General features: G+C 33.7%; 1 protein-coding gene and 1 long non-coding RNA gene across 2 annotated transcripts in view; one reads left to right on the forward strand and one right to left on the reverse strand.

Annotated features, from left to right (window-relative positions):
• Nucleotides 1–24,118: 24,118 nt before the first annotated feature.
• On the reverse strand, nucleotides 24,119–112,716 carry LOC143231757 (acetylcholine receptor subunit alpha-like). The gene is made up of 7 exons (XM_076466396.1): nucleotides 112,443–112,716; nucleotides 84,348–84,487; nucleotides 54,633–54,677; nucleotides 53,813–53,922; nucleotides 29,854–30,034; nucleotides 26,221–27,090; nucleotides 24,119–24,655 (listed from the first exon to the last, which is right to left on the reverse strand). Exons 2-7 carry the CDS (start codon nucleotides 84,372–84,374, stop codon nucleotides 24,461–24,463), a joined length of 1,428 nt encoding a protein of 475 aa, XP_076322511.1. The 5' UTR covers nucleotides 84,375–84,487; nucleotides 112,443–112,716; the 3' UTR covers nucleotides 24,119–24,460.
• A 25,945-nt stretch (nucleotides 112,717–138,661) lies between these two features.
• The window catches only part of LOC143231758 (uncharacterized), a 9,674-nt gene continuing 4,156 nt past the window's right edge, over nucleotides 138,662–144,179 (forward strand). The window contains exons 1-3 of the long non-coding RNA XR_013017162.1: nucleotides 138,662–138,892; nucleotides 141,695–141,817; nucleotides 143,587–144,179. The exon at nucleotides 143,587–144,179 is cut by the window's right edge and continues 4,156 nt beyond it. This is a non-coding gene — a long non-coding RNA (uncharacterized LOC143231758). The remainder of the gene's footprint in view (nucleotides 138,893–141,694; nucleotides 141,818–143,586) is intronic.

Consider the following 144,179-nt stretch of genomic DNA (forward strand, 5'->3'; position numbering starts at 1 on the left):
GGGTCTTGCTGTTTGCCAGAAGCAGGAGGAAGGTTTTAAAAACGTTCAGGCGACTGATCTGAAAGTGAAGACCAGTCGCAGAGATTACGGGAATATTCCAGTAGGAGGCGAGACGAGAGACCGACTCGAGGGAAGTTGTGCAACCGGGACCGACAAACGCTGTCATCCCGTTGTTAAAATACTCCTCAGCAGCCAGAGCTTCCGCCACGCTGTTAGCGCACGTGTTATAAGCTGTTCTGTACGTAACGTTGAAAGCAATGTGAGGATAAATCAGTTTCACCTTCCGGACGGCCAAGTCGATGGCCGGAGTTACCAGTTCGTAATAAAATGGCTCCAGAGTATTTCCGGATATAAAAATACTGACAATCCTGGCATTGAACATTTGACCCTCCTCAGCTGTTCCTATAAGCAGTGACCCCGAAACCAACAACAACAGCAGAAGAAAGACGTTCATATGGAACCTGGAATATGATATTGTTCAGCAATATACAATAACCAAAAAGCCCTCAAAACAGAGAGACACGGGATTTAGAGATACTGTCTAGCCCTTTTAAACCCTAAACACAACCAGATAAATTGGATACAACCTGAATAGACTGAATAAAAGAACAAATCAGAACCTGTGTATTATAAGTAGCTACTACTTTTGTCAATGTTACGCCTACAGAGAGAATCTTTTATCTTTTACTCAAATTTAGGAAGAAATTAAACATAGGTTAACTGCTTCTCGATAATTTTCTCTTATTTTTTAATGAGATTTCAAAACTTGAAAATTAAAGGAGAGAATTACAGACGGTATACTTTAATTTCATTCAGCATATTCCCGAGTATGGGAACAAACACGCGTACTGTGAACGTGAGCTTGTTATTTCAATATTTTTTCATATGTTCTGATAATTTTGTGCAAGGACTGTCGGTCCTATCACTCAGTCCCTAATTTTCGCACTGATAGACTAGAAGGAAGGCACCTAGTCAACAACACCCTCCGTCCAACTCATGAGCTTCTATTACTTGATTAAATGATGGTATCTGACCGTTTCTCTTATAACGCACCAACAGTTCGAAAGATGTGAGGATGTTTTTGTGACAACGGATGTAAATTATGCAGATTCACATTCCACCACGATAATCACTCGACCACGCCCAACATCATTAGTGTGGGCCCGGCATGGCCAGGTGGTTAAGGTACTCAACTCGTAATCTGAGGGTCGTGGGTTTGAATCCCCGTCACACCAAACATGTCCGCCCTTTCAGCCGTGGGGGCGTTATAATTCCACTATTCGTTGCTAAAAAAGTAGCCCAAGATAGCCCTTGTGTAGCTTTGCGCGAAATTCAGAATAAACTAAACAAACAAACCATGAGTGTGTTTGATTTCACAGTGTGAAAAGATATTTATTTTAAATTGTTTCTGTATTTGTGTATTTCTTGAGTTAACGAAAATCCACTTGTGAAATTATTTTTGTTTGTTTGTTGATAATTTCAAAGCTACATAATGGGCTATCTGTGCTATGCCCACTACGGGTATATTAAAACCCAACACAGAGCGTGATAAGCCCGAAACTTATTGAGTCACATGTGAACGAGATTAACTCTGGAGGGAACTTCTGCCGCTCTTTTCTTTTCAATTATTGTCGTGATGTTCTAAATTAAAGCCACCAGAGGGCACTTACAGATAAATCATGGAAGGTAGCGCCACCATTCTTCTTAGTGTTGTTATGATATTGTAAACAAAATATTATTCTTCGGTCACTGAGAAGTGTCTAGAGAACAGTATTAAAAAGTAATTAAAGACACACATTACGTGTCAAACAGGGTCTGCTCTCACGCTATTTGTGACTCCTCCTAACGATCCTCTGATAAGAGGTGGCGTGACAGGCAGATGAAGAGACATTGCACTTTTTACAACAATAAAATGCTCAGTGCGAAACATCGATATTCGTTCGACATTGAAAAAGAAACAAAACCAAAACCAATAAGTTTATGATTCTCCATAACGTGTCGAAGTCAATTTCATCTTTTTCAAGTTTGGATAGCTTGCACGGTGAGGGGGGGGGGAAGACAATAAATAACATGTAATAAAACGGTTGGATTTTGTCAAATTTGACAATGGATGAACTTTTTGAATTAAACGTTAACTAGTTTATGAAACGAAACTTAACAATGTTTAATTTAACAACAGGTTGGCTTGCTTTTAAGCGCAGGAATAGAACCTCATTTGTAAGATCTCGAGCCTACTGCTGATCCGTCAGGGGAAAGTGTGTATGGTTATCTACTTAAAGTGCTTATAAGAAAGCTAACTAATTCGATACTTACTCCCTGAGAATGTAACATTTAGAGATATTTATTATGGTTTTAAAATTCAGACAATAAATAAAGAAAGGAAAACATTTGTTTTTGAATTTCGCGCAAACCCACACGAGGGCTATTTGCACTACCCGTCCCTAATTTAGCAGTGCAAGACTCAAGGGAAGGCAGCTAGTCATCACCACCCAAAGCCAACACTTGGGCTACTCTTTTACCAACGAATAATGGGATTAACCGTCACATTATAACGACCCCACGGCTGATAGGGCGAGCATGTTTGGTGTGACGGGGAGAAAATATTTGTTCATTTGGCTGATCGATATATGCACGTGTTGTCCCTGTAAATAGCTTTTGATCGTTACATCTGATTTACACTATTTGACCTCATGATCTTTATACTCATGACCTTACAAGGAAAGGTTACTCTTTGTGTAGTTTGTTTTAAACACGGATCATTACGACAGAAGCTATTCCAGAGTAAAGGGGAATTTTTGTACTTAAGTGCTCTTTACCTTGATGTACTAAATTATGACTAGTGGTTAGGGAACAATCTCATGGTCGCGGGTTCGAATCTCCCTCTCACTGAACATGCTCGCCCTTTCGATTTTGGAGGCATTATAAAAGTTACGATCTATCCCACTGTACGTTGATAAGAAAAGGTAGTCCAAGAGTTGACGGTGGATGGTTACCACTAGCTACCTTCCTTGTAGTCTTTCAGTGCTATATTAGTCACATAACACTATGTAATACAATTTTTACTGTTTATTGTTCCCGGGCTGAAAGTGTTATTTCCTAATTGTTTATGTCTAAAGTAAATGGAAAAGACCTATTTTTATCTTCAAACTTTGCTTTTGTGACCTTGGACCTTATAACAAAAACATGATGGAAGACAATACTTGAGGGCTGATACGTGAAAGTGATTTACATTACAGTCGCAAATCTCTAAAAACAACTCACTTCTAAACATTTTTGTGTAACTTTAGTATAAATACATGTAAATCTTGATTCATATGTTGTTTTATTCAGATCTTATGTAAATGAAAATGTGCAAATTTGCCCGTTTTTACATAGAAAATATGTTACTTCCTAAACTTTATTATCCAGGTCACAAAAGCAAAGTTTGAAGTGAATAAAGGTCATTTTCTGTACTTTTACAACATAAGCAGGAAGAAAATTTGTGTTCAAATATGGACTACTGTACGTGCAGGTGATAACTGAGTTTTTACATTTTATGTTTCAGTAGTTGTATCATAACATTCCACTATATTTCAGGAAGAAAAACAGTTTTTACTGATTCATTGCCAACTTTAATATATTACATTAACTGTTATAACTTTAAAAATTTTAGTATAATACTTCTAGTTGAGAATGAAAACATTTTGTATATTTAATAATATCAAAAATGAAGTCTTAAAAAAACACAATACCTTGGTTTATTGAACGCGCAATGCTGCACGAGGGTTACCTGCGCTAGCCATCCCTAATTTAGTTGTGTAAGTCTAGAGGGAAGGCAGCTATTTATCACTACCTACTGCCAACTCTTGAGCTACTCTTTTACCAACGAATAGTGGGATTGAACGTAACTTTATAACGTCCCCACAGCTGAAAGGGCGAACATGTTTAATGTAACGGAGATTCGAACCCCGACCCTCGGATTACGAGTTGAGTGCCTTAACCACCAAGCCATGCCAGGTAATGCGATACATTAAATAAGCGAAACTTGCATATGATTTATTAAATCATATATATAAAAGATCGTAGTTAGAACACATGAACAAAGTACGAACATAACGTCACGAAACGTGTTTGTTCATCGTTTTGGAAGTACAAGAATTCTATGATCTGTAAGATACAAAAACGAGAATGAATATTATTACTAGACGATTACCCGTGGCGTCAACACATTAGATCCGCGTGTGACATATTTATGACGTTACATCTGTATCCTGAGAATGAAGAAAAATATAGTTCTCCGTGACGGGAAACGAAGGCAAAATTCGACACCTATTGCTAATCTAATTTCACACAGGATAAAATTTTCGTGAAGTTGGGGGTTGCATATCGTGTAATAAAAAAGCTTTTCCAGTATCATATAAGCAAGAGTTCCTGGCAGTGAAGAGACACCCACTTGAAGTAAAACTGTATCTCAAGCCGTTTTGAGAAGCAAGATTTCTATTATAGGATGGTGGTAACAAATGTTCGGAACTAAATACAAATTACAGCTTTACAGATTGAGTTTTGTCGAGAAAGAAAACGTTTGTTATTGAGAATCTATACAATAGACTATATGTGCTCTGCTCCCTTCGGGCATCGAAAACCGAAATTTACCGTTGTAAGTCTGCAGGCTTACAGTTGAGCCACTGGACACAAAATGGAAGAAAATGTTTTAACTATTAAGGTTTCTGTTATTAGAAATTCAGTTTTAGGCTTAGGAGCACTAAGAAATTTAAAGCTTGATGCACTGACCGAATGTCCCACGTGTCAGTTATGTCTACGTAAGAAACAGTGAAAGTGAGAGATGTTTATCTTGTATGACTTAGAGGCGAGTGTAGCTTAGCCCTGTGTTAGAGCTCTAGGATATCGTTCGATGCCACGAAATATTCCCTATGCTCTAAGATGTAGGTAAGTTGTAAGAGTGACAGTCAATTCCTTGGTGTGAATGGTGATTAATAGGATGTTCTTGACTGGCTTACTTTCCTTTGGTCATAAATTCAAAATTTAGTGACTGTAGCAAATAACTTTAGTAGCTTTGTCATGGGCCTGGCATGGCCTAGCGCGTTAAGGCGTGCGCTTCGTAATCTGAGGGTCGCGGGTTCGCGCCGGAGTCGCGCCAAACATGCTCGCCCTCCCAGCCGTGGAGGCGTTATAATGTGACGGTCAATCCCACTATTCGTTGGTAAAAGAGTAGCCCAAGAGTGGCGGTGGGTGGTGATGACTAGCTGCCTTCCCTCTAGTCTTACAATCCCACTATTCGTTGGTAAAAGAGTAGCCCAAGAGTGGCGGTGGGTGGTGATGACTAGCTGCCTTCCCTCTAGTCTTACACTGCTAAATTAGGGACGGCTAGCACAGATAGCCCTCGAGTAGCTTTGTGCGAAATTCCAAAACAAGCTTTGTCATAGAAAGAAAATCCAGTCTTAGGTCCCAGTTTCATGCTGATGCACAAATGTTATTTTTATTTTGTAATTTTTATAGTGATGTCTACTAACCAACTTGATACGTATATAAACCAAAACTTGAGCAAGTGACAAGAGACCGTCATTCTATATTTTGATTGTTAGTGACTCCTGTTGGTAAGCTAAGGAAATATTTTACTGTATAGCGTACCTTTATATTTTTTTAGTGCACAAAAAAAGCTTGTCAAATGATTAACATGCTCGAATAATTTTGGCGAAAAACGCGCTCCGCACTTTAGTTAGAGGCTATGGGTACGCCATAAAAGTGACAGTCAAATTACCACCATGGACTCTAAATATACAGGTTAAAGTGACAGTCAAATTACCACTATGCGATTCAAGTTTTAACTTTTCCCATGGACTCTAAATATACAGGTTAAAGTGACAGTCAAATTACCACTATGCGATTCAAGTTTTAACTTTTCCCATGGACTCTAAATATACAGGTTAAAGTGACAGTCAAATTACCACTATGCGATTCAAGTTTTAACTTTTCCCATGGACTCTAAATATACAGGTTAAAGTGACAGTCAAATTACCACTATGCGATTCAAGTTTTAACTTTTCCCATGGACTCTAAATATACAGGTTAAAGTGACAGTCAAATTACCACTATGCGATTCAAGTTTTAACTTTTCCCATGGACTCTAAATATACAGGTTAAAGTGACAGTCAAATTACCACTATGCGATTCAAGTTTTAACTTTTCCCATGGACTCTAAATATACAGGTTAAAGTGACAGTCAAATTACCACTATGCGATTCAAGTTTTAACTTTTCCCATGGACTCTAAATATACAGGTTAAAGTGACAGTCAAATTACCACTATGCGATTCAAGTTTTAACTTTTCCCATGGACTCTAAATATACAGGTTAAAGTGACAGTCAAATTACCACTATGCGATTCAAGTTTTAACTTTTCCCATGGACTCTAAATATACAGGTTAAAGTGACAGTCAAATTACCACTATGCGATTCAAGTTTTAACTTTTCCCATGGACTCTAAATATACAGGTTAAAGTGACAGTCAAATTACCACTATGCGATTCAAGTTTTAACTTTTCCCATGGACTCTAAATATACAGGTTAAAGTGACAGTCAAATTACCACTATGCGATTCAAGTTTTAACTTTTCCCATGGACTCTAAATATACAGGTTAAAGTGACAGTCAAATTACCACTATGCGATTCAAGTTTTAACTTTTCCCATGGACTCTAAATATACAGGTTAAAGTGACAGTCAAATTACCACTATGCGATTCAAGTTTTAACTTTTCCCATGGACTCTAAATATACAGGTTAAAGTGACAGTCAAATTACCACTATGCGATTCAAGTTTTAACTTTTCCCATGGACTCTAAATATACAGGTTAAAGTGACAGTCAAATTACCACTATGCGATTCAAGTTTTAACTTTTCCCATGGACTCTAAATATACAGGTTAAAGTGACAGTCAAATTACCACTATGCGATTCAAGTTTTAACTTTTCCCATGGACTCTAAATATACAGGTTAAAGTGACAGTCAAATTACCACTATGCGATTCAAGTTTTAACTTTTCCCATGGACTCTAAATATACAGGTTAAAGTGACAGTCAAATTACCACTATGCGATTCAAGTTTTAACTTTTCCCATGGACTCTAAATATACAGGTTAAAGTGACAGTCAAATTACCACTATGCGATTCAAGTTTTAACTTTTCCCATGGACTCTAAATATACAGGTTAAAGTGACAGTCAAATTACCACTATGCGATTCAAGTTTTAACTTTTCCCATGGACTCTAAATATACAGGTTAAAGTGACAGTCAAATTACCACTATGCGATTCAAGTTTTAACTTTTCCCATGGACTCTAAATATACAGGTTAAAGTGACAGTCAAGTTACCACTATGCGATTCAAGTTTTAACTTTTCCCATGGACTCTAAATATACAGGTTAAAGTGACAGTCAAGTTACCACTATGCGATTCAAGTTTTAACTTTTCCCATGGACTCTAAATATACAGGTTAAAGTGACAGTCAAATTACCACTATGCGATTCAAGTTTTAACTTTTCCCATGGACTCTAAATATACAGGTTAAAGTGACAGTCAAGTTACCACTATGCGATTCAAGTTTTAACTTTTCCCATGGACTCTAAATATACAGGTTAAAGTGACAGTCAAGTTACCACTATGCGATTCAAGTTTTAACTTTTCCCATGGACTCTAAATATACAGGTTAAAGTGACAGTCAAATTACCACTATGCGATTCAAGTTTTAACTTTTCCCATGGACTCTAAATATACAGGTTAAAGTGACAGTCAAATTACCACTATGCGATTCAAGTTTTAACTTTTCCCATGGACTCTAAATATACAGGTTAAAGTGACAGTCAAATTACCACTATGCGATTCAAGTTTTAATTTTTCCCATGGACTCTAAATATACAGGTTAAAGTGACAGTCAAATTACCACTATGCGATTCAAGTTTTAACTTTTCCCATGGACTCTAAATATACAGGTTGCCAAAAAAAAATCACCACCAAGGGCGGAGCGAAGAGAAACATGAGCGCCCTCTGTTATATCTGATCTAAAGCTTCAGCTTGAGAAACATAATTTTAAACCGAAACTGCACGTTCTCTCTCAGTATGCGGTCAGACACATTTCGCCGAAGAGCTGGTTTTGTGGGCTGGTGACAATCTGCCTGACAATCAGTTTCAGAAAACTGATGGAGCTCTGCGTGAAAGTCCTAAAACAGATAAACATAAATATGTTTCATGCTCTCTAGATTTTCAGTCTGATTTATTTATTTATTTGTGTATCACGTTGTAGATGGTAAAACATGAAGTCTGTCTTTTGTCACAGAGTGAAAAGTGTTTGAAACATATTAGTGTGCGATTAAACATATTGTTAGTCCTACAGGATTAAGTATTAAGGATATTAAGGATTACGTGGAATAATAATAAAGTATTACATCTGATGAGTCCAGACGCCAGCTGTGTGATAAGCTGTCTTAGAATCACAGTCGTTATCCGTATAGCTAAATGAACCAATCCAAATTTACCAAATTCGTATTTCAAATCTGTCCAGGCAGTATCATTATACTTGTTAGAGCACTTTTATTGTGGCACTTATTTTGTTTTGGATACTTCTTATTGCAATTAACTAACGATCCCTATTTTCCATTAAATATTTAATTGTTATTGTTATTTATATTATTTGATATTTTTGCGTTAATTTCTGTCTGTTTGGAAATAAGCACAGAGCTATACAATGGGCTATCAGTGCTCTGCCCACCACGAGTGTCGAAACCTGGTTTCTGTCATAAATACGCAGACTTGTATAGAACTTGTAGAAGCAGTATATTGTGTTTTCTTATAATAAAGCCACATCGGGCTACCTGCTGAGCCCACCGAGGGGAATCGAACCCCTGAATTTAGCGTTGTAAATCGGGGGCAGCAGTATATTTAAACAATGTTATTTTTATTTAAATAAAATGTACAAAAATAAATAATAACTAAAAATTAAAAATAAAAGGCACTTTGGTTTCTGCTAGCTCGTTGTATTTTCGTAGCCGGTAGCTAGGAATGAGGAAGGCAACACAGTACGTGACTGCTCACTGACAAACGTGTTGTGACGGGATTCCATAACTGGATGGAGGAGCGAGAGACTGAGCTTTGGTCGTTGCTGAGCACCAGACTGGATGTTTATTGTCAGTATCACCCTTGTTTGGAAATGTTCTCAACAAATGGTATTTTCAAAAGAAGAAGAATGTTCACTTTAAAGGAATGTTAGTGAGTCAGAGATGCCTCTGTACGTTCAATAAATACAGAGTAAGAGACGGCTCTGTACGTTGAATGAATACAGAGTCAGAGATGGCTCAGTACGTTCAATAAATACATGTTTTAATCAGAGATGCCTCTGTACGTTCAATAAATACAGGTTTTAATCAGAGATGCCTCTGTACGTTCAATAAATACATGTTTTAATCAGAGATGGCTCTGTACGTTCAATAAATACATGCTTTAATCAGAGATGCCTCTGTACGTTCAATAAATACAGGTTTTAATCAGAGATGCCTCTGTACGTTTAATAAATACAGGTTTTAATCAGAGATGCCTCTGTACGTTTAATAAATACAGGTTTTAATCAGAGATGCCTCTGTACGTTCAATAAATACAGGTTTTAATCAGAGATGCCTCTGTACGTTCAATAAATACAGGTTTTAATCAGAGATGCCTCTGTACGTTCAATAAATACAGGTTTTAATCAGAGATGCCTCTGTACGTTCAATAAATACAGGTTTTAATCAGAGATGCCTCTGTACGTTCAATAAATACAGGTTTTAATCAGAGATGCCTCTGTACGTTCAATAAATACAGGTTTTAATCAGAGATGCCTCTGTACGTTCAATAAATACAGGTTTTAATCAGAGATGGCTCTGTACGTTCAATAAATACAGGTTTTAATCAGAGATGCCTCTGTACGTTCAATAAATACAGGTTTTAATCAGAGATGGCTCTGTACGTTCAATAAATACAGGTTTTAATCAGAGATGCCTCTGTACGTTCAATAAATACAGGTTTTAATCAGAGATGGCTCTGTACGTTCAATAAATACAGGTTTTAATCAGAGATGCCTCTGTACGTTCAATAAATACAGGTTTTAATCGCATATTTATAAAGTTTTGACAGATTTCATTACATTACTTTACCAGCACTGTTGACCTCAAAGATTCTGACTTAAAATTAATTTAATAATTTTAGTTAATTAGATATTTAAATAAATTCTCATTCATTCTGTCATATATTAATTCTAAATTAATATGTACATTTCAATCCTGTAGAAATATTTTTACAGTAGTTTTATCTTTGTTTTGCTTGTATTAGAATATTTGCACAAAGGTGCAATCCGCACATAGATGACCTTACTTTTGAGCTACTAGACAAAACAAAACTAGGCTTCAGCTGAGTTTGTCTCGACGAATTGTGGGATTTGACCGTCACTCTTATTATGCACCTAATTGGGTTTCCATTTTTGCAGCAACAGGACGGAAACCGCGAACCCCCGGGTTTAGAATTTGGTCACACTTATCCTATGGCCTAAGCTTTGTTTGTAGGTAATCACCAAGCTGCACAATGGTCTATATGTGCTCTGCCCACTACGGATATCAAAACCCGGTTTCTAGGGTTGTAAGTCTGAAGGCATACCGCTGTCGCTGTGCCACTGGGACACCACCACCAAGCTTCATCGGGTCTACTACACAATATGGCCAAAAGTATGTGGACACCCCTTCTAATTAGTGGGGTCGGCTATTTCAGCCACATCCATTGTTAACAGGTGCAAAAAATCAATCATACAGCCATACAATCTCCATAGACAAACATTGGCAGTAGAATGGGCCGTACTGAAGAGCTCAGTGATTTTCAATGTGACACTGTCATGGGATGCCACCTTTCCAACAAGTCAGTTTGTCAAATTTCTACCCTGCTAGAGCTGCTCTGATCCACTGTAAGCGCTGTTATTATAAAGTGGAAACGTCTAGGAGCATCAACAGCTCAGCTACGAAGCGGTAGGCCACATGAGCTCACAGAACGGGACCGCTGAGTGCTGAAGTGCGTAAAAACCATCTGTCCACAGTTGCAACATTCACTACCGAGTTCCAAATTGCCTCTGGAAGCAACGTCACTGTAAGAACTATTCGTCGTGAGCTTCATGAAATGGGTTTCATGGTCGAGCAGCTACACACAAACCAAGATAATCATACACAATGCCAAGTGTAAGATCACCATACACAATGCCAAGTGTCGGCTGGAGATGTGTAAAGCACACCGTCTTTGGACTCTGGAGCAGTGGAACCGCGTTCTCTGGAGTGACGAATCATGCTTCATTATCTGGCAATCTGACGGACGAATCTGAGTTTAGCGAATGCCAGGAGAATGCTACCTGTCTAACTACATAATGCAAGCTGTAAAGTTTTGTGGAAGAGGAATAATGGTCTGGGGCTGTTTTTCATGGTTTGGGCTTTTTAGTTCTAGTGAAGGGAAAACTTAATGCTACAGCATACAATGACATTCTAGAGAATTGTGTGCTTCCAACTTTGTGGCAACAGTTTGGGGAAGATCCTTTTTTGTTTCAGCATGACAACGCCCCCGCACAAAGCTAGGTCCATAAAGACATGGTTGGCCGAGGTTTGTGTGGAAGAACTTGACTGGCCTGCACAGAGTCCTGACCTCAACCCCATATAACACCTTTGGGATGAATTGGAACGCCGAACTGCGAGCCAGACCTTCTTGCCCGACCTCACTAATGTTCTTGTGACTAATAGGAGCGATTCCCCTCAGCCATGTTCCAAAATTTAGTGAAAAGCCTTCCCAGAAGAGCGGATGCTGTTATAGCAGCAAAGGTTTGGAATGAGATGTTCAACAAGCACATATGGGTTTGATGGTCGGGTTTCCACATACTTTTGGCCATGTAGTGTATTTTCAAATTGGTTTTATGTTTCATTTGTAATTAAGCACGAAGCTGCACAATGGACTCTCTGTGCTTTGCTTACCACTGGTATCGAAATCCGGTTTCTAGGGTTGTAAGTCCGTAAGTATACCGCCATGCCACAGGGGGGCTCAAATGAGTTTTAAAGCTCAGTAATATTCCGAAATTCTCCACGAATTTTAATAAGATCGATGCAGCCATTGATACGGAATGACTTGTTACTTTATACCACGAAACGTCATTTAACGTTTTTAAAATTAAACTTTACTAAAAAGTTTGCGAATTTCCAGGAGAAAATTTGAAATTATAATAATATCGAGTTATTAATGTTGTGTTTCATTATTTACTATTATGTTTCCACGAAGTAAAAGTATTTCTCTCACTCAGATTTGTTTTCTCAAAAAAACAACAACAATTCACAAACGTAAGACGTTCACAATGTTTGTTTCAGTTTTTAAATTATAGTTATCTATCAAATTAATAATTTGTTCTTTGTTTTGTTTGTCTAGCAATTTTTTAAATTTAAATGGTTCTTGATTCTTTTTTCGTTAAAGCTTTGCTCGTTTTGTTTTTTAAGTGCAAAACTACCATAGTAGGGATCGAACTCTGAACTTATAAGCCCTTAAGTTTACCACTGAGACACCTTACGGAAAAGTGTGAAATCACCGAGGTTCTCGATGTTTTCACCTAAAAATCACAAAAGGTGTAAACCGAACAAAAACCTTTGTGATGACGAGAAATCCACTTGAAGTAAAAATTTATTTGAAGACGGCTTCAAACTTTTACTAAAATAAATACAGAACATCATTGTTAGGTCAACTTCAGGGTAAAATCGTTCTTCTTTACTTTATTTTAATAAAAGTTTTAATACCCATACCAGCCGTCTGGAGATACATTCGAACAAAAACCTATTAAGTAAGATGTCTCCTTCCTCCAGTGGCACAGCTGTATGTCTGCGGACTCATACAGGTTTCGATACTCATGGTAGACAGAGCAGAGATAGCCCATTGTATAGCTCTATGTTTAGTTCTGATTATTCAAATTAAATAACATTTAGAAAGTTTTAATATTAAAGTAACACCTTGTTTATAACTGTAGATAAATTGAAGCGAAATCAAAAATTTAGAAGGGAGTGAACTAAAATCATGCATATTGATTACTGGAAGGGGTGTGGTGAGAGTTGTGTTTGTAAGAAGCTAAGAGGCCCCGGCATGGCCAGGTGGGTTAAGGCATTCGGCTCGTAATCTGAGGGCCACAGGTTCGAATCCCCGTCGCATCAAACATGCTTGCTCTTTCAGCCATGGGGGCGTTATAATATGACGGTCAATTCCCACTATTCGTTGGCAAAAGAGTAGCCCAAGAGTTGGCGGTGGGTGGTGATGACTAGCTGCCTTCCGTTTAGTCTTACACTGCTAAATTAGAGACGGCTAGCGCAGATAGCCCTTGTGTAGCTATGCGCGAAATTCAAAAATAAACGAAAAGCTAAGAAAATATCTGCAAAAATATAGTTCACATTTGTCTCAGTAGATGGAACGTAATTCGTAATGTTCTGCTACCGAATGAGCAGACCACAAACCACGTTCTCATACAAAACTTGGGTTTTTAGCAACCTGTGAATTATTCTCGCAATTTAATACTCCAACTATCTTTGTTTGTTTGTTGAACGTCGCTCAAAGCTAGTCTATGTCTATCTGCGCTACCTGTCACCTAATTTTGATCTGATGGACTAGAGAGAAGACAATTAGTCAACATCACCCACAGCCAACTCTTTGGTTACTCTTTAAGAACGAAAAGTTGGGTTAAACCTTACACTAAAACGATCTAACGACTCAAAGTGTGAGTGTGTTTTATCACGGGATTCTAAACCCACAGATCTTAGGAGGAATTTTATCGTGCAAAATTTAATCAGGACCACTAAGAGAAGAAAGAAGTAAGATAATATAAACTATAGTGCAAGAACTGCTGCGAAGTGTTTTTTGTGTCTCCTGTTATTGGATATGCAAGACTGCTATTATTTAGTTCAATTAATGATCTAATATTTAATTATTATTTAGTTTTCACAACAACAGTGTTAAAAGTTAATTATTTTAAACTAACTGGAATACTCGTCCCTTGGGTGAAAGTTCAGTAGATTCTTGATTAGTGGAAGGTTATCTTAGCACATGAAAGGTTGCTTCCCATATATGTTACTGTAAAATATGTGAAACAGAAAATTGAAACCGCAAATTTGCATGTATCTTCGCAAGGACCCAGCAAACCTTTATGCCAAATTTGCTCAAGATATTTATAGTTCTCGTGTAGTTTTGCGAGAAATTAAAAACAACCAACCACAAGGAGCGAAGTAGTGGTAAAAAAATGCAAAAACGCCCATAAAAACAACAAAACCCAAAATTCAAAACTTAAAACTCAAAATTTCCACGTATCTCACCATGGGCCTAATCAATCTTCAAACCAGTTTTGATGAAGATTCATTCATCCACACCACGCGAATTAATTAAATAGACACATACAGAGAACAGACAGTACTGTTGTATTTATACAGGAGCGATAATTTTTTTACGTAATTCGGTTTGAGTCGTATGTTGTTGGTGAAATTTAATTGTTACGCTAAGCTTTAATAATATATTTTGACTATAATATTTTAAAACAAGTGGATTGTGTGCTGTCTGTTTATTGTTTGAATTTATCTCCAACAAGTCACAGACACTTACTGTAAAAGAATCCCGGCTGTGTTAAACTGGCACCTATAGAAAATACAAGGGCTCGGAACATGTCTAAAGAAAAACGAAATAATTCTGTTCAGTACTTTAGTTTTTCACGCAGCTATTAGTATTACGTATGGTAGCAGTCGAATCAACGCCGTTATTTTGGCCTTATTTTTAACAGTACACATTCGATACAAACAGTTCTAATACTCCCCGCTAGTACAGCGGTAAGTGTACGGTTTGCAACCCTAATATCAGGGGTTCGATTTCCCTCGGTGGGTTCCGCAGGTAGCCCGATGTGGCTTTGCTAAAAAAGAAAACACATAAACACAATTCTAATATTTCTCCGTTTTTTGCAAGCAGTTTTGAACATTCATTTTCGGAATGTGAGTTTTGAATGTGATAACAAAAATATCATGTTTGTTGTTAAGCACAAAGATACACAATAAACTATCTGTTTTATTCCCATCACGGTTATCGAAACTCAATATTGTGCGTTATAAGTCTTCAGATTTACCACAGAGCCACTGGAGGGCATTAAAGTGGCAGTCGTAAGAAATATAAACCAAGAACAATCATAAATAAATGTTAAGAAACAGAGATATTGTTACTATTATTTTCACTAGGTAGCGCTATGAGTAAATATTGGATCCGCATTCAAACGAACAAAAATTACGTCAGAAGAACGGTTACAACAACTCAAGAAACATAGAAATTATTACGTCCATTTTCACTAGATGTCGCTACGAATAGGAAATAGGAACTTTGTCCAAAACATTCGATTAGTTTGTCTTTAAGGGTAAGGCTATACAATGCTATCTGTCTGTATCCCCACGGTTATCGAAATCCGGTTTTTAGTGTTATAAGCCTTCAAACGATTCAGTGAGCCATCGGAATATAATAATCATAATATCTACAAATAATTATATTATTAAAGAGAGAAAAACACGAATTCAAAAAACCCGTTTCTGTTCTGCACAAACTCATCTCTAACCTTTTATATAACTAGCTAAAGCGAGCACAAGAATAGTTCTCTATATTGTTATTGCAAACTGTGTAAAACGCCATGAAAGGAAAAGAAAGACACGTATCCTCAAGCCTCCATTTTCTTGAAAATCTGGATACAAGAGGTCCAAGGCCTAATATGGTTCTAAAGATATACGTTATAAAGTTTTGGCTTTGAAGATATACGTTAAAGTCCAGAAGCCACTTGGATGTCACGTTTTGTTGGTCAGATTTTATCTTACTACTGATTCTGATTGGACGTTAGTTTATTACGTAAAAACAAGATGTGACCGACCTCAAGTTTGCTTTTTAAAGGCATTTTAAGTGATATTGGCTCCAGTTTTTCCATGTTTGTCTGTTTGGAATTTGGCAAGACTACACGCGGCTATCTGCGCTAGCCGTCCCTAATTTAGAAGTGTAAGACTAGAGGGAAGGCAGTTAGTCATCATCATCCACCGCCAACTCTTGGGCTATTCTCTTACCAACGAATAGTGGGATTGACAGTCACATTATAACTCCCCATGGCTGAAAGGGCGATCATGTTTGGTGTGACAGGGATTCGAACCTGCAACCCTCAGATTACGATTCGAGTGAATTAACTACCTGGCCATGCTGGGCCGTCGTAACTTGAAAAATTAGGATAGATTAGTACAAATGAATCATTTTCAGTGAATTAAGACCAAGTAAGTTTATCAAATAGAGATTCTAGTTACTAAACTAGAATTTTTACGGATGTGTGATTTTGATTTGAGTTTAATAACGCACCAGATGATATATAAATTTGAGGGCGATTGAAAGGTTAAGCTAATTTGCTATAGAATTAATACTATTATTGTCTTGGACTAATTAACATGGGTCTGCACTTTTTTCTATAACCTAACATGAGATTGTCTTCTTAGCGCTTTGTCTATAACTTTAAGACAGAAACAAAACAACAAAAAAGACAGTTCTACCGATTCACTAAGACCCTTCAGGGGTATCAAAACCTTAAGTAGGTGCTATAGCATCCACCAGTTTAAATATTTAACTTTAACTGCAGATTGTGTTGTTCTACTGTTATACAGAGGTCATGTTCTCAGACCCTGCTTGGTTGTACTGTTTCTAACGGATCTTCAAACTTTAATTTTTCTTATTATAAAATTTGCATGTCTAGACATGGACACCCTACCACTCTTTTCTACAACAGTGATTTTGACAAACAACAACATAAAGTTATAATTTAAACTGTTATAACCCAACTAACAAACATATATTTCCGTATCACAAAAGAAAAACATTATTATTGAACTAAATAAAGAAAACTGTTTAAACTACAAGTTGTTATCCATCGAAAATCACATTTTAAGGTACAAGGTATAACTAATCAGGTAACAGAAAATATAAATTAACTAGATTACAGATCTTTATTGAATTACAGGGAACGTCGTCCATCTAAAATACAGCTGATTAGAAATATATCACCCATATAAAATAGAGCTGATTGGACTAGAGAAGATATCACCTATATAACTGATAACTATATAAAATACAACTGATTGAATTAAAGAATATATCACCCATATAAAATAGAGCTGATTGGACTAGAGAGATTTCACCCATATGAAATAAAGCTGATTGGATTAGAGAATATATCACCCATATAAAATACAACTAATTGGATTAGAGAATATATCGCCCATATAAAATAGAGCTGATTGGACTAGAGAGATTTCACCCATATGAAATAAAGCTGATTGGATTAGAGAATATATCACCCATATAAAATACAACTAATTGGATTAGAGAATATATCACCCATATAAAATAGAGCTGATTGGACTAGAGTAATTTTACCCATATAAAATAAAGCTGATTGGATTAGAGAATTTATCACCCATATAAAATACAACTAATTGGATTAGAGAATATATCGCCCATATAAAATAGAGCTGATTGGACTAGAGAGATTTCACCCATATAAAATAAAGCTGATTGGATTAGAGAATATATCACCCATATAAAATACAACTAATTGGATTAGAGAATATATCACCCATATAAGATACAACTAATTGGATTAGAGAATATATCACCCATATAAAATAGAGCTGATTGGACTAGAGTAATTTTATCCATATAAAATAAAGCTGATTGGATTAGAGAATATATCACCCATATAAAATAGAGCTGATTGGACTAGAGAAACAGCTTGGAAAGGTGTCAAAACATGGAAAATGGGTCCCCCATGATTTGACAAAAGCCAACCTTAGAGCAAGAGTGGTAATTTGCACTCCTCTGCACTCTCGTGAACGTAACTCACCTTTTTCTGGACAGGTTAGTGACTGGAGATGAAAAATGAATATATTACAAAAATGTTAAATGCTGCAGACAATGGCCCAGTGCAGGTAAACTGGCTAAAGCACAGCCCAAAATGGACCTCCATCCTAGGAAAGTCTTGTTAAGTGTTTGGTGGGATATTGTTGGTGTGATCCACTTTGAGTTGCTGCCACTCGATGTAATGATTACATTGTCAACAGTTAAAGCGTTTGAATGTTGCACTGACAGAAATGAGGCCTGCAGTTGTAAAGTGTTATGTTACACCAGGATAATGCACAGCCCCATACAGCATGTTGTGTTACACCAGGATAATGCACGGCCACATACAGCATGTTGTGTTACACCAGGATAAAGCACGGCCCCATACAGCATGTTGTGTTACACCAGGATAAAGCACGGCCACATACAGCATGTTGTGTTACACCAGGATAAAGCACGGCCACATACAGCATGTTGTGTTACACCAGGATAATGCACAGCCCCATACAGCATGTTGTGTTACACCAGGATAATGCACGGCCACATACAGCATGTTGTGTTACACCAGGATAAAGCACGGCCCCATACAGCATGTTGTGTTACACCAGGATAAAGCACGGCCACATACAGCATGTTGTGCTACACCAGGATAAAGCACGGCCACATACAGCATGTTGTGTTACACCAGGATAATGCACGGCCCCATACAGCATGTTGTGTTACACGAGGATAATGCATGGCCCCATACAGCATGTTGTGCTACACGAGGATAATGCACGGCCACATACAGCATGTTGTGTTACACCAGGATAAAGCACGGCCCCGTACAGCATGTTGTGTTACATCAGGATAATGCACGGCCCCATACAGCATGTTGTGTTACACCAGGATAATGCACAGCCCCATACAGCATGTTGTGTTACACCAGGATAAAGCACGGCCCCATACAGCATGTTGTGTTACACCAGGATAATGCACGGCCCCATACAGCAGGGATCACATCTGTAAAGACTGATCAGCTGGAGTGGGAAAAACTTCCACATCCTCCTTATTCTCCAGATCTGCTTCATCTGATTATCATCTAGTTTGCAGAACTATCTTGATGAAAAAGAACTTGGAACACATGAAGATGTCAAAACTACCCTCTCTACATTCTTTTCCTCCAAACCCCAAGAATTTTATAGAAGTGACATTCAGAAGCTTGTGAATCATTGGTAGGAAGTAATTAATAATAATGTAACATACATTACTGATTAAATAACATTAAAAGTGTTTGAAGTTCTTTCTCTTTTTCTGAACCTAAAATCGGAAATTACTTAAGGGATGGTCTGATATATCACCAATATAAAATGTGATGATTGGATTAGAGAAAGTATCACCTATGTAAAATACAGCTGACTGGATTAGAAAAGATACCATACGCCTAAACTACAAGAAATCAGATTAGAGAAGATATCAGTTGCTTAAACTACAATTAGTTCAATTAGAGAAATATCATACAATTTGTCATGTGTCAGATGATATCACACTAAATGTACCTATATCTGTTTTACACAACGACTCTTGTGATATCACACTAAATGTACCTATATCTGTTTTACACAACGACTCTTGTGATATCACACTAAATGTACCTATATCTGTTTTACACAACGACTCTTGTGATATCACACTAAATGTACCTATATATGTTTTACACAACGACTCTTGTGATATCACACTAAATGTACCTATATCTGTTTTACACAACGACTCTTGTGATATCACACTAAATGTACCTATATCTGTTTTACACAACGACTCTTGTGATATCACACTAAATGTACCTATATCTGTTTTACACAACGACTCTTGTGATATCACACTAAATGTACCTATATCTGTTTTACACAACGACTCTTGTGATATCACACTAAATGTACCTATATCTGTTTTACACACTAAATGTACGACTCTTGTGATATCACACTAAATGTACCTATATCTGTTTTACACAACGACTCTTGTGATATCACACTAAATGTACCTATATCTGTTTTACACAACGACTCTTGTGATATCACACTAAATGTACCTATATCTGTTTTACACAACGACTCTTGTGATATCACACTAAATGTACCTATATCTGTTTTACACAACGACTTTTGTGATATCACACTAAATGTACCTATATCTGTTTTACACAACGACTCTTGTGATATCACACTAAATGTACCTATATCTGTTTTACACAACGACTCTTGTGATATCACACTAAATGTACCTATATCTGTTTTACACAACGACTCTTGTGATATCACACTAAATGTACCTATATCTGTTTTACACAACGACTCTTGTGATATCAGGCTAAATGTACTTATATCTGTTTTACACAACGACTCTTGTGATATTACACTAAATGTACCTATATCTGTTTTACACAACGACTCTTGTGATATCACACTAAATGTACCTATATCTGTTTTACACAACGACTCTTGTGATATCACACTAAATGTACCTATATCTGTTTTACACAACGACTCTTGTGACACAACGTTTTACTCTTGTGATATCACACTAAATGTACCTATATCTGTTTTACAACGACTCTTGTGATATCACACTAAATGTACCTATATCTGTTTTACACAACGACTCTTGTGATATCACACTAAATGTACCTATATCTGTTTTACACAACGACTCTTGTGATATCACACTAAATGTACCTATATCTGTTTTACACAACGACTCTTGTGATATCACACTAAATGTACCTATATCTGTTTTACTCTTGTGATATCACACTAAATGTACATATCTGTTTTACACAACGACTCTTGTGATATCACACTAAATGTACCTATATCTGTTTTACACAACGACTCTTGTGATATCACACTAAATGTACCTATATCTGTTTTACACAACGACTCTTGTGATATCACACTAAATGTACCTATATCTGTTTTACACAACGACTCTTGTGATATCACACTAAATGTACCTATATCTGTTTTACACAACGACTCTTGTGATATCACACTAAATGTACCTATATCTGTTTTACACAACGACTCTTGTGATATCACACTAAATGTACCTATATCTGTTTTACACAACGACTCTTGTGATATCACACTAAATGTACCTATATCTGTTTTACACAACGACTCTTGTGATATCACACTAAATGTACCTATATCTGTTTTACACAACGACTCTTGTGATATCACACTAAATGTACCTATATCTGTTTTACACAACGACTCTTGTGATATCACACTAAATGTACCTATATCTGTTTTACACAACGACTCTTGTGATATCACACTAAATGTACCTATATCTGTTTTACACAACGACTCTTGTGATATCACACTAAATGTACCTATATCTGTTTTACACAACGACTCTTGTGATATCACACTAAATGTACCTATATCTGTTTTACACAACGACTCTTGTGATATCAGGCTAAATGTACCTATATCTGTTTTACACAACGACTCTTGTGATATCAGGCTAAATGTACCTATATCTGTTTTACACAACGACTCTTGTGATATCACACTAAATGTACCTATATCTGTTTTACACAACGACTCTTGTGATATCACACTAAATGTACCTATATCTGTTTTACACAACGACTCTTGTGATATCACACTAAATGTACCTATATCTGTTTTACACAACGACTCTTGTGATATCACACTAAATGTACCTATATCTGTTTTACACAACGACTCTTGTGATATCACACTAAATGTACCTATATCTGTTTTACACAACGACTCTTGTGATATCACACTAAATGTACCTATATCTGTTTTACACAACGACTCTTGTGATATCACACTAAATGTACCTATATCTGTTTTACACAACGACTCTTGTGGTATCACACTAAATGTACCTATATCTGTTTTACACAACGACTCTTGTGATATCACACTAAATGTACCTATATCTGTTTTACACAACGACTCTTGTGAAATCACACTAAATGTACCTATATCTGTTTTACACAACGACTCTTGTGATATCACACTAAATGTACCTATATCTGTTTTACACAACGACTCTTGTGATATCACACTAAATGTACCTATATCTGTTTTACACAACGACTCTTGTGATATCACACTAAATGTACCTATATCTGTTTTACACAACGACTCTTGTGATATCACACTAAATGTACCTATATCTGTTTTACACAACGACTCTTGTGATATCACACTAAATGTACCTATATCTGTTTTACACAACGACTCTTGTGATATCACACTAAATGTACCTATATCTGTTTTACACAACGACTCTTGTGATATCACACTAAATGTACCTATATCTGTTTTACACAACGACTCTTGTGATATCACACTAAATGTACCTATATCTGTTTTACACAACGACTCTTGTGATATCACACTAAATGTACCTATATCTGTTTTACACAACGACTCTTGTGATATCACACTAAATGTACCTATATCTGTTTTACACAACGACTCTTGTGATATCACACTAAATGTACCTATATCTGTTTTACACAACGACTCTTGTGATATCACACTAAATGTACCTATATCTGTTTTACACAACGACTTTGTGATATCACACTAAATGTACCTATATCTGTTTTACACAACGACTCTTGTGATATCACACTAAATGTACCTATATCTGTTTTACACAACGACTCTTGTGATATCACACTAAATGTACCTATATCTGTTTTACACAACGACTCTTGTGATATCAGGCTAAATGTACCTATATCTGTTTTACACAACGACTCTTGTGATATCAGGCTAAATGTACCTATATCTGTTTTACACAACGACTCTTGTGATATCACACTAAATGTACCTATATCTGTTTTACACAACGACTCTTGTGATATCACACTAAATGTACCTATATCTGTTTTACACAACGACTCTTGTGATATCACACTAAATGTACCTATATCTGTTTTACACAACGACTCTTGTGATATCACACTAAATGTACCTATATCTGTTTTACACAACGACTCTTGTGATATCACACTAAATGTACCTATATCTGTTTTACACAACGACTCTTGTGATATCACACTAAATGTACCTATATCTGTTTTACACAACGACTCTTGTGATATCACACTAAATGTACCTATATCTGTTTTACACAACGACTCTTGTGATATCACACTAAATGTACCTATATCTGTTTTACACAACGACTCTTGTGATATCACACTAAATGTACCTATATCTGTTTTACACAACGACTCTTGTGATATCACACTAAATGTACCTATATCTGTTTTACACAACGACTCTTGTGATATCACACTAAATGTACCTATATCTGTTTTACACAACGACTCTTGTGATATCACACTAAATGTACCTATATCTGTTTTACACAACGACTTTTGTGATATCACACTAAATGTACCTATATCTGTTTTACACAACGACTCTTGTGATATCACACTAAATGTACCTATATCTGTTTTACACAACGACTCTTGTGATATCACACTAAATGTACCTATATCTGTTTTACACAACGACTCTTGTGATATCACACTAAATGTACCTATATCTGTTTTACACAACGACTCTTGTGATATCACGCGTGAACCAACTCGTAAACATGGAGAGCTTGTAAGGTTTAACATCTAAAAAACTGCCACATTATTAATGCCATATTTGTTGTAATCAATGATATGTAACATTATTTACTAATGTAGTGTAGAATCAGTTATCTGTAACTGATGACTGTCTGTTGTAATCCATAATATATAACATTATTTACTAATGTAGTGTAGAATCAGTTATCTGTAACTGATGACTATTTGTTGTAATCAATGATGTATAACATTATTTACTAATGTAGTGTAGAATCAGTTATCTGTAACTGATGACTATTTGTTGTAATCAATGATGTATAACATTATTTACTAATGTAGTGTAGAATCAGTTATCTGTAACTGATGACTGTCTGTTGTAATCCATAATATATAACATTATTTACAAATGTAGTGTAGAATCAGTTATCTGTAACTGATGACTGTCTGTTGTAATCCATAATATATAACATTATTTACAAATGTAGTGTAGAATCAGTTATCTGTAACTGATGACTGTTTGTAACACATTAAATCGCACCCTTCACAAACAATTTCTTTTATTTGTTCTTTCCTTCAAATTTGTTTGTTCAACTTGTTATACTGACAGCGTTAAAACATAGTATCTTTCTCTCTTTCATTAGACATCTTTGCTATGTGTAAAAACGTGTGAAATTCATGAAATGTAGTACAAACCTACAACTAATAACAATGGAAGTGCCTAAAAGCGTCCATCTGTAATTATGTTTTTACACGCGAAATCTTCAGAAAACGTGATTTAAAACTTTGTGGTGCGTTTGTTGGCACATAACTCTCTCAAGACGTATGTTTTATCAGATTCATGAACATGTAAGTGGTCAAGTTTCCTTTCAGTACGAACGTAGCTCACGAATAAAACGACTTGTGGTGTTTAGTTGCCATAGCAACTTCTGACAGTTGTATGTCAATGGGTTCCTGATTGTCATAGAGTGTGGGAGCGTGGAAAATAATGCCGCACGTGCCCACAAGGACTGCTATGGTAAATATCCAGAGAAACAAACGATCCAACACCATAGCAACGAACTTCCAGGCTTCCTTTATCTGAAAATAAAAATACACTGACGTTATTGTTTAACACCAAAAGTAAGGTTCTATCTATTAATATTATCAGGTTAGAATACTAATACTGAGGTTTACTTGTTTTCTCGTATATTATTTACAGTATCTACTTATAATTATTCAGTAGACATCTAAAGGGCACGTGTTAGCTTCGTGTACTCAGTAAAACAAAAATTTAATTGTCGTTTGAAACAACTTTTATCAGATTATTTTTTTAATGGTTGAATCCGTAGGCCTTAAAATTATAGTGTAGTAAACAAAACTGACCTTAAGTTATATTGTAAACAAAACTGACCTTAAGTTATATTGTAAACAAAACTGTAACTTGTGTGATACTAAACATTCATACTGTGTTGTTGTTTGTATGATCTGAAAGTGACTTAGATAAACACTAAATGGACTCTATTAACTAAACTATTTCTCGTACTATTAATAACAGAATATACTAGCACCACAACAGTAATGTTACAGGCCTGCCAATTTAAACTTCATAAAAGTTGTTTTGGTTTTAATAACGGATTTTACCATAATTTAGCAACGCAGATTTGGAAGTGTTTGTTTGTTTTTTCTAGCTCGAAAGGCTATTTTTACAAATGGCGAAGAAAAAACAACTTTGACTTAGATCAAATTATTATTTCGTGTATCATAATGAAGATTTTTATTATTATGTTTGGGTTCTAGAACAATCGATGACTCTCACGTCCGACTGCTCTATAGTAATCTATAGCCAGTGGTTGTCAACATTTTAAACACAACAAAATGTGGCCCGATTTCAATGAAAACGATTCACTTATGTAAAAGTGCATATGATATTTTTTGAAAATCTCTACATTATGGAGAGAAATAGATATTTTCGGATTCAGCGTACAATAATTACTAGCCTGTGTTATTAAATTAATATCATGTATATGTACATCTAACACAGAGAAAGTTAGCATGTTATATTACTTTCCCAAATCTAGATAGGCTTAGGTATGATACTTAATAGGAACGAAAAGTTTGTTTGTTTTGGAATTTCGCACAAAGGAACTCGAGGGCTATCTGTGCTAGCCGTCCCTAATTTAGCAGTGTAAGACTAGAGGAAAGGCAGCTAGTCATCACCACCCACCGCCAACTCTTGGGCTACTCTTTTACCAACGAATAGTGGGATTGACCGTCACATTATAACGCCCCCACGGCTGGGAGGGCGAGCATGTTTTGGCGTGACTCGGGCGCGAACCCGCGACCCTCAGATTACGAAGCGCACGCCTTAACGCGCTAGGCCATGCCAGGCGGAACGAAAAGTACATGGCTACTTTCTTTGTCACGTGCATTCAAATATTTTCTCTCGTCATCGTTTGTAGGTCATGTCAGTGACGTAACTTGCCCTTTCTGAACAAAGTATGTGTAATATTTGTTTGTCTTCGTGGGGATTGTTTTGTTTCCAAATAACTAACGTAATATTGCTTATGAAAATATGTGAACTATTGATTTTAATACCAAGTTCAATGAAACAATCTTCACAGAAGCACGTGTTCGTCATAATTTTTAACCTCGGCGTTACTTACAGATATATGCTCTTCATATCTTCGTGTATGATCTGCTATAAATTGCACAGATTCCATTGCTTTCTCGAACTCCGGACAGAAACGCAGTCTTCGTACTCCATGTAAGGGTCTCTCTTGCTCCTGATTCATCGTCTGTTCTGACGTCATGGGGCTTCCTACAGGCACGTAAGTGCGAGCAGCAGGACCGTGTATTCTACATCCAGTAAAACTCACTTCGTTCTCGAATTCAGCTTCATAGCTATTCGGGTGAGAGCTGTAGTCACGCAGTTCCGTTCCGTTACACGTTCGGACCATGACCTTTCTGGGTTCGGCGGAACTTTCACAGGGTCTTCTCATCAGAAGAAGTCTGGGTAGCTCGTGCATGAAAACCCGTTTGACCCAAGGCTTCATGCGATGCGTGGACCTCGTGCGGAAGTGCACGTTAAGAACCACGATGGTGACACAGATGGACAGAGTGACAAGGATCATGGTAAAAAGCAAGTACTTGCCCAGTAAGGGCACGGTCAGCGATGTGGGCGGGATTATCTCGGCGAGAAGAAGAAAGAAGACAGTCAGTGCCAGCAGGACTGAGATGCTGAGTGTGACCTTCTCCCCGCTGTCCGAAGGCAAATAAAACACGAGGACCGTCAGAAAGGATATGCCCATGCACGGGATTATAAGGTTGACGGTGTAAAACAGCGTCTTCCTTCGCATACTGACGTTGAATGTGATATCGATGTATGGCTCCTCGCAGCACGTGTAGTACTTCTCGTGACGAACTGCTGGCACCTCTAGAACGTCCCACTCGACGCTCAGGTAGAACTCACTCAGATCAATGCCAATTTCTACCCGGTTTGTTCCCTGGACTTCTTCCTTGTGGCGTAGATCCACCTTGTGTAAATATTAAACATAATTCAGAAATAAACTGTTCAAAATACAAAACAGGTAACTGGCACAATATATTTATCAAATAGTGCGTCTTAATTACATAAAAAACACATAACTGACATAATATATTTATCATACTAGTGTATCTTAATTATATAAAAAACAGATAACTGACATAATATATTTATCAAATAGTGTGTCTTAATTATATAAAAAACAGATAACTGACATAATATATTTATCAAATAGTGTGTCTTAATTATATAAAAAACAGATAACTGACATAATATATTTATCAAATAGTGTGTCTTAATTATATAAAAAACAGATAACTGACATAATATATTTATCAAATAGTGTGTCTTAATTATATAAAAAACAGATAACTGACATAATATATTTATCAAATAGTGCGTCTTAATTATATAAAAAACAGATAACTGACATAATATATTTATCAAATAGTGCGTCTTAATTACATAAAAAACAGATAACTGACATAATATATTTATCAAATAGTGTGTCTTAATTATATAAAAAACAGATAACTGACATAATATATTTATCAAATAGTGTATCTTAATTACATAAAAAACAGATAACTGACATAATATATTTATCAAATAGTGCGTCTTAATTACATAAAAAACAGATAACTGACATAATATATTTATCAAATAGTGTGTCTTAATTACGTAAAAAACAGATAACTGACATAATATATTTATCATACTAGTGTATCTTAATTAGATAGAAAACAGATAACTGACATAATATATTTATCAAATAGTGTGTCTTAATTATATAAAAAACAGATAACTGACATAATATATTTATCATACTAGTGTATCTTAATTATATAAAAAACAGATAACTGACATAATATATTTATCAAATAGTGTGTCTTAATTAGAAAAAACACATAACTGACATAATATATTTATCATACTAGTGTGTCTTAATTACATAAAAAACACACAACTGACATAATATATTTATCATACTAGTGTGTCTTAATTACATAAAAAACAGATAACTGACATAATATATTTATCATACTAGTGTGTCTTAATTACATAAAAAACAGATAACTGACATAATATATTTATCAAATAGTGTATCTTAATTAGATAGAAAACAGATAACTGACATAATATATTTATCAAATAGTGTGTCTTAATTACGTAAAAAACAGATAACTGACATAATATATTTATCAAATAGTGTGTCTTAATTACATAAAAAACAGATAACTGACATAATATATTTATCAAATAGTGTGTCTTAATTACATAAAAAACAGATAACTGACATAATATATTTATCAAATAGTGTGTCTTAATTACATAAAAAACAGATAACTGACATAATATATTTATCATACTAGTGTGTCTTAATTACATAAAAAACAGATAACTGACATAATATATTTATCAAATAGTGTGTCTTAATTACATAAAAACAGATAACTGACATAATATATTTATCATACTAGTGTGTCTTAATTACATAAAAAACAGATAACTGACATAATATATTTATCAAATAGTGTGTCTTAATTACGTAAAAAACAGATAACTGACATAATATATTTATCAAATAGTGTGTCTTAATTACATAAAAAACAGATAACTGACATAATATATTTATCATACTAGTGTGTCTTAATTACATAAAAAACAGATAACTGACATAATATATTTATCAAATAGTGTGTGTTAATTACATAAAAAACAGATAACTGACATAATATATTTATCAAATAGTGTGTGTTAATTACATAAAAAACAGATAACTGACATAATATATTTATCAAATAGTGTGTCTTAATTACGTAAAAAACAAATAACTGACATAATATATTTATCATACTAGTGTATCTTAATTACGTAAAAAACAAATAACTGACATAATATATTTATCATACCAATTTCTTTTAATTACGTAAAAAACAAATAACTGACATAATATATTTATCATACCAATTTCTTTTAATTACATAAAATTCAGGTAACTGACATAATATATTTATCATACTAGTGTATCTTAATTAGATAAAGATCAGGTAAGTGACACAATGTATTTATTATACTTATCTTAATTAGATAAAAATAAGTGTTTAAAAGTTTTTAATCACTAGAAATAATATTTGTGCATGATATTAATAGTTAGAATAATGTTAAATAACCATGACAACATATAAAATAGTTTTTATTTGCCATGGCGACCGTTAGAAGTCGCGTTATTTCACCATGACAACCTTTAAAATAACGTTGTCAATTTCACCTTGACAAATACGTGAAATAATTGTTGTTTACCCTTACGACGATGTTATATTGTGTATGTTTATCACAATCCAAGATAATAACTATAATGACCAGTGTAAATAGTAAATATATGTTAATATTTTTGTATTATAGTTCGTATATCCATTGTTTTGAGTTATGGCTTTAGTAATACAAACAGTCTGAACCAAAGGGTAAGATAAAAATACAAATATGATAATGGTATGGAGAGTAAGACAGGTAGCTTGTACTTTGTTGTACTTATTTTGGGAGTTTTTTTTTTTTTCTGAATGAACACACATGTATAAGAAAGTTGGAGCTCTTTCCCTAATTACCTCATCACATCAAAGAAGCTGGAAACAGACCTCACTTTATCAACGCAATGCTGTAATTAAGCACACGAGTGTAGTAATAATAAATACAGAATTAATTAGGTAATAACAACAATCAGTAAAGCTCTGATACTGTTTTGTTAGCTTACTTTAAATCCGTCGTATGTCCAAGATCCAAATTTCATCACACAGGTTTGTTTATCAAATGGAAAATATTCCACGTCTATAATACACGAGCTTTTATAGATGGCGGGCGGTTTCCATTCTATTACACCTCTGTAGTTTACCTGGGCCTTCGTGGTTAACGTCACTTCAAAGTTTCCATCAGCACTGAAAGTTAAAACAAATCGTGTAGTTAAAGTCACTTCAAAATTTTCTGAGGACTAAATGTTCACTGACTAACTTCAGAGTTTGCTTTATTAAATAAATCGAGTATATTAAAGTACACTTATTACACGTTCTTTGTTAACTTATATAGCAACAATATCAGACTAGTGTAACACACCTATGAATAACAATATTTTAAACACAGCAACAATATCAGACTAGTGTAACACACCTATGAATAACAATATTTTAAACACAGCAACAATATCAGACTAGTGTAACACACCTATGAATAACAATATTTTAAACACAGCAACAATATCAGACTAGTGTAACACAGCTATGAATAACAATATTTTAAACACAGCAACAATATCAGACTAGTGTAACACACCTATGAATAACAATATTTTAAACACAGCAACAATATCAGACTAGTGTAACACACCTATGAATAACGATATTTTAAACACAGCAACAATATCAGACTGGTGTAACACACCTATGAATAACAATATTTTAAACACAGCAACAATATCAGACTGGTGTAACACACCTATGAATAACAATATTTTAAACACAGCAACAATATCAGACTAGTGTAACACACCTATGAATAACAATATTTTAAACATAGCAACAATATCAGACTAGTGTAGCACACCTATGAATAATAATATTTTAAACACAGCAACAATATCACATTAGTGTAACACACCTATGAATAACAATATTTTAAACACAGCAACAATATCAGACTAGTGTAACACACCTATGAATAACAATATTTTAAACATAGCAACAATATCAGACTAGTGTAGCACACCTATGAATAACAATATTTTAAACACAGCAACAATATCAGACTAGTATAACACACCTATGAATAACAATATTTTAAACACAGCAACAATATCAGACTAGTGTAACACACCTATGAATAACAATATTTTAAACATAGCAACAATATCAGACTAGTGTAACACACCTATGAATAACAATATTTTAAACACAGCAACAATATCAGACTAGTGTAACATAACTATGAATAACAATGTTTTAAACATAGCAACAATATCAGACTAGTGTAGCACACCGATGAATAACGATATTTTAAACACAGCAACAATATCAGACTGGTGTAACACACCTATGAATAACAATATTTTAAACACAGCAACAATATCAGACTAGTGTAGCACACCTATGAATAACAATATTTTAAACACAGCAACAATATCAGACTAGTGTAACATAACTATGAATAACAATGTTTTAAACATAGCAACAATATCAGACTAGTGTAGCACACCTATGAATAACAATATTTTAAACACAGCAACAATATCAGACTAGTGTAACACACCTATGAATAACAATATTTTAAACATAGCAACAATATCAGACTAGTGTAGCACACCTATGAATAACAATATTTTAAACACAGCAACAATATCAGACTAGTGTAACACACCTATGAATAACAATATTTTAAACACAGCAACAATATCAGACTAGTGTAACATAACTATGAATAACAATGTTTTAAACATAGCAACAATATCAGACTAGTGTAACATAACTATGAATAACAATGTTTTAAACATAGCAACAATATCAGACTAGTGTAGCACACCTATGAATAACAATATTTTAAACACAGCAACAATATCAGACTAGTGTAACACACATATGAATAACAATATTTTAAACACAGCAACAATATCAGACTAGTGTAACATAACTATGAATAACAATATTTTAAACACAGCAACAATATCAGACTAGTGTAACACACCTATGAATAACAATATTTTAAACACAGCAACAATATCAGACTAGTGTAACATAACTATGAATAACAATGTTTTAAACATAGCAACAATATCAGACTAGTGTAGCACACCTATGAATAACAATATTTTAAACACAGCAACAATATCAGACTAGTGTAACACACCTATGAATAACAATATTTTAAACATAGCAACAATATCAGACTAGTGTAACATAACTATGAATAACAATGTTTTAAACACAGCAACAATATCAGACTAGTGTAACACACCTATGAAAAACAATATTTTAAACACAGCAACAATATCAGACTAGTGTAGCACACCTATGAATAACAATATTTTAAACACAGCAACAATATGAAACTAGTGTAACATAACTATGAATAACAATATTTTAAACACAGCAACAATATCAGACTAGTGTAACACACCTATGAATAACAATATTTTAAACATAGCATCAATATGAAACTAGTGTAACACACCTATGAATAACGATATTTTAAACACAGCAACAATATCAGACTGGTGTAACACACCTATGAATAACAATATTTTAAACACAGCAACAATATCAGACTAGTGTAACACACCTATGAATAACAATATTTTAAACATAGCAACAATATCAGACTAGTGTAGCACACCTATGAATAATAATATTTTAAACACAGCAACAATATCAGATTAGTGTAACACACCTATGAATAACAATATTTTAAACACAGCAACAATATCAGACTAGTGTAACATAACTATGAATAACAATATTTTAAACACAGCAACAATATCAGACTAGTGTAACACACCTATGAATAACAATGTTTTAAACACAGCAACAATATGTAACTAGTGTAGCACACCTATGAATAATAATATTTTAAACATAGCAACAATATCAGACTAGTGTAACACACCTATGAATAACGATATTTTAAACACAGCAACAATATCAGACTGGTGTAACACACCTATGAATAACAATATTTTAAACACAGCAACAATATCAGACTAGTGTAACACACCTATGAATAACAATATTTTAAACATAGCAACAATATCAGACTAGTGTAGCACACCTATGAATAATAATATTTTAAACACAGCAACAATATCAGATTAGTGTAACACACCTATGAATAACAATATTTTAAACACAGCAACAATATCAGACTAGTGTAACACACCTATGAATAACAATATTTTAAACATAGCAACAATATCAGACTAGTATAACACACCTATGAATAACAATATTTTAAACACAGCAACAATATCAGACTAGTGAAAAACACCTATGAATAACAATATTTTAAACACTGCAACAATATCAGACTAGTGTAACACACCTATGAATAACAATATTTTAAACACAGCAACAATATCAGACTAGTGTAACACACCTATGAATAACAATATTTTAAACATAGCAACAATATCAGACTAGTGTAGCACACCTATGAATAATAATATTTTAAACACAGCAACAATATCAGATTAGTGTAACACACCTATGAATAACAATATTTTAAACACAGCAACAATATCAGACTAGTGTAACATAACTATGAATAGCAATATTTTAAACACAGCAACAATATCAGACTAGTGTAACACACCTATGAATAACAATGTTTTAAACACAGCAACAATATGTAACTAGTGTAGCACACCTATGAATAATAATATTTTAAACATAGCAACAATATCAGACTAGTGTAACACACCTATGAATAACGATATTTTAAACACAGCAACAATATCAGACTGGTGTAACACACCTATGAATAACAATATTTTAAACACAGCAACAATATCAGACTAGTGTAACACACCTATGAATAACAATATTTTAAACATAGCAACAATATCAGACTAGTGTAGCACACCTATGAATAATAATATTTTAAACACAGCAACAATATCAGATTAGTGTAACACACCTATGAATAACAATATTTTAAACACAGCAACAATATCAGACTAGTGTAACACACCTATGAATAACAATATTTTAAACATAGCAACAATATCAGACTAGTATAACACACCTATGAATAACAATATTTTAAACACAGCAACAATATCAGACTAGTGTAACACACCTATGAATAACAATATTTTAAACACTGCAACAATATCAGACTAGTGTAACACACCTATGAATAACAATATTTTAAACACAGCAACAATATCAGACTAGTGTAACATAACTATGAATAACAATGTTTTAAACATAGCAACAATATCAGACTAGTGTAGCACACCTATGAATAACGATATTTTAAACACAGCAACAATATCAGACTGGTGTAACACACCTATGAATAACAATATTTTAAACACAGCAACAATATCAGACTAGTGTAGCACACCTATGAATAACAATATTTTAAACACAGCAACAATATCAGACTAGTGTAGCACACCTATGACTAACAATATTTTAAACACAGCAACAATATCAGACTAGTGTAACATAACTATGAATAACAATGTTTTAAACACAGCAACAATATCAGACTAGTGTAACACACCTATGAATAACAATATTTTAAACACAGCAACAATATCAGACTAGTGTAGCACACCTATGAATAACAATATTTTAAACATAGCAACAATATCAGACTAGTGTAGCACACCTATGAATAACAATATTTTAAACACAGCAACAATATCAGACTAGTGTAACACACCTATGAATAACAATATTTTAAACACAGCAACAATATCAGACTAGTGTAACATAACTATGAATAACAATGTTTTAAACATAGCAACAATATCAGACTAGTGTAGCACACCTATGAATAACAATATTTTAAACACAGCAACAATATCAGACTAGTGTAACACACCTATGAATAACAATATTTTAAACACAGCAACAATATCAGACTAGTGTAACACACCTATGAATAACAATATTTTAAACATAGCAACAATATCAGACTAGTGTAGCACACCTATGAATAATAATATTTTAAACACAGCAACAATATCAGATTAGTGTAACACACCTATGAATAACAATATTTTAAACACAGCAACAATATCAGACTAGTGTAACACACCTATGAATAACAATATTTTAAACATAGCAACAATATCAGACTAGTGTAGCACACCTATGAATAACAATATTTTAAACACAGCAACAATATCAGACTAGTATAACACACCTATGAATAACAATATTTTAAACACAGCAACAATATCAGACTAGTGTAACACACCTATGAATAACAATATTTTAAACATAGCAACAATATCAGACTAGTGTAACACACCTATGAATAACAATATTTAAAACACAGCAACAATATCAGACTAGTGTAACATAACTATGAATAACAATGTTTTAAAACATAGCAACAATATCAGACTAGTGTAGCACACCGATGAATAACGATATTTTAAACACAGCAACAATATCAGACTGGTGTAACACACCTATGAATAACAATATTTTAAACACAGCAACAATATCAGACTAGTGTAGCACACCTATGAATAACAATATTTTAAACACAGCAACAATATCAGACTAGTGTAACATAACTATGAATAACAATGTTTTAAACATAGCAACAATATCAGACTAGTGTAGCACACCTATGAATAACAATATTTTAAACACAGCAACAATATCAGACTAGTGTAACACACCTATGAATAACAATATTTTAAACATAGCAACAATATCAGACTAGTGTAGCACACCTATGAATAACAATATTTTAAACACAGCAACAATATCAGACTAGTGTAACACACCTATGAATAACAATATTTTAAACACAGCAACAATATCAGACTAGTGTAACATAACTATGAATAACAATGTTTTAAACATAGCAACAATATCAGACTAGTGTAACATAACTATGAATAACAATGTTTTAAACATAGCAACAATATCAGACTAGTGTAGCACACCTATGAATAACAATATTTTAAACACAGCAACAATATCAGACTAGTGTAACATAACTATGAATAACAATGTTTTAAACATAGCAACAATATCAGACTAGTGTAGCACACCTATGAATAACAATATTTTAAACACAGCAACAATATCAGACTAGTGTAACACACCTATGAATAACAATATTTTAAACATAGCAACAATATCAGACTAGTGTAGCACACCTATGAATAACAATATTTTAAACACAGCAACAATATCAGACTAGTGTAACACACCTATGAATAACAATATTTTAAACACAGCAACAATATCAGACTAGTGTAACATAACTATGAATAACAATGTTTTAAAACATAGCAACAATATCAGACTAGTGTAGCACACCTATGAATAACAATATTTTAAACACAGCAACAATATCAGACTAGTGTAACACACCTATGAATAACAATATTTTAAACATAGCAACAATATCAGACTAGTGTAACATAACTATGAATAACAATGTTTTAAACACAGCAACAATATCAGACTAGTGTAACACACCTATGAAAAACAATATTTTAAACACAGCAACAATATCAGACTAGTGTAGCACACCTATGAATAACAATATTTTAAACACAGCAACAATATGAAACTAGTGTAACATAACTATGAATAACAATATTTTAAACACAGCAACAATATCAGACTAGTGTAACACACCTATGAATAACAATATTTTAAACATAGCATCAATATGAAACTAGTGTAACACACCTATGAATAACGATATTTTAAACACAGCAACAATATCAGACTGGTGTAACACACCTATGAATAACAATATTTTAAACATAGCAACAATATCAGACTAGTGTAGCACACCTATGAATAATAATATTTTAAACACAGCAACAATATCAGATTAGTGTAACACACCTATGAATAACAATATTTTAAACACAGCAACAATATCTGACTAGTGTAACACACCTATGAATAACAATCTTTTAAACATAGCAACAATATCAGACTAGTGTAGCACACCTATGAATAACAATATTTTAAACACAGCAACAATATCAGACTAGTATAACACACCTATGAATAACAATATTTTAAACACAGCAACAATATCAGACTAGTGTAACACACCTATGAATAACAATATTTTAAACACTGCAACAATATCAGACTAGTGTAACACACCTATGAATAACAATATTTTAAACACAGCAACAATATCAGACTAGTGTAACATAACTATGAATAACAATGTTTTAAACATAGCAACAATATCAGACTAGTGTAGCACACCTATGAATAACGATATTTTAAACACAGCAACAATATCAGACTGGTGTAACACACCTATGAATAACAATATTTTAAACACAGCAACAATATCAGACTAGTGTAGCACACCTATGAATAACAATATTTTAAACACAGCAACAATATCAGACTAGTGTAACACACCTATGAATAACAATATTTTAAACACAGCAACAATATCAGACTAGTGTAACATAACTATGAATAACAATGTTTTAAACATAGCAACAATATCAGACTAGTGTAGCACACCTATGAATAATAATATTTTAAACACAGCAACAATATCAGATTAGTGTAACACACCTATGAATAACAATATTTTAAACACAGCAACAATATCAGACTAGTGTAACACACCTATGAATAACAATATTTTAAACATAGCAACAATATCAGACTAGTGTAGCACACCTATGAATAACAATATTTTAAACACAGCAACAATATCAGACTAGTATAACACACCTATGAATAACAATATTTTAAACACAGCAACAATATCAGACTAGTGTAACACACCTATGAATAACAATATTTTAAACATAGCAACAATATCAGACTAGTGTAACACACCTATGAATAACAATATTTAAACACAGCAACAATATCAGACTAGTGTAACATAACTATGAATAACAATGTTTTAAACATAGCAACAATATCAGACTAGTGTAGCACACCGATGAATAACGATATTTTAAACACAGCAACAATATCAGACTGGTGTAACACACCTATGAATAACAATATTTTAAACACAGCAACAATATCAGACTAGTGTAGCACACCTATGAATAACAATATTTTAAACACAGCAACAATATCAGACTAGTGTAACATAACTATGAATAACAATGTTTTAAACATAGCAACAATATCAGACTAGTGTAGCACACCTATGAATAACAATATTTTAAACACAGCAACAATATCAGACTAGTGTAACACACCTATGAATAACAATATTTTAAACATAGCAACAATATCAGACTAGTGTAGCACACCTATGAATAACAATATTTTAAACACAGCAACAATATCAGACTAGTGTAACACACCTATGAATAACAATATTTTAAACACAGCAACAATATCAGACTAGTGTAACATAACTATGAATAACAATGTTTTAAACATAGCAACAATATCAGACTAGTGTAACATAACTATGAATAACAATGTTTTAAACATAGCAACAATATCAGACTAGTGTAGCACACCTATGAATAACAATATTTTAAACACAGCAACAATATCAGACTAGTGTAACATAACTATGAATAACAATGTTTTAAAACATAGCAACAATATCAGACTAGTGTAGCACACCTATGAATAACAATATTTTAAACACAGCAACAATATCAGACTAGTGTAACACACCTATGAATAACAATATTTTAAACATAGCAACAATATCAGACTAGTGTAGCACACCTATGAATAACAATATTTTAAACACAGCAACAATATCAGACTAGTGTAACACACCTATGAATAACAATATTTTAAACACAGCAACAATATCAGACTAGTGTAATATAACTATGAATAACAATGTTTTAAACATAGCAACAATATCAGACTAGTGTAGCACACCTATGAATAACAATATTTTAAACACAGCAACAATATCAGACTAGTGTAACACACCTATGAATAACAATATTTTAAACATAGCAACAATATCAGACTAGTGTAACATAACTATGAATAACAATGTTTTAAACACAGCAACAATATCAGACTAGTGTAACACACCTATGAATAACAATATTTTAAACACAGCAACAATATCAGACTAGTGTAGCACACCTATGAATAACAATATTTTAAACACAGCAACAATATGAAACTAGTGTAACATAACTATGAATAACAATATTTTAAACACAGCAACAATATCAGACTAGTGTAACACACCTATGAATAACAATATTTTAAACATAGCATCAATATGAAACTAGTGTAACACACCTATGAATAACGATATTTTAAACACAGCAACAATATCAGACTGGTGTAACACACCTATGAATAACAATATTTTAAACACAGCAACAATATCAGACTAGTGTAACATAACTATGAATAGCAATATTTTAAACACAGCAACAATATCAGACTAGTGTAACACACCTATGAATAACAATGTTTTAAACACAGCAACAATATGTAACTAGTGTAGCACACCTATGAATAATAATATTTTAAAACATAGCAACAATATCAGACTAGTGTAACACACCTATGAATAACAATATTTTAAACACAGCAACAATATCAGACTGGTGTAACACACCTATGAATAACAATATTTTAAACACAGCAACAATATCAGACTAGTGTAACACACCTATGAATAACAATATTTTAAACATAGCAACAATATCAGACTAGTGTAGCACACCTATGAATAATAATATTTTAAACACAGCAACAATATCAGATTAGTGTAACACACCTATGAATAACAATATTTTAAACACAGCAACAATATCAGACTAGTGTAACACACCTATGAATAACAATATTTTAAACATAGCAACAATATCAGACTAGTATAACACACCTATGAATAACAATATTTTAAACACAGCAACAATATCAGACTAGTGTAACACACCTATGAATAACAATATTTTAAACACTGCAACAATATCAGACTAGTGTAACACACCTATGAATAACAATATTTTAAACACAGCAACAATATCAGACTAGTGTAACATAACTATGAATAACAATGTTTTAAACATAGCAACAATATCAGACTAGTGTAGCACACCTATGAATAACGATATTTTAAACACAGCAACAATATCAGACTGGTGTAACACACCTATGAATAACAATATTTTAAACACAGCAACAATATCAGACTAGTGTAGCACACCTATGAATAACAATATTTTAAACACAGCAACAATATCAGACTAGTGTAGCACACCTATGACTAACAATATTTTAAACACAGCAACAATATCAGACTAGTGTAACATAACTATGAATAACAATGTTTTAAACACAGCAACAATATCAGACTAGTGTAACACACCTATGAATAACAATATTTTAAACACAGCAACAATATCAGACTAGTGTAGCACACCTATGAATAACAATATTTTAAACATAGCAACACTATCAGACTAGTGTAGCACACCTATGAATAACAATATTTTAAACACAGCAACAATATCAGACTAGTGTAACACACCTATGAATAACAATATTTTAAACACAGCAACAATATCAGACTAGTGTAACATAACTATGAATAACAATGTTTTAAACATAGCAACAATATCAGACTAGTGTAGCACACCTATGAATAACAATATTTTAAACACAGCAACAATATCAGACTAGTGTAACACACCTATGAATAACAATATTTTAAACACAGCAACAATATCAGACTAGTGTAACACACCTATGAATAACAATATTTTAAACATAGCAACAATATCAGACTAGTGTAGCACACCTATGAATAATAATATTTTAAACACAGCAACAATATCAGATTAGTGTAACACACCTATGAATAACAATATTTTAAACACAGCAACAATATCAGACTAGTGTAACACACCTATGAATAACAATATTTTAAACATAGCAACAATATCAGACTAGTGTAGCACACCTATGAATAACAATATTTTAAACACAGCAACAATATCAGACTAGTATAACACACCTATGAATAACAATATTTTAAACACAGCAACAATATCAGACTAGTGTAACACACCTATGAATAACAATATTTTAAACATAGCAACAATATCAGACTAGTGTAACACACCTATGAATAACAATATTTAAACACAGCAACAATATCAGACTAGTGTAACATAACTATGAATAACAATGTTTTAAACATAGCAACAATATCAGACTAGTGTAGCACACCTATGAATAACGATATTTTAAACACAGCAACAATATCAGACTGGTGTAACACACCTATGAATAACAATATTTTAAACACAGCAACAATATCAGACTAGTGTAGCACACCTATGAATAACAATATTTTAAACACAGCAACAATATCAGACTAGTGTAACATAACTATGAATAACAATGTTTTAAACATAGCAACAATATCAGACTAGTGTAGCACACCTATGAATAACAATATTTTAAACACAGCAACAATATCAGACTAGTGTAACACACCTATGAATAACAATATTTTAAACATAGCAACAATATCAGACTAGTGTAGCACACCTATGAATAACAATATTTTAAACATAGCAACAATATCAGACTAGTGTAGCACACCTATGAATAACAATATTTTAAACACAGCAACAATATCAGACTAGTGTAACACACCTATGAATAACAATATTTTAAACACAGCAACAATATCAGACTAGTGTAACATAACTATGAATAACAATGTTTTAAACATAGCAACAATATCAGACTAGTGTAACATAACTATGAATAACAATGTTTTAAACATAGCAACAATATCAGACTAGTGTAGCACACCTATAAATAACAATATTTTAAACACAGCAACAATATCAGACTAGTGTAACATAACTATGAATAACAATGTTTTAAACATAGCAACAATATCAGACTAGTGTAGCACACCTATGAATAACAATATTTTAAACACAGCAACAATATCAGACTAGTGTAACACACCTATGAATAACAATATTTTAAACATAGCAACAATATCAGACTAGTGTAGCACACCTATGAATAACAATATTTTAAACACAGCAACAATATCAGACTAGTGTAACACACCTATGAATAACAATATTTTAAACACAGCAACAATATCAGACTAGTGTAACATAACTATGAATAACAATGTTTTAAACATAGCAACAATATCAGACTAGTGTAGCACACCTATGAATAACAATATTTTAAACACAGCAACAATATCAGACTAGTGTAACACACCTATGAATAACAATATTTTAAACATAGCAACAATATCAGACTAGTGTAACATAACTATGAATAACAATGTTTTAAACACAGCAACAATATCAGACTAGTGTAACACACCTATGAAAAACAATATTTTAAACACAGCAACAATATCAGACTAGTGTAGCACACCTATGAATAACAATATTTTAAACACAGCAACAATATGAAACTAGTGTAACATAACTATGAATAACAATATTTTAAACACAGCAACAATATCAGACTAGTGTAACACACCTATGAATAACAATATTTTAAACATAGCAACAATATGAGACTAGTGTAACACACCTATGAATAACGATATTTTAAACACAGCAACAATATCAGACTGGTGTAACACACCTATGAATAACAATATTTTAAACATAGCAACAATATCAGACTAGTGTAGCACACCTATGAATAATAATATTTTAAACACAGCAACAATATCAGATTAGTGTAACACACCTATGAATAACAATATTTTAAACACAGCAACAATATCAGACTAGTGTAACACACCTATGAATAACAATCTTTTAAACATAGCAACAATATCAGACTAGTGTAGCACACCTATGAATAACAATATTTTAAACACAGCAACAATATCAGACTAGTATAACACACCTATGAATAACAATATTTTAAACACAGCAACAATATCAGACTAGTGTAACACACCTATGAATAACAATATTTTAAACACTGCAACAATATCAGACTAGTGTAACACACCTATGAATAACAATATTTTAAACACAGCAACAATATCAGACTAGTGTAACATAACTATGAATAACAATGTTTTAAACATAGCAACAATATCAGACTAGTGTAGCACACCTATGAATAACGATATTTTAAACACAGCAACAATATCAGACTGGTGTAACACACCTATGAATAACAATATTTTAAACACAGCAACAATATCAGACTAGTGTAGCACACCTATGAATAACAATATTTTAAACACAGCAACAATATCAGACTAGTGTAACACACCTATGAATAACAATATTTTAAACACAGCAACAATATCAGACTAGTGTAACATAACTATGAATAACAATGTTTTAAACATAGCAACAATATCAGACTAGTGTAGCACACCTATGAATAACAATATTTTAAACACAGCAACAATATCAGACTAGTGTAACACACCTATGAATAACAATATTTTAAACATAGCAACAATATCAGACTAGTGTAGCACACCTATGAATAATAATATTTTAAACACAGCAACAATATCAGATTAGTGTAACACACCTATGAATAACAATATTTTAAACACAGCAACAATATCAGACTAGTGTAACACACCTATGAATAACAATATTTTAAACATAGCAACAATATCAGACTAGTGTAGCACACCTATGAATAACAATATTTTAAACACAGCAACAATATCAGACTAGTATAACACACCTATGAATAACAATATTTTAAACACAGCAACAATATCAGACTAGTGTAACACACCTATGAATAACAATATTTTAAACATAGCAACAATATCAGACTAGTGTAACACACCTATGAATAACAATATTTAAAACACAGCAACAATATCAGACTAGTGTAACATAACTATGAATAACAATGTTTTAAACATAGCAACAATATCAGACTAGTGTAGCACACCGATGAATAACGATATTTTAAACACAGCAACAATATCAGACTGGTGTAACACACCTATGAATAACAATATTTTAAACACAGCAACAATATCAGACTAGTGTAGCACACCTATGAATAACAATATTTTAAACACAGCAACAATATCAGACTAGTGTAACATAACTATGAATAACAATGTTTTAAACATAGCAACAATATCAGACTAGTGTAGCACACCTATGAATAACAATATTTTAAACACAGCAACAATATCAGACTAGTGTAACACACCTATGAATAACAATATTTTAAACATAGCAACAATATCAGACTAGTGTAGCACACCTATGAATAACAATATTTTAAACACAGCAACAATATCAGACTAGTGTAACACACCTATGAATAACAATATTTTAAACACAGCAACAATATCAGACTAGTGTAACATAACTATGAATAACAATGTTTTAAACATAGCAACAATATCAGACTAGTGTAACATAACTATGAATAACAATGTTTTAAACATAGCAACAATATCAGACTAGTGTAGCACACCTATGAATAACAATATTTTAAACACAGCAACAATATCAGACTAGTGTAACATAACTATGAATAACAATGTTTTAAACATAGCAACAATATCAGACTAGTGTAGCACACCTATGAATAACAATATTTTAAACACAGCAACAATATCAGACTAGTGTAACACACCTATGAATAACAATATTTTAAACATAGCAACAATATCAGACTAGTGTAGCACACCTATGAATAACAATATTTTAAACACAGCAACAATATCAGACTAGTGTAACACACCTATGAATAACAATATTTTAAACACAGCAACAATATCAGACTAGTGTAACATAACTATGAATAACAATGTTTTAAACATAGCAACAATATCAGACTAGTGTAGCACACCTATGAATAACAATATTTTAAACACAGCAACAATATCAGACTAGTGTAACACACCTATGAATAACAATATTTTAAACATAGCAACAATATCAGACTAGTGTAACATAACTATGAATAACAATGTTTTAAACACAGCAACAATATCAGACTAGTGTAACACACCTATGAAAAACAATATTTTAAACACAGCAACAATATCAGACTAGTGTAGCACACCTATGAATAACAATATTTTAAACACAGCAACAATATGAGACTAGTGTAACATAACTATGAATAACAATATTTTAAACACAGCAACAATATCAGACTAGTGTAACACACCTATGAATAACAATATTTTAAACATAGCATCAATATGAAACTAGTGTAACACACCTATGAATAACGATATTTTAAACACAGCAACAATATCAGACTGGTGTAACACACCTATGAATAACAATATTTTAAACATAGCAACAATATCAGACTAGTGTAGCACACCTATGAATAATAATATTTTAAACACAGCAACAATATCAGATTAGTGTAACACACCTATGAATAACAATATTTTAAACACAGCAACAATATCAGACTAGTGTAACACACCTATGAATAACAATCTTTTAAACATAGCAACAATATCAGACTAGTGTAGCACACCTATGAATAACAATATTTTAAACACAGCAACAATATCAGACTAGTATAACACACCTATGAATAACAATATTTTAAACACAGCAACAATATCAGACTAGTGTAACACACCTATGAATAACAATATTTTAAACACTGCAACAATATCAGACTAGTGTAACACACCTATGAATAACAATATTTTAAACACAGCAACAATATCAGACTAGTGTAACATAACTATGAATAACAATGTTTTAAACATAGCAACAATATCAGACTAGTGTAGCACACCTATGAATAACGATATTTTAAACACAGCAACAATATCAGACTGGTGTAACACACCTATGAATAACAATATTTTAAACACAGCAACAATATCAGACTAGTGTAGCACACCTATGAATAACAATATTTTAAACACAGCAACAATATCAGACTAGTGTAGCACACCTATGAATAACAATATTTTAAACACAGCAACAATATCAGACTAGTGTAACATAACTATGAATAACAATGTTTTAAACACAGCAACAATATCAGACTAGTGTAACACACCTATGAATAACAATATTTTAAACACAGCAACAATATCAGACTAGTGTAGCACACCTATGAATAACAATATTTTAAACATAGCAACACTATCAGACTAGTGTAGCACACCTATGAATAACAATATTTTAAACACAGCAACAATATCAGACTAGTGTAAAGCACCTATGAATAACAATATTTTAAACACAGCAACAATATCAGAGTAGTGTAACATAACTATGAATAACAATGTTTTAAACATAACAACAATATCAGACTAGTGTAGTACACCTATGAATAACAATATTTTAAACACAGCAACAATATCAGACTAGTGTAACACACCTATGAATAACAATATTTTAAACACAGCAACAATATCAGACTAGTGTAACACACCTGTGAATAACAATATTTTAAACACAGCAACAATATCAGACTAGTGTAACATAACTATGAATAACAATGTTTTAAACATAGCAACAATATCAGACTAGTGTAGCACACCTATGAATAACAATATTTTAAACACAGCAACAATATCAGACTAGTGTAACACACCTATGAATAACAATATTTTAAACACAGCAACAATATCAGACTAGTGTAACATAACTATGAATAACAATGTTTTAAACATAGCAACAATATGAAACTAGTGTAACATAACTATGAATAACAATATTTTAAACACAGCAACAATATCAGACTAGTGTAACACACCTATGAATAACAATATTTTAAACATAGCAACAATATCAGACTAGTGTAGCACACCTATGAATAACAATATTTTAAACACAGCAACAATATCAGACTAGTGTAACACATCTATGAATAACAATATTTTAAACACAGCAACAATATCAGACTAGTGTAACATAACTATGAATAACAATGTTTTAAACATAGCAACAATATCAGACTAGTGTAACATAACTATGAATAACAATGTTTTAAACATTGCAACAATATCAGACTAGTGTAGCACACCTATGAATAACAATATTTTAAACACAGCAACAATATCAGACTAGTGTAACACATCTATGAATAACAATATTTTAAACACAGCAACAATATCAGACTAGTGTAACATAACTATGAATAACAATATTTTAAACATAGCAACAATATCAGACTAGTGTAGCACACCTATGAATAATAATATTTTAAACATAGCAACAATATCAGACTAGTGTAACATAACTATGAATAACAATATTTTAAACATAGCAACAATATCAGACTAGTGTAACACACCTATGAATAACAATATTTTAAACATAGCAACAATATCAGACTAGTGTAACACACCTATGAATAACAATATTTTAAACACAGCAACAATATCAGACTAGTGTAACACACCTATGAATAACAATATTTTAAACACAGCAACAATATCAGACTAGTGTAACATAACTATGAATAACAATATTTTAAACACAGCAACAATATCAGACTAGTGTAACACACCTATGAATAACAATATTTTAAACACAGCAACAATATCAGACTAGTGTAACACACCTATGAATAACAATATTTTAAACACAGCAACAATATCAGACTAGTGTAACACACCTATGAATAACAATATTTTAAACATAGCAACAATATCAGACTAGTGTAGCACACCTATGAATAATAATATTTTAAACACAGCAACAATATCAGACTAGTGTAACACACCTATGAATAACAATATTTTAAACACAGCAACAATATCAGACTAGTGTAACACACCTATGAATAACAATATTTTAAACACAGCAACAATATCAGACTAGTGTAGCACACCTATGAATAACAATATTTTAAACACAGCAACAATATCAGACTAGTGTAACACACCTATGAATAACAATATTTTAAACACAGCAACAATATCAGACTAGTGTAACACACCTATGAATAACAATATTTTAAACACAGCAACAATATCAGACTAGTGTAACATAACTATGAATAACAATGTTTTAAACATAGCAACAATATCAGACTAGTGTAGCACACCTATGAATAACAATATTTTAAACACAGCAACAATATCAGACTAGTGTAACACACCTATGAATAACAATATTTTAAACACAGCAACAATATCAGACTAGTGTAACACACCTATGAATAACAATATTTTAAACACAGCAACAATATCAGACTAGTGTAACATAACTATGAATAACAATATTTTAAACACAGCAACAATATCAGACTAGTGTAACACACCTATGAATAACAATATTTTAAACACAGCAACAATATCAGACTAGTGTAACACACCTATGAATAACAATATTTTAAACACAGCAACAATATCAGACTAGTGTAACATAACCTATGAATAACAATATTTTAAACATAGCAACAATATCAGACTAGTGTAACATAACTATGAATAACAATATTTTAAACACAGCAACAATATCAGACTAGTGTAACACACCTATGAATAACAATATTTTAAACATAGCAACAATATCAGACTAGTGTAGCACACCTATGAATAACAATATTTTAAACACAGCAACAATATCAGACTAGTGTAACACACCTATGAATAACAATATTTTAAACACAGCAACAATATCAGACTAGTGTAACATAACTATGAATAACAATATTTTAAACATAGCAACAATATCAGACTAGTGTAACATAACTATGAATAACAATGTTTTAAACATAGCAACAATATCAGACTAGTGTAGCACACCTATGAATAACAATATTTTAAACACAGCAACAATATCAGACTAGTGTAACACACCTATGAATAACAATATTTTAAACACAGCAACAATATCAGACTAGTGTAACACAACTATGAATAACAATATTTTAAACATAGCAACAATATCAGACTAGTGTAACACACCTATGAATAACAATATTTTAAACATAGCAACAATATCAGACTAGTGTAACATAACTATGAATAACAATATTTTAAACATAGCAACAATATCAGACTAGTGTAACACACCTATGAATAACAATATTTTAAACACAGCAACAATATCAGACTAGTGTAACACACCTATGAATAACAATATTTTAAACACAGCAACAATATCAGACTAGTGTAACACACCTATGAATAACAATATTTTAAACACAGCAACAATATCAGACTAGTGTAACACACCTATGAATAACAATATTTTAAACACAGCAACAATATCAGACTAGTGTAACACACCTATGAATAACAATATTTTAAACACAGCAACAATATCAGACTAGTGTAACACACCTATGAATAACAATATTTTAAACACAGCAACAATATCAGACTAGTGTAACACACCTATGAATAACAATATTTTAAACACAGCAACAATATCAGACTAGTGTAACACACCTATGAATAACAATATTTTAAACACAGCAACAATATCAGACTAGTGTAACACACCTATGAATAACAATATTTTAAACACAGCAACAATATCAGACTAGTGTAACACACCTATGAATAACAATATTTTAAACACAGCAACAATATCAGACTAGTGTAACACACCTATGAATAACAATATTTTAAACACAGCAACAATATCAGACTAGTGTAACACACCTATGAATAACAATATTTTAAACAGACTAGCAACAATATCAGACTAGTGTAACACACCTATGAATAACAATATTTTAAACACAGCAACAATATCAGACTAGTGTAACACACCTATGAATAACAATATTTTAAACACAGCAACAATATCAGACTAGTGTAACACACCTATGAATAACAATATTTTAAACACAGCAACAATATCAGACTAGTGTAACACACCTATGAATAACAATATTTTAAACACAGCAACAATATCAGACTAGTGTAACACACCTATGAATAACAATATTTTAAACACAGCAACAATATCAGACTAGTGTAACACACCTATGAATAACAATATTTTAAACACAGCAACAATATCAGACTAGTGTAACACACCTATGAATAACAATATTTTAAACACAGCAACAATATCAGACTAGTGTAACATAACTATGAATAACAATATTTTAAACACAGCAACAATATCAGACTAGTGTAACACACCTATGAATAACAATATTTTAAACACAGCAACAATATCAGACTAGTGTAACACACCTATGAATAACAATATTTTAAACACAGCAACAATATCAGACTAGTGTAGCACACCTATGAATAACAATATTTTAAACACAGCAACAATATCAGACTAGTGTAGCACACCTATGAATAACAATATTTTAAACACAGCAACAATATCAGACTAGTGTAACACACCTATGAATAACAATATTTTAAACACAGCAACAATATCAGACTAGTGTAACACACCTATGAATAACAATATTTTAAACACAGCAACAATATCAGACTAGTGTAACACACCTATGAATAACAATATTTTAAACACAGCAACAATATCAGACTAGTGTAGCACACCTATGAATAACAATATTTTAAACACAGCAACAATATCAGACTAGTGTAACACACCTATGAATAACAATATTTTAAACACAGCAACAATATCAGACTAGTGTAACATAACTATGAATAACAATGTTTTAAACATAGCAACAATATCAGACTAGTGTAGCACACCTATGAATAACAATATTTTAAACACAGCAACAATATCAGACTAGTGTAACACACCTATGAATAACAATATTTTAAACACAGCAACAATATCAGACTAGTGTAACACACCTATGAATAACAATATTTTAAACACAGCAACAATATCAGACTAGTGTAACATAACTATGAATAACAATGTTTTAAACATAGCAACAATATCAGACTAGTGTAGCACACCTATGAATAACAATATTTTAAACACAGCAACAATATCAGACTAGTGTAGCACACCTATGAATAACAATATTTTAAACACAGCAACAATATCAGACTAGTGTAACACATCTATGAATAACAATATTTTAAACACAGCAACAATATCAGACTAGTGTAACATAACTATGAATAACAATATTTTAAACATAGCAACAATATCAGACTAGTGTAACATAACTATGAATAACAATGTTTTAAACATTGCAACAATATCAGACTAGTGTAACACACCTATGAATAACAATATTTTAAACACAGCAACAATATCAGACTAGTGTAACATAACTATGAATAACAATATTTTAAACATAGCAACAATATCAGACTAGTGTAGCACACCTATGAATAATAATATTTTAAACATAGCAACAATATCAGACTAGTGTAACATAACTATGAATAACAATATTTTAAACATAGCAACAATATCAGACTAGTGTAACACACCTATGAATAACAATATTTTAAACACAGCAACAATATCAGACTAGTGTAACACACCTATGAATAACAATATTTTAAACACAGCAACAATATCAGACTAGTGTAACACACCTATGAATAACAATATTTTAAACACAACAACAATATGTAACTAGTGTAACATAACTATGAATAGCAATATTTTAAACACAGCAACAATATCAGACTAGTGTAACACACCTATGAATAACAATGTTTTAAACACAGCAACAATATCAGACTAGTGTAGCACACCTATGAATAATAATATTTTAAACACAGCAACAATATCAGACTAGTGTAACACACCTATGAATAACAATGTTTTAAACACAGCAACAATATCAGACTAGTGTAACACACCTATGAATAACAATGTTTTAAACACAGCAACAATATGAAACTAGTGTAACATAACTATGAATAACAATGTTTTAAACATAGCAACAATATGAAACTAGTGTAACATAACTATGAATAACAATATTTTAAACATAGCAACAATATGAAACTAGTGTAACATAACTATGAATAATAATATTTTAAACATAGCAACAATATCAGACTAGTGTTACACACCTATGAATAACAATGTTTTAAACACAGCAACAATATCAGGCTAGTGTAACACACCTATGAATAACAATGTTTTAAACACAGCAACAATATGAAACTAGTGTAACATAACTATGAATAACAATATGTCCTGTAGCTTTACTATTTATAGTGTAATTCTCTTCCCCCAAAAAAAAGAAACAACAAAAAACAACACAACAACTAAGATAATGGAAGTGGTCTAAATAACTCAAAGTAAATTTTGAAAGATCAAACCTTCCAAAATATAGTTTAACTTTAATAACTGTTCGGTTATCATAGATTGAAATAGAATAAAGTACAACCGGTTCATATGCGTCGTTCACCTAACCGTATTTCTAAACAGAGCAAACCTCTGTCATATCCTCTGACAGTTTGTTTATTAGTCCTTGTGTCATCCAAGAACTAGGTAGTTCCATGGAAGTAAGACACTGCAGGTCTGTTCAATAGTTTTCATACCACCTAAGGACTAGGTAATATATCCTTGAAAGTAATACCCCCTGTTTGTTTGTCTTTATGAAATGACCAGTCCTGCCAAAGAGTTAACATTGATGATGTTCATAACACAAGCACAAACTGACCGAAAACAGATCCAATATAACACAAGCACAAACTGACCAGAAACAGATCCAATATAATACAAGCACAAACTGACCAGAAACAGATCCAATATAACACAAGCACAACTGACCAGAAACACATCCAATATAACACAAGCACAAATTGACCAGAAACATACACAATATAGCACAAGCACAAATTGACCAGAAGCAGATACAATATAACATAAACACAAACTGATGAGAAACATACATAATATAACACGAGCACAAATTGACCAGAAACAGATCCAATATAATACAAGCACAAACTGACCAGAAACAGATCCAATATAACACAAGCACAACTGACCAGAAACACATTCAATATAACACAAGCACAAATTGACCAGAAGCAGATACAATATAACATAAGCACAAACTGACCAGAAATAGAACCTATATAACACAAGCACAAACTGATGAGAAACATATATAATATAACACGAGCACAAATTGACCAGAAGCAGATACAATATAACATAAGCACAAACTGACCAGAAATAGAACCTATATAACACAAGCACAAACTGATGAGAAACATACATAATATAACACGAGCACAAATTGACCAGAAGCAGATACAATATAACATAAGCACAAACTGACCAGAAATAGAACCTATATAACACAAGCACAAACTGATCAGAAACATACACAATATAGCACAAGCACAAACTGACCAGAAACATACACAATATAGCGCAAGCACAAACTAACCAGAAACATACACAATATAGCACAAGCACAAACTGACCAGAAACATACACAATATAACACAAGCACAAACTGACCAGAAACATACACAGTATGACATAAGCACAAACTGACCAGAAACATACACAATATAACACAAGAACAAACTGATCAGAAACATACACAATATAGCACAAGCACAAACTGACCAGAAACATACACAATATAGCGCAAGCACAAACTAACCAGAAACATACACAATATAGCACAAGCACAAACTGACCAGAAACATACACAATATAACACAAGCACAAACTGACCTGAAACATACACACTATAGCACAAGCACAAACTGGCCAGAAACATACACAGTATAACATAAGCACAAACTGACCAGAAACAGACCCAACCGTTTTATAAATATCCATAGGATATAAGAACTGTATAAAACGATCATTATATAAAAACACACATGCAACTACATTAATTTAGTGGATGAACACATTATAGTGTAAAAACACAGGTGCACACAACACATCAACTCAAAAGAAGTTCACGACGTAATTCTTTATTTATCATATCTTTAAAACAAAACTATCGTATTTCAGTTAAAAATAATTACATCAAATGCTAATTACGTTTTGGAACAAATAATATTATTGCTGTTAAGACTATAAGTGATTTTTAAATAATAAAAAATATTTGTAATTAATACAACTATTTCTATCTATGTGTGTCTGTCTGTACACAGTTAGAACATGCTTAAATGTTCAACAACTTATTTTATTAACTTACTTATTGTACAAGACAATGTCAGGTCTCCAAATATGGTCAGAAGGCACGTGCAACATGTCTACTCCGCCATATTCCTTTGGATCCCATCGAAGTTTGTAATCTTCCCAATACTGGAATACAACTTAACATTAGTTTTGATCCACGATGATGACGTAACGTTTAGTACGTCATGATTTACATTTTTGTTCGCTTGTTTTTTGAATTTCGCGTAAAGCTACAAACTCCTAATTTAGCAGTGTAAGACTAGAGGGAAGGCAGCTAGTCATCACCACCCACCGCCAACTCTTGGGCTACTCTTTTACCAACGAATAGTGGGATTGACCGTCACTTTATAAGGCCCACGTGACAGAAAGGGTGAGCATATTTGGTGTGACGGGGATTCGAACCCGCGACCCTCGAATTACGAGTCGAGTGCCTCAACTACCTGGCTTTCCACAAAAATACAGAATAATATACGAATATACTAACTACTATTTCATCACACGTTTTTGTACCCCATTATAAATACATAAATAATATTATTAAACAAAGTAATTCAATAAGAAAACGTTAAAAATAGATAAATAAAAATGGTAGAGAAAAAATCACTCTGTGAACGAACAGTTTGTGAAATACAACCTTAAATCATAAAACGGAGTAGGTACAAAGATTAGAACAAACACAAATTATGATGTTTATAAATTACTATCGCTACTTGGGTGTTTAAAATTTTAAAATCCCTGAATAATATAAATAGTATATATTACAACTAGATTAAAATAATTAAATTATAGATGGCGTAGTTTGTAAACTTATCTTGACTATAATTCTTTGCACTCACCTGTTCAACCCAAACGTTTGTTGTCATGATTTGTTCCTTCAAATTCTGAAACGTAAAAAAACATATATAAATACACATGTATCTATCCTAGCAGATATGCACGTGAGATGTAGGGCTCGAGCTGTAAGAAGTTATCAAATCACTTGTGTTATATTTATTGGTTCTACTGAGAAAGACCATAATTTCGTATTATCTGAGGCCACATCTAAACTTAGTGTTTGTATGTATTCAGAACTTTTTTTTTCGATTGTCCTTTCCATTATCGATAAGTTTTTCTTACGTACTGTCTTTGGCATGGTCACACTTTTATTGATGTGTAAAATACGAAAAAAAACCCAACCCAATCATGCGTATGTTTAAATGTTCATAAAGCAGAGACACAGTCGATAGGTATTGTTATGAAGTGTTTATGTCAGTATGTAATGGTTTATAAGCTTTGCATTTTGCGTTGTTAGACTCAACCACTTATTTCAGTAGAGCTTCGAAAGATGAAAATAAGAAAAGGGAAAATAAAATTAAAAAACGTTTTTAGCATTTAACAGCGAAAATGTGAACACTCTGAAATTAGCTTAAATACTAGCTGGTCAAAAGTTTAAGACCATACCAAAAAGAAGCCCTAAACAGGGTAGGAAATGCCCAACAAGAGGTCTCAGTAGTGAGTTGCACGGCCGTCATTGCAAATGACTGCAAACATTCCCTTTGACATGGTCGATTTAAGCGTTTGCAGAAGGCTGGCTGGAATGTTATTCGAAGTGGTGAAGATGGCTTCACGAAGATCATGCACTGTTTGGAGTTGACGTCCATTTCTATAGACTTCCCTTGCCATCCACCTCCAAACATTTTCAAAGGGGTTCATTTCAGGCGAACACGCTGGATGGTCCAAAAGAATCACGTTATTCGCCATGAAAAAGTCCTGCGGGCATTGTGGATTACAGCGTTGTCCTGTTGAAAGATCCAGTCATTTCCACACAAACGAGGGTCTTCATTCAATAAGGATGCTCTCTCCAACATGCTGCTGTTTGACGTCACTGTATAACCTAAAGCTCCATTGTTCCATGGAAGGAGAAAGCACCCCAGATCATGATGGAACCTACTTCACTGTGTCGTGAAGAAAATGTCTCCGATCGGATATCCGTATCTTGCCAGTAACGTTGGAAGTCATCTGAACCATCCAGGTTAAATTTTTTCTCATCAGAGAACAAAACCTTCGGCCACTTTTCTGTGTTCTATGTTTGGTGCTTCTCAGCAACGTTTAACTGAGCTGTTTCTTGGTGTGGAAGGAGGCGTAGCCTTTGAAGACGTTTACGTAGATGCCGTCTTATTGTTCTTGAGCTGCATTCTGCATCGTAAGGGCCTTAATGTGATTCGATGATCGGCTAGTGTCTTGCCGGACAACCCGTCGAATCCTCCTGCTCAACGCCGGCGACATTTTCTTGGGCCGACCACTTGAAATTCTCGTTCCGTATCCCTCAGGATCTTTTAAGAAATTTACAACATCAGTTTTACTACACCCAATCTCACGTTGAGAGAGACCTTGCTTTTGCAGCTCGACAACTCTGCCACGTTCAAACTCTGTCAACTTTTAAACTTTGCCGTGTTTTTACCCAAAGTAACACAGGAGATGTCAGTGGGAGATGTTGACAACGCTAATGCTCGAACACAAATAACTAAATTTCGTTACGTGTTTACCGATTAACGCTTCGTTTCAGCATGGTCTTAAACTTTTGACCTTCTAGTATTTAGGCTAATTTCACGGTGTTCACATTTTCCATATGAAATACTAAAAGGTTTTTTATTTTTATTTTCCCTTTTCTTGTTTTCATCTTTCGAAGCTCTACTCAAATAAGTGGTTGAGTCAAACAACGCAAAATGCATATTTTTTCTTTATGTTCATTGGCCTTAAGATTTTGGCCACCAGTGTATCTTGGTATCCCAGGGGGTGCTATTTTAGGGTGAGCCTCTACTCTTCATTTAAGATAGTATTTATTGATGTTTGGTCATTTCTTTAGAATTATTGTATTTTGTACGGGTATACTGTGGTTTTTGTTTAATTACAATGGTGGTAAACGTGGGAGGGTTTCTTTATTATGTTCAGTAAATCTGGTTTCCAATTTTCTATCTGTTTCTTCGATGTAAAACTCTGGACATTTTCTGCATGTTGTTTTATAAGTGACTGTTGGAATTCTATGTTATTGGTTTTTAATAATGATTTTAGTGCTGGAATCTGTGTGACATCAACAGAAAGTTTGTTTTATTTTAAGTGTTGGTTATTTTTGAGCTGATATCAGTGATAAATGATAAATTAATGTTGTTTGGTGTATTTTTGTCGATTTTGTTTGTGAGTTCAGTTTTAGGTTTTTGTTCTGGTGATTGTGTAGAAATGTTTTAATGATGTTTAGAAGATATTTGTTGCTGTGATTGGAGGGATCCTTATAGAGGTGATTCATTCATCGATGTATTCAGTTGAACAAAGTATTGAAGCTGTGTGTATAAGATTTATAGTATATTGACTTTTTATTTGGATTCATGGGTAGAATTACAGGGGATCACTTCTGGTTCATGGGTAGAATTACAGGGATCACTTCTGGTTCATGGGTAGAATTACAGGGATCACTTCTGGTTCATGGGTAGAATTACAGGGATCACTTCTGGTTCATGGGTAGAATTACAGGGATCACTTCTGGTTCATGGGTAGAATTACAGGGATCACTTCTGGTTCATGGGTAGAATTACAGGGATCACTTCTGGTTCATGGGTAGAATTACAGGGATCACTTCTGGTTCATGGGTAGAATTACAGGGGATCACTTCTGGTTCATGGGTAGAATTACAGGGATCACTTCTGGTTCATGTGTAGAATTACAGGGGATCACTTCTGGTTCATGGGTAGAATTACAAAATCACTTCTGGTTCATGGGTAGAATTACAGGGGATCACTTCTGGTTCATGGGTAGAATTACAGGGGATCACTTCTGGTGAATTTTGGTTTTGTTAGATATGATAATGTCAGGGTTGATAAACACAAGTGTTTGTTATTTTCATATTTAATGGTGAATGGAGTTTATGTGTTCGGAGAAAACTTTTATGTGTTTCATAGAAATGGAGCCAGCAGAGGTATTATCGGCGTGTCTCTACCAGTATAGTGGAGGATAAACTGTGGATTGTATGGATTGTGTTTCAATCTTCTCGTATAGTGGAGGATAAACTGTGGATTGTATGGATTGTGTTTCAATCTTACCAGTATAGTGGAGGATAAACTGTGGATTGTATGGATTGTTTTTCAATCTTACCAGTATAGTGGAGGATAAATTGTGGATTCTATGGATTGTGTTTCAATCTTACCCTTATAGCGGAGGATGAATTGTGGATTGTATGGATTGTGTTTCAATCTTACCAGCATAGTAGAGGATAAATTGTGGATTCTATGGCTTGTGTTTCAATCTTACCAGTATAGTGGAGGATAAATTGTGGATTCTATGGATTGTGTTTCAATCTTACCAGTATAGTGGAGGATAAACTGTGGATTGTATGGATTGTGTTTCAATCTTACCAGTATAGTGGAGGATAAACTGTGGATTGTATGGATTGTGTTTCAATCTTACCAGTATAGTGGAGGATAAACTGTGGATTGTATGGATTGTGTTTCAATCTTACCAGTATAGTGGAGGATAAACTGTGGATTGTATGGATTGTGGATCAATCTTACCAGTATAGTGGAGGATAAACTGTGAATTGTATGGATTGTGTTTCAATCTTACCAGTATGGTGGAGGATAAATTGTGGATTCTATGGCTTATGTTTCAATCTTACCAGTATGGTGGAGGATAAATTGTGGATTGTGTGGATTGTGTTTCAATCTTACCAGTATAGTGGAGGATAAACTGTGGATTGTATGGATTGTGTATCAATCTTACCAGTATAGTGGAGGATAAACTGTGGATTGTATGGATTGTGTTTCAATCTTACCAGTATAGTGGAGGATAAACTGTGGATTGTATGGATTGTGTTTCAATCTTACCAGTATAGTGGAGGATAAACTGTGGATTGTATGGATTGTGTTTCAATCTTACCAGTATGGTGGAGGATAAATTGTGGATTCTATGGCTTGTGTTTCAATCTTACCAGTATAGTGGAGGATAAATTGTGGATTCTATGGCTTGTGTTTCAATCTTACCAGTATAGTGGAGGATAAATTGTGGATTCTATGGATTGTGTTTCAATCTTACCAGTATAGTAGAGGATAAACTGTGGATCGTATGGATTGTGTTTCAATCTTACCAGTATAGTGGAGGATAAATTGTGGATTCTATGGCTTGTGTTTCAATCTTACCAGTATAGTGGAGGATAAATTGTGGATTCTATGGATTGTGTTTCAATCTTACCAGTATAGTGGAGAATAAACTGTGGATTCTATGGATTGTGTTTCAATCTTACCAGTATAGTGGAGGATAAACTGTGGATTGTATGGATTGTGTATCAATCTTACCAGTATGGTGGAGGATAAACTGTGGATTGTATGGATTGTGTTTCAATCTTACCAGTATAGTGGAGGATAAACTGTGTATTGTATGGATTGTGTTTCAATCTTACCAGTATGGTGGAGGATAAACTGTGGATTGTATGGATTGTGTTTCAATCTTACCAGTATGGTGGAGGATAAACTGTGGATTGTATGGATTGTGTTTCAATCTTACCAGTATAGTGGAGGATAAACTGTGGATTGTATGGATTGTGTATCAATCTTACCAGTATAGTGGAGGATAAACTGTGGATTGTATGGATTGTGTTTCAATCTTACCAGTATAGTGGAGGATAAACTGTGGATTGTATGGATTGTGTTTCAATCTTACCAGTATAGTGGAGGATAAACTGTATATTGTATGGATTGTGTTTCAATCTTACCAGTATGGTGGAGGATAAATTGTGGATTCTATGGATTGTGTTTCAATCTTACCAGTATAGTGGATAAATTGTGGAGGATAATCTTACCAGTATAGTGGAGGATTTGTGGATTCTATGGATTGTGTTTCAATCTTACCAGTATAGTGGAGGATAAACTGTGGATTGTATGGATTGTGTTTCAATCTTACCAGTATAGTGGAGGATAAATTGTGGATTCTATGGCTTGTGTTTCAATCTTACCAGTATGGTGGAGGATAAATTGTGGATTCTATGGATTGTGTTTCAATCTTACCAGTATAGTGGAGAATAAACTGTGGATTCTATGGATTGTGTTTCAATCTTACCAGTATAGTGGAGGATAAACTGTGGATTGTATGGATTGTGTATCAATCTTACCAGTATGGTGGAGGATAAATGGTGGATTGTGTGGATTGTGTTTCAATCTTACCAGTATGGTGGAGGATAAACTGTGGATTGTATGGATTGTGTTTCAATGTGGTCATAAACATGTTAGCGAGAACAGGTGAAGCAGAATTGTCTGTGTTTAAACCATCTGTTTGAAGAAAGTCTTTGTCGTTTTTGTTGTCAAACTGTAGCATATGTTACCTGCCAAACTGTGGCATATGTAACCCGTCAAACTGGAGTATGTATAACCTGTCAAAGTATGCCATATGTTACCTGTCAAGCTGTGACTCAGGTTACCTAGCTAGATTCATATCAAACCGATCTTTCAAACAAAAACATGTTATGTATCTTACCTTCAGACGATTAAGAAAGTGAAGACTTTATAAATCCTATAAGGATGATTCTCTGATACCATATGTTAACTATATTTCTGACAAACTAAATTACTATGATTTTTTACCATAAACTTGGTCGTTTTCGAAATTTTTCTGGAAATAATTTTATGATAATTTTTATGTAAACTTTTGCGTTTTTTCAGTAACAACAATACATTTCTTTCATGTTTGTTTTTCATGTAATTTCACGATTCTAAAACTAGATTTCTAATTTTTAATCAGTGCTAAATTATACCTCTTTAAAATGCTAGATTTATAGTTACTCTAATTATATATGTTTGAGTAGATAAAATAGGCACATTTTTATGATTTACAAACCAAAACCGTATTATTTAAATCGGCGGTATTGATTTTGTTATTAATACTAATGAACCTAACAAAGAACCCTGTATGTTGTTACTGTTTGAATTCATCACTTTTTCCAACAGAAAACAAAATTAACATGAAGTAAACCTGAACATGTAATATCATAGCAACATATGTACTGAGGTATTAACATGTGACTTAAATATAACACTTACACACTTTAATATAACAGTTACACTAAAGTATTAGTACAGACTCTTTAATATAACAAGTTAACTCAAGTATTAGTACAGACACTTTAATATAACAGTTACACTAAAGTATTAGTGCAGACTCTTTAATATAACAAGTTAACTCAAGTATTAGTACAGACACTTTAATATAACAATTTAACTCAAGTATTAGTACAGGCACTTTAATATAACAGTTACACTAAACTATTAGTACAGACACTTTAATATAACAAGTTAACTAAAGTATTAGTACAGGCACTTTAATATAACAATTACACTAAAGTATTAGTACAGACACTTTAATATAACAGTTACACTAAAGTATTAGTACAGGCACTTTAATATAACAAGTTAACTAAAGTATTAGTACAGACACTTTAATATAACAGTTACACTAAAGTATTAGTACAGACACTTTAATATAACAAGTTAACTAAAGTATTAGTACAGGCACTTTAATATAACAGTTACACTAAAGTATTAGTATAGACACTTTAATATAACAGTTACACTAAAGTATTAGTACAGACACTTTAATATAACAGTTACACTAAAGTATTAGTATAGACACTTTAATATAACAAGTTAACTAAAGTATTAGTACAGACACTTTAATATAACAATTACACTAAAGTATTAGTACAGACACTTTAATATAACAGTTACACTAAAGTATTAGTACAGGCACTTTAATATAACAATTACACTAAATTAGTATTAATATAACAGTACAGACACTTTAATATAACAGTTACACTAAAGTATTAGTACAGACACTTTAATATAACAGTTACACTAAAGTATTAGTACAGACACTTTAATATAACAGTTACACTAAAGTATTAGTACAGACACTTTAATATAACAGTTACACTAAAGTATTAGTACAGACACTTTAATATAACAGTTACACTAAAGTATTAGTACAGACACTTTAATATAACAGTTACACTAAAGTATTAGTACAGACACTTTAATATAACAGTTACACTAAAGTATTAGTACAGACACTTTAATATAACAGTTACACTAAAGTATTAGTACAGACACTTTAATATAACAGTTACACTAAAGTATTAGTACAGACACTTTAATATAACAGTTACACTAAAGTATTAGTACAGACACTTTAATATAACAGTTACACTAAAGTATTAGTACAGACACTTTAATATAACAGTTACACTAAAGTATTAGTTTACAGACACTTTAATATAACAATTACACTAAAGTATTAGTACAGACACTTTAATATAACAGTTACACTAAAGTATTAGTACAGACACTTTAATATAACAGTTACACTAAAGTATTAGTACAGACACTTTAATATAACAAGTTAACTAAAGTATTAGTACAGACACTTTAATATAACAGTTACACTAAAGTATTAGTACAGACACTTTAATATAACAGTTACACTAAAGTATTAGTACAGACACTTTAATATAACAGTTACACTAAAGTATTAGTACAGACACTTTAATATAACAGTTACACTAAAGTATTAGTACAGACACTTTAATATAACAGTTACACTAAAGTATTAGTACAGACACTTTAATATAACAGTTACACTAAAGTATTAGTACAGACACTTTAATATAACAGTTACACTAAAGTATTAGTACAGACACTTTAATATAACAGTTACACTAAAGTATTAGTACAGACACTTTAATATAACAGTTACACTAAAGTATTAGTACAGACACTTTAATATAACAGTTACACTAAAGTATTAGTACAGACACTTTAATATAACAGTTACACTAAAGTATTAGTACAGACACTTTAATATAACAGTTACACTAAAGTATTAGTACAGACACTTTAATATAACAATTACACTAAAGTATTAGTACAGACACTTTAATATAACAGTTACACTAAAGTATTAGTACAGACACTTTAATATAACAGTTACACTAAAGTATTAGTACAGACACTTTAATATAACAGTTATAAAGTATTAGTACAGACACTTTAATATAACAGTTACACTAAAGTATTAGTACAGACACTTTAATATAACAGTTACACTAAAGTATTAGTACAGACACTTTAATATAACAGTTACACTAAAGTATTAGTACAGACACTTTAATATAACAGTTAACTAAAGTATTAGTACAGACTTTAATATAACAGTTATTATTAGTACAGACACTTTAATATAACAGTTACACTAAAGTATTAGTACAGACACTTTAATATAACAATTACACTAAAGTATTAGTAATATAACAGACACTTTAATATAACAGTTACACTAAAGTATTAGTACAGACACTTTAATATAACAGTTACACTAAAGTATTAGTACAGACTTTAATATAACAGTTACACTAAAGTATTAGTACAGACACTTTAATATAACAGTTACACTAAAGTATTAGTACAGACACTTTAATATAACAGTTACACTAAAGTATTAGTACAGACACTTTAATATAACAGTTACACTAAAGTATTAGTACAGACACTTTAATATAACAGTTACACTAAAGTATTAGTACAGACACTTTAATATAACAGTTACACTAAAGTATTAGTACAGACACTTTAATATAACAAGTTAACTAAAGTATTAGTACAGACACTTTAATATAACAGTTACACTAAAGTATTAGTACAGACACTTTAATATAACAGTTACACTAAAGTATTAGTACAGACACTTTAATATAACAGTTACACTAAAGTATTAGTACAGACACTTTAATATAACAGTTACACTAAAGTATTAGTACAGACACTTTAATATAACAGTTACACTAAAGTATTAGTACAGACACTTTAATATAACAGTTACACTAAAGTATTAGTACAGACACTTTAATATAACAAGTTAACTAAAGTATTAGTACAGACACTTTAATATAACAGTTACACTAAAGTATTAGTACAGACACTTTAATATAACAATTACACTAAAGTATTAGTACAGACACTTTAATATAACAGTTACACTAAAGTATTAGTACAGACACTTTAATATAACAGTTACACTAAAGTATTAGTACAGACACTTTAATATAACAGTTACACTAAAGTATTAGTACAGACACTTTAATATAACAGTTACACTAAAGTATTAGTACAGACACTTTAATATAACAGTTACACTAAAGTATTAGTACAGACACTTTAATATAACAGTTACACTAAAGTATTAGTACAGACACTTTAATATAACAGTTACACTAAAGTATTAGTACAGACACTTTAATATAACAGTTACACTAAAGTATTAGTACAGACACTTTAATATAACAGTTACACTAAAGTATTAGTACAGACACTTTAATATAACAAGTTACACTAAAGTATTAGTACAGACACTTTAATATAACAGTTACACTAAAATATTAGTACAGACACTTTAATATAACAAGTTACACTAAAGTATTAGTACAGACACTTTAATATAACAGTTACACTAAAGTATTAGTACAGACACTTTAATATAACAGTTACACTAAAGTATTAGTACAGACACTTTAATATAACAGTTACACTAAAGTATTAGTACAGACACTTTAATATAACAGTTACACTAAAGTATTAGTACAGACACTTTAATATAACAGTTACACTAAAGTATTAGTACAGACACTTTAATATAACAATTACACTAAAGTTACACTAAATAACAGTTATAAAGTATTAGTACAGACACTTTAATATAACAGTTACACTAAAGTATTAGTACAGACACTTTAATATAACAGTTACACTAAAGTATTAGTACAGACACTTTAATATAACAGTTACACTAAAGTATTAGTACAGACACTTTAATATAACAGTTACACTAAAGTATTAGTACAGACACTTTAATATAACAGTTACACTAAAGTATTAGTACAGACACTTTAATATAACAGTTACACTAAAGTATTAGTACAGACACTTTAATATAACAGTTACACTAAAGTATTAGTACAGACACTTTAATATAACAGTTACACTAAAGTATTAGTACAGACACTTTAATATAACAGTTACACTAAAGTATTAGTACAGACACTTTAATATAACAGTTACACTAAAGTATTAGTACAGACACTTTAATATAACAGTTACACTAAAGTATTAGTACAGACACTTTAATATAACAGTTACACTAAAGTATTAGTACAGACACTTTAATATAACAGTTACACTAAAGTATTAGTACAGACACTTTAATATAACAGTTACACTAAAGTATTAGTACAGACACTTTAATATAACAAAGTTACACTAAAGTATTAGTACAGACACTTTAATATAACAGTTACACTAAAGTATTAGTACAGACACTTTAATATAACAGTTACACTAAAGTATTAGTACAGACACTTTAATATAACCAGTTAACTAAAGTATTAGTACAGACACTTTAATATAACAAGTTACACTAAAGTATTAGTACAGACACTTTAATATAACAGTTACACTAAAGTATTAGTACAGGCACTTTAATATAACAGTTACACTAAAGTATTAGTACAAACACTTTAATATAACAATTTAACTCAAGTATTAGTACAGGCACTTTAATATAACAATTACACTAAAGTATTAGTACAGACACTTTAATATAACAGTTACACTAAAGTATTAGTACAGACACTTTAATATAACAGTTACACTAAAGTATTAGTACAGACACTTTAATATAACAGTTACACTAAAGTATTAGTACAGACACTTTAATATAACAGTTACACTAAAGTATTAGTTACACTAAAGTATTAGTACAGACACTTTAATATAACAATTTCACTAAAGTATTAGTACAGACACTTTAATATAACAGTTACACTAAAGTATTAGTACAGACACTTTAATATAACAGTTACACTAAAGTATTAGTACAGACACTTTAATATAACAGTTACACTAAAGTATTAGTACAGACACTTTAATATAACAGTTACACTAAAGTATTAGTACAGACACTTTAATATAACAGTTACACTAAAGTATTAGTACAGACACTTTAATATAACAGTTACACTAAAGTATTAGTACAGACACTTTAATATAACAGTTACACTAAAGTATTAGTACAGACACTTTAATATAACAGTTACACTAAAGTATTAGTACAGACACTTTAATATAACAGTTACACTAAAGTATTAGTACAGACACTTTAATATAACAGTTACACTAAAGTATTAGTACAGACACTTTAATATAACAGTTACACTAAAGTATTAGTACAGACACTTTAATATAACAGTTACACTAAAGTATTAGTACAGACACTTTAATATAACAGTTACACTAAAGTATTAGTACAGACACTTTAATATAACAATTACACTAAAGTATTAGTACAGACACTTTAATATAACAGTTACACTAAAGTATTAGTACAGACACTTTAATATAACAATTACACTAAAGTATTAGTACAGACACTTTAATATAACAAGTTAACTAAAGTATTAGTACAGACACTTTAATATAACAGTTACACTAAAGTATTAGTACAGACACTTTAATATAACAGTTACACTAAAGTATTAGTATAGACACTTTAATATAACAGTTACACTAAAGTATTAGTACAGACACTTTAATATAACAGTTACACTAAAGTATTAGTACAGACACTTTAATATAACAGTTACACTAAAGTATTAGTACAGACACTTTAATATAACAGTTACACTAAAGTATTAGTACAGACACTTTAATATAACAGTTACACTAAAGTATTAGTACAGACACTTTAATATAACAGTTACACTAAAGTATTAGTACAGACACTTTAATATAACAGTTACACTAAAGTATTAGTACAGACACTTTAATATAACAATTACACTAAAGTATTAGTATAGACACTTTAATATAACAGTTACACTAAAGTATTAGTACAGACACTTTAATATAACAATTACACTAAAGTATTAGTATAGACACTTTAATATAACAGTTACACTAAAGTATTAGTACAGACACTTTAATATAACAGTTACACTAAAGTATTAGTACAGACACTTTAATATAACAGTTACACTAAAGTATTAGTACAGACACTTTAATATAACAGTTACACTAAAGTATTAGTACAGACACTTTAATATAACAGTTACACTAAAGTATTAGTACAGACACTTTAATATAACAGTTACACTAAAATTATTAGTACAGACACTTTAATATAACAGTTACACTAAAGTATTAGTACAGACACTTTAATATAACAGTTACACTCAAGTATTAGTACAGACACTTTAATATAACAGTTACACTAAAGTATTAGTATAGACACTTTACTATAACAGTTACACTAAACTATTAGTACAGACACTTTAATATAACAAGTTAACTAAAGTATTAGTACAGGCACTTTAATATAACAATTACACTAAAGTATTAGTACAGACACTTTAATATAACAATTACACTAAAGTATTAGTATAGACACTGTAATATAACAGTTACACTAAAGTATTAGTACAGACACTTTAATATAACAGTTACACTAAAGTATTAGTACAGACACTTTAATATAACAGTTACACTAAAGTATTAGTACAGACACTTTAATATAACAGTTACACTAAAGTATTAGTACAGACACTTTAATATAACAAGTTAACTAAAATATTAGTACAGGCACTTTAATATAACAGTTACACTAAAGTATTAGTACAGACACTTAAATATAACAGTTACACTCAAGTATTAGTACAGACACTTTAATATAACAGTTACACTAAAGTATTAGTATAGACACTTTACTATAACAGTTACACTAAACTATTAGTACAGACACTTTAATATAACAAGTTAACTAAAGTATTAGTACAGGCACTTTAATATAACAATTACACTAAAATATTAGTACAGACACTTTAATATAACAAGTTAACTAAAGTATTAGTACAGGCACTTTAATATAACAAGTTAACTAAAGTATTAGTACAGGCACTTTAATATAACAGTTACACTAAAGTATTAGTACAGACACTTTAATATAACAATTACACTAAAGTATTAGTATAGACATTTTAATATAACAGTTACACTAAAGTATTAGTACAGACACTTTAATATAACAGTTACACTAATGTATTAGTACAGATACTTTAATATAACAGTTACACTAAAGGATTAGTACAGACACTTTAATATAACAGTTACACTAAAGTATTAGTATAGAAACTTTAATATAACAGTTACACTAAAGTATTAGTACAGACACTTTAATATAACAGGTTAACTCAAGTATTAGTAGAGGCACTTTAATATAACAAGTTAACTCAAGTATTAGTACAGGCACTTTAATATAACATTTACACTAAAGTATTAGTACAGACACTTTAATATAACAGTTAACTAAAATATTAGTATAGGCACTTTAATATAACAAGTTAACTAAAGTATTAGTATAGAAACTTTAATATAACAGTTGCACTAAAATATTAGTATAGGCACTTTAATATAACAAGCAGATTGAAAACTGAAATAGAAATCTGTAGAGCGACTAAGACTTCATAATGTTGCTTATAAATCATGACTCGAAACATTTAATATAATAGTATTTGAACTCGACACATTAAATGTAATCGTATTTCGCCCTAGAGTTTTTGAATATCTTTACAATGATGGATTTGTTGTACCATGAGAACGACATAAAGGGACTAACACACTCCATCTTCGACTTTTTGATTCATACAGTGTGATTCAGTACAGTTAAAGTATTGTAACTGAAGAAAGTACGGTGTTACATCCATAAGGGGCCTGGCATGGCCAAGCGCGTAAGGCGTGCGACTCGTAATCTGAGGGTTGCGGGTTCGCGCCCGCGTCTCGCTAAACATGCTCGCCCTCTCAGCCGTGGGGGCGTTATAATGTTACGGTCAATCCCACTATTCGTTGGTAAAAGAGTAGCTCAAGAGTTGGCAGTGGGTGGTGATGACTAGCTGCCTTCCCTCTAGTCTTACACTGCTAAATTAGGGACGGCTAGCACAGATAGCCCTCGAGTAGCTTTATGCGAAATTTCAAAAAAACAAAACAAAACAAACATCCATAAGTATGGCAACTGAAGAATATGGTGTTACGCCATAAGTCTGCTAACTATAGAGAGTGTAGTGCTACAGCCAGAAGTGTGCTAACTATAGAGAGTGTAGTGCTACAACCAGAAGTGTGCTCACTGAAGAGAGTGTAATGCTACAACCAAAAGTGTGCTGATTGAAGAGAGTGTAGTGCTACAGCCAGAAGTGTGCTCACTGAAGAGAGTGTAGTGCTACAACCAAAAGTGTGCTGATTGAAGAGAGTGTAGTGCTACAACCAAAAGTGTGCTCACTGAAGAGAGTGTAATGCTACAACCAAAAGTGTGCTGATTGAAGAGAGTGTAGTACTACAACCAGAAGTGTGCTAACTGAAGAGAGTGTAGTGCTACAGCCAGAAGTGTGCTCACTGAAGAGAGTGTAGTGCTACAACCAAAAGTGTGCTGATTGAAGAGAGTGTAGTGCTACAACCAAAAGTGTGCTGATTGAAGAGAATGTAGTGCTATAACCAGACGTGTGCTAACTGAAGAGAGTGTAGTGCTATAACCAGAAATGTGCTAACTGAAGAGAATGTAGTGCTTCTAGTAAACATTAAATAAATGCATTCTGTGAGTGAAAGTTATGGTGATATTAAAGCTCGATATTAAAAGTTTTTTAAAGTTGAATAAGAATTGTTTGAGTGCTATTGTCTGTAAAGTTACATATATAAAACTAGTTGTGTAAATAAACAAAACCACTAGGTAGGTTTGCTTTGAATTTCGCGCAAAGCTACACGAGGGCTATCTCCGTTAATCGTCCCTAATTAAGTAGTTTTAAGACTAGAGGGAAGGCGGCTAGTCATCACCACTTACTATCAACCCTTGGGCTAATCTTTTACCAACGAATAGCTGGGTTGGCCGTTACTAATAACGCCCCCACGGCTGAAAGCGGGAGCATGTTTGGTGTGACGGGGATTCGAACCCGCGACCCTCGGATTGCATGTCGAGCTCCCTAATCACAACAGAAGGACAGATGAGGTAATAAACAGAAAAATAGCCAGCTATGTTGATAAATGAGTAGATAGTGAATCAGACAGATAAATTACACGTTTCACTTGAATTAAATGACAGAGGTATAATAAAGAATAGAATATTCCAGTAAATGTCTGTGTGACATGTTATTAGAGTTTCGTTTCGAAAGAACGGTTACAGTTCGATTCACGATTATGTTGAATTGAAAGAAACATAAATCATATTCAGATTCTATTTCATAAAAAATTCATAAGAGTTTTCGTGAAATTATTTTATTATTTTAACAAGGAACTACGCCCTCTATTCTTTTTGTAGTTTCACGATGAGCATTTAAAGCTGGTTTCGGCTTACAAAAGTGTCTAATTCGATTTTAATTCAACTGGGTGTTTCCTGCGATGAACGAGGGTTATTTGGGTGACGTAAAGTATCCAAGTATATTGAAAATTTGTGTCGGAATTAAAATAATTTGTAGATGAAGAAACGAATGGATGATAGTTGTTTAATACACTCGCTAGAGAAATGTATTCTCATAAATAAAACTAAAACTACAGTTGTACCACAATTACTTTGGATAGGTTTACCCTAGTACCACAATTACATTGGATAGGTTTACCCTAGTACCATCATCACATTTGATAGGTTTACCCTAGTACCATCATCACATTTGATAGGTTTACCCTAGTACCACCATCACATTGGGCAGATTTTTTTCACTAGTACCATGACCAAAGTGGGAAGATTTTTCTCTCGTACCACAATCACATTGGGAAGGTTTTCTCTAGTACCACAATTACAGTGGGAAGGTTTTATCTAGTACCACAATCACATTGGGAAGGTTTTCTCTAGTACCACAATTACAGTGGGAAGGTTTTATCTAGTACCACAATCACATTGGGAAGGTTTTCTCTAGTACCACAATCACAGTGGAAAGGTTTTCTCTAGTACCACAATCACAGTGGGAAGGTTTTATCTAGTACCACAATCACATTGGGAAGATTTTCTCTAGTACCATCATCACATTGGGGAGATATTCTCTAGTACCACCATCATATTGGGAAGATTTTCGCTGATGTTCCCCCAGTGGCTCAGCGGTATGTCTTCGGACTTACAACGCTAAAAACCGGGTTTCGATACCCGTGGTGGGCAGAGCACAGATAGCCCATTGCATAGCTTTGTGCTTAACTGAAACACAACAATAACAACAACAATTTTCTTTGGTACCACTATCACATCAGGGAGATTTTCGTTACCTTGGCATTTTTCCACGTTCCAGTACACGACGGCTTTTATGTTCGTGTGTGTTAAATTATTGTATTTTGTTTCCACCAGAGGCTCCAGAAAGGCTGAGAAAATGTTATTTCTGATGGTTGTTAAACTTCTTTCGGTTATTTTTTATCAACTTACTTTTTGAAGTATGTTTTTCAAAAGTAATGATCAACATTTCAAGATGTTTAACAAAACGTTTCTCTCCTGATAAATTCTTATTCAGTCCTGAGTTTGTTTTTATTCAGCCTACAGATGTCACTTGACGTTTTGTACATCTATTCTGTGTAACAACTCGTGCAGTTAGCAATCAATATCTTCTGTCTCCATCTGGCCGCGGGTCAGTGGTAAGTTTACAGATAAACAACCCTTTAACCCGAACAGCCTTATAACCCGAGACTCGGTTCCCCAGGATGGACAGAGTACGTATAACTCCTTATGTGGCCAAAACAAAATCTCTAACCTCTAACCTTCTCATTATAAATAATACTGTGAGACTGTACAACACCAATATATCAACTTTAGAACATGTCAACCTTACAACACTGACATGTCAACTTTATAACACCAACATGTCAACTTTACAACACTGACATGTCAACTTTATAACACCAACATGTCAACTTTACAACACTGACATGTCAACCTTACAACACTGACATGTCAACTTTATAACACCAACATGTCAACTTTACAACACTGACATGTCAACCTTACAACACTGACATGTCAGCTTTATAACACCAACATGTCAACTTTACAACACTGACATGTCAACCTTACAACACTGACATGTCAGCTTTATAACACCAACATGTCAGCTTTACAAAATCAACATGTCAACTTTATAACACCGACATGTCATCTTTACAACACTGACATGTCAGCTTTACAAAATCAACATGTCAACTTTACAACACTGACATGTCAACCTTACAACACTGACATGCCAACTTTATAACACCAACATGTCAACTTTACAACACTGACATGTCAACTTTATAACAATACCAACATGTCAACTTTTACAACACTGACATGTCAACCTTACAACACTGACATGTCAACTTTTATAACACCAACATGTCAACTTTACAACACTGACATGTCAACCTTACAACACTGACATGTCAGCTTTATAACACCAACATGTCAACTTTACAACACTGACATGTCAACCTTACAACACTGACATGTCGGCTTTATAACACCAACATGTCAGCTTTACAAAAATCAACATGTCAACTTTATAACACCGACATGTCATCTTTACAACACTGACATGTCAGTTTACAAAATCAACATGTCAATTTTACAACACTGACATGTCAACCTTACAACACTGACATGCCAATTTTATAACACCAACAAGTCAACTTTACAACACTGACATGTCAATCCTTACAACACTGGCATGTCAGCTTTATAACACCAACATGTCAATCTTTACAACACTGACATGTCAGCTTTACAAAATCAACATGTCGGCTTTATAACACCGACATGTCATCTTTACAACACTGACATGTCAGTTTTACAAAATCAACATGTCAACTTTACAACACTGACATGTCAACCTTTACAACACTGACACATGTCAACTTTATAACACCAACATGTCAACTTTACAACACTGACATGTCAACCTTACAACACTGACATGTCAGCTTTATAACACCAACATGTCAACTTTACAACACTGACATGTCAACCTTACAACACTGACATGTCAGCTTTATAACACCAACATGTCAGCTTTACAAAATCAACATGTCAACTTTATAACACCGACATGTCATCTTTACAACACTGACATGTCAGCTTTACAAAATCAACATGTCAACTTTACAACACTGACATGTCAACCTTACAACACTGACATGCCAACTTTATAACACCAACATGTCAACTTTACAACACTGACATGTCAACTTTATAACACCAACATGTCAACTTTACAACACTGACATGTCAACCTTACAACACTGACATGTCAACTTTTATAACACCAACATGTCAACTTTACAACACTGACATGTCAACCTTATAACACTGACGTGTCAGCTTTATAACACCAACATGTCAACTTTACAACACTGACATGTCAATCTTACAACACTGACATGTCAGCTTTATAACACCAACATGTCAGCTTTACAAAATCAACATGTCAACTTTATAACACCGACATGTCATCTTTACAACACTGACATGTCAGCTTTACAAAATCAACATGTCAACTTTACAACACTGACATGTCAACCTTACAACACTGACATGCCAACTTTATAACACCAACATGTCAATCTTTACAACACTGACATGTCAACCTTACAACACTGACATGTCGGCTTTATAACACGGCAACATGTCAATCTTTACAACACTGACGTATGTCGGCTTTACAAAATCAACGTGTCGGCTTTATAACACCGACGTGTCAATCTTTACAACACTGACATGTCAGCTTTTACAAAATCAACATGTCAATCTTTTACAACACTGACATGTCAACCTTACAACACTGACATGTCAACTTTATAACACCAACATGTCAACTTTACAACACTGACATGTCAACCTTACAACACTGACATGTCAGCTTTATAACACCAACATGTCAACTTTACAACACTGACATGTCAACCTTACAACACTGACATGTCAGCTTTATAACACCAACATGTCAACCTTACAACACTGACATATCAGCTTTACAAAATCAACATGTCAACTTTATAACACCGACATGTCATCTTTACAACACTGACATGTCAGCTTTACAAAATCAACATGTCAACTTTACAACACTGACATGTCAACCTTACAACACTGACATGCCAACTTTATAACACCAACATGTCAACTTTACAACACTGACATGTCAACTTTATAACACTGGCATGCCAACTTTTAACATCAACATGTCAACTTTATAACACTGGCATGCCAACTTTTAACATCAACATGTCAACTTTATAACACCAACATGTCAATTTTATAACACCAACATGTGACTGAGTTTGTAAAGCATTTCCGGTTATTCTGTAAGTTTTAGATTTCGAGTAAATTAAATTACAAACAGAATGAATTACTGTCTCTATACTGTGATGAAACACACTTAACACTGAAAAACAAAATATGGACGGACCCGTAAAAACTACATTTGTGAATGTTGACAAACCAAATGATAAAAATAAGTGCAGTGAACTAATGTTATACTGTTGTTATTTATATTATTAGCCGTGAGTGGTTAAAACACGAAACAATAGAAACTTTCGTAACACGTTCGCACTTAATGTTCAGAACAATTGATTTCTAGCAATGTGTGGATTGTTTGATCTCTTATAACGTTCAGAACGATTGATTTCTAGCAATGTTCGGATTGTTTGGTCTCTCATAACGTTCAGAACGATTGATTTCTAGCAATGTTCGGATTGTTTGATCTCTCATAACGTTCAGAGCGATTGATTTCTAGCAATATTTGAATTGTTTGATCTCTCATAACGTTCAGAACGATTGATTTCTGGCAATGTTCCGATTGTTTGATCTCTCATAACGTTCAGAACGATTGATTTTTGGCAATGTGTGGATTGTTTGATCTTTCATAACGTTCAGAACGATTGATTTCTAGCAATGTTCGGATTGTTTGATCTCTCATAACGTTCAGAACGATTGATTTCTAGCAATGTGTGGATTGTTTGATCTCTCATAACGTTCAGAACGATTGATTTCTAGCAATGTGTGGATTGTTTGATCTCTCATAACGTTCAAAACGATTGATTTTTGGCAATGTGTGGATTGTTTGATCTCTCATAACGTTCAGAACGATTGATTTCTAGCAATGTTCGGATTGTTTGACCTCTCATAACGTTCAAAACGATTGATTTCTAGCAATGTGTGGATTGCTTGATCTCTCATAACGTTCAAAACGATTGATTTCTAGCAATGTTTAGATTGTTTTTTACCCTGATAACGTTCAAGTCGTTTGTTTATCGCACATTTTGATATTTAACAATATTAGTTGTTTCTGTAGGAACTATAAAAACAGAGTGGCTTAACTTTAATCACTTAAAATCCCAGAGAATCCGTTGCGTTGCAGTTTCGTCTCCTCGTTGATCGTTTCACTAATTTATCGAACCATTCGCCATATTTGTTCAAAATACAAGAGTTGAAGTGCTTCTAATACGTTTAAAAAAAACAAAGTTTTCTCTCATATTCAAATAATTAATATAATATGCTCTTATTTTGTCCCTGTATTAAAATAGATCATTCCTGGTAATCGCGCTACCAATCGACTTTTTGACCTGACGACAACATATCTTGGAAGGCAGAAAAGAGCGTAATTTTAAATAAAAGGCTTAGCCGATATACCATTCAAGACCTCATCAGCAACAATCATGCCGAGTTAGGTTTTACAATCAAATGCGGTTTATATTATAACACGTGATTCATGTTTTGGATCTTCGAACTTGCAAGTGCAGCAGACAGTTTTTTACTTATTTGTTAAATAATTATGAACCTAACATCCATCAGATACAGGAAAATGTATCGAATGCCAAAGCTTGTTTTTTAATCGATATTACTTATTATTATACAGGATATTAACTAATCCACCGAAAGCAAGTTTCTATAAACCCAACTAGGCTTAACTAGCGTAAAACAATAGGCTAGGCTTGCCTAGAGTTTACTGATTTCTTGATCACGTTCTGTTAACCTGAAAATAACCTAGGAAAGTTGAAACATTGTTCTCTGCTTATCAATAAAAGTGTTAATACCCATACCAGCCGTCCTGAGGTACATTTGGTTTGCTTATGTATCTATTTGTTTTCTCTTTGTGATATGGGAACGTATCTGGTTTTATACTCTCAGCTTTATCTTACTTCCATATGTGTTTCATTTCTAAAAGCTTTGTTTTTCCACATCACATCTTGACTCTGTTTTCCACATCACATCTTGACTCTCTGTTTTTCCACATCACATCTTTACTCTGTTTTTCCACATCACATCTTGACTCTGTTTTCCACATCACATCTTGACTCTGTTTTTCCACATCATATCTTGACTCTCTGTTTTTCCACATCACATCTTGACTCTCTGTTTTTCCACATCACATCTTGACTCTCTGTTTTTCCACATCACATCTTGACTCTCTGGTTTTCCACATCACATCTTGACTCTCTGTTTTCCACATCACATCTTGACTCTCTGTTTTTTTACGTCACATCTTGACTCTCTGTTTTTCCACATCACATCTTGACTCTGTTTTTCACATCACATCTTGACTCTCTGTTTTTCCACATCACATCTTGACTCTCTGGTTTTCCACATCACATCTTGACTCTCTGTTTTTCCACATCACATCTTGACTCTCTGTTTTTTGCTCTTTCTTCTCGCTCGCTGTTCCTTCTATTTTTGATTTATACATTAGTTTATCTTGCTGGTTAATATCTGTTCAAAACGTTGTACAGTTCTTCTGATAATGTGTTTTTTTCATATCTCAAGACTTTCTAAAGGATCTCACAAACAGGTGGAGATGTGTGTATGTGTGCCTTTCTTATAGCAAAATCACAACGGGCTATCTGCTGTCTTCACCGAAGGGAATTGAACCCCTGATTTCAGCGATGTAAATCGGAAGACTTACAACTATTTCAGCGGGGAACATTAGATGGAGGCCTTTACTGTTCCTGGTGGTTTCTCAAAGTACTGATAGAATACAACTATCAACACTGGTTTATTGTGGCTTCAGGGGCAAAATACCCCACTCTACTAAACCAAGGTATGTTTTTTCGGATTAAAAACCTCTATTATTCGTCACTTCTATTGATACTGCTCTTTGTAGTTCATACAGTAAGGGTGCTAACACAGGGTTAAATAAACTAACTGAAAGAGAAAATTAAACGTGATTAAAAGTAGAACAGCTCATCTTACGTGCAAAGGAATTACACATTAACATAGGTTATAACTACACATTAACATAGGTTATAACTACATATTAACATAGGTTATAACTACACATTAACATAGGTTATAACTACAGATTAACATAAGTTATAACTACACATTAACATCGGTTACAACTACACATTAACATTGGTTATAACTACAGATTAACATAAGTTATAACTACACATTAACATCGGTTACAACTACACATTAACATTGGTTATAACTACACATTAACATAAGGTACAACTACACATTAACATAGGTTATAACTACACATTAACATGGGGTATAACTACACATTAACATTGGTTATAACTACACATTAACATAGGTTATAACTACACATTAACATAGGTTATAACTACAGATTAACATAGGTTATAACTACACATTAACATAAGTTATAACTACACATTAACATAGGTTATAACTACACATTAACATAGGTTATAACCACACATTAACATAGGTTATAACTACACATTAACATAGGTTATAACTACACATTAACATAAGTTATAACTACACATTAACATCGGTTACAACTACACATTAACATAAGTTATAACTACACATTAACATAGGTTATAACTACACATTAACATAGGTTATAACTACGGATTAATATAGGTTATAACTACACATTAACATAGGTTATAACTACACATTAACATAGGTTATGCCTACACATTAACATAGGTTATAACTACACATTAACATAGGTTATAACTACACATTAACATAGGTTATAACTACACATTAACATAGGTTATACCTACACATTAACATAGGTTATAACTACACATTAACATGGGTTATAACGACAGATTAACATAAGTTATAACTACACATTAACATAGATTATAACTACACATTAACATAAGTTACAACCACACATTAACATAGGTTATAATTACAGATTAAGATAAGTTATAACTACACATTAACATAGGTTATAACGAAAGATTAACATAAGTTATAACTACACATTAACATAGGTTATAACTACACATTAACATAAGTTACAACTACACATTAACATAGGTTATAATTACAGATTAAGATAAGTTATAACTACACATTAACATAGATTATAACTACAGATTAACATTGGTTATAACTACACATTAACATAAGTTACAACTACACATTAACATTGGTTATAACTACACATTAACATAGGTTATAACTACACATTAACATGGATTATAACGACAGATTAACATAAGTTATAACTACACATTAACATAAGTTATAACTACACATTAACATAAGTTATAACTCTCCAGTATTAAAATACGTTCTGAAGTATTTTAAACGGAAGCCATTCTTTCTACAAGAAGGATGTGAAAATAAAAACACCTACTTCCACACTCTCGTTAACAGCACCAACTACTTCCACACTCTCGTTAACAGCACCAACTACTTCCACACTCTCGTTAACAGCAGCAACTACTTCCATACTCTCATTAACAGCAGTAACTACTTCCATACTCTCATTAACAGCACCAACTACTTCCATACTCTCATTAACAACAACACCTACTTCCACACTCTCGTTAACAGCACCAACTACTTCCACACTCTCGTTAACAGCACCAACTACTTCCACACTCTCGTTAACAGCAGCAACTACTTCCACACTCTCATTAACAGCAACAACTACTTCCATACTCTCGTTAACAACAACAACTACTTCCATACTCTCGTTAACAACAACAACTACTTCCATACTCTCGTTAACAACAACACAAGTGTAAAATATACAAAAAATCCTCTTTAAGTGAGTTGATGGTGCAACAAACTGCTTGTATCTGGAAGTTTATTCTTGAAGATAATAATATAAACTAACGGTTAACAGTAAACAGTTTTTAATAACGTGGTTTCATTACCCAAACCAAGTTAATGAATACAAAGTAGGGTTAATATAATCTGATATAAATTTACCCTTGTTCTCTGTCACACAAAGATATGAATGAACTAACAATAACTGGGTAGAATAACAAACTGACATGAATATTTACAATATTCTAGTTTTTTTATTAATGTGATAAGAAATATTTAGGACAAACCTCGGGTTTCTTGGACGTCAGACGTTATACATAGAGAGGTGAATTTTAGAAATCCCCCTTAATATTTAAACATGGGTGACACCGAGAGGAGGTAAGAGGTGGTCGATGTTTGTTTGCCTCTACTGTAAAAAGTTTATTAAAAGCTAAATCTCCCAGAATATAAGTCTTCAGTTGCTAGGCGACTCCTAAACAAGAAAAACCCACCCATCACAATATTATCCAATCTCCTGTTTGCTCTAGGAGCTTAATGTATTTTCCATACCCTTACATCTTTCTATTTATTATTTAAAATAAGAGTTTCTCCTCCAAAGACTCCCCTTTATCCCTCACTTTCAGAATCCTGAAGTACCGATTATTATCACTTTGAATCAGGTCATAAGATATTTGGGGGGGGGCCCTCTCTAACAACTTCTCTTCCCAAAAAAAAAGATATTGCTTAGAAAGGAAAGAAATTATTAAACCAGTGATTTCTGACCAAACTATGGTCCAAGTAAAGCCGCTCCTGACCTGTTGTCAGTTTTACTGCGCTCAATTAAGAGTTATGTTTATTATAAACCTGAAAAAGACACACAAATATTCTATTAAGACACCTAGTGTCTTCTCTACCTAACATTCGTCATTATGGTCAGATATCGTTGTTGGTAAATTTACTATTGTATCAGCATAATGAACTTCAGAATAAGAACTTTACCATAAAAAATACCGAACAGCAAAATACATTAACCTCAGGTTATAGTTACTGGTACAATTATGTAAGTCTAATTATGATATATTTATATTTATTATCTACTAATTAGTTTCTATCGTTTGTTTCCATTGTTAATCAGCTATTGGCTTCAGGAAAGTCTTGAGAAGGAATGTTTGCAATCAGGATTCGATTCTGGGTAATTTTGTTAAAATGGTTGATGGGGTATAAGCTAATGTCTCATTGTCCATTTATCTGACTTCGAATTTATGACATGACATATTAACAGATTATTTGAACTTGTATTACTAAATCTGACTGTGATACCGTTCAGGATATTTTCAAAAGTTTTTATTGTGTTGGTAGATTTGAATATAATATTACCTGGTTGATAGATTTGAATATAATATTACCTGGTTGATAGATTTGAATATAATATTACATGGTTGATAGATTTGAATATAATATTACCTGGTTGATAGATTTGAATATAATATTACCTGGTTGATAGATTTGAATATAATATTACATGGTTGATAGATTTGAATATAATATTACCTGGTTGATAGATTTGAATATAATATTACATGGTTGATAGATTTGAATATAATATTACATGGTTGATAGATTTGAATATAATATTACATGGTTGCTAGATTTGAATATAATATTACCTGGTTGATAGATTTGAATATAATATTACATGGTTGATAGATTTGAATATAATATTACATGGTTGATAGATTTGAACATAATATTACCTGGTTGATAGATTTGAATATAATATTACATGGTTGATAGATTTGAATATAATATTACATGGTTGATAGATTTGAATATAATACTACCTGGTTGATAGATTTGAATATAATATTACATGGTTGATAGATTTGAATATAATATTACATGGTTGATAGTTTTGAATATAATATTACCTGGTTGATAGATTTGAATATAATATTACATGGTTGATAGATTTGAATATAATATTACCTGGTTGATAGATTTGAATATAATATTACATGGTTGATAGATTTGAATATAATATTACATGGTTGATAGTTTTGGAATATAATATTACCTGGTTGATAGATTTGAATATAATATTACATGGTTGATAGATTTGAATATAATATTACCTGGTTGATAGATTTGAATATAATATTACATGGTTGATAGATTTGAATATAATATTACATGGTTGATAGTTTTGAATATAATATTACCTGGTTGATAGATTTGAATATAATATTACATGGTTGATAGATTTGAATATAATATTACCTGGTTGATAGATTTGAATATAATATTACATGGTTGATAGATTTGAATATAATATTACATGGTTGATAGTTTTGAATATAATATTACCTGGTTGATAGATTTGAATATAATATTACATGGTTGATAGATTTGAATATAATATTACATGGTTGATAGTTTTGAATATAATATTACCTGGTTGATAGATTTGAATATAATATTACATGGTTGATAGATTTGAATATAATATTACATGGTTGATAGATTTGAATATAATATTACCTGGTTGATAAGTTAAGAAAATTTTTATCAATACTGTCTTATTCAGGGCTGTTGTGGAACATATACAGCAAGTAAGGAATAAACACTTAGTGGTTTAACGAGAAGTTTTGCCCAAAGATACACGAGGGCTATCTATGTATAGCCGTTTCTAATATTGACTTGATTCACTGAACGAAAGGCAACGGCGCCAACCGCTAATTCTTCGAATACTCTTGTCCGTCCGAATAATGGAAACTAATGGTCATTCTTATGTTGCACCCACGATTTTAAAGAGACGCAAACCAAGAATATAAACCTTCTCAGTTCGGATAGTTTGCTATAGGAATACACACGGCCCAGAGAATGTTATACATTATACAATTTATTAATAGTGTTAATATGACTACAGATTTTTGTCGTTTTTGAAAATATTATTTGAGAAATATCAGTGTTAATTAGATATAGTATATATATATATATCTACACACGAGTCCTCTAGTGGAATTAGATATATATATAAATATATCTCTACACACGAGTCCTCTAGTGGAAGTAGATATAGTATATATATATCTCTACATACGAGTCCTCTAGTGGAATTAGATAGAGTATATATATATATCTACACACGAGTCCTCTCGTGGAATTATATATAGTATATATATATATTTACACACGAGTCCTCTAGTAGAATTAGATATATATATATATCTACACACGAGTCCTCTAGTAGAATTATATATATATATATATATCTACACACGAGTCCTCTAGTGGAATTAGATATAGTATATATATATATATCTACACACGAGTCCTCTAGTAGAATTAGATATATATATATATATCTACACACGAGTCCTCTAGTAGAATTATATATATATATATATATATCTACACACGAGTCCTCTCGTGGAATTAGATATAGTATATATATATCTACACACGAGACCTCTAGTGGAATTAGATATATATATAAATATATCTCTACACACGAGTCCTCTAGTGGAAGTAGATATAGTATATATATATCTCTACATACGAGTCCTCTAGTGGAATTAGATAGAGTATATATATATATCTACACACGAGTCCTCTCGTGGAATTATATATAGTATATATATATATATATATTTACACACGAGTCCTCTAGTAGAATTAGATATATATATATATCTACACACGAGTCCTCTAGTAGAATTATATATATATATATATATCTACACACGAGTCCTCTAGTGGAATTAGATATAGTATATATATATATATCTACACACGAGTCCTCTAGTAGAATTAGATATATATATATATATCTACACACGAGTCCTCTAGTAGAATTATATATATATATATATATATCTACACACGAGTCCTCTCGTGGAATTAGATATAGTATATATATATCTACACACGAGACCTCTAGTGGAATTAGATATAGTATATATACCTCTACACACGAGTTCTCTCATCGAATTATATATATATATATATACACACGAGTCCTCTAGTGGAATTAGATATAGTATATATATATATCTACACACGAGTCCTCTCGTGGAATTAAATATAGTATATATATATCTACACACGAGTCCTCTAGTGGAATTAGATATAGTATATATATATATATATATCTACACACGAGTCCTCTAGTGGAATTAAATATAGTATATATATATATACACGAGTCCTCTAGTGGAAAGTTTACAAACTTACATGGCTAATATTTGGAATTACATTCCTGGCGGTGGACAGAGGGCGAGTAACACATTTCGTGGCTTTACACAGTGACAATTTTCTGCAGATAAAATACGGTAGACAGTGAGAAACTTATTAATGAAATAGGAAAGTTATGGTCCCTGTTTTGTAAATAAAGAAACGATGCTTAAAGAAAAGCTATAGTATTTTCAATGATAGGTAGTTAATGTGTGTTTAACTTAAATTTGTTTGTTTGTTTTTGAATTTCGCACAAAGCTACTCGAGGGCTATCTGTGCTAGCCGTCCCTAATTTAGCAGTGTAAGACTAGAGGGAAGGCAGCTAGTCATCACCACCCACCGCCAACTCTTGGACTACTCTTTTACCAACGAATAGTGGGATTGACCGTCACATTATAATGCCCCCACGGCTGAAAGGGCGAGCATGTTTGGCGCGACGCGAGCGCGAACCCGCAACCCTCGGATTACGAGTCGCACGCCTTACGCGCTAGGCCATGCCAGGCCTATTTAACTTAAATAGTGTAGTTAACAATGTAGTGAACGTGTGTTTAACCTCAGCTAATTAAGCTAATGTGTGTTTAGCTTTAATAATATAGTTAACTATAACTTAAATAAAGTAGTTAATGTGAGTTTGTTTGAGAAACAATCTAACAACTTCGATACTGTTACTTTCAATCCGTTTAGAATATTCAACACTGTCTAGCTGACAGTATTATTTGAGGTTTGACTCAGTAAGCTAGGAGTAATAACCCAACAGATTTTACAAAATAGAAATATTGTTAAGTTCAAACACGATGTGACTTCAATTATGTTTTAATTAAAATAAGCTTTAACTTTCTGTAAGTTGGTAAGATTCTAGTTAATATATAAGATATTTTTTACCTGTAACTGGTGAAAAACAGAACAGCAAGTACAGAATATTGAGGCTGGAGAGAAGTTTATGTATATGTCGTCAAACAGTTTACTTGTAAGCTCGCGCTCCGGCGAGTTTTAAAAAGTGGGTGTGAAATAAGCATGAGACATTTAATGTTTTCTGTTATATTTTTGAAACGTACAATATTTTTTCCGTACAATGTATTTCTGGTTAAACAAATATGTCCAGTCATGTTTACCTTTGCACGTGGTTCTCGTGTCCTCTCACTAGACGGTCGTCTATTATCAAAATTAAACCTGTTTCTCCTACGTATTATTAATTAGTGTGAGGTCACCAAGACAGAGAAACCCAGGTAGGGACTTACCACTTCGATTAATTGGGACAGTTTCATCTTAATCCGTACGGTGAGTGCGGCACTAACATTCAGCACAGGCCGGACAAGCTTGTTGTATGGAGAGATTAGGTCATCGTAGAGCCGTTTTGCATCGGGGTTCGCTTCCGTATCTAGAAAACCAAAAATGAGTATACGTGATCTTAGTAATAGTGGTTTGTTTTGAATTTCGCGCAAAGCTACACGAGGGCTATCTGCGCTAGTCGTCCCTAATTTAGCAGTGTGAGACCAGAAGGAAGGCAGCTAGGCATCACCACCCACCGCCAACACTTGGGCTACTCTTTTACCAACGAATAGTGGGATTGATCGTCACATCATAACGCTCCCACAGCTGAAAGGGCGAGCATGTTCGGTGTGACGGGGATTCGAACCTGCGACCCTAAGATTACGAGTCTGGCTACGCTAGACCTGTTGAAATAATAAACTGCTATTATCCAATTAAATTAACAAAGTCTGGATGTGATAAAGTTGTCTGTTGTTACTGTTAAAATATTTTCCTTTATCCACCATAACTACGTTTTGCACCAAAACCTTTAGCGAACGTTATAAACGTTGAGCGATTCTCATAAAACGTGTTAAAACCATCATTGTATATTTGTAGTATTTTCAGAGATTATTTCGTCTTTCAAGTTTAAACACTTTGTAAAAATATGTTTACATTGAAGAGAAATGGCTTCTATTTCTGAAGTGAATATTTACAGTAATGTGTTACATAATAGTAAAATGGCAGAATGTTTCTTGGTAAATAACATTGGGGGTTTACAGTTTAACACATACTTCCACAGTTTTAACACATACTTCCATAGTTTTAACACATACTTCCACAGTTTTAACACATACTTCCACAGTTTAACACATACTTCCACAGTTTAACACATACTTCCACAGTTTTAACACATACTTCCACAGTTTAACACATACTTCCACAGTTTTAACACATACTTCCACAGTTTAACACATACTTCCACAGTTTAACACATACTTCCACCGTTTAACACATATTTCCACAGTTTTAACACATACTTCCACAGTTTAACACATACTTCCACAGTTTTAACACATACTTCCATTCCTTTTGAGCGAAGATGTTTTTACTTCCGAAAATTGAACACCATTTTCCTTAAAGAAAATTTTAAAGAAAATCAGAACGGAACTAGTGTGTGTCTACCCGTCTAGATCATGAGAAAGGAACTAGTGTGTGTCTACCCGTCTAGATCATCAGAAAGGAACTAGTATGTGTCTACCCGTCTAGATCATCAGAAAGGAACTAGTGTGTGTCTACCCGTCTAGATCATGAGAAAGGAACTAGTGTGTGTCTACCCGTCTAGATCATCAGAAAGGAACTAGTGTGTGTCTATCCGTCTAGATCATCAGAAAGGAACTAGTGTGTGTCTACCCGTCTAGATCATGAGAAAGGAACTAGTGTGTGTCTACCCGTCTAGATCATGAGAAAGGAACTAGTGTGTGTCTATCCGTCTAGATCATCAGTGAGGAACTAGTGTGTGTCTACCCGTCTAGATCATGAGAAAGGAACTAGTGTGTGTCTACCCGTGTAGATCATGAGAAAGGAACTAGTGTGTGTCTACCCGTCTAGATCATCAGAAAGAAACTAGTGTGTGTCTACCCGTCTAGATCATCAGAAAGGAACTAGTGTGTGTCTACCCGTCTAGATCATCAGAAAGGAACTAGTGTGTGTCTACCCGTGTAGATCATCAGAAAGGAACTAGTGTGTGTCTACCCGTCTAGATCATGAGAAAGGAACTAGTGTGTGTCTACCCGTCAAGATCATCAGAAAGGAACTAGTGTGTGTCTACCCGTCTAGATCATGAGAAAGGAACTAGTGTGTGTCTACCCGTCTAGATCATGAGAAAGGAACTAGTGTGTGTCTACCCGGCTAGATCATGAGAAAGGAACTAGTGTGTGTCTACCCGTCTAGATCATCAGAAAGGAACTAGTGTGTGTCTACACGTGTAGATCATCAGAAAGGAACTAGTGTGTGTCTACCCGTCTAGATCATGAGAAAGGAACTAGTGTGTGTCTACCCGTCAAGATCATCAGAAAGGAACTAGTGTGAGTCTACCCGTCTAGATCATCAGAAAGGAACTAGTGTGTGTCTACCCGTCTAGATCATCAGAAAGGAACTAGTGTGTGTCTACCCGTCAAGATCATCAGAAAGGAACTAGTGTGTGTCTACCCGTCTAGATCATCAGAAAGGAACTAGTGTGTGTCTACCCGTCTAGATCATCAGAAAGGAACTAGTGTGTGTCTACCCGTCTAGATCATCAGAAAGGAACTAGTGTGTGTCTACCCGTCTAGATCATCAGAAAGGAACTAGTGTGTGTCTACCCGTCTAGATCATGAGAAAGGAACTAGTGTGTGTCTACCCGTCTAGATCATGAGAAAGGAACTAGTGTGTGTCTACCCGTCTAGATCATCAGAAAGGAACTAGTGTGTGTCTACCCGTCTAGATCATGAGAAAGGAACTAGTGTGTGTCTACCCGTCTAGATCATCAGAAAGGAACTAGTGTGTGTCTACCCGTGTAGATCATCAGAAAGGAACTAGTGTGTGTCTACCCGTCTAGATCATGAGAAAGGAACTAGTGTGTGTCTACCCGTCCAGATCATGAGAAAGGAACTAGTGTGTGTCTACCCGTCTAGATCATGAGAAAGGAACTAGTGTGTGTCTACCCGTCTAGATCATCAGAAAGGAACTAGTGTGTGTCTACCCGTCTAGATCATCAGAAAGGAACTAGTGTGTGTCTACCCGTCTAGATCATCAGAAAGGAACTAGTGTGTGTCTACCCGTCTAGATCATCAGAAAGGAACTAGTGTGTGTCTACCCGTCTAGATCATCAGAAAGGAACTAGTGTGTGTCTACCCGTCTAGATCATCAGAAAGGAACTAGTGTGTGTCTACCCGTCTAGATCATCAGAAAGGAACTAGTGTGTGTCTACCCGTCTAGATCATCAGAAAGGAACTAGTGTGTGTCTACACGTCTAGATCATGAGAAAGGAACTAGTGTGTGTCTACCCGTCTAGATCATGAGAAAGGAACTAGTGTGTGTCTACCCGTCTAGATCATCAGAAAGGAACTAGTGTGTGTCTACCCGTCTAGATCATGAGAAAGGAACTAGTGTGTGTCTACCCGTCTAGATCATGAGAAAGGAACTAGTGTGTGTCTACCCGTGTAGATCATCAGAAAGGAACTAGTGTGTGTCTACCCGTCTAGATCATGAGAAAGGAACTAGTGTGTGTCTACCCGTCCAGATCATGAGAAAGGAACTAGTGTGTGTCTACCCGTCTAGATCATGAGAAAGGAACTAGTGTGTGTCTACCCGTCTAGATCATCAGAAAGGAACTAGTGTGTGTCTACCCGTCTAGATCATCAGAAAGGAACTAGTGTGTGTCTACCCGTCTAGATCATCAGAAAGGAACTAGTGTGTGTCTACCCGTCTAGATCATGAGAAAGGAACTAGTGTGTGTCTACCCGTCTAGATCATCAGAAAGGAACTAGTGTGTGTCTACACGTCTAGATCATGAGAAAGGAACTAGTGTGTGTCTACCCGTCTAGATCATCAGAAAGGAACTAGTGTGTGTCTACCCGTCTAGATCATCAGAAAGGAACTAGTGTGTGTCTACCCGTCTAGATCATGAGAAAGGAACTAGTGTGTGTCTACCCGTCTAGATCATGAGAAAGGAACTAGTGTGTGTCTACCCGTGTAGATCATCAGAAAGGAACTAGTGTGTGTCTACCCGTCTAGATCATGAGAAAGGAACTAGTGTGTGTCTACCCGTCCAGATCATGAGAAAGGAACTAGTGTGTGTCTACCCGTCTAGATCATGAGAAAGGAACTAGTGTGTGTCTACCCGTCTAGATCATCAGAAAGGAACTAGTGTGTGTCTACCCGTCTAGATCATGAGAAAGGAACTAGTGTGTGTCTACCCGTCTAGATCATGAGAAAGGAACTAGTGTGTGTCTACCCGTCTAGATCATGAGAAAGGAACTAGTGTGTGTCTACCCGTCTAGATCATCAGAAAGGAACTAGTGTGTGTCTACCCGTCTAGATCATCAGAAAGGAACTAGTGTGTGTCTACCCGTCTAGAGCATCAGAAAGGAACTAGTGTGTGTCTACACGTGTAGATCATCAGAAAGGAACTAGTGTGTGTCTACCCGTCTAGAGCATCAGAAAGGAACTAGTGTGTGTCTACCCGTCTAGATCATCAGAAAGGAACTAGTGTGTGTCTACACGTGTAGATCATGAGAAAGGAACTAGTGTGTGTCTACCCGTCTAGATCATCAGAAAGGAACTAGTGTGTGTCTACCCGTCTAGATCATCAGAAAGGAACTAGTGTGTGTCTACACGTGTAGATCATGAGAAAGGAACTAGTGTGTGTCTACCCGTCTAGAGCATCAGAAAGGAACTAGTGTGTGTCTACCCGTCTAGATCATGAGAAAGGAACTAGTGTGTGTCTACCCGTCTAGATCATCAGAAAGGAACTAGTGTGTGTCTACCCGTCTAGATCATCAGAAAGAAACGAGTGTGTGTCTACACGTGTAGATCTGTAAATGGTTTTAATGCCATACTTAAACTTTCGGTCACATTTAATTTCGTACAAATTCTACAAATCAAGTCTCAACGCAGTGAGATTGACTGCATTCGAGAGATTAAAGTTTCCATGACTGTTCGTAAACTTTTTATAGCTGATCGAAAAGAAAAACCAAATACGCAGACCAAAACAGAAGACTAAATATTATCATATATAGTAGATATTTCCAGTAAATCCACTTCTGAAAATGGTTGAAGAGGTCTGACTATCACAAAGTTATGGTAATATGCCAAATTAGATTGTCAAAAGTTTCAAAATAATGACTGTTACAACTTACCCGACGAAATCGTACTTTTTAATTATACTTATTTAATTTTTAAACACAGGTAGGTAATCATGAGTTGTTATTTTAAGGGATATAACTTACGTGTTGACGTAACAGTACTCATGCTTCATGAACAGTACTAAGGGCAACAATGTTCACGTAACAGTACTCATGCTTCATGAGCAGTAGTAAGAGCAACACTGTTGACGTAACAGTACTCATGCTTCATGAACAGTATTAAGAGCAATACTGTTCACGTAACAGTACTCATGCTTCATGAACAGTACTAAGGGTAACACTGTTCACGTAACAGTACTCATGCTTCATGAACAGTACTAAGGGTAACACTGTTCACGTAACAGTACTCATGCTTCATGAACAGTACTAAGGGCAACACTGTTGACGTAACAGTACTCATGCTTCATGAACAGTACTAAGGGTAACACTGTTCACGTAACAGTACTCATGCTTCATGAGCAGTAGTAAGAGCAACACTGTTGACGTAACAGTACTCATGCTTCATGAACAGTACTAAGAGCAATACTGTTCACGTAACAGTACTCATGCTTCATGAACAGTACTAAGGGTAACACTGTTCACGTAACAGTACTCATGCTTCATGAACAGTACTAAGGGCAACACTGTTGACGTAACAGTACTCATGCTTCATGAACAGTACTAAGGGTAACACTGTTCACGTAACAGTACTCATGCTTCATGAGCAGTAGTAAGAGCAACACTGTTGACGTAACAGTACTCATGCTTCATGAACAGTACTAAGAGCAATACTGTTCACGTAACAGTACTCATGCTTCATGAACAGTACTAAGGGTAACACTGTTCACGTAACAGTACTCATGCTTCATGAACAGTACTAAGGGTAACACTGTTCACGTAACAGTACTCATGCTTCATGAACAGTACTAAGGGCAACACTGTTGACGTAACAGTACTCATGCTTCATGAACAGTACTAAGGGTAACACTGTTCACGTAACAGTACTCATGCTTCATGAGCAGTAGTAAGAGCAACACTGTTGACGTAACAGTACTCATGCTTCATGAACAGTACTAAGAGCAATACTGTTCACGTAACAGTACTCATGCTTCATGAACAGTACTAAGGGTAACACTGTTCACGTAACAGTACTCATGCTTCATGAACAGTACTAAGGGCAACACTGTTGACGTAACAGTACTCATGCTTCATGAACAGTACTAAGAACAACACTGTTGACGTAACAGTACTCATGCTTCATGAACAGTACTAAGGGCAACACTGTTGACGTAACAGTACTCATGCTTCATGAACAGTACTAAGAGCAATACTGTTCACGTAACAGTACTCATGCTTCATGAACAGTACTAAGGGTAACACTGTTCACGTAACAGTACTCATGCTTCATGAACAGTACTAAGGGCAACACTGTTGACGTAACAGTACTCATGCTTCATGAACAGTACTAAGAACAACACTGTTGACGTAACAGTACTCATGCTTCATGAACAGTACTTAGGGCAACACTTTTGACGTAACAGTACTCATGCTTCATGAACAGTACTAAGAACAACACTGTTGACGTAACAGTACTCATGCTTCATGAACAGTACTAAGGGCAACACTGTTGACGTAACAGTACTCATGCTTCATGAACAGTACTAAGAACAACACTGTTGACGTAACAGTACTCATGCTTCATGAACAGTACTAAGAACAACACTGTTGACGTAACAGTACTCATGCTTCATGAACAGTACTAAGAACAACACTGTTGACGTAACAGTACTCATGCTTCATGAACAGTACTAAGGGTAACACTGTTGACGTAACAGTACTCATGCTTCATGAACAGTACTAAGGGTAACACTGTTGACGTAACAGTACTCATGCTTCATGAACAGTAGTAAGGGCAATACTGTTCACGTAACAGTACTCATGCTTCATGAACAGTACTAAGGGTAACACTGTTGACGTAACAGTACTCATGCTTCATGAGCAGTAGTAAGGGTAACACTGTTGACGTAACAGTACTCATGCTTCATGAACAGTACTAAGGGTAACACTGTTGACGTAACAGTACTCATGCTTCATGAACAATACTAAGGGCAACACTGTTGACGTAACAGTACTCATGCTTCATGAACAGTACTAAGAACAACACTGTTGACGTAACAGTACTCATGCTTCATGAACAGTACTAAGGGCAATACTGTTCACGTAACAGTACTCATGCTTCATGAACAGTACTAAGAACAATACTGTTCACGTAACAGTACTCATGCTTCATGAACAGTACTAAGAACAACACTGTTGACGTAACAGTACTCATGCTTCATGAGCAGTAGTAAGGGTAACACTGTTGACGTAACAGTACTCATGCTTCATGAACAGTACTAAGGGCAATACTGTTCACGTAACAGTACTCATGCTTCATGAACAGTACTAAGAACAATACTGTTCACGTAACAGTACTCATGCTTCATGAACAGTACTAAGAACAACACTGTTGACGTAACAGTACTCATGCTTCATGAACAGTACTAAGGGCAATACTGTTCACGTAACAGTACTCATGCTTCATGAACAGTACTAAGAACAACACTGTTGACGTAACAGTACTCATGCTTCATGAACAGTACTAAGGGCAATACTGTTCACGTAACAGTACTCATGCTTCATGAACAGTACTAAGAACAACACTGTTGACGTAACAGTACTCATGCTTCATGAGCAGTAGTAAGGGTAACACTGTTGACGTAACAGTACTCATGCTTCATGAACAGTACTAAGGGTAACACTGTTGACGTAACAGTACTCATGCTTCATGAACAGTACTAAGGGTAACACTGTTGACGTAACAGTACTCATGCTTCATGAACAGTACTAAGGGTAACACTGTTCACGTAACAGTACTCATGCTTGATGAACAGTACTAAGAACAACACTGTTGACGTAACAGTACTCATGCTTCATGAACAGTACTAAGGGCAATACTGTTCACGTAACAGTACTCATGCTTCATGAACAGTACTAAGGGTAACACTGTTGACGTAACAGTACTCATGCTTCATGAACAGTAATAAGGGCAATACTGTTCACGTAACAGTACTCATGCTTCATGAACAGTAGTAAGGGCAATACTGTTCACGTAACAGTACTCATGCTTCATGAACAGTACTAAGGGTAACACTGTTGACGTAACAGTACTCATGCTTCATGAGCAGTAGTAAGGGTAACACTGTTGACGTAACAGTACTCATGCTTCATGAACAGTACTAAGGGTAACACTGTTGACGTAACAGTACTCATGCTTCATGAACAATACTAAGGGCAACACTGTTGACGTAACAGTACTCATGCTTCATGAACAGTACTAAGAACAACACTGTTGACGTAACAGTACTCATGCTTCATGAACAGTACTAAGGGTAACACTGTTGACGTAACAGTACTCATGCTTCATGAACAGTACTAAGGGCAACACTGTTGACGTAACAGTACTCATGCTCATGAGCAGTAGTAAGGGTAACACTGTTGACGTAACAGTACTCATGCTTCATGAACAGTACTAAGGGTAACACTGTTGACGTAACAGTACTCATGCTTCATGAACAGTACTAAGGGTAACACTGTTGACGTAACAGTACTCATGCTTCATGAACAGTAGTAAGGGCAACACTGTTGACGTAACACTACTCATGCTTCATGAACAGTACTAAGGGTAACACTGTTGACGTAACAGTACTCATGCTTCATGAACAATACTAAGGGCAACACTGTTGACGTAACAGTACTCATGCTTCATGAACAGTACTAAGAACAACACTGTTGACGTAACAGTACTCATGCTTCATGAACAGTATTAAGGGTAACACTGTTGACGTAACAGTACTCATGCTTCATGAACAGTACTAAGGGCAACACTGTTGACGTAACAGTACTCATGCTTCATGAGCAGTAGTAAGGGTAACACTGTTGACGTAACAGTACTCATGCTTCATGAACAGTACTAAGGGCAATACTGTTCACGTAACAGTACTCATGCTTCATGAACAGTACTAAGAACAACACTGTTGACGTAACAGTACTCATGCTTCATGAACAGTACTAAGGGCAATACTGTTCACGTAACAGTACTCATGCTTCATGAACAGTACTAAGAACAACACTGTTGACGTAACAGTACTCATGCTTCATGAGCAGTAGTAAGGGTAACACTGTTGACGTAACAGTACTCATGCTTCATGAACAGTACTAAGGGTAACACTGTTGACGTAACAGTACTCATGCTTCATGAACAGTACTAAGGGTAACACTGTTGACGTAACAGTACTCATGCTTCATGAACAGTACTAAGGGTAACACTGTTCACGTAACAGTACTCATGCTTGATGAACAGTACTAAGAACAACACTGTTGACGTAACAGTACTCATGCTTCATGAACAGTACTAAGGGCAATACTGTTCACGTAACAGTACTCATGCTTCATGAACAGTACTAAGGGTAACACTGTTGACGTAACAGTACTCATGCTTCATGAACAGTAATAAGGGCAATACTGTTCACGTAACAGTACTCATGCTTCATGAACAGTAGTAAGGGCAATACTGTTCACGTAACAGTACTCATGCTTCATGAACAGTACTAAGGGTAACACTGTTGACGTAACAGTACTCATGCTTCATGAACAGTACTAAGGGTAACACTGTTGACGTAACAGTACTCATGCTTCATGAACAGTAGTAAGGGCAACACTGTTGACGTAACACTACTCATGCTTCATGAACAGTACTAAGGGTAACACTGTTGACGTAACAGTACTCATGCTTCATGAACAATACTAAGGGCAACACTGTTGACGTAACAGTACTCATGCTTCATGAACAGTACTAAGAACAACACTGTTGACGTAACAGTACTCATGCTTCATGAACAGTATTAAGGGTAACACTGTTGACGTAACAGTACTCATGCTTCATGAACAGTACTAAGGGCAACACTGTTGACGTAACAGTACTCATGCTTCATGAGCAGTAGTAAGGGTAACACTGTTGACGTAACAGTACTCATGCTTCATGAACAGTACTAAGGGCAATACTGTTCACGTAACAGTACTCATGCTTCATGAACAGTACTAAGAACAACACTGTTGACGTAACAGTACTCATGCTTCATGAACAGTACTAAGGGCAATACTGTTCACGTAACAGTACTCATGCTTCATGAACAGTACTAAGAACAACACTGTTGACGTAACAGTACTCATGCTTCATGAGCAGTAGTAAGGGTAACACTGTTGACGTAACAGTACTCATGCTTCATGAACAGTACTAAGGGTAACACTGTTGACGTAACAGTACTCATGCTTCATGAACAGTACTAAGGGTAACACTGTTGACGTAACAGTACTCATGCTTCATGAACAGTACTAAGGGTAACACTGTTCACGTAACAGTACTCATGCTTGATGAACAGTACTAAGAACAACACTGTTGACGTAACAGTACTCATGCTTCATGAACAGTACTAAGGGCAATACTGTTCACGTAACAGTACTCATGCTTCATGAACAGTACTAAGGGTAACACTGTTGACGTAACAGTACTCATGCTTCATGAACAGTAATAAGGGCAATACTGTTCACGTAACAGTACTCATGCTTCATGAACAGTAGTAAGGGCAATACTGTTCACGTAACAGTACTCATGCTTCATGAACAGTACTAAGGGTAACACTGTTGACGTAACAGTACTCATGCTTCATGAGCAGTAGTAAGGGTAACACTGTTGACGTAACAGTACTCATGCTTCATGAACAGTACTAAGGGTAACACTGTTGACGTAACAGTACTCATGCTTCATGAACAATACTAAGGGCAACACTGTTGACGTAACAGTACTCATGCTTCATGAACAGTACTAAGAACAACACTGTTGACGTAACAGTACTCATGCTTCATGAACAGTACTAAGGGTAACACTGTTGACGTAACAGTACTCATGCTTCATGAACAGTACTAAGGGCAACACTGTTGACGTAACAGTACTCATGCTTCATGAGCAGTAGTAAGGGTAACACTGTTGACGTAACAGTACTCATGCTTCATGAACAGTACTAAGGGTAACACTGTTGACGTAACACTACTCATGCTTCATGAACAGTACTAAGGGTAACACTGTTGACGTAACAGTACTCATGCTTCATGAACAGTAGTAAGGGCAACACTGTTGACGTAACACTACTCATGCTTCATGAACAGTACTAAGGGTAACACTGTTGACGTAACAGTACTCATGCTTCATGAACAATACTAAGGGCAACACTGTTGACGTAACAGTACTCATGCTTCATGAACAGTACTAAGAACAACACTGTTGACGTAACAGTACTCATGCTTCATGAACAGTACTAAGGGTAACACTGTTGACGTAACAGTACTCATGCTTCATGAACAGTACTAAGGGCAACACTGTTGACGTAACAGTACTCATGCTTCATGAGCAGTAGTAAGGGTAACACTGTTGACGTAACAGTACTCATGCTTCATGAACAGTACTAAGGGTAACACTGTTGACGTAACAGTACTCATGCTTCATGAACAGTACTAAGAACAATACTGTTCACGTAACAGTACTCATGCTTCATGAACAGTACTAAGAGCAACACTGTTCACGTAACAGTACTCATGCTTCATGAACAGTACTAAGGGCAACACTGTTGACGTAACAGTACTCATGCTTCATGAGTTGTATTAAGAGCAACACTGTTGACGTAACAGTACTCATGCTTCATGAACAGTACTAAGAGCAATACTGTTCACGTAACAGTACTCATGCTTCATGAACAGTACTAAGAACAACACTGTTGACGTAACAGTACTCATGCTTCATGAACAGTACTAAGGGCAACACTGTTGACGTAACAGTACTCATGCTTCATGAACAGTACTAAGAACAACACTGTTCACGTAACAGTACTCATGCTTCATGAACAGTACTAAGAGCAATACTGTTCACGTAACAGTACTCATGCTTCATGAACAGTACTAAGAACAACACTGTTGACGTATCAGTACTCATGCTTCACGGTGGTTGCTAGTGGCAACACTGTTGACGTAACATGTAGTAGTTTAATTTATTGTTAACACATGTAATGGTTTAATTGATTATTTAATACATGTAGCTATCTGAATGACCGGTTGAATACTCATGATATGTTTGGCATTTTGTATTCAGTTGTCCATGACTATTATAAAGCTCTGAGTAGATAGAAGTTGGAGTACTTACGTCGGCAGTAACCTTAGAGACTTAGAACGTTATTCGATCCATCTCACTGCATAGAACAGGAGTAATTCTTTACACTAGAAACTCAGAGAACCCTGATATCGATTATAAGACGTAATTCCCAGGTATCTATTTTATGCTCGCAACAATAACGGTCATGTTTTGATTTTCAACATGGCTGTCAAGCACGAGGATAAAAGAAACTGAAACCATTTTTCTGAACCTTACTAGTACGAAAATAAGGAGGCAGAGGCGTGTTGTTGTACAACAACTAAATTCAAGTACAAATAAATTAGCTTTATAGACGAAGACTCGTACTCGGATGTTGTAGTTCTGTGTTTGTCAACCATCTTGCCGAGACGTGGGATTTCACAAAAACTGGTTAAATATTCACATACAAATCATAACGGTTCTTTTATGGAGGCGGTCCTGATGTCAGTAAGGCCGTTGTAGCCTACGCGTTGGACGTGGGGGTCACATTAAGCGAACATCAAAATCAAAAGCTATTCCGTGCGAATAGGAAATGTTTGTACTTTTTATCAGATCTTCTCTCGCAGATCACTTGTGGTCAGTAAATAATACAGTTTCGGTCGGGAAATATGATTGTTTGTCGGTTATTACGGTCATAGTCAACGCATTAAGTTGCAACCAGTGAATACAAAATTCAGAGTTACTACAGAGTTACTTTTCTAAATCTTTGAACCTGTCACGTTGTTAACCTTTCTTGAAGGTCATGGGGACGCCGGTCATACGGGTCAATGAGCATCTTCGTGATAAAGTTGACAAATGTATCGGGAGCTCGGCATGGCCAGGTGATTAGGGTGCTCAACTCGTGACCTGAGGGTCACAGGTTCCAGTCCCCGTCACACCAAACGTTCTCACCCTTTCAGCCGTTGGGGCATTATAAAGCGACGGTCAATCCTGATTTTCGTTGTTAAAAGAGTAGCCCGAGATTTGGCGGTGGGTAATGATGACTAGCTGCCTTCCCTGTCGTCTTGCACTGCTAAATTAGAGACGGCTAGCGAAGTTAGTCCTTGTGTAGCTTTGCGCGAAATTGAAAAAAAACAACAACAATGTATCAGTCTTATTCTGATTAACATTAACGAAAATTCACTTACACGTCATAATTCGTCATGGCGGTTTTAACATGCGTCAAAGTATATGGATCTTTTGGGGTCAAAGAGTACCCATGATTACTATATTAAAATTTAAAGAACTCCCTTAAATTATTGTTTTAAATTAACGATACTAGAGGTCTCATTTGTGATATGATCGCCCAATATGGAAGATAATGTTTCTTTTAAACTCTGAGCTTTTAACTCAGTGAGAACAAAATATTTACATCGTTAAATTATTTACTGTCATTAATAAACTTTATAAAGCACGTGTCTGATAGGCTGAGGAATTAAATACAACAATAATAACAGTAATAATCTGTTTTTTTAAACCTTACAGAGAACCATGAAGATTACATTGGTGGTTTACCTTGCGTTCAGATCTGCTCAAACTAGCACGGTCATGGATACCTGCACCAATGCTCATTAATTATACTCTGGCTTAAGTGAGGATGTTCATTTATAATTGATCCGAATACATGTACAGTAATGGAGAAGAGAAATGCCGTCAGAAACAGCGAGAGAAGAAGAATGATTGCCTACGATAAAACTGTTGAATTACCATATATACTCGTGTAACCTGCGACATATGCTCTTGTAATGTACCCTTAAGTAGATGGACTAAAAGTATTTCATACTATAACATTGTCAAGTTCCTCAGCGGATATCTAGACAGACAGACTGATAAATAGACAGACAAAAATACAGACACCTAGATATACAGAAATAAGGTAGATAGACAGAGAGACAGTTAAAAGAGAAAGACAATGTCAGGGTTTTATGTATATTTGTGAGCTGGTATTCTTCTACGGTAGGTGTCTGTGACTTGTTGGCGATAAATTTAAACAATAAAGGAACAGCACAAAATCCATTTGTTTCAAAATAATATATTCAAAACAAGTTAAATGTATGTACAAAAATTCGTTACACTATAGAATATCACAGTTATATTTAAAACTATAAATATTCATTTTCTTATTAAACGTCCGCACAGACTGATTCTATTACCTCAGAACATTCTTTGACTAAATAATATGTTCTCCTTGTCTCTATTAAACTGTGAACTCACTTTAAAATATCACCCGTTATGGCTGATAACTTGCACTCCGAATATCTTCGCGTTTTCTCACTTTTTTCTGACTAACCTTTACTCAACCTTTTCTGTACTTTTCTCTGCTTCTTAATCTGCGTTTGCAAGCTACCTATATATATATATATTGTGTTCACTGAGGCTTCGAAGTTACGACAAACTACACGAGCGGCACTATGATATAGCAACACCTAGTTTACGTAAAGAGAAAAATACCGAAGATTCGATTAACGTGACATCAAAAATATTAGTTAAGCCTAGGTAACACTGTATTTGCAGACACAACCGACGACTCGTACAGAGTTAAGCAACCAGGCCTATCATAACTGTCTCCTACAAAATAATTACTTTTAACCTTTTGTTATAAAAGTAAATTAAATATTAAATCCCCAGATAAACTAAGTAATAACATTTACACTAAACAGTTTTGTATATCCAATAGACAAACAGAAAGATAGATAGAAACATTTCATTAAAATAACAAACCAGTCTTTTTTCACAAGTTTGACACCAAACAAACAGTTGTTACAGGTTGTTCATTTATTAATCCATTGTACAAATCAGTTATACATTAATATCTGTAAATAATATTAAAACATATATTTTAAAATGATGATTTGTTAAAGTAACGACTTATTTTATCCATAATTTCCAGAATCAAAGCGATTATTATAAATTGTTGGATGGATAATTTTAAATACAACCAAACGTTTTACTTGACACAGAGTGATAATTATTATAAGTATAAATATTGATATCACATTAGGAAAGGAAACAGGTTTGTTTTGAGTGTATAACTTTCACAGAGTTGTTCTCTGTTGTAAACCATTGTTCACAGAGTTGTTCTCTGTTGTAAACCATTGTTACGTGTGAATACACTTTTTAAAAATAATTCTAATTCACCACCTACAGTCATGTGAAAAAGGACACCTTATAAAAGCCTGTGTATCTTTGTAACATTTTTGGATATATAGATATTTAATCTCAATTTCAACAATACTGAGAGATTATAGGAATATAACTAAACAATTAAAACTGAAGAAAAGACTTTTCAAGATCTTCTGTAAATGTAATTCAACACAAATGCATATTCTAACTGAGAAAGAGTTAGGACATCCTACCCCCTAATAGTTAGTGTTTCCCCCTTTGGCTGAAATAACAGCAGTGAGACGCTTCTTGTAGCCATCTACCAGTCTCTGACACCGGTCTGAAGAAAGTTTGCCCCACTCCTCAATGCATAATTCTTTCAGTTGTGAGATGTTTGAGGTGTTTCTTGCATGTACAGCCCGTTCAAATCACCCCACATCATCTCAATGGGATTAAGATCTGGGCTTTGAAATCCACCAAGAACTGGATTTACTGGTATGTTTTGGGTCATTGTCGTGTTGCAGGGTCCAGTTCCGCTTCAGCTCTAAGTTTCGTACAGATGGTCTCACATGATCCTCAAGCACCCTCTGATACACAGTAGAATTCATGGTGGATTCTATGATTGTGAGCTGTCCAGGTCCTGCTACAGCAAAGCAGCCCCAAACCATGACACTTCCACCTACATGCTTCACAGTTGGTATGAGGTTCTTTTCCTGGAATGCTTTATTTGGTTTACGCCAAAGATGTCCTTTGTTCTGGTGTCCAAATAATTCAATTTTGGACTAATCTGTCCAAAGAACATTATTCCAGAAGTCCTGGTCTTTGTCTACATTATCTCTGGCAAACTTCACTCTGACCTTGATGTTTCTCTTAGAGAGCAAAGGTTTCCTCCTTGCACACCTCCCATGCAAGTTAAACTTGTGCAGTCTCTTTCTGATTGTAGAGGCATGCACTTTCACATCAACAGTAGCCAGAGCCTGCTGTAGGTTCCGTGATGACATGTTAGGGTGTTTGGAGACCTCTTTTAGCATCTTGTGGTCTACTCTCGGGGTGAACTTGCTTGGACGACCAGACCTGAGCATGTTGGCAGTTGTTTTGAAAGCCCTCCACTTGTTGACTATTTTCCGGACAGTGGAATGGCTAATTTCAAAATCTTTTGGGATCTTTTTAAATCCCTTACCAGACTCATAAGCTGCTACAATTTTCTTTCTGAAGGCCTCAGACAGCTCTTTTGCTCTCACCATGGTGCTCACTCTCACTTCAACAGTCACGAGCACACCAAACTAAATGTCTGAGGTTTAAATAGGGCAAGCCTCATTCAAAATGCTGAGTAACTATCTTCTAATCGTGTGCACCTGGTGTGACACACCTGTGTGTGAGTTGAGCCATTTTAAGTGGGTATAAATGTGGGGGTGTCCTAACTTTTTCCTCAGTTAGAATATACATTTTTGTAGAATTAAATTTACAGAAGATCTTGAAAAGTCTTTTCTTCAGTTTTAATTGTTTAGTTATATTCCTATAATCTCTCAGTATTGTTAAAATTGAGAATAAATATCTATATATCCAAAAATGTTACAAAAATACACAGGCTTTCATAGGGTGTCCTAACTTTTTCACATAACTGTATCTATCTATTATTATGACAGCTGTCATCTTTCGGACCCAGGTGTACCAAGAAATATCAAGTGTTTACTTAGCTTTTCTCTACTAAGTGTTTGTTAAGGACACCGGTAAATCATTGTCTTTTAAACTAAGCCAGAATGTTAGTGGAAAATATATAATTATTCTGGTCAAATATACAATGTATTATAAAATATATAATTATTCTGGTCAAATATATAATGTATTATAAAATATATAATTATTATGGTCAAATATATAATGTATTATAAAATATATAATTATTATGGTCAAATATATAATGTATTATAAAATATATAATTATTCTGGTCAAATATATAATGTATTATATAATATATAATTATTCTGGTCAAATATATAATGTATTATAAAATATATAATTATTCTGGTCAAATATATAATGTATTATAAAATATATAATTATTATGGTCAAATATATAATGTATTATAAAATATATAATTATTATGGTCAAATATATAATGTATTATAAAATATATAATTATTCTGGTCAAATATATAATGTATTATAAAATATATAATTATTATGGTCAAATATATAATGTATTATAAAATATATAATTATTATGGTCAAATATATAATGTATTATAAAATATATAATTATTATGGTCAAATATATAATGTATTATAAAATATATAATTATTCTGGTCAAATATATAATGTATTATAAAATATATAATTATTCTGGTCAAATATATAATGTATTATAAAATGGATTGTAAAGGAAGAGAGAATATTGTAGTATAAAGAAAGGGGGTTATCTACTTCATGTTGCATGTTGATTGTATTATAAAGAAAGGGGTTATCTACTTCATGTTGCATGTTGATTGTATCATAAAGAAAGGGGTTATCTACTTCATGTTGCATGTTGATTGTATTATAAAGAAGGGGGTTATCTACTTCATGTTGCATGTTGATTGTATTATAAAGAAAGGGGTTATCTACTTCATGTTGCACGTTGAGTGTATTATAAAGAAGGGGGTTATCTACTTCATGTTGCATGTTGAGTGTATTATAAAGAAGGGGGTTATCTACTTCATGTTGCATGTTGAGTGTATTATAAAGAAGGGGGTTATCTACTTCATGTTGCATGTTGAGTGTATTATAAAGAAGGGGGTTATCTACTTCATGTTGCATGTTGATTGTATTATAAAGAAAGGGGTTATCTACTTCATGTTGCATGTTGATTGTATCATAAAGAAAGGGGTTATCTACTTCATGTTGCATGTTGATTGTATTATAAAGAAGGGGTTATCTACTCATGTTGCATGTTGATTGTATTATAAAGAAAGGGGTTATCTACTTCATGTTGCATGTTGAGTGTATTATAAAGAAGGGGTTATCTACTTCATGTTGCATGTTGAGTGTATTATAAAGAAGGGGTTATCTACTTCATGTTGCATGTTGAGTGTATTATAAAGAAGGGGTTATCTACTTCATGTTGCATGTTGAGTGTATTATAAAGAAGGGGTTATCTACTCATGTTGCATGTTGAGTGTATTATAAAGAAGGGGTTATCTACTTCATGTTGCATGTTGATTGTATTATAAAGAAAGGGGTTATCTACTCATGTTGCATGTTGATTGTAATCATAAAGAAAGGGGTTATCTACTCATGTTGCATGTTGATTGTATTATAAAGAAGGGGTTATCTACTTCATGTTGCATGTTGATTGTATTATAAAGAAAGGGGTTATCTACTCATGTTGCATGTTGAGTGTATTATAAAGAAAGGGGTTATCTACTCATGTTGCATGTTGATTGTAAGTCCTAAAGAAGGGGTTATCTACTCATGTTGCATGTTGATTGTATTATAAAGAAGGGTTATCTACTCATGTTGCATGTTGATTGTATTATAAAGAAGGAGGTTATCTACTCATGTTGCATGTTGATTGTATTATAAAGAAAGGGTTATCTACTTCATGTTGCATGTTGATTGTATTATAAAAAAGGGGTTATCTACTTCATGTTGCATGTTGATTGTATTATAAAGAAGGGGTTATCTACTTCATGTTGCATGTTGAGTGTATTATAAAGAAGGGGTTATCTACTCATGTTGCATGTTGAGTGTATTATAAAGAAGGGGTTATCTACTCATGTTGCATGTTGATTGTATTATAAAGAAGGGGTTATCTACTCATGTTGCATGTTGATTGTAAGTCTTAAAGAAGGGGTTATCTACTTCATGTTGCATGTTGATTGTATTATAAAGAAAGGGGTTATCTACTCATGTTGCATGTTGATTGTAAGTCTTAAAGAAAGGGGTTATCTACTCATGTTGCATGTTGATTGTATTATAAAGAAAGGGGTTATCTACTTCATGTTGCATGTTGATTGTAAGTCTTAAAGAAGGGGGGTTATCTACTTCATGTTGCATGTTGATTGTATTATAAAGAAAGGGGTTATCTACTTCATGTTGCATGTTGATTGTAAGTCTTAAAGAAAGGGGTTATCTACTTCATGTTGCATGTTGATTGTATTATAAAGAAAGGGTTATCTACTCATGTTGCATGTTGATTGTAAGTCCTAAAGAAGGGGTTATCTACTCATGTTGCATGTTGATTGTATTATAAAGAAAGGGGTTATCTACTCATGTTGCATGTTGATTGTAAGTCCTAAAGAAAGGGGTTATCTACTCATGTTGCATGTTGATTGTATTATAAAGAAAGGGGTTATCTACTCATGTTGCATGTTGATTGTAAGTCCAAAGAAAGGGGTTATCTACTTCATGTTGCATGTTGATTGTATTATAAAGAAAGGGTTATCTACTCATGTTGCATGTTGATTGTAAGTCCTTAAAGAAAGGGGTTATCTACTCATGTTGCATGTTGATTGTATTATAAAGAAGGGGTTATCTACTCATGTTGCATGTTGATTGTAAGTCCTAAAGAAGGGGTTATCTACTCATGTTGCATGTTGATTGTATTATAAAGAAAGGGGTTATCTACTCATGTTGCATGTTGATTGTAAGTCCTTAAAGAAGGGGTTATCTACTCATGTTGCATGTTGATTGTATTATAAAGAAAGGGGTTATCTACTCATGTTGCATGTTGATTGTATTATAAAGAAAGGGTTATCTACTCATGTTGCATGTTGATTGTATTATAAAGAAGGGGTTATCTACTCATGTTGCATGTTGATTGTAAGTCCTAAAGAAGGGGTTATCTACTCATGTTGCATGTTGATTGTATTATAAAGAAGGGGGTTATCTACTCATGTTGCATGTTGATTGTATTATAAAGAAAGGGGTTATCTACTTCATGTTGCATGTTGATTGTATTATAAAGAAAGGGGTTATCTACTCATGTTGCATGTTGATTGTATTATAAAGAAAGGGGTTATCTACTTCTTGCTGCATGTTGATTGTAAGTCCTAAAGAAGGGGGGTTATCTACTCATGTTGCATGTTGATTGTATTATAAAGAAGGGGTTATCTACTCATGTTGCATGTTGATTGTATTATAAAGAAGGGGTTATCTACTCATGTTGCATGTTGATTGTATTATAAAGAAAGGGGTTATCTACTCATGTTGCATGTTGATTGTAAGTCCTAAAGAAAGGGGTTATCTACTTCATGTTGCATGTTGATTGTATTATAAAGAAAGGGGTTATCTACTCATGTTGCATGTTGAGTGTATTATAAAGAAAGGGGTTATCTACTCATGTTGCATGTTGATTGTAAGTCTTAAAGAAGGGGGGTTATCTACTCATGTTGCATGTTGAGTGTATTATAAAGAAGGGGTTATCTACTCATGCTTGCATGTTGAGTGTATTATAAAGAAGGAGGTTATCTACTCATGTTGCATGTTGATTGTATTATAAAGAAAGGGGTTATCTACTCATGTTGCATGTTGATTGTATTATAAAAAAGGGGTTATCTACTCATGTTGCATGTTGAGTGTATTATAAAGAAGGGGTTATCTACTCATGTTGCATGTTGAGTGTATTATAAAGAAGGGGTTATCTACTCATGTTGCATGTTGAGTGTATTATAAAGAAGGGGTTATCTACTCATGTTGCATGTTGAGTGTATTATAAAGAAGGGGTTTCTACTCATGTTGCATGTTGATTGTAAGTCCTAAAGAAGGGGGTTATCTACTCATGTTGCATGTTGATTGTATTATAAAGAAAGGGGTTATCTACTCATGTTGCATGTTGATTGTAAGTCCTAAAGAAAGGGGTTATCTACTCATGTTGCATGTTGATTGTATTATAAAGAAAGGGGTTATCTACTCATGTTGCATGTTGATTGTAAGTCTTAAAGAAGGGGTTATCTACTCATGTTGCATGTTGATTGTATTATAAAGAAAGGGGTTATCTACTCATGTTGCATGTTGATTGTAAGTCCTAAAGAAAGGGGGTTATCTACTCATGTTGCATGTTGATTGTAAGTCCTAAAGAAAGGGGTTATCTACTCATGTTGCATGTTGATTGTATTATAAAGAAAGGGTTATCTACTCATGTTGCATGTTGATTGTAAGTCCTTAAAGAAGGGGTTATCTACTCATGTTGCATGTTGATTGTATTATAAAGAAAGGGTTATCTACTCATGTTGCATGTTGATTGTAAGTCCTAAAGAAAGGGTTATCTACTTCATGTTGCATGTTGATTGTATTATAAAGAAAGGGTTATCTACTCATGTTGCATGTTGATTGTAAGTCCAAAAGAAAGGGGTTATCTACTCATGTTGCATGTTGATTGTATTATAAAGAAAGGGGTTATCTACTCATGTTGCATGTTGATTGTAAGTCCTAAAGAAAGGGGTTATCTACTCATGTTGCATGTTGATTGTATTATAAAGAAGGGGTTATCTACTCATGTTGCATGTTGATTGTAAGTCCTAAAGAAGGGGTTATCTACTCATGTTGCATGTTGATTGTATTATAAAGAAAGGGGTTATCTACTCATGTTGCATGTTGATTGTAAGTCCTAAAGAAGGGGTTATCTACTCATGTTGCATGTTGATTGTATTATAAAGAAAGGGGTTATCTACTCATGTTGCATGTTGATTGTAAGTCCTAAAGAAAGGGTTATCTACTCATGTTGCATGTTGATTGTATTATAAAGAAGGGGGGTTATCTACTCATGTTGCATGTTGATTGTAAGTCCTAAAGAAGGGGGGCTATCTACTCATGTTGCATGTTGATTGTATTATAAAGAAGGGGTTATCTACTCATGTTGCATGTTGATTGTATTATAAAGAAAGGGTTATCTACTTCATGTTGCATGTTGATTGTATTATAAAGAAAGGGGTTATCTACTTCATGTTGCATGTTGATTGTATTATAAAGAAAGGGGTTATCTACTCATGCTGCATGTTGATTGTAAGTCTTAAAGAAGGGGGGTTATCTACTCATGTTGCATGTTGATTGTATTATAAAGAAGGGGTTATCTACTCATGTTGCATGTTGATTGTATTATAAAGAAGGGGTTATCTACTCATGTTGCATGTTGATTGTATTATAAAGAAAGGGGTTATCTACTCATGTTGCATGTTGATTGTAAGTCCAAAGAAAGGGGTTATCTACTTCATGTTGCATGTTGATTGTATTATAAAGAAAGGGGTTATCTACTCATGTTGCATGTTGATTGTAAGTCCTAAAGAAAGGGGTTATCTACTCATGTTGCATGTTGATTGTATTATAAAAAAAGGGAGTTATCTACTCATGTTGCATGTTGATTGTAAGTCTTAAAGAAGGGGTTATCTACTCATGTTGCATGTTGATTGTATTATAAAGAAGGGGTTATCTACTTCATGTTGCATGTTGATTGTATTATAAAGAAAGGGGTTATCTACTCCATGTTGCATGTTGATTGTATTATAAAGAAGGGGTTATCTACTCATGTTGCATGTTGATTGTAAGTCCTAAAGAAGGGGGTTATCTACTCATGTTGCATGTTGATTGTATTATAAAGAAGGGGTTATCTACTCATGTTGCATGTTGATTGTATTATAAAGAAAGGGGTTATCTACTCATGTTGCATGTTGATTGTATTATGAAGAAAGGGTTATCTACTCATGTTGCATGTTGATTGTATTATAAAGAAAGGGGTTATCTACTTCATGCTGCATGTTGATTGTAAGTCTTAAAGAAGGGGGGTTATCTACTTCATGTTGCATGTTGATTGTATTATAAAGAAGGGGGTTATCTACTTCATGTTGCATGTTGATTGTATTATAAAGAAGGGGGTTATCTACTCATGTTGCATGTTGATTGTATTATAAAGAAAGGGGTTATCTACTCATGTTGCATGTTGATTGTAAGTCCAAAGAAAGGGGTTATCTACTTCATGTTGCATGTTGATTGTATTATAAAGAAAGGGGTTATCTACTTCATGTTGCATGTTGATTGTAAGTCTTAAAGAAAGGGGTTATCTACTTCATGTTGCATGTTGATTGTATTATAAAGAAGGGAGTTATCTACTTCATGTTGCATGTTGATTGTAAGTCTTAAAGAAGGGGGGTTATCTACTTCATGTTGCATGTTGATTGTATTATCAAGAAGGGGGGTTATCTACTTCATGTTGCATGTTGATTGTATTATAAAGAAAGGGTTATCTACTCATGTTGCATGTTGATTGTATTATAAAGAAAGGGGTTATCTACTCATGTTGCATGTTGATTGTATTATAAAGAAAGGGGTTATCTACTCATGCTGCATGTTGATTGTAAGTCTTAAAGAAGGGGGGTTATCTACTTCATGTTGCATGTTGATTGTATTATAAAGAAGGGGGTTATCTACTTCATGTTGCATGTTGATTGTATTATAAAGAAGGGGGTTATCTACTTCATGTTGCATGTTGATTGTATTATAAAGAAATGGGGTTATCTACTTCATGTTGCATGTTGATTGTAAGTCTTAAAGAAGGGGGGTTATCTACTTCATGTTGCATGTTGATTGTAAGTCTTAAAGAAAGGGGTTATCTACTTCATGTTGCATGTTGATTGTATTATAAAGAAGGGGTTATCTACTCATGTTGCATGTTGATTGTATTATAAAGAAAGGGGTTATCTTCTTCATGTTGCATGTTGATTGTAAGTCTTAAAGAAAGGGGTTATCTACTCATGTTGCATGTTGATTGTATTATAAAGAAGGGGTTATCTACTCATGTTGCATGTTGATTGTATTATAAAGAAAGGGGTTATCTAATTCATGTTGCATGTTGATTGTATTATAAAGAAAGGGGTTATCTACTCATGTTGCATGTTAATTGTAAGTACCTACTTCATGTTGCATGTTGATTGTAAGTCTTTATCTCTGCTAACAGATATAATCATTTCTGTAACTATTGTAACTTCCCTCATAGGAGTTTCTTTCTACAGTTATAATGTTATTCGGGTTATATCTGTTGAAAAATATATTATTCAGGTTATGTCTACGGACTATTATTATTCGGATTATGTCTAGTAAAGTCTACGATGATTAAGTTTCGTAAGGGTTATATACTTTATATCTAAAACAACATAAATCTTTTAATTCACTCTGTATTAAACCGAACACAAGATATTAACCTCTTTAATGTTGTTTGTTTAAAGTTTCTAATCTAATCCTCCTTTGGTTTCTCTTACAGAATTTTTATTGCATTAAGAATGTGCTGTTACTTACGAAGTAAAATTAATTGGTAAACTGTTTTTTAACACTACAGATTGCATAAGTTACATAACTCTATTGTACCTAGAGGTGTTTATTGAATGTTTTACTCTGTTGTACTCTACTAGATGTTTAAGAAAAATGTGAACTTCGGTGTTTTTTGAGGACCAAGGTAGTGACCATGTTTCAAAGTGGCACAGCGGTAAACCTACGGAATTATGACGCTAACAAATGGTTTTCGATACCCATTGTAGGCACAGCTCAGATAGGCCATTGTGTAGCTCTGTGCTTAACTACAAACTAACAAAACATTTCGGTGTGACTTTTGTCGCAGTAAAAGTGGGTTTCGTTCCAAATTGATGCGTATTTCCTTTAAAAGCAATAACAAGAAAGTAGCTACATAAATTAAAGCAGACTTGCAGCTAAAGTATTATGACATCGTTTTCGGATATTTGGTCCACTGAATTATGACCAAACGAACTCTTTGATTGACCTGATTCTGTCAGTTGCAGCTCCAAGAAGCACTATAACTTTTTTCTGTACATTTGTCTCTTACTAATCGAACTTAGCAACAAGCGACGAAAAATAATAATATTACTACAAGAGCTATCATTAAACCGTTACTACTTGAACAGCATGACGTATGTAAGATTTTCCCGCCATGTATTTCTTTCAAGTTTAATAAACATCGAGACGATAAATCAATGATTTTCCCATATTTTTATATGTTCTGTGATTAGCTATAGCTTAATTATCAAACTAAGAACATGAGAAACAGACGAAGAAAACCAGTTGTCATCCGCATTTATTTGTCTGTTTAGTCAGCAATGAAAAGTTATATCTTCAAGGAATTCTCATAACCTTGAGCAATTTATATTCAAGAAACCTAAGTTATTGGTAGCTTTTAAATCCGACAGAACGAAACAAGTTCTACCTCGACATCATTTACGTAAACAATCTTGGATATAAATAAAAACGAATAATTTGTCACTTTGCTTCTTGTTGGTGGGTCAGCCATAATATTCCAGACCAGAATTGAAATCTCGATCCGTATGTTGATAGAACACAAACAGTTTACTGTGCAGTTTTGTGCTACGTACAAAATAAACAATATATATTTTAAATATTTTATATAGTGAAGTAAAACGGATTCCAATAAATATACAGTACTATGAATAATTAAACAACTGAAAAGTATACAAGCGCTCGGAGAAGATTCTAAACAATTATTCATAATAATACAATATTTTAATAATATTTTACAACAATACAATCTTAATATTTTATAATACAATCTTAATATTTCGTAACAATATGATCTTCTTAATATTTTATAATACAATCTTCTAAATAATATTTTAATAATACAATCTTCTTAATATTTTATAATACAATCTTAATATTTCATAACAATACAATCTTCTTAATATTTTATAACACAATCTTAATATTTCGTAACAATACAATCTTCTTAATATTTTATAATACAATCTTAATATTTCATAACAATACAATCTTCTAACTAATATTTTAATAATACAATCTTCTTAATAATATTTTATAACAATACAATCTTCTTAATAATATTTTATAACAATACAATCTTCTTAATAATATTTTATAACAATACAATCTTCTTAATAATATTTTATAATAATACAATCTTCTTAACAATATTTTATAACAATACAGTCTTCTTAATAATATTTTATAATAATACAATCTTCTTAACAATATTTTATAATAATATAATCTTCTTAATAATGATTCATAAAATAAACTTCTCGAAATTTTACTCCTACAAAATCTCCACAATCTAGGCATACTCATGATGGTCCAGTTCACTGTTATTTTTTTATATCTTTACTCAGTATGACATATTTCTGACTTGCCTCTCCAGCTAGTACAGCGGTATGTCTACGGATTTACAACGCTAAAATCAGGGGTTCGATTTACCTTGTTAAGCTCATCAAATAGCCCACTGTAGGTTTGCTATAAGAAAACACATTTTTGCTTTAAATTTTATTTCATTAGCTTCAATTTGTTCAGAAGCGTATTAATTTTATTCCAGTCAGACTTGTAAGTGTTAATAGGGACTATTATTATTATAAAAATATGAGTCACAGAAGATATATTATTCATACACCTAGGCTTGTGATGACAATTTGTGTTAATAGAAACCCTTAATAATGCTTTATAAGATAACATCTCTTAATAATGGTTTATATTCATAGATCATATTTAATAATGATTTGTAATAATAAAACTATTCTTAATAATTATTCATAATAACAAAATTTTCTTAATAATGATTTATAATAATAAACTATTCTTAATAATTATTCATAATAACAAAATTTTCTTAATAATGATTTATAATAATAAAACTTCTTAGTCATGATTCCTAATAATTAATAATAATAATACAATCTACAGAGTAACTAGCTCTAGCCATCCTACAGAATAACCAGCTCTAGCCATCCTACAAATTAACTAGCTCTAACCATCCTACAGATTAACTAGCTTTAGCCATCCCACAGAATAACTAGCTCTAACCATCCTACAGATTAACTAGCTCTAGCCATCCCACAGAATAACTAGCTCTAGCCATCCTACAGAATAACTAGCTTTAGCCATCCTACAGAATAACTAGCTCTAGCCATCCTACAGAATAACTAGCTCTAGCCATCCCATGGAATAACTAGCTCTAACTATCTCACAGAATAACTAGCTCCAGCCATCCTACAGAATAACTAGCTCTAGTCATCCTACAGATTATCTAGCTTTAGCCATCCTACAGAATAACTAGCTCTAGCCATCCTACAGATTAACTAGCTCTAGCCATCCTACAGAATAACTAGCATTAGCCATCTTACAGAATAACTGCTCCAGCCGACAGATTTATCATATATATATATATATGTTTTACAACATTATTCGGGTGAACAAAATGGTAAATTTATTTGTTAACAACCTGAATAGTTAATTAGATTTTCTCAGGTAGGCCTTGCCATCAGCAGTGAAGGACTCCGCCTTTAGTTACATTACCAACGTCTATCTCAATAGTAGACCAATAAGTCTTGGATATTATGTAGCAGTTGATGTTTTGGTATCCGATAAAAACATAATGGTCACTTTAAATGTATCTATATTATATAGTGTGAAAATGTATCTATATTATATAGTGTGAAAATGTATCTATATTATATAGTGTAAGGTTTCCAGTAAAGTTATTTTAGTCGAATAAATATCATCACCGCTTGAAGTAAAACTTAAATCAGTATATTACGAATGAAGTGAAAATTCGGTGATTTCAAACTATATAAATATTTTTAGTCGTGGAAAATACAGATAGATGAAAACCATTACGTAAAGATAAGTTGTTGTCTTTTTAAATCTAACAGAGAATAAAATATTTTGTTAGAATACTAATGAACAATACCTATCAGTTCAAAATTATTGACCGCTAGAGAAGTAATTCCTGCTCGAATATCCAAAATGATTTGTTAACAGAACAAGTGTTTCATCGAAAATGGAAACACATTAGGAATAAGTCAATAAAAATGACTAGTAATCGAGTTACTTACACTTAAACGTTGCGACAAACAAGACAACTATCAGCAAACGGCTTTGCTTTAACAAGTTTAGAGATTTCCCATGTCGGGTATTATTTCAATCCTCCATGGGTAACAAGAAGTCCTTATGTTTCATTGCTTTCTGCTCAAAAGACAGCTTCTGAGCTTAGTTTGACGGTATCTAGGGCCAGTCGATAAAGCAGTGTTATCTCGTTTGTAACCGCTCAAAAGTTTCCGATAAACTGTAGGACATCGGCCATGCGATCAGCACAGATTCCATCTCTACAGATGGCGCTACGAGCTGCGTGGGAACAGAGCAGCTGAGGAATGTGTTATCTGTGTGGTTTTCTTTGTTTCTTTTTTTTTCTACATTCACTTCTACCTTAAACAGTTTCATTGTATTCCAATATAACATAAAATAAATATTTCTTTACCTTCTGTTCAAAATCAACTGTTAATTAGAATGCATGTAAAGAAAGTGTATCTTTGTAACACAACCAATCTCTAAGATTATGTACTCGTTCAGCTTTAACAGTGACATTTATTTCGCGTACTTTACATAAAAGACAAAACTTGTCAAACATATCGAAGAAGTGACAGTTTTAACGAAAATTTGTTTGTTTGGCTTGAATTTGACGCAAACCTACACAGGGCTATCTGCGCTAGCCGTCCTCAGTTTAGCAGTGATGGACTAGAGGGAGGGAAGGCAGCTAGTCATCACCTTTCACCGCCAACTCTTGGGCTACCTTTTTACCAACAAATAGTGAAATTTATAGTTACATTATAACGCCCCCATGGCTGAAAAGACAAGAATAGTCAATGACAGGGATTTGAACCCACTACCGGCAAATTGCGAGTCAAACGCCTTAACCACCATAAAAATAATGTATAAACAATAGAGCACGGATAGTGAGATGCATCCTTGTAGGATAAATATGTGTAGAGGTAGGCCCTCAATACCCAGCTGTAGGGAAACAATGTAAATAACATTTAACATGTTTTCTTAAAAACTCTACTGCGAAAACGAAATAAAAAGTTTAAGCTTACCAACACGTCTACTCATATTTAAAACTACCACCTACTGTATACATATCTGTGAGAAATGATATCTATTTTTCTTATATATCAAAACATCATTGAAATGTGTATACATATATTAATGTATTTGTGAGACAGATTCGTACATTCGGGTGCTTATAAAATAGAAATTAAACGTGAAAATATGCAATAAGAAACAGGTTTTTGTTAAATTACATGTGCTGACAACAAAATCTCGCTGTGTTATAACGATACTAGAAGTTTCAGATGCCAGAACATGAAATATCGAAGATACATTACTGAACCTAGAAACATACACTCCTTTGTCATTGTAGAAACTGTAATGATTTAACGAAAAGATAACGGCTGTAATATATTGTTTAAATGTCGTTTAGAGACACATGAAACCAACTGTGTTCGAAGCTCAAAACAACAATAGAATGAAAACTACCACAACGTTTTAAGGGTCGTGACTGGCTAATATTCTTAACAAATAAACATGTTGATATAAAAGTAACGAAGGTCCTTGGAAAGAAATGTTTTCTAACTGTGAGTTGAACAAGTGTACATTAAGGTCTAGTTGTAAGATAACTTCCAACTGGTTCAAGAACAACGCCTTGTTATAATGTAATGATGGCGCTTTTTAATAAAAATAATTATGTTGAACCGTATCGGATGCTTTCCATAAATCAAACAGAATTAGCTGTGTAAGTCTGTGTTTATCTACTAAATCAGTTAGTCTGTGATAAATGTCTGATACTGCAAAAACTGTATATTGAAACTTTTGAAATTTGAACTAGCACCTGATAATATATTACAATATATATTACAAACCTTTCCAATCGGAAGCAAATGCCTCCAAGTGGCGCGGAGGCACATCCGCGGACTTACAACGCTATAAATCAGGTTTTCATACCTGTGGCGGGCAGGGCACAGATAGTCCATTGTGCAGCTTTGTGTTTAGTTACAAATAAAAGATAAAACCCATTTGAAAATAGTAGACCCAGCGAAGCTTGGTGGTAGCCCCACAGTGGCACAGCGATATGTCCTCGGACTTACAACCCTAGAAACCGAGTTTAGATTCCCTTGGCAGGCAGGACACAGATAGTCCATTGTGCAGCTTTGTGGCGAACTGCAAACAAACAAATTAAAGTAAATAGCTCTTTTATTTTAGAGAATAGGAATAAAAGTAAAATTGGCTGTTGGATTGGTTGTGAAACACTACTATAGCAAAATAATGTTAGAAGTTTCTAGGTGGTTCTTTTGTAATATTATTACAAAATATTATAAAATAAGGTATACTATATACCTTGCATCAGAAGGTTTGTCTGATCTACCTTCGTATCAGACCAACTAAATCACCAGTTCTTTATATGGACTTAACACGCTTATTTTATTAATATCCAAATTTCTTATATTAATTATGATCTCATCCACGACAATTAGGGTGAAGAATATTAGATTCTGATTAGAAGTTTTCAACGTAGTTTCTAAAAGATGTGTTTTTATTACAAACCTGATTAGACATTTCATATCGAACGTTAACAAAGGAAAATTAAATATATACATAAATGTTGCCAATGTTGGTTATTTAGTGTTTTGTTATTCATATTATTGTTAATACTGTTTAGTTTTGAATAATATTTACGTTCAACAATTTCTTTAAAGAAGTAGAAATTTGCTATACCTGAAGCGTATCTTTATCCATTTCTGTGTAATAATTAACTTCTATGGATGGTGTGCTTTTGTGTTGATCGGTGCATGTTTGTAAAATTATTAGCAGTAGGAAGAAGGGGTAATTGTTTATCCACAAAAATTAAGTTTTCTAACTTTAGGACAAGCTGATTGGAAATGAACAAGTTTTAGAGTTTCCTAAAAAAGACCTAGTTTTCGTGTTTCTTTGGTGAAACTAAATTTTTATCACACGAGCAACATAGGACGAAAATGTAGCGAGAGTTTGATGCAACTTTGTTAAAAATGAAATTCATCTTCTCATTTAACGCATGCGCATAAGTCAAAACCATTACAGTTTTTCTGTTGCTCTGATATAAGGAAGCTAACGTTTCACGATTATCTGATAATGTAATTGTCTTAAACGTATCTCAGCAATTAGAGTAGCGAGCAAAAGTGAATAAAAATTGATTCGATTACTGATTCTCTAAGATGTTTTTAACTGAGGGTTTTGACCAGAAACTGTAAAGTTTTATCAAATTTAAATCTGTTATACGGAATAATCGAGTCTTCTTACATAGTGTCTTCACTATAGATAATACCTTGTAAGGTACTATGGATGTTACCATGTGAGGTACTATAGATGTTATTATGTGAGGTACTATAGATGTTTCTATGTGAGATTCTATAGATGTTATTATATGAGGTACTATAGATGTTTCCATGTGAGGTTCTATAGATGTTATTATGTCAGGTACTATAGATGTTATTATGTCAGGTACTATAGATGTTTCCATGTGAGGTTCTATAGATGTTATTATGTCAGGTACTATAGATGTTATTATGTCAGGTACTATAGATGTTACCTTCTAAGGTATAATAGATATTACCTTCTGAGGTACTATAGATGTTACCTTCTGAGGTACTATAGATATAACCTTCTAAGGTACTATATATGTTACCTTCTGAGGTACTATAGATGTTACCGTCTAAGGTACCATAGATGTTACCATGTGAGGTACTATAGATTTTACCGTTTAAGGAACTATAGATGTTACCATTTGAGATATTATAGATGTTACCATTTGAGGTATTATAGATGTTACCTTGTAACAGAAGTCTATTTAATCTATGATAAATACAAAACATACTCATATTTTTTCTCTTTGTTTAAAATAAAATTTGTTAGAAAGTTCGGACTCTTTGCATTCAAAACGTCACGCATTTCCAGTTTATAAGACCAAACTGCACTTTGGGGAAATCTACTGATGAGACACAGCAGAAAAAATAGCACTACTGATGAGACACAGCAGAAAACATGAGGAATCTCTAGAACGTACATTTAATATTTGAGTTGGTGCATATAATAAACAACCTGTGGTTTAAAATACTGTTGTGTTATGTTCTCTACGTTATTACTGTCTCTTCTCAACCACTGTGTTTCACATGCACGTAACACTTTAATACCAAACACTTACGTGCTCACTGTAGGAGCAAAGTGGTTTGTTTTTTCAGACAACCACTAAAACGCTTTCTACAAAACTAATAACATAGCAGAACATTTGTATTTAAACTATTCTAAGAACTTTCACATCCAGCTACTAATAAGACATTTATAATTGTAATATTGTAATAACAAGACGTTTCTAATTGTAATATTGTAAGAACAAGACGTTTCTAATTGTAATATTGTAAGAACAGGACATTTCTAATTGTAATATTGTAAGAACTTTCTCACAGGGCCACTAACATAACAGGACCTTTCTAATTGTAATATTGTAAGAACAAGACGTTTCTAATTGTAATATTGTAAGAACAGGACGTTTCTAATTGTAATATTGTAAGAACAGGACGTTTCTAATTGTAATATTGTAAGAACTTTCTCACAGGGCCACTGACATAATAGGACATTTCTAATTGTAATATTGTAAGAACAAGACGTTTCTAATTGTAATATTGTAAGAACTTTCTCACAGGGCCACTAACATAATAGGACATTTCTAATTGTAATATTGTAAGAACAGGACGTTTCTAATTGTAATATTGTAAAAACAGGACGTTTCTAATTGTGATATTGTAAGAACTTTCTCACAGGGCCACTAACATAATAGGACATTTCTAATTGTAATATTGTAAGAACAGGACGTTTCTAATTGTAATATTGTAAAAATAAGACGTTTCTAATTGTAATATTGTAAGAACTTTCTCACAGGGCCACTAACATAATAGGACATTTCTAATTGTAATATTGTAAGAACAGGACGTTTCTAATTGTAATATTGTAAGAACAAGACGTTTCTAATTGTAATATTGTAAGAACAGGACGTTTCTAATTGTAATATTGTAAGAACAGGACGTTTCTAATTGTAATATTGTAAGAACTTTCTCACAGGGCCACTGACATAATAGGACATTTCTAATTGTAATATTGTAAGAACAAGACGTTTCTAATTGTAATATTGTAAGAACTTTCTCACAGGGCCACTAACATAATAGGACATTTTTAATTGTAATATTGTAAGAACAGGACGTTTCTAATTGTAATATTGTAAAAACAGGACGTTTCTAATTGTGATATTGTAAGAACTTTCTCACAGAGCCACTAACATAATAGGACATTTCTAATTGTAATATTGTAAAAACAGGACGTTTCTAATTGTAATATTGTAAGAACTTTCTCACAGGGCCACTAACATAATAGGACATTTCTAATTGTAATATTGTAAGAACAGGACGTTTCTAATTGTAATATTGTAAAAACAGGACGTTTCTAATTGTGATATTGTAAGAACTTTCTCACAGGGCCACTAACATAATAGGACATTTCTAATTGTAATATTGTAAGAACAGGACGTTTCTAATTGTAATATTGTAAGAACAGGGCGTTTCTAATTGTAATATTGTAAAAACAGGACGTTTCTAATTGTAATATTGTAAGAACAGGACGTTTCTAATTGTAATATTGTAAGAACAAGACGTTTCTAATTGTAATATTGTAAGAACTTTCTCACAGGGCCACTAACATAATAGGACGTTTCTAATTGTAATATTGTAAGAACTTTCTCACAGGGCCACTGACATAATAGGACATTTCTAATTGTAATATTGTAAGAACAAGACGTTTCTAATTGTAATATTGTAAGAACTTTCTCACAGGGCCACTAACATAATAGGACATTTCTAATTGTAATATTGTAAAAACAGGACGTTTCTAATTGTAATATTGTAATAACAGGACGTTTCTAATTGTAATATTGTAAGAACAAGACGTTTCTAATTGCAATATTGTAAGAACAGGACGTTTCTAATTGCAATATTTTAAGGACCTTCTCACAGGGCCACTAACAGGGCATTTCTAATTACCTAGAACATGAAACTTAGCACTTTATGCTAAATCTTGTGGAAATGTTTCAGGTCAAAGGTCTCAGTTCTCGGTCGTTCTTGAACTTGAATTTTAGATACAGTTATTCACATAAAAAAACCCAACAAATATAAACAGTTGTTTATCTTTTACTCCGAACACCACAGAAATATAGATTTTATTGGATAGTAACACGAAATAAAACAGATACATGTAAACCGTCAATGATAATTTGGTAGAAAATCACTAATGGCATATTGGGGTTTTAATTATTTAGATTTAAAGGGAATATTTGTTATCAGACCAAGTGGCTGGCGTGTCGGGCTGCGGAGTTAAAGGTCCAAAGTTCGCGCGCAAGATGATACTGACTGATTACAAATCCGCATATTCATATTAAATCCATCTAAGAAGATACTGCTGAATAACTGCCTTTATTCTGGTACTTATTTCAAAACTGAGTCCTATTGACCTTTGACCTGGCTGCTAACCTAAGTGTCCCAAAACATACCGTTCAGGTTACAAGTAATAAATATATCTTTGTTACAACTTAATACTTTTTTTACTCACGGATAAATATTAGATATTCAAGAATAAATATAGACGATGTACATAATTGGTTTCATAGTATTTGGAGACCAATTGTATAAATTATAAGATTCTGATCAGCTGAATTAAACTTGAGATTAAAACTTTGGCTGTTAGATAACTCATACATCAAGTATTTGATATCACGGTTTAAAACTTTGAGCAAATGAAGTTTCTAACTGGTTTAAGAACGTTTCTCCTTTCAATCCTGCTAACTGATGTTACATTGGTCCTCAAACTATGCGAAACGAACAAACCGTGTTCGTTTTAACCCAAACACGAGCATGTTCATGTTCTCTGGTGCAGATAATTTTGTGTTAATATAGGATTGATTCTGTAGAATTGTTGTTTTGTCTCTTAAAATATTCCTCGATAACTACACACGAGTTAATTGAAGATAGGTAAGAGAAAATTATTTTAATAAATTCATTCAGCATGTTGAGTAAACAAACCAAGAAAAAGATTGGAAGGTCTTAGAGGAAAATAATCGTATTAACTAAATATGACGACATGTGAAATTAATGAGTTAAGAAACCTTTTCAGTGTTTAACACTCCTACGAAAAGACGTTTCTAGTCCTGATTTCTCCAAGCCCGTTCCCCTGGCTGTGGTTTCGCTAGATAGTAGATAGGGACAGTGGGAATCTCGTTAGTCCATTCATTAATGGATTTAAATGGCAATTTTATTTAAATACAAAATTATTAGCCTAATATTAATAACCTTTCAAGTTGCTCTGGGGCCTATTAGGCCCCACTTTTCGTAGGAGTGTTAAGATACGACATTCACGATACAAGCAGAATGTGAACCAATACGTGATGACTGGGAAAAAGTAACTCGTGTATTCTAAATCAAAGTCATTAATCTTTAAGTGTATTTAAATCATTCCTTTTTGTTTCAACAGTCTGTAGTGGACACAGAACAGAAGGAAGTTATGTCGGATCAAAACAAAGGTCAAAATAAACACACTGTTTTAGTTTCTAGTAAATAAAAACGTGTGGGAAGATTCACGATGAAAAAAAGAAAACTCAGTTAATAGATATTTGAATACCATAAGCTGCGACACTTTAAGACTTGTTTGTTTAGAATTAAGCACAAAGCTAAACAATGGGCAATCTGTGTTCTGCTCACAACGGGTATTGAAAACCGGTTTTTAGTGGCGAGAGTCCGCAGACAACCCATTGTGCTGCTGGGAAGTCGTTAGGACTTCCTGAAGTTCGTATTTGGAGAAGAAACTGGTTTTTCTTTTCTCTTGTTCACACAACTTTGTTATCGGTATATAAAAATATTTATAAAGATAATATATACACTTAAGTACGCCCCCTACTGTTTTTCATTAAACAGACCTAGCTCGTGTTTTAATCAATTTCAATTCTTTATTTTACCTCGGGAAATGTTCTTATTTTAATATAGTCTTAAGATAAATAGATGTAAATTGGTGACGTCAACAAACTGACTAAACTGTTCGTAACAACACTGATTTGACATCTGCAGAGTTAACGAAAAAAAAAAATTCAACATTAATGAACACCAAATTGTTTCGGCCCGCCATGGCAAGGTGGTTAAGGCACTGAGGGTCACAGGTTCGAATCCCCGTCATACCAAACATGCTCGCCCTTTCAGCCATGAGGACGTTATAAAGTTACGGTCAATCTCACTATTCGTTGGTAAAAGAGTAGCCCACGAGTTGGCGGTGGGTGGTGACGACTAGCTGCCTTCCCTCTAGTATTACACTGCTAAATGAGGGACGGCTAGCGCAGATAGCTCTTGTGTAGCTTTGCGCGAAATACAAACCAAATTGTTTCCTAAGGAAAATATATGAATAATTAGCATTAACGTTTTTCTTTCGAAGGAACTCCCTCCATAAAAAAAACAAACAACCACCTGACTAAAAACTAACCAACTAGTCTTCACTTACATGATTACCTAGAAGCTTAGGTTTAAAAACGTAAAGTTTTACTTGGAGAAACATGCTTGAATACATACATAGGTTTCTATGACAACATTCTTAACTTTTCTATGTAACGATTAGATTAGGCTTAGCAGTTATATTTTTAACTATCTCAGACGGTTTGGTAAGTTCCGGTATTTGGCAAAAGGCCTCGCCAGCACTTCGTATTACAGATACATGGTGCTTGACAAATTAATAAATGTCTCTTTTTCCTTTCATTCATAATTTCTTAGAATTGATAACTCAGTTTCCTTCCGTCGACGCTGCGGTTGCTTCACTCACTTCAGGGACAATAAGACGAGTTTGCTGATTCGCCAGTTCTTTTTACGAAAGTCACGTTAATCCAATTAAAAACAAGAGTAATCACAGAGATTACACACCATGTTCCCACAGCTACGTCTCAAAACATCGTGTTTTATATTGGATAACGTCAGATGTCACGTTCGAAAGCTCAGAAAACCCTTCTCAGATCCAGAATGATCAATAATCCATATTATTTTTTGTAGCGAGGTATGAAAGTTCAACCTTAATGTGCCTATTAAATGTGGTAAAAGTCCCGTCAAACTTTGCAGAATTATTAACTCAGAACCCAGACAATGCCCTATCTCCCAACTACAGAAAATGTGTCAGTTATTCCTAATCCAGATTCGAGTGTGGATTGGGATTAAATTTGGGAAGAACTGTTCCATACAGATTTTACATCTTGAGCAAAATTTTCATGTTAATTTTAAATAATAATCCTATAATGGTTAGACGTAAATCTTGCTGTTTGTTTCTATTGAACTCAATACGTGGTCAAAATTTAAATGCCAAATAAACCTGATCAGATCCTCAGCGTAATTAATAGAAATTATTCTAATCGAATACCCCTTAACAACGGAAAAGTTGTTGAATATTTAGGACCGCTCCTGACTTGGCCTAGAAATTCGTAACGTGCCGAAACTTTCTGGAATGCACATTGGAGGTCAACGAACTTACTGGAATCGAACATTCCAAATAGAATGAGATGACATTAACGTGCGGTAATTATTTACAGTCTAGAAGTTTCTACAGTTCAGTAATAAATTTCGCTCTTATGGAGGCGTTTATTTAATACCTTCTGCAGAGGCCTAACAGATTGCCGAAAGCCATAACGCTCGAGCTGTTAGAAAACCTGAAATTGCGAGTGGCGGTAAGATAAAAAATAGAAAAGCTGAAATTGTATTCGACGGTAAAATTGGACTTGTTAAGGCGTATATTTCATTTAAAATTATCGATTCTGTTCTGGTCAGTTAATTATTAATATTTCTGTGCGTGTATCAATATCGATTTGTAATTATGTAAATATTGTTAGACTAAAAGTTGTGCAACTATTATTACTTTAAAAAATATTCTCATTGTGATTTAATACATTTTGAAACCTTATTGTTGTAAGTTGGTTCTACCTTGTTTCTTGGTTTCACAATCGGTAATTTCTACCGTAACATCTACAACTGCTACACACATCACATCTGTGCTTCATCTTACTAAGTTGTTATTTCCCGTGAATCATTACGATAATATAATATAAAACACAATGTTTTGCACCATTATCATCACACACGACCAGGGTCTCGGCAGTGATTACTTGTACGTTAAAACCTATTATTGTTAACAACCAGGGTCTCGGCAGTGATTACTTGTACGTTAAAACCTATTATTGTTGGGCCTGGCATGGCCTAGCGCGTTAAGGCGTGCGCTTCGTAATCTGAGGGTCGCGTGTTCGCGCCCGAGTCGTGCCAAACATGCTCGCTCTCCCAGCCGTGGGGGCGTTATAATGTGACGGTCAATCCCACTATTCGTTGGTAAAAGAGTAGCCCAAGAGTTGGCGGTGGGTGGTGATGACTAGTTGCCTTCCCTCTAGTCTTACACTGCTAAATTAGGGACGGCTAGCACAGATAGCCCTCGAGTAGCTTTGTGCGAAATTCCAAAAACAAACAAACAAACAAACCTATTATTGTTAACAACCAGGGTCTCGGCAGTGATTACTTGTACGTTAAAACCTATTATTGTTAACAACCAGGGTCTCGGCAGTGATTACTTGTACGTTAAAACCTATTATTGTTAACAACCAGGGTCTCGGCAGTGATTACTTGTACGTTAAAACCTATTATTGTTAACAACCAGGGTCTCGGCAGTGATTACTTGTACGTTAAAACCTATTATTGTTAACAACCAGGGTCTCGGCAGTGATTACTTGTACGTTAAAACCTATTATTGTTAACAACCAGGGTCTCGGCAGTGATTACTTGTACGTTAAAACCTATTATTGTTAACATTTATTGTTAATATAAATAGATAACTGGTTGACTTCCGATTTTAGGCTCCTTGTTAATCGACATGTTCAGTCCACTAATCTGTTACTATGTTAAAATATAATTTAAGAAAATGACTCAGTCACGTTATCACTGTCGTAATGATAAAAGTTATTCGTTAAATTATGGAATCTCATGAGTTTTTTATTTCAGATAATCTCCTTTGTGAACTTTGACCTCTACAAATGACCTTGATAATTTGACGCACAATATGTAAGCGCTGAGTAAACCAGTTTATTTTCTTTAATAAACAGATTGTCGCCACTGTATACGTATAAACAGCTGGTTTGGGTTGAGAAAATTTCTTATGTAGAGGAGCGAATCTGGCGATGACCGAAGTAGGTCGAAACGTTGTTCGCTCCTGTACATAAAAATTTTTCTCAACCCAAACCAGCCGTTTTTACATATATATTTTTCTCTACAAGTCGGTTTTCCCGTCATCACTGATTATTATCGCCACTATGAATTTTATTTGTTTGTTATTAAGATCAAAGCTACACACCGCGAGTATCAAAACCCAATTTATATTATCTTAAACTTACCACTCAGCCACCATGAGACAAGCAAAATGGAAGTTATAAACATTACAAAATTATTACGATTTTAAAAGACTTGATTATAAAAGCTATGAGTTGTTGTCGTTCAAAATTCATGTAGCCCGATCGACCGATGAAAGTAACAACACTGGATATCATTTATTTATTCTAACTTCACTCATAGACGCACTTAATATTTTCTAGAATAAAAACAAATTCTGATATCGATCAATTCTACAACCAGGAGGCGTTCGATATTCCCTGTATTGTGAATCAGCGAGCATGATTGTAGGTTGTCTGTTAACTGAAAAGAGGATATTACACGTTAGATTTATATAAAAAAAGTTTCTTTGAAGTAAAGCACAAAGCAACACAATTGGATATCTGTGCTATGCCCACCACGGGTATCAAAACCTGGTTTTTAGCTTGTAAGTCTGCAAACATGCCGCTGTGTCATTTGGGGTAAGGGGGGGCTAAAATGGGTAAAACGCCCCGAAACATGCAAAAATATGACTTTCTACAGCCGCCACTTAAAACGGAATTGATATTGTATTTTTATGTAGTACACATAACACTCAGCGATGTTACTTCTTGTAGTGAACATACCACACAGCGATGTCACTTCATGTAGTACACATATCACACAGCGGTATCACTTCATGTAGTACACATATCACACAGCGGTATCACTTCATGTAGTACACATATCACACAGCGGTGTCACTTCATGTAGTACACATATCACACAGCGGTGTCACTTCAGACAGTGCACATATGACACAGCGGTGTCACTTCTTGTAGTGCACATATGACACAGCGGTGTCACTTCATGTAGTACACATATCACACAACAGTGATGTCACTTCATGTAGTACACATATAACACAGTGGTGTCACTTCATGTAGTACACATATCACACAGCGATTTCACTTCATGTAGTACACATATCACACAGCGGTGTCACTTCTTGTAATGACATATTTACTTCATGTAGCACACATATCACACAGCGATGTCACTTCATGTAGTACACATATAACACAGTGATGTCACTTCATGTAGTACACATATAACACAGCGATGTCACTTCATGTAGTACACATAATACATAGCGATGTCACTAGCTTGTATGTATAGTACACATAATATACACAGCGATGTCACTTCATGTAGTACACATATAACACAGTGATGTCACTTCATGTAGTACACATAATACACAGCGATGTCACTTCATGTGTACACGTAATACACAGTGATGTCATATGTAGTGCACATAATACACAGCGATGTCACTAGCTTGTAACTACATATTTATAGTGTAGTGCACATATCACACAGCGATGTCACTTCATGTAGTACACATAATACACAGTGATGTCACTTCATGTAGTACACATAATACATAGCGATTTCACTTCATGTAGTACACATAATACACAGCGATGTCACTAGCTTGTAACTACATATTTATAGTGTAGTGCACATATCACACAGCGATGTCACTTCATGTAGTACACATATAACACAGTGATGTCACTTCATGTAGTACACATATAACACAGCGATGTCACTTCATGTAGTACACATAATACATAGCGATGTCACTTCATGTAGTACACATAATACACAGCGATGTCACTTCATGTAGTACACGTAATACACAGTGATGTCACTTCATGTAGTACACATAATACACAGCGATGTCACTAGCTTGTAACTACATATTTATAGTGTTGTTCACTTTACCATTTCCTAAGTTTTGAAATCTTCAGATTCATGGTGGTTATAATGGCATTCTGGTTCTTGTTCGAGGAATTATTTGACACTTTTCTTTCTGGTTGATGTGTCCATGTTGGAAGCTTAACTAGAAATATACCACAGATAACCACATGTGTTAAAATAATACAGTTTTAAACACACTTAGAGTAATGCATTCATACATTACTAAAGTTGTTCTTTTTATCAGAGTGTGACAGGTTTCACTAGGGATGGAAACACAAACGTATATTATGAAACGATCAGCTGCACGTCGATAATAATAATATTTGTTGCTACCGTTAGGTAGCGCTTGAGATTCGATCTGCATCAGAAGATACGAACAGTAAAAAGTAAGATGTGTGTTGAACTTTAAGTTTATTGTTTGTTCGATTGTTTTGAATTTCGCGCAAAGCTATACGAGATCTGTATTAGCCGTCCCTAATTCAGCAGCGTGAGACTAGAGAGAAGGCAGCTACTCAGCACCACCCACCGCCAACTCTTGTGCTGGTCTTTTAACAACAAATAGTGGTGTTGACCTTAACATTATAACGCCCCCACAATGTTAACTGCAAGTTTTAACACAAAATATATTTTTTCTTTCAAGACAGGAAAAAAAAGTAGCCTATGAGTTGGCGGTGGGTGGTGATAACAAGCTGACTTTCCTCTAGTCTTACACTGCTAAATTAGGGACGGCTAGCGCAGATAGCCCTTATATAGCTTTGTGCGGAATTCAAAACCAAGCAAACCTATCCATGTATCTCATCGATAAGTCAGAAGATTTGTAACGCTAAAAACCGGGTTTCGACCCCGTGGTGGGCAGATCACAATAGGCCATTATGTAACTGTGTGTCACAACAAATAAATTCCTGTATCTTGGCTCAAAATCTTCCATAATGAGTCTCTCTCTTAACTAATTGTCTCCAGAATAAATTATACTAACTTCTGCTTTCTTTTCTTCCTATTAAACAATACATTTCTAACAGCAGTCGTTTTCTTGAGCCTCGACTATAGTCAAATCTTAGCATGATTTCTGTCGTGATAATTAGTGCTTTCTACTATTACATTTCTGACGCAAAAAACAACAAAATCCTCATCAGTATTTATGTGCGATCGATACAGTAGAAAGTTTCTATTAATTTGAGTTAACTTCATCGGATTTTACGCAAGTCGTTTCTTAGAAGCTTCGCCGGAACGCCTAAATCCAGGCTGAGATTGTCTAAGGTTTCTGGGTGATTCAAGACCAGCAAGTTTCTAGGGGGAGGGTGTGACAGAGGTGTAAGTAATACTGTGACAAATGTAGGTTTGAAAAACTACTTATAGCTAGGTGCACTGCGCTAACGTTCATTAGTAGTAAGTAAAACATTGTATCTGTCTCTTTTTGCATTTCTAAACGTAAGTTGTTGTTTTTTCTTATCCGTTTATCTTGTAATTTTTCTTTTCCTGGCACTGTTTCTCTATTTGTCTCTCATCGTCTATCTACGTTTCTTACGGCTCTCTATCTCTTGTCTATTAAATTAAAGTCTTGTCTCTTATATCATCTCTATCTTAGAAGTTCAGCGAAAAAATGGATTGAATCTCTTATATAATATATATTGTAACCTTCAGTGGTATTGTTACCAAATCAGTAAAACACGGTGTGATAAGATATTTTATCCTTCAGTGGTATTGTTACCAAATCAGTAAAACACAGTGTGATAAGATATTTTAGCCTTCAGTGGTATTGTTACCAAATCAGTAAAGCACAGTGTGATAAGATATTTTATCCTTCAGTGGTATTGTTACCAAATCAGTAAAACACGGTGTGATAAGATATTGTTGCCTTCAGTGATATTGTTACCAAATCAGTAAAGCACAGTGTGATAAGATATTGTAGCCTTCAGTGGTATTGTTACCAAATCAGTAAAACACGGTGTGATAAGATATTGTAGCCTTCAGTGGTATTGTTACCAAATCAGTAAAACACGGTGTGATAAGATATTGTAGCCTTCAGTGGTATTGTTACCAAATCAGTAAAAGCACAGTGTGATAAGATATTTTATCCTTTAGTGGTATTGTTACCAAATCAGTAAAACACGGTGTGATAAGATATTGTAGCCTTCAGTGGTATTGTTACCAAATCAGTACTAAACCTCTGTAGTTTTGAATGGATTATATCACTTCGAGAAACAGTAAGAAAGCCGTTTTTATTCTAGTTTCGTAGATAAACAGGTTAAAGTTTTGTTCTGAGGTTATTTAGGTTAGACGTTTTACTTGGTAAAGTTCATAATTGTCACTTACATTTACTCGGTTTTCGGAAACCGAAGGTCAAAACAAATTGAAATTCGATTAAAATATTGTTTTACTTTTCTGTTTATTTTCGCTGCTCTGTAACATACGTGAAACGTTCAACATGTGTGCTAATAAACGTTTCGTCGTTGCACAACAAACCTAATATATATTTGTTTGTTTTTTTGACGAAACGAAACAAGTAACACAGTCACCTAGTTATACATAACCCTTAGCTATCTTTATGAGATATTTGTTGTTATAGTGAATGTTCTAACTATAAAATTAAGTATTGAACATTTGATTACTATAGCCCAAAAATGTCGTTTCGCCACAATAACTTAAATACTTGCTGTGCAACTAAAGTTTGAGGAACTGACAACATTTTTGTGCATTGCTATTAAAGCCACGCATGGTTTAGTTCTTAATGTACTCCGACTTTGATCCAAAGATTCAGGGTTTGTGGTTCGTTGCTGACAAAAACGTACTCTGCACTTTAACCATTGTTAATTGTAACATTAACCATTGTAACAGTGTTTCCAGGTGCATTTACCAAATATAGCTGTCGTAACAGTGTTAATTCAGGTATATTTACCAAATATAGCTGTCGTAACAGTGTTAATTTAGGTACATTTACCAAATATAGCTGTCGTAAAAGTGTTAATTCAAGTACATTTACCAAATATAGCTGTCGTAACAGTGTTAATTTAGGTACATTTACCAAATATAGCTGTCGTAACAGTGTTAATTTAGGTACATTTACCAAATATAGCTGTCGTAACAGTGTTAATTTAGGTACATTTACCAAATATAGCTGTCGTAACAGTGTTAATTTAGGTACATTTACCAAATATAGCTGTCGTAACAATGTTATTTTAGGTACATTTACCAAATATAGCTGTCGTAACAGTGTTAATTCAGGTATATTTACCAAATATAGCTGTCGTAACAGTGTTAATTTAGGTACATTTACCAAATATAGCTGTCGTAACAGTGTTAATTTAGGTACATTTACCAAATATAGCTGTCGTAAAAGTGTTAATTCAAGTACATTTACCAAATATAGCTGTCGTAAAAGTGTTAATTTAGGTACATTTACCAAATATAGCTGTCGTAAAAGTGTTAATTCAAGTACATTTACCAAATATAGCTGTCGTAACAGTGATAATTCAGGTACATTTACCAAATATAGCTGTCGTAACAGTGTTAATTCAAGTACATTTACCAAATATAGCTGTCGTAACAGTATTAATTCTGGTACATTTACCAAATATAGCTGTCGTAACAGTGTTAATTCAGGTATATTTACCAAATATAGCTGTCGTAACAGTGTTAATTCAGGTACATTTACCAAATATAGCTGTCGTAACAGTGTTAATTTAGGTACATTTACCAAATATAGCTGTCGTAACAGTGTTAATTTAGGTACATTTACCAAATATAGCTGTCGTAACAGTGTTATTTTAGGTAAATTTACCAAATATAGCTGTCGTAACAATGTTATTTTAGGTACATTTACCAAATATAGCTGTCGTAACAGTGTTAATTCAGGTATATTTACCAAATATAGCTGTCGTAACAGTGTTAATTTAGGTACATTTACCAAATATAGCTGTCGTAACAGTGTTAATTTAGGTACATTTACCAAATATAGCTGTCGTAAAGTGTTAATTCAAGTACATTTACCAAATATAGCTGTCGTAACAGTGTTAATTCAGGTATATTTACCAAATATAGCTGTCGTAAAAGTGTTAATTTAGTACTTAATTCTGGTACATTTACCAAATATAGCTGTCGTAACAGTGTTATTTTAGGTACATTTACCAAATATAGCTGTCGTAACAGTGTTAATTCAGGTATATTTACCAAATATAGCTGTCGTAACAGTGTTAATTCAGGTATATTTACCAAATATAGCTGTCGTAACAGTGTTAATTTAGGTATTGTTGTTCAATCTAACTGTCGTAACAGCAGTGTTAATTACAGATATTGTTATTAAGTTGGTAATTTAGATTGTTTTTAATTATCTTGTAATAAATGTCAGTTCCAGGATCTAGGGTAAACGTAACAGCCACTGAAACTGGTATGACTTACCTTGGATATTACTTACTTTAGTAATGGTGATAATATAATAATCTAATGTAAATGCAGTAACCATTAAAACTAGTGTTACCTACCTTGAAAATCACTTGCTTATAGTAACAGCACTAATTGTAGAATCCAATTAAACTGTATCATTGAGTGGTTCGCATCTTAGATTATAGTATTGGCCAATGTACAGATTCTCTTCTTCAAATTAATGTGTACCATCACAGCACCTTTGTCACAGCGTATGGCCAGGTGGGTTGAGACACTCGACTCGTAATCTGAGGGTTGCGGGTTCGAATCCCCGTCGCACCAAACATGCTCACCCATTCAGCCGTGGAGGCGTCATAATGTGACGATCAATTCCACTATTCGATGGTAAAGAGTAGCTCAAGAGTTGGCGGTGGGTGGTGATGACTAGCTGCCTTCCTTCTAGTCTTACCCCTACTAAATTAGGGACGGCTAGGGCAAATAGCCCTCGTGTAGCTTTGCGCGAAATTCAAACCAAACGTATACATCAAATATTATATATCATATTATATGAAATGTTATGCATTAAATGATATAATAATATTATCATAAATTATAACGGCTATGATACATATTAAACACTTAAATTAATTACTAGGTCTAACTGTTAAAATGTATATCGTTGAGGAATGCCAAATATACAAAATGTTGAAGTTCGTATCTACATTGCTATGTGTAATATTAACACTCTAGGCCTATTTGTATCTATAGTAATGATAAACCTGAAAGTTTAAAACTATAAGCAGAAGTAATCGTAAATTATCTTCTCTATATTTTAATAATAAAAAATAAAATACTTATTATTTACATGTATCAAAAACTGATATACTGTTGTGAATTAGTTATTCCAAAAATTTAGTAAAATTTTATTTTGATGAATGTCGCGCACTCGAGAACCATCTTCTACGTTAAACTGTTCCTAATTCTTAAGTAATAGGCTATAAAGAAGGAAACACCACCAACTCTTGGACTGTTCCTTACTGATGAATAATGAGGCTGAACTTGTATCTTCACAGCTGAAAGGTTATAAAAGATTCAATGGGACGATTCGACCTTGTGACCTGCAGATTGCTGATGTCCTGACCACCAGGCCATAACAGGCACTTATGAAGAAAAACACGATAAGTTTTAAAAAAAAATCAGGAATACTTTGAGTAATAAAATGTATTCACATTTGTTAGTTTTCTTTTCTTCGGTACTTATTAAAATACCAAGTGTAGCCTCTCTCCCCTACTCAACATTTATGTAACGAAACCAAGGATAACTTTGTTTGTTTGTTTGGGAATTTCGCACAAAGCTACTCGAGGGCTATCTGTGCTAGCCGTCCCTAATTTAGCGGTGTAAGACTAGAGGGAAGGCAGCTAGTCATCACCACCCACCGCCAACTCATCACAAAGAAACCATACTTCCGCTTTAACTTCCCTACATTTATCCATTTCCAGTTTCAGCTAATGACACAGTAAAAACAAAAAGTATTTTCGTTATTTATCGTGTATCTAAAAATGGACCTGGCACTAGAAAAGGTGTTAATTTATACACGTCGCAGTGAAAATGTCTTATTTTTTTGAAATTAAGCACAAAGCAGCAGCATAGGCTACCTGTGCTCTGCCCACCACGGGTATAGAAACCTGGATTCTAGCGTTGTAAGTTCGCAGACATACCACTATGCCACTGAAGGGTAACAGATCAAAACTAGGAAAAGAAATAAAAACAAATTCGGATAGTTTACATAAACAGTTTGTTTGTTTTTGGAATTTCGCACAAAGCTACTCGAGGGCTATCTGTGCTAGCCGTCCCTAATTTATCAGTGTAAGACTAGAGGGAAGGCAGCTAGTCATCACCACCCACCGCCAACTCTTGGGCTACTCTTTTACCAACGAATAGTGGGATTGACCGTTACATTATACACCCCCACAGCTCGGAGGGCGAGCATGTTTAGCGCGACGCGGGCCCGCGACCCTCGGATTACGAGTCGCACGCCTTGCGCGCTAGGCCATGCCGGGACCAAGGATAACACCTAGCCCTACTAAAATTATGTTAAATTACAAATACTTTATATATCACAGCAAAAACGAACATGGAACTGCTTTTAGAAACTTTTCTATAACGGCGTTTAATTTAAATATAGTATTGAAATAAACCGAAAAGATTTCAAGAAGAGCTCTTTCGTACAGACAGATAATAATAGAATCGAAGCAGATATTTTAATTAACTCTGAAACGTTTTCCCTGGGGTCCGGATGATGGCGTTGTTTTTATAACAAGTGTGAAATCCCATCAAACTGGTTATGGAAACTTTAAATTTACTTGAAGTTTCTCGTAACTTGTTTAACGGCAGCCAACTCTTAAGTGTTTCTTTTGTAATATATTTAGTATATTAATGTAGTTTCTTATTGAAATAGACACTAAACGTGATAAAAAAGAACGTAATCATGACATGTAGTAACTGTTTGGTTTTCTCCCGACGGCAAATTGTTTTTCGTTTCTTATTAATACGACTACCCTCTGGTGAGAAAATGAAGTTATCACCAAACTTTTAATAAACTAAAAAAATAAAATTCAGCTGGGTAGCGAAAGCTTAAACTGATTTATATCTTTCTAATCTATCTATAACACTAAATAGTATAATTTTTTCTTCGGTGTTATTTTTATTTTCGTAAGGAAAATCTGTTTCAAGTATCAAGGTCTTTTATAGCAATTTTTTTAGATAAAATGTTTTGCATAAGTTATAATTTTTCCCTGTCCACAGTAAACTACGTTTTCAGCAAAAAAGGAAAGAAAATCTTAGCCCTTAATTGTCATAGATATTACTAACCAAAACTTTATATTAATTAAAGAGAAAAATAACTTAAGATAAACTAATAACATATAGTTTGAACTTATCTTCGTCCATTTATTTGAGAAATTAAAAAAAAAACACCAGTAGAAACCTACTGTACATGATGCATTAGTCTAATGAACCCTGACAACAGACAAATATTTTCCACAACTAAGACCCCATAAAATGTCTGTTGAGAGACATTTCTGTCACCGACTCAGCGTGACTGGTGTGTTAGAGACTGCACGTTCCTGCTGTTCATAGTTTAGGTTCATGTTTAAACTTTCGAGTCATGATACAAAATAAATCATATTTCTTAATCTCTAACAAACACTGCATGGCACGCTTTGCTGTATGCTCTGAGTCAGAGATAAAACACCAATGTTTAAAGTAATGTCAGTTGATACTGCAGTACCATGTAATACTGCAGAATTTTGTGTGTGAAATCACACTAGAAATTAAAACCAATGAAACAAAATTAACTAAACTTCGAATTAATATATACATTATAAAACCGTCAGTTTAATATATATATACTCATATTAACTGGAAAACTGTGTCGTAGTTTAGCTCTTGTTAAAAGCCTAATGCTTTATCTTATCAATAAATACCACTTTTCATTCAGCCAAGCTCAGCCCATCTGTATAATCTCGTTATGATCTGTGACAATAACAGCACGAGCTAACTAGATATCTCATAGGTTAAAAGACGCCGAGAACTTCGAATCGATTGAGTACATCAAGATGCTCTTAGGGCCGTCTTCGAACTTTGTTTTATTTTCAACAAACTGATTTTGTTCGTGTCTACTTTAGCTGAATACAGATTGGTTTTACTTCTTATCGGATTTAATTTGTTTTGGTGTCGTTAATTAGGTGCCGCTTGACGAAATAATGATTGGATTTTATCCTTAGTATGCTCAACGTGTTATTTGTCTTTCATTGGTATTTTAGTATAGTATTTTTATTGCTTTTTCAATCTTGTATTTTCAGTTACAATTTTTTTATCGTGAAAAGAAAAGAAAAAGAACAAATAAAACCAATACACAATACCAATAATTCACTTCGTTATATACCTAGTATATATGTGTTATAACCAGGACTATATGGTTACATCTGATCTCTCTCTCTCTGGTGTTTGGGTATATATATTTGTATACCCAGGAGGGTTAGGTGCACTAGACCTCTTCCTCCTTCCAGTTGGAGTGGATTGATTAATATATTACGAGTAAATTCTGAATGGCTGAAGTAATATAACTTTAATCTGGTCCTTTTCAGGACAATGCCCATTTATGTTGTTCTTTCTTTTTAATAAGTCTAGAACGTAGGTGGCCTGTTTTATTTTGGCATTATTTTATTATTATTATTATTTTAAAATTTTATTTTATCTTAAAGATCTGATGTACAAATTTAACAGGAAGAGGTGTTTAGGTCTTCCTTCATCAGATATGCAATATCTGTCTAGTTCACATAACAATTCATTTTTTCGCCAATTTTTATCAAAATATTTTATTGTACTATGTAGAAGTCTATGTGGTATTGTTTGTGTGTTTGAGTAATTATGCATGAACTTTGAGGAAGTGGTATTAGGTATTCTGTATGATGACGTAATTAGTGTATTCTGTAATGTTTGGAGTTTGGTTTGTATTTGTTTTTCACTTACATTGATCTATGCAGGAGCTGCATAGTCTATTACAGGTCTAATGTATGTCTTGTATATTTTAATGATGTTTTCTGGTGTTTTTCCGTAGTTTTTACCAGTTAGACTCCTAGCATTGTTTATTCTTCGCCAAATTTTAATTTTTATGTTATTTACATGTTTTATCCATATAAGTTTAGAATCATACGTTAACCCTAAAATTTTGCAGATGTAGCAGTTTGGAGAAGCTCTCCGTTCATGTAAATCTGAGGTTGAACTTTTTGATGTTTCGTTGGTTTTGAAAATATTACTAATTCTGTCTTCGCTGTATTTATTTTAATTCTATATTTTTCACAATATTCACATAATCTGTTTAGTTATGGTTGTAAGTTAGTGGCTGCTATTTCTGGTGTAGGGGCACTTTTCCAAATTGCTACATCATCAGCGAACTATGACGCGTATCCATAGTTTGGGTCTTTGAGTGGCATATTATTTACATACATGATGAAGAGAATAGGGCTAACCATCCCTCCTTGAGGGACGCCAGCTTCTGGAGTGAAGAACACCGAGAAGGTTTCCTCTACGTTTATTCTACATTTTCTATTTTCCAAAAAGTTAGATAACCAGCGAATAATTCCACGCGGTAGTTCCATTTCATAGGAAGACCATTGTGCCATACAGTCGAATGCTTTCTCGATATCGAGAAAGCAGGCGAGAGTGCATTCTTTTTTTTTAATTAAAACTGTTTATTATTATTTCAGTTAATCTAATTAAATGATTTGTTGTTTGTCTATATTTTCTAAATCCGTTTTGTTCTTCTGGTAATTTTGAATTAATTTCTAAAAATGTGAAGAGTCTGTTGCTTATTGTTCTTTCAAGAATTTTGCCTACACAGCTGGTCAGGCTGATCGGTCGATAACTGTTTGGTTTATTGGCTGGTTTTCCTTCTTTGTGGAACATTAAAATGTTAGCTTGCTTCCAAGAAACTGGGATGTATCCAGAGTATAGAGATAAATTAAATATGGCTAATAGGTGGTCAAATAAATCCGATACATATATACATGTTTAATTATTTGAATTTCGCGCAAGGCTACAAGAGGACTACCTGCGCTAGCCGTCCCTAATTTAGCAGTGTAAGACTAGAGGGAAGGCAGCTAATCATCACCACCCACCGCCAACTGTTGGGCTACTCTTTTGCCAACGAATAGTGGGATTGACCGTCACATTATAACGCCGCCACGGCTGGGAGGGCGAGCATGTTTGGCGCGACGGGGATGCGAACCCGCGACCCTCATGTTACGAGTCGCACGCCTTAACGCGCTTGGCCATGCCGGGCCAATAGTGATGTCGAAAAAACCCACTTGTAGAGTATGCAAAAACGGCTCGTTTGGGTTGAGAAAATATTTTACATAGAAGAGCGAACAAAGTTTCGACCTTCTTCCGTCATCGTCAGGTTCACAAAGAAAAAAAGAGGTAACTGACCGGAAGCTGACCACATGTTTGGAAGGGGTTGTGTAACTGAGTGTCGGAATGTAGAAGGCGGTGTTATCTATAAGATCTATGCATATATAAGAGGGAAGGCAGCTAATCATCACCACCCACCGCCAACTCTTGGGCTGCTCTTTTACCAACGAATAGTGGGATTGATCATCACATTGTTACATCCCCACGGCTGAAAGGGTAAGCATGTTTAGTGTGACGGGGATTCAAACCCGCGATCCTCGGATTACGAGTCGAGTGCCTTAACCACATGGCCGTGCCGGGCCAAATACTTTTGTACGTTAAGTGCAAGATTCTCAGCAGTTTGTGCGTGTTTTTTTTTCTTATAGCAAAGCCACGTCGGTCTATCTGCTGAATCAACCGAGGGAATCGAACCCCGAATTTTAGTGTTGTAAATCCGAAGACTTACCGCTGTATCAACGGAGGACTGTTTTAATGAAGATTATATGATTGTACCGGTACATATACAAGCCATAACCACAATTATACGACTGTAACTAGCACACTTTTAGTCTTAGTTTTTGAACTCACAGATATTCTTTTATTGTATAATTTCAATTAACAAGTTGTGTTTTGAACTAACAGTTTTTTTTATCGTGAAGCTTGTTAATAATTAAAAAAATTATTTTACGTATGTGTTAAACAATATCCCTAGATGGCAGCATTTACCCGGTGGTGAACAGCACAAACGGAATAGTCTTGAATTCAAAGCATACAAAATGCTTTATTGATCCATTGATTTTAGTTGTCTTTAAACTTTTTTCACGTACATGAGGAGACTTTATCAAGACTTTTTTTTATATCTCGGTACTCTTGAGTTGTTTTCTAACTTGGTAGTGGTGAAGCGTAATATGTCTCTATCTAGTTCCGCGCTTTTCCATTTGGGGTCACTGTGCTCGTAAAAATAAAATTTGACATATAATAACTCGGTTATTGTTAGGCCTCATTTTCTCTGGGTAATAGATACATGTTTAAACTTTTAATTATGCACATTCTTGTGTCAGTCAGTTACCTGATACCAGACTTTTTTTTTTGTACCTCTTACAATATATTTACGACTTATTGGCTTGCTTCTGAAATTTTAAACTTCTCAATTTATAAGTAGCCAATAATTAGATTTTAATTCACATTTGTAGCGCTTTGTACAGAAGCTACTGAGTATGTTTATTCCGTCATTAATTTGTGTTCAGAAAGAGTATTAAAATATTTGTGTACAGACCATGTTCTGGTACTCGGACTAGAAATCCATATATATGTTGAAACATTATAAATGCTCAGGCTACATAACATTTGTTTTCTCTCACCAACAAATTCAAGTACTTTGATTAGAGAGAGACATGTGTGTCTTGTATTTGCCACTTGTAACCCAGCTAGATCAATCACACACTTCATTCTGAGAAGCAGCAAATTGAGAAACAAACTAAGAACCCTCATAGTAGTGTTTTGCAAATTTGTCGATTGCAAATAAACATAATTCATACAAGCTGACACAGCGGGCTTGTGCTATGTAATCGAACTAAAATTTTTTGCAGTTTATTTAATGATAAGGAATATTATGCATATATATGATGCCTGAGAATATGGTAGGCAATATTTCCATCATGTGCGTCTAACTTCGTCTCTGTTTATAAATCACCATGGCGTTTTCTGTATTATAATCTAGCAACCATTCTTCATCAGATGGCGGCTCGACATAACCAGATAATTAGGGCACTTGAATCATAACCGTTCGCTCTTTCAGCTGTGAGGGCGTTATATGTGTCAGTCAATCTCATTATTCGTTAGTAAAAGAGTGGCCCAAGAGTCGGCGGTTGATGGTGACGACTATCTCCCGTCATACTTGTCTTTCAATGCTAATTTAGAGACTACTACCCGAAATAGTCCTCTTGTCGCTTTGTGCAAATTGTGCAAACTCCAAAGAAACCAACTGATGGATGATAGTTTTTATAGACGTTTGAACGATTTGGTAGCAATACTTTTGTGAGGGTAAATTAAATAATTTAAAACGACAACCTAACATTTTAAAAACCTAATAGACTTCACTCTCTACAGGGGTGCGCTTTTCTTCCCCCTGATATCTAGAAATGCATATGTGTAAAATAATTGCTCTTATATGTCACATGCCTTACAAAGTGTTCTAATTAATAAGAAAATCGTGGATGACTAAGGCAGTTGCCTCTGTGTGGCTCTGCTCAAATATGCAAAACGAACCAAACAAATAATTTATTTTTCTTACATATTATCCTTTCATTTTCTGTAACACAATACTTTTAAAGAGTCTTATAATATTAAAAGCTTTAAAATGTTTATGTCTAAAAGTAAAGTAAATAAACGAAAGTGTAAATTGTTCTCTACATACATTACTATATACGGTTGAGTGTAAAAAATATATATTAATGTTCATTTAGTAACTAAGAAACTCTGCGCGTTCGAAATTTAAATATTTTCAAAATCAAATGCAACTTATAATTTGGGATACTATGAACCCTCGATAAAAAATTATGTCGAAAAGTAAAAGCTGTCACAAAATAGTTAGAATATTAAGTAATATATTCTTTTTATATAATTGGTTTAAAATATTTGGTATATCTTATACTAAAAGAATAAAGTTTGTTGCATTTCAATTTCAGAATACTTGGTATTTAAAAGTATTTTTCACAGACATTAAAATCTAGAGATTAACCCACCGATGGAGCAGTCTGAAAACTTCGATCCAACGGGTCATTGATACGTTGTATTTATTAACCTATATACATAATTTATGACAGTGCTCTAAAATTAGGAAATGTAATGACTAATGTTTTAGTTTGGAGTTGTAACGTGTAGTTGGTGACGAAGCTGTAGTTTGTTCTCTTCTGTGGAAGAATCAGTCTTTGATTCCATCCTTTTAATGGCGCGTAAGTATCAGAACATTTCAATTCTGGCAATCAGTTTATAAATATTGGACTTTTAAATTTTAACCGCTGTTACGAGATAATAAGACGAGTTGTTCAAATACTGGGCCAGGTGCTCTATTATCTTTGTGATACAAGTTACCTCTTACCGTTATATTATTATTATTATCAGTGATAATATTTATCTCTATTGTAAACATTAAATATCAAATTGTAAAAAGAACATTAAAAGGTGGATGCGTCAGATGTTTAACATTTAAACAACTGTATTCACTTCTTAATTAATTCATCTAGGCCTAAACTAGTAGTTCATCAATCACACATTATAGTATACTGTAACAAAACCTAGGAACCTAATAGTATTTACTTCTAACGTAATTATACTTGAAAATTATTTATCTTCTCTTATATTTCAGTAGCACAAAGGGTTTTGAAAAAGTTAAGGATTTGATATACAAGTTGCTTTCTGCCTTTTTTGTTTTGTAAATCCTTGAAATTGAATAGTGGACATGTACCAGACGATTGGAAGTTAGGTAATATCATCTTTATAAGAGAAGTGATTAAAAATTGTCTCAGTTATAGTAGGCCTATTAGTCTTACATCAGTTATGCAAAAATTTTTGAAAGTTTAATAAAAGATGCTGTAGGACCACAAGGCCACTTAACAAAGTTTAATATTTTGTTGGATAGTCAATATGGTTTTACTAAAGCCTCACAAATGTTTTGACATTCCTTGAAAAGGTTACTGCTTATGTAGATCAGGAATAGAGTGTATATTTCATGTATCTGGATTTCCAGAAAGCATCTGACAAGGTGTCACATAAAGGGCTTGCAAGAAACATCTGTAGGTGTGGGGGTTAAGTTAGCAAATTAGATAGAAGAGTGGCTGGATGGAAAAAAGAAGAGGGTTGTTATATTAGAGTTTAACCCAAACTAGATTATTGTCACAAGTGGGGTACCTTGGGTCTCAGTATTAGGACCTTTGCTCTTTTTGATTTACATGAATGACAATGACTAAAAATAGTCAATGAATTACTTAAATTTACAGATGATATGAATATTTTGGTTTTTGGACAAATAAATAGTATATGTATTTTAATTATGATAAATGTAAGACAACTTTAACAGCATCACAAAAGAAAGAGATATTGGCGTAAGAGTCAGTCAATCTCTTAAGCTATCCAAGCAGTGTGCTGTTGCTAGAGGTAGGGCAAATAGTATTTTAGGTTGTATAAACAGACATATTGAATACAAGTCTAAAGAAGTTATAATTTTATTGTAATCTACATTTGGAATACTGTGACCAGTCTTGGACTCCTTACCTTAGGAAAGACTGAGTTGTTGGAAAGAATGTAAAGAAGGGTTACTACAATGGAAGAAGAGGTTGAAGTTTGTGAATTTGTCATCTTGAAAGAAGAAAGGTTAGGGATGACCTGGTTGAGGTGTTTGAGATTGTAAAGAGGATTGGTAGAGCTGGTGTGTCAACTTTTTTCATATCTAACAGTCAGAACAGTAAGGCTCGCTCAGGGATGACCTGGTTGAGGTGTTTGAGATTGTAAAGAGGATTGGTAGAGCTGGTGTGTCAACTTTTTTCATATCTAACAGTCAGAACAGTAAGGCTAGGAGATCAAATATACATTTTGGTAGGATAGGAGACATATTGTAGAGACAGTAAATTTAAGTGAGTTTAAGAGAAAGAATGATAATTATATGAGTGATAAGGACTGGCTTTGAGAATTTTCTTTAGTTGAGAGTTTGGGACAGGCAATGTAGACCAATAGGTCCCATGTTATATTAAAACTCTTTTGTCTTATATGTCATGTATTAGACATACTTCTGTATTGGCAGAAGAAATGTGTTACAGAATATATAATAAAGATTTTCACTTGTCAAACTGTGATGTAATGACACTCCTCCTCAGAACAGTTAAAAAAAACAAAACGACCTTGTCTGCTAGGCATGATATATTTTTAAACAACTGAAATAATATAGAAGGGTTAGTTGAGAAACTGTTAGTATTAGCACAGGTGTTTAGTGTTAAAATAATCAAATTACTAATAGTTGTAGCATCAAAATTATAAGCCACATGAAGTTTTTAAATTTTTAAGACCTTTACGATTGGATAAATTAACTCCGCCACACTCCTCCTCGAGCCAATCATGTAACTTGTTCAAACAAACCAATGTCGTGTGTAATCTTAGACCATTATAATTAAATTTCTCTTATCCTGTTTAAAACATTCTCATTTTTTTCATCAATACTTCATAAAAGTGACAATAAAATGTATTATGTGATAGACCAGCATGAAGGTCATTTGTGGCACACAAACCAAATGAGATAAAGCTCATGGGTTAATATTTTCACCTGTCACACAAACCAAATGAGATAAAGCTCATGGGTTAATATTTTCACCTGTCTGTGCACATAAAGAAAGAAAAACACAATTCCATCTTTAAACATACATTACCTCTTTAGAGAGGTTATTCTTAAAATTAATTTAAAAAAGAAATTGATCAAATTCTATCCAGGATGAAATGGAAATCAAGATAAGTGTTTTGCTAGATGTAGTTATGGGAAAAAAATCTTGTATATTCTATTGAGTTCCTTTTACTTTTGTTTCTTCCAACAAAATATTTTTTACTAGAATGGAAAACAAACTTCCTTAATATAGTAACAAAGTAAAAAAACTGAATATTTTGAATGTAGTTTTTGTGGCCTTCAAGGAATTCAAATTCTTTTAATGACTTTGATCTTAGTGGCTGTTTGTACACTCAAAGTGGTGTAAAATGTTTTGTTTTGTGAACAGGTGGAAACCAGCGTGAGTTGGCCCGGCAGAAAGCCGTGAAGAAACAACAGGAACAGAACAAAAGAAAAGTGCTGAACTAAAAACCGGAAATAAGGGACTGACACTTGAGGAACGTAAACACAGGTATATAAACTGAAACCAGTGTTGTAAAGGGGTACACGTGGTTCAACAAGGGTTTGGTTCCATTATTCTTCTCAGTAATTCTCTTTATTTTAATTGTAAAGGTTCCTTTCTGGGGACAATAACTTGGGTTCGGTTGAACGTCACCGCCTCGATGCATAGATTAAAAAGCATGAAGCTTGAAAGTGCAATTGGTGAACGGTAAAAGAAACTTTCCAAACACAAACGTTTTATCCAGCTTCTCCTGGCTTTGTGATGCTGAAGTTATAATTTGTTTTATGACTAGCTTATGTGTATTCATTAATGGAATTATTACACTGTATAGCGGATGATCACCAAGTTTGATATAAGTGCAAAGGAGTCTGACATCTTTAAATGTAATCTGGCTGCAAGGAGACTCCTGTGATGCTCGTGACATTTGTTCTGTGGCTGCAAGGAGACTCCTGTGATGCTCGTGACATTTGTTCTGTGGCTGCAAGGAGACTTTTGTGATGCTCGTGACATTTGTTCTGTGGCTGCAAGGAGACTCTTGTGACATTTGTTCTGTGGCTGCAAGGAGTCACTTGTGACAATTGTTCGGTGTAATCCACCTTTTTTAAGTTATTGTTTAATTAATGACAAAATAGTTGGTTGTATTTACAACTTAATATTAAAAGGTGTACACTTACAAGATGCCAAATCTTTTATAAGAGAAATAAATAACTTATAAGATTGTATGTTAGTAGTTTTTCTCACTTGAGTATTTTGTAATATACCGATTTCTAATACACTAAGTATCGGTAACAAGCAGGCTTTTTATAATATGTATCATAAGAATGATGTGGATACACAATACATGCAGTAATGATGTGGATACACAATACATGCAGTAATGATGTGGATACACAACACATGCAGTAATGATGTGGATACACAACACATGCAGTACAAACTCTTGATTCATATACACCTGTAACAACAAAATAATAAATCTTCAGATTATTTGAGAGACTCTGATGTGATAAACAAACTGCATACAAAATTAGAAGTGATGGGATTGTTTGAGAAAGTTAGTAAAACAGATATAAACAATTTACAAGACCACAAGTTTCTTAACCTCACTTACCGATTGGTATCGTTTAATGTTTCTCGTAGTTTCAAACATTTACCATAGTTTATAATAGTGCCAAATAGAACAATATTACAGGAACTATGTACTAATACTAGCATTAAATAGTTGTGTAGATTAACTTATCAACCTTTAGTATGTATACAGTGTACACTACATATAAACCAAATGACACTGCACATAATGGAATGTGTCGTCACACGTACACTCACAATGTATACGAACACTAGGTAAAGAAAATGCACAGAAATGAACAATTGGAAAAAATAGTAAGTGAGGAAACAAGTCATTGTATGATAAACATAACCAAGTTTGATAAGTTTAGTCCAACTAGCTAATTGTATACAGAATATAAAAAGTAAACAAAGTGGGCATGGACCAAATATGAGATTATACAGAAGTTTTATTATATCATCACACCCATTCCTACCTTGTTTCCTCACTTTTAGTTTTTTTATAAATATTTTTTCCATTTTTACAGTTATTGAAATCACCTATATTTCAAATCATTACAGTTTCGACAGATTCGTATATAATTAATGTAATTAGCCAATTAATTTTTATTTCCTGGTATAATTTTAACAGCATTAAACTAGGGAATGTGTAGTGTATTTAACATGTTAAAATTCAGGTGAACAGTTTTAGTTTTGTTCGTATATTTTAGGGATGCAGAACTGATGCGTCTTAAGCAGAAGAAGGCAGAAGAAAAGAAACAGAGTGGAGGAGAAACTAGTGAATAAAAGTAAAAAACCAGTGAACAAGAAGTGACTATCACCTGTATTGACATGTAGTTTCTCATTTAGTAAACAGAATTTGCTGGAGTAAAATGTGACAGATTTTTTTCCTTTGTTTTTGTAGTGTAAGGCAACTATGTTTGTGTTTAATCAGTTATTTGAATTTCAAGGTCTTACTTACCAAAAGAATAAACTTTCTTTGTTTGTGATATTTCTGTTCTAGTTGTTGTACACAATGTTTGTGATATCATTTCTGTTCTAATTGTTGTACACAATGTTTGTGATATCATTTCTGTTCTAATTGTTGTACACAATGTTTGTTATATCATTTCTGTTCTAATTGTTGTACACAATGTTTGTTATATCATTTCTGTTCTAATTGTTGTACACAATGTTTGTTATATCATTTCTGTTCTAATTGTTGTACACAATGTTTGTGATATCATTTCTGTTCTAATTGTTGTACACAATGTTTGTGATATCATTTCTGTTCTAATTGTTGTACACAATGTTTGTGATATCA

This window comes from Tachypleus tridentatus, chromosome 11, assembly GCF_004210375.1.
Source record: "Tachypleus tridentatus isolate NWPU-2018 chromosome 11, ASM421037v1, whole genome shotgun sequence".
Classification (NCBI taxonomy): Eukaryota; Metazoa; Arthropoda; class Merostomata; order Xiphosura; family Limulidae; genus Tachypleus; species Tachypleus tridentatus.

What these genes read in the sequence shown, in the direction of transcription:
- LOC143231757 (XM_076466396.1), bottom strand. Translation starts at nt 84,374, where the DNA reads ATGAAACTGTCCCAATTAATCGAAGTG. An exon ending in CAAACGTTTGGGTTGAACAG is followed by an intron (nt 53,923 to 54,632) that starts GTGAGTGCAAAG and finishes GTTGTATTCCAG; the next exon opens with TATTGGGAAGATTACAAACT. An exon ending in GGACATACGACGGATTTAAA is followed by an intron (nt 27,091 to 29,853) that starts GTAAGCTAACAA and finishes TATTTACACAAG; the next exon opens with GTGGATCTACGCCACAAGGA.